The sequence below is a fragment of the Adiantum capillus-veneris genome, chromosome 8 (assembly GCF_014529385.1).
Source record: "Adiantum capillus-veneris isolate H3 chromosome 8, ASM1452938v2, whole genome shotgun sequence".
Classification (NCBI taxonomy): Eukaryota; Viridiplantae; Streptophyta; class Polypodiopsida; order Polypodiales; family Pteridaceae; genus Adiantum; species Adiantum capillus-veneris.
In genome coordinates, this window is record NC_140938.1 from 122,337,552 (window position 1) to 122,481,730 (window position 144,179).

Below are 144,179 nucleotides of genomic sequence, written 5' to 3' on the forward strand. Positions count from 1 at the left end.
TCTTAACCTCTTCTATGCCTTCTTGCTGCATAAAATCAAGAACCATGCATTCCAATTCATCAATGAGTAGCCCAAAGAGGGTTGGGGAAAGTGGGCATCCTTGTTTGACACCAATGGTGCTTGCAAAAATTTCTGAAATTCCATCTCCCATACGTAATCGACATATCACTTTTTGGTAGATGCGAAAGACTGCATGCATAAATTCTCTCGGCACTTGAAGGCTTTGCATACGTCTCCAAAGATTTCCTTGCGGTACCATGTCAAAAGCTTTCTTGAAATCCACAAAGCAACAATACAACTTTTTCCCTTTCAATCGAGACGCTTCCTTAAGAACTCGAAGAGTGACAAGGTGATCAATAGTGCTATGATGCTTTTGAAAACCTGCTTGGCCGAGCGCACGTTTGCCATTATTTTTAGCCCATTCACTTATCTTCATCTCCATGATACATCCAAATAACTTTGCCATCAAAGAACCAACCATTATAGTTCGATAGTTGTTCACATTGTTTACATCTCCTCCTTTGTGCAAAGGTTTGATCCAATTTTCACTCCAATCATGAGGCATGCCATACTGAAGTACAAGGTTAAACATATCGCATATCCAATATCGTGTTTTCTTGCTTGTCCATTTAATCATTTCAGCCTTGACACCTTGAAGGTCACCTGCCTTGCGAGTAGCAAGTTTCTCAAGCGCGGGGCATACATCTTCAATGGTAAAGAAGGGAGACATAAACGGAAGGGAGCTACAACACTCCATCTTATCAACATTGGGTTACGCATAGAGGTTCTTGCAATGCATATACATATTCTCAAGAGTCAAGTCACCAAAGCTCTCAACCCGCTTGCCTTTTAGATTTTGCCAAAACTTGCCACATGCATGTGCTTTCTCTTGCGCTAAAAGAAGTTGTTTTTTGACTTACCACCTTCTCCTCTTCTTTTGAACAAGTGCTTTGTATGTGTGTGAACATTCCAAGTAAACTTCCTTGTCTTTGATTGCATCCAATCTTAGCAAGTGTTTTCGGGCTTGACAACATTCCATGTCAAACCATTTCTTCTTGGTGCTACCCTTCTTAGACCTTTTGCAAGACATGTGTTTGACCGAAAAGCATTCCTTCGAACAAGAGAAAATTACTTCTTTGAAAACTTTCCACTTGCATTCTAATGTTGGGCTCTCGATGCTCTACCATGCTTAACATTTGATCCACCATATCAGCATATATAAGTGCTCATTTGAAGTTTAGACGTAGGTACAAATAATTCACATCATGATTGGAGGCTACATGCTCGGGCCGTTTACCACACTTGAGGTCAATACATAACATCCTATGATCCGATTCCGGATTTCATTCACCAAGTGTAAAGATTTGTATGAATTCTAGAGTGGCTTCCGAGAACAACATATAGTCAATCACGCTATCACCGTTGTGCTTTCTACATGTAATGTCATTGGTGCCTTGCCATAGAGATACACCATTTGCAATGAGCATTCTGGTACTATTGCACATATGTAAAAGTGACTTTCCATAGTGATCTAGTTCTTTTGCATCATTAGAACTTCGATTATACATGTATGAGTCATCCATTCTTCTTGAGACATGCGACATGTCGACTTGTTGTGTGTCGTGTTTAACATATTTGTGCGAGCATTCATGTCTCCAAAAACAATGACTTCACCTTGATCATTGTAATGATCAATGTCTTCCTCTAGTTCAACAAAGGGCTGATCTCTATCCATATTCAAGCGAGCATAAAAGTTGGAGTCATAGTGAGGAATGTAGCAACCAGCCACAAACATGACTTGACCATTTGGTGGGCTGATTTTCAGCCACAAGTAGTGTTTATACTTATCTTCTTTGACAATGGAAACATCTTTCAAACCCTTTTTGGTCATACATGCTACGCCTCCTTGGCCTCTTCGTTGCTTTTCATTTTTGGCCCACATCAAAGAATGCACATCGTATTTGTCAAATCCAAGAATTCGTTACGCATCATGCTCCCATGTTTCGACAAGAAGTATCACATCGGAGTCATTGGTAAGCTCATCAATGCCAATCCCGCATTCCATGGATACCTATTTACAGAGAGTAAAGGGAGTGTACATGTCCTTGTGTGTGTGTGTGTGTGTGTGTGTGTGTGTGTGTGTGTATGAGAGAGAGAGAGAGAGAGAGAGAGAGAGAGAGAGAGAGAGAGGAAGCTTTGCAAGAGAGAGAGGTAGAGAGAGACCTTTATTTCTCAAGGGATCACAATTATTGACTGAGGCGTGTTTGGTCCTTGTACATGTGTGCTCGCCAAGGAAAGAATTCTATGAGAGAGAGAGAGAGAGAGAGAGAGAGAGAGAGAGAGAGAGAGAGAGGAGAGAGAAACAAAAAGTGGATCCTTAACTATCAAGGGTTGAGATAGAGAAAGAATATTTTTGGAATCTGCTCGTCGGATTCCAAAAAAACGCTCGCCAAAAAACATTCCCCATTGCCACATACCTCACCGAGGATGAAGAAAAACTATTAATAGCTACTCTCAAACAGTATAGAGATGTGTTTGCATGGTCATACACGGACCTTAAGGGAGTGTAACAGAGAATTTGTCAGCATGCAATAACCCTTAAGAGTGATGCCAAACCCAATAAACAATGTCCCTATACATTCAATGAAATGTTCGCAAAAAATATCAAGGAGGAGATAGACAAGCGTTAGGAAGCTCAGTTTATTTATGAGATCGAACACATAGATTGAGTGTCTCTGATTGCGGTAGTGCACAAAAAGAATAGAAAATTGCGAGTTTATGTTATCCTCAATCAAGTAAACGTAGCCACCATCGAGACAACTATGCCCTCTCGATTATTGATCACGTGATTGAGAGACTTGCATGTAAAGAAGCGTACAACTTCCTTGACAGCTTCTCGGGCTACAACCAGCTAGCCATAAAGTAAGAGGATCAGCATAAGACGGTCTTTGCAACAAAATGGGGTATTTTTCTTATAGAGTGATGTCATTTGGCTTGACAAATTCACCTTTCACATTCCAATGCGTTTAAAGAGTATCAAAGACAATTCTTAGAAATCTCCACGGACGATTTGTGCGTGTATTGTCTCCTAAAAAATGAGCATATAGAACATCTAAAGAGGAAATTTGAGAAATATAGGACTTATCATATCTGCATGAATCGATTAAAATATGTCTTCATGGTCAGAGAAGGAAAGAGTTTAGGGCATAGTGTGTCCAAGAATGTCATTTTCATAGATCTTGAGAAGATACATGTCATTGTTTTCCTCCCAAGACCCACAAAAGCTAGAGAGGAACAAGCCTTTATGGGCCACTATGGTTACTATAAAAGATTTGTCGATATATACGCAATCATCATTATGAAAGATATGAACCCCTTAGGGACCCTTTGGGATTAAGGTTATTAGAGGCTCGCCAATGAGAAGAGGTAGTGGACACACTCTATGCTTTCAAAAAAGTAGGGGAACAAAGTAGTTATACTCTTCTTAATGGCCTCTTACCTAGTGAGAAGGGGGGGGGGGGGGGGCACTTAGAACCTCCAAGTTTCTCTCCTTTTTTACCTGATTTTGAAAAAATCCCAAAAATTTGATTTTTTTTTCTAAAATCAAATGCTTATCTTTTTAAAACCCTCCTAAACCTATTTTATGATTTTTTGACCTCCAAAAGTCAAAATGTGCACCAAAAAATCCAAAAATCCAAAATTTTTCACTTTTGAAACATCATTTTCTATTATCTAAAGCCTCCCCAATATTCCATACCTAAAAAGCAATTTTCTCTCTCTAGAACCCCTTTTCCAAGCCTTTCTTGGTTGCAACCATCACATTCGCCCTCTACTCCAATACTCTCTCTCTACTACCATCTCCCATTGATACAGTAAGCAAACTCATTCCCTTCCTCCCACCTACATTGTAGCAACAAGCAAGGTCCTCCTTCTCCTCCTAATTTTCTTTGCTCACCCATCGCCAGCTTTACTCTGCAAAGGCGACCAAAGGATGAGGTCACAACACTTGCATCCCACAAAACAAGAGGTATAGATGGTGACTGGGTGCCACAAGAGTTCACCAAAGGCGCTTGGGTATACATCCATCCATCTGTTATTGGCCAAAACCGTGCAAACTTGGATCATCACTGAAAAGGAAATATCCTTGGCTTCAAGAATCGCAAGGACAAGGGGACCATAGCCATTATGCAACATGTTTTCTCAATGTCAAGCATGCAATTGCAACAACCAGCTGGATTTCTAGCTCATTGTAAGTACATGTTTTCAGAATACAAAGCTAGGTGTGAAGTCGTAGTGGAATGTTTTTACGGATTCATAATTATGATTTGCCATGATTTTGCGGTCATATTTCCATCCACATTGGTGGAGGAGTATCCACTTCATAGCTTCTCTGGCACATTCAATGCTATACATGCGTATATTGGAGCAGCAATTTTTGCACACCTTTTGCCCAGCCAAACTAGTTCAAAGAAGAATTTTCTTCTATTTTCGCTCCTATATTGTATCTACTTCTACACAAGGGTATGGGAAGCTTGAAACCATCAAAGTATCTTCCTTATTAAGTGTGGCCATAGCAAGATTTATGGTTGATAGCATCTTTTAACACTAGGTTGGTAATGGGACACTTTTATGTCCTGGGACACTTTTATGTCCCGTTAAGTGACCATTTTCCTTGAATTATGTCAAGAGTTTCAAAATGGATTTTGAGGTGCTATCTGTCTAGATAGTTGTCTCATGAGCTGAAAAAAACTTGACATTTTTTTTGGATTATCAATTCCATCTTTAACCTTGTCCTTGCACAACGTTTCACAACTTAAACTGTGTGAAAAAACGGGTCCTGTTTTTGCCTTTTTTCAACTTTTTGCAACTATACCACTCTAGAATTCATGTTTGTGAGGTCTATAATGCTAGAGAACTATCTTTAGTAGTCCTCAACATGTCCTGATGCTTCTAGGGAGAAATAAATGTTAAAGCTGTAACTTATGACCAAATTACAAAAATTGTCAAATCCTATTTTTTAGCCAATTTTAGCTCTTCTATGATTTTTTTGGTGGCTTTCATGATATCCAAATGGAGTTTTGATTTTCTATGTCACATATTGTAACATAAAGCTAATATTCCTTGAGTTTTGGGGCACCTAATACCCTATTTTTCATAGTAGACAACGATGGTTGATTTTTTCAATTATAGAAGAAAACGAAACATTCTAGTATATCAAGTATAGCTTTTTCAATATTGTTAGTTTCTTGTGACAACTACATGCATTTTGTACGTAGTAACCATATCTAGTCATAAGGATCAAATTTGGCTAGATATTGAATAGTTTCTATGGGATTCTACAACTCATAATGTTGAACCCAGTTTTTTCATGTTTGCTGTATTTAGCACTTCATCTTTGTCTCCAAGATTCCCCTTGGTAAGAGATGTATTATTCTTTTCACATGCTCCATGGCTCCTTATGAACCTAAAGGACAATAGGGAACTAAGAAAACATGCATTATTATTTTTATTGAGCGTGGCTATAGAAACTTTGATGATAAGTTTGTAGAATGATAAAAATTCAACTTTTTTGTACCTTTTTTTTTTGGCAATACAAAAAATAGTGGGTGAGAAGCAATCATATGTTCTGATCACCAACCCATTGAAGTTAACTAGGGAATTTATCTCAAGTCCTACAAAAATCCATAATCTTACTTTTATGCAACAAAACGTAAGAAATGACTGTTTTGATGAAAATGTACTGGTCCATCAACTTTGAAGGCTTGGTGTGACCAAAAGATGAGAAATTTTACAAGCTTCTTATTTTTTCCATGTGGCCTTGAACTATAACCTCATGAAAGGATTTTACAAAATGAGTGGATCTACTATGGTTTTGGAGGTTTTTTTCAAAACCCTGAAAGGACACTTTTATGTCCTGTTAGGTTACCAACCTAGTGTTAAGCAAAAAATGGTAATAGATGTCCAAAACTCCTTGAAATATTCTAAAGCTTTTAGGTATGTGGGGGTTAAGTTGGTGTTTGCCTATTCACTATTTTGTACATATCTTCAAAGACTTTGGATTTGTGGAGACTACCACAATGCTTGTATATAAAGATGTGCATTATGAGGATTTAGGGAGGCTTTTAGAAGAGGACTGGGGTTTTGAGGAGGGCATGCACAATGGGGATAGGTACCGTTGTAAGGTTGGAGTATCACATATTGGGATGCGCTATTTAAAATTCCACACCTCCTTGTACATATGATTTCACTCTATTCGTTGGATGTGGAAGCTTGGAGTGTGGACTCCCTTACAGTGTGTAGATGGTGCTAGTACAAGCTTTGACATTATAGTGAGGATGCCCAATAATGCTTTGGAAGTTGTCCAAGTGAAAGAAGCATTGGACTCTCAGCAATGTGTAAGAACATTTGGCCATTATGGGTTTTGAGAACCTTCAACAAGCTCAATTTCGTCTACAAGGTCACAAGGGTGAAAATCCTTCCACCAATTTTCACACCATAAAAGTTTGACAATCATTGCCTACTTATTGTTGAGAATGTCTGTAGATTGGAAAGAGAATAGAAGACAAAATGAAGGTCCAAGATGATTGGGGCATGGATGAAACTATGCTATTGTTGTTATAGCTTTGTAACTCTTGCATTTTTGGAAACAATCCCCCCATAATCAATTTGCTTTGGTTGAGATAATTTTATACTTTGAATATAATTTTTCGTTCTACAATAATGTACTTGTGTACAGCTTGTTTCAGTATTAGTCTTATTTATTATTGAGATCTACGTGCCACAATGAGATGAAAGTCCATCTTTTATGAAAGTGCCTTTTCTTGAAGTGTTTTTTTTTAATTGCCTTCTTTTAGAAAGGCACAATTATAAAAGGGGGGCCTAGATAACTCATTCTAGGCTTTCACTTTTGCAACCCTTGAGCTCTTCTACTTTTTGTCTACACCCTGGACTAGATATGGATGCCTCCAAAGCCTCTACATCTACACCCACATCCACCCCTTTGTCACGCTTCACCCTCTTCCTCAAGGACACCAACTACAAGGGGAAGTTGGATCTTCACACCTTCTTCGCTCGTATCCCCAACCTTGACGCCACAATTGCCCTCCGCACGAATGCATTTGCCGAGATTTTAGCGTTCATGGAGGAGCACATCATAAAATATTCCGTATTTATTCCTCCTCATATAGGGATCACGGTGCCTTGCGATCCCTTGCACTACATCCACAAAGGTGATCATCCATTCTCTAAGCGGTTGAGATGGCTCCAAGAAATTTCGGTCAATGCAGACCTTTTCTTTGACTAGCAATCCCTAGGGGTGCCAGCACTGAACTAGTGCAAATTGGAGGTGGAGTACTTTCTTGACTGGCTACATTCATGTTTCCTGTCCTTAAGGCAACCCAATTCAGAGAAGCTACACCTACAGGTTGGGTCCATCATTAAGGATGCCAAGAAGCAGGAGGGTGTCCCCATGAACCCTACAGCGGAAGGCGAGGCACTTTAGGTTGAGCAGCCTGGGGGGCTCAAGGAAGTGGTTGAAAAAGCCATCATTGTGGCCGGCACTAGTGACACTCTAGAGGATGAACCCCAGATGGATGAGTGTATCCCAAAATTATAAATTAGTCACTTTTTGTCTGTCAGTAGTGGATGGGGAGGAGTATCTCTTTTTTCATGACTTGAAGAAATAATTCGGCATGCGCATGGATGAGTGTTTGATCATGCTATGCACCAACACCTAGTTTCCCTTAGATAGTATGCCAGATGTGTCCTTGAAAGCAAGCTCCTGCCACTCGGTGAATCTGTTACCAACACTATTGCACTTGTGTGTGCGGAGGTCCTGGTAGTACAGCAGTTGCACGTGGCCAAGAAATAATTCAAAGCCACACAAGCCAAGGTTGTGGTAGCAAGGATGCATACTTTAGTGCAGAACCCCCCCTCTGGTGAGCCAAAGCTTGTGGATGCGATGAATTCATGCATTGACTTGGATACCAAGAGCAATAGAGAGGAGGAGGACAAGGAGCAAGAGGTGAACTCTAGCCTACTTTCAAGTTGTTTGTAGTAACCTCAATTATTTTTTTCTTACCCTTCTTTGTTTTAGGATAAGATGTCCTGCAGCTTGATGAGTTTGCAGCACAGATGGGCGGCAAGCTCCATGCACCACAGTCTTCCCTTGCACATTACATAGGAAAACTTACCCTGTCAATGTTTCCATTGTACCCAATAATTTTACTCCCCAAGGCCATTTCATATGTGGTTGTTGAAAGCTCTGAGCAAAGTTTTGTGTTTATGCACCGTTGCCCAAACTGCACATCTTGTGTTCCTAGTGCGTAGATTCCTTGTATGCACATCATTTGGCACTATCTTTCATGGCAAGGTGCTTTCCGAGATAGGAATGCATGCTTATGTTGGCTCAACTGTCACCCAGGAAATAGTGCACTCCCTCCTGGCCGGGGAGTTTCCTTACATGCAAGAGAGGCGCCAAGAAATGGCTAAGAAAATTATGGGCTCCTCAAATGAATGATGTAAGTTTCTACCTTCTCAAAAGTAATGAAATATATGGAATTGCCTCTCTATCTTGCACATTCTTTTTTATGTCGGCTGTCTTTCTTGTAAACTCCTAACTTAGTGTTGTGATTAAGAAATTGGTGTCCTTTTTCACTTGCGTAAGTAACGACTCGTTCTAAGTGGTGCTGCTGCTGCCAAGGGGTGTGTGTGTGTGTGGGGGGGGAGGGGGGTTTAAGCATTAACAGATTAAATCAAGCATAATCTGTGCATATCTTGGGGTGCAAAAAAGGCAAGAAAATGCAAAAAGGGAGGTGGCCAGGTCCCTTGTGTCACCCTCCTTTTTGCATTTTCTTGCCTTGTATGCACCCCAAGACTCTAGATATGCACAGATTATGCTTTAAATAGTTCATGCACAGTACTCACACCTTTATTGGAGCCAACATTGGGTTGCTGCATAGACTCTTCATTTTATATAAGATATGTGTATTTTTGGTGTCTTGGAGTTCATACAAGGGCAAAAAAGAAAAAAAGGGGGATGGACACAAGGGAGAGCAGATCAGACAAACAGGGGTCCATATCTGGCTAATTGGTGTTCCCTTGTGGGTACCCCTCTTTTTGTATTTTCTTGCATTGTCTACATCCCAAGACTCCAAAAATGCACATGTTATGCTTGAATTTAATTGTTCATACACAGACTCACCCCCTTCACACTTCTAGACTCAAAGTTTTTTCAATACACGGATATCAATTAACTTAAACACATTAAGAAGCTAAAAAGTTAATTAATTTTGGAGATAGTAAATACAAAACTCTCAATTCTTTGGTCATTGTCAAAAAGCTTGATTACAAAAGCAAAAGCCGGGTGGGTAATACAAAATGATAGGTTTTGAATTCGGCTAATGCTCGAAGTCCAACCTCAATCGACGTGCAAGCTACATGTCCTTTGGTTGTATCATCACTCTCTTTGCCTGTATGGCACAAAGGTTGGTATCGTCCATAACAGAGATGATGTGGGCCTCTGCAGCTTCTTAAATTGCCTCTAGTTCCATTGCTTGCACTTTGTATTGATTACCATAGCTTTGGAGAAACTCCTTCATCGTGCGAGCAAAGGGGGCTTGTCAATTTAGCAGCTCGGTTGTCTTCAAGTAGTTCCGGATTTTTGCAAATGCCCTTGCTATTTTTCAATGATGCTAAGGTTTTCTTGGGAGAACTTGCACATTTGTTGGTGGGTGGCACTTGGACTTCATAATTTTTTTTGATTTGTGGCGATTTACATTCTTTATTGTTGGTTGTGCAACCTCCTCTGGCACCTCATTGTCCTCCTCTCCCCTTGCCTCTTGATCTTCTACTATAGGGAGAGCTCCTTTGCCATGGGGTAGTGTCTTCCTCACCAGTGGCACCCGATGTGTGTGCGTTATCTCAACAGGCTTCCATGATGGCTCTGTCTCTGACTCAATATATATATGCACCACTCAAGCTCTAGATGGTCCTGCTTGCAATTGGTGGCGTGGCGGTTCTTCCCTCTCAATCTCCAATGATGGTGGTCTCTCTTCTTCTTGCCATTTACTAGTGTTGCTCCTGTGAACGCGACGAGTCTTTTGCTCGTCATCACTCTTGTGTCTATCTACCATGCCCAATGCTTGAAGAGCACCAAGAACATCAAGGTGTTCGTGGGCGTTTCCTTGTGCCTCTTAGCCATGACGGCTTCTCACATCATTGGAGAGTGTTTCTGTTGGCAGGTAGATGCTCTTTGGGGGTTTATTTGGTGCACGCCATCGGGTATGGTAAGATCTCACCTGTGCAAAAGAAATAAGTTCGACTAATGAGTGGATCTAATATTTATAAGGGCCCATTTTAAAAGATCTCATTTTAAAAGGATCTGTTCACACTATAATTTTTACAAAAAGCTATCATTTTTTGAAAGGGTACCCCCAAACTTTTTTGAAAAAACATGTAAAGAAGAGTTGGACAATGCCTTTACATGTAGTCACTAGCACTGAATCCACCTTGACCCTTACCGCACCCTACATTGGCACCATGTAGCATTCTTGCGGGGCCTTGCCACATTCTCCACTTGTTGTGCTCTTGACAACTCAATTTGTGCACTTTCCTTGCAATCTTGGATTGTCGTGCATGCACCATAGTGAGCTTATGAGCAAATGGTGTGCAAAAATCCCATGTGTGTCTTCCAAATAACTAGATTGCACCATACCACCCGTCGAGTATTTTTAAAGTACAACCCCCTTGCTCAATAATGGGACTTCTCCATGCTTTAAGTACTAAAAATCTTAAGCGAACCATATTTGTGCATTAAAAATCCTCCATGTGCAAACAAGATATGTTTTTCACATGAGGAAATGATGCACATTATTAAATGAAAACAATCTCTTATAATAAGTTCACTGTGTGACATGGCTTACCATGTGATGCGTGAGGATATTTTCACCCCAAGCCAGGGTAAAGACTTTGGTGAATTCCGCCAACACTTCTTGAAATGGTTGGCATTGCTCTTCTGTTGTGTTGGTAAGACCCATGAGCTTGACCATTTTATCAAAATTTATCCAAACTTTCTTGCGCTTGTTTGCAAGCTCGCCATTCAACTCATTGTCATCAGTAGCTTTGCATAATTTCTTCCAGAGTTTTCAAAGGTTAGCTGCCTTATGGTTGGAGCTGTTTTGGGCATCATGCTAGCTTGGGTTTCCTTGGGTTGCTTTCTTTAAAAAGTGTCTGGCTTTTTGTCCACTCATTTGACACTTGTTGGGTGATCACATGGGCCTCCCCTGTGTTTTTTGTAGCAATAATTGACACATTTCCATCGTGACAGCCAATGGAATTTAGAGGTGCCTTCACCCTTTCAATCACTTCTTGGGACTTTTTGAATGGCTTCATTGTCAATGTGGAGCTTCAAAGCCTATCAAAAATGTTCATGAATGCATGTAATGTACAAAAATGTACATTAGACATAGGAAATGGATAGATTGGATTCCAAGCCTTGTCCTTTTGTGCACAATTTGGGGCATTGAGCATATGACATCTTAAAATAGACACTTCCTATCTCTGCCTTCATCTCCGACATCAAGATTTTTCAATCCTTCGTTTTCATCCTCTTACCATGGAAGCATTGAACCACCCTCTGTAAAGTTTTTTTGTGCTTTTTGTCTGCTAGGTTTGTACCCCCGAGTGCAAAATGGACAAGGAAAGAGAGAAGAAGCACCTTGTTTGCAGCACAACAAACATTCAAGCCCCCTCCCAGGTGCCACTCCACATCAAAGCTACCAAAACCCTCAAGCTCCAACTTCTCACGTGCAAGTTGGCATTGTATTACTGTGTGATCCATGGAGTTCTCTCAAAAATCCATGAAAGTACTCCATGACGTGCAACAAGCTTGTGATGAGGATGGGATCAACACCAAAGCCTACAAGGCTATTTTTCAACTCCTAAAGGATTCCTTGAGAGAGCGTGGCATCGTGGAGAACCTATTTTCCATTCCACACAAGGTTAACCTTGTAAATAAGGCCAAATAAGACTCTCCAATAAGATATATGTTGGCGACTAGTGTGAAGTAAAAATGTATCTTTTAAGTGAAGAATAAATCACCTTGTGACTGTCACTTGTCATTTGCGTGCTCCACGCAAATGTGCAAGGGATGAAAATGTGCGCTTGTGCTCCCTTGTACCAAGGGGCGTTTCTTTCAAATATGTGATGGTGTTGACAAGCTTCATAATAACGTGGACATCCTTTTCATGCATTTGTTTTTGGAGAGTTCCAACCTCCTTCTTTGAAGAGGCAATACTTTCTTGTAATGCCCCTGGTTTGAGTTGAAGAGCTTGACATACATACATCCATTAATGCAAAGAAGCACATGCACCCATACACAACCGCTTGCAATAGCCTAACAATCTTGCTTCTCCCCTCCCTAGATATTGAAGAAATGTCAAAAGGCTATTAAAGCATGGATAGAAGTGGATTATAGGATCGTAACGGTATAGATGGTCATCCACCCAAGTATCAACATTCATCTCACCGACGGCACGATGTTCCTATGATGACCTCTACTTACCCTAACGTGCGACCTTCGGTGCAAATGCGATGGGTAACCGAATATGTATGCTTTTTGTGTGCTGAGTACATGGTGATGAAGGCACACAATTTGTGACGTCAGTGAGCACCATGGCAACTGATGTGTGAGGAAACAAAGGATGAAAAGAGAGAGGGGGAGAGGAAGATGGGAGAAGAGAAAGGGGTGAGGAAGAGAGAGGGGAGAAGGAGGACATAAGGGAGTAGGGAGGGAAAGGAGAGGGAGAGAGGAGGGAGGAGTAGGAGAGAACAAAGTTTTTTTTTTTGCGGGGGGGGAATTTTTTTTGAAAAAGTGGACTTTCAGTACTTTTAGGTTTTAAAAAAAGGTCAAAAAATGATTTTTTTTATATGTATATATGTTGGGGGGAGTTTTAAGTCAGAGAGAGAAAGTGACCTCCTAGATCTACATCCTACATGTGCCTAAAAGAAGTCTAGAAAAGCCTACTCAAAACTAGCTTCTTGAATGTCCTTGTCCCCTTAACCCTACACAACATTAGCTTTAATCCCTAAACACTAGGATTCCTTACAAGGCCCATGCAAAGTCCATATTTTTTCTAATGTTACCAAACCTCTCTATGCTCTCATTAGAAAGTTTGAATGGGATGATAAATGCAAAGAAGTGTTCCATATATTCAAACAAAGATTGATCTCAACCCTGATTCTCAAAGCTCCTGATTGGACTAAGATCTTTCATGTCCATGTTGGTGCATCGACATACACCATTGAATGCATCCTAGCACAGCTTGGGGAGAACAATATGGTTTTTTTAATATGTTACTCTAGCAAACAACTTAATAGTGCCGAAAAGAACTATAGGACTATAGAATGAGAAGGATTAGGCATGGTCTATGTAGTCAAAAATTTTAGACACTACCTTCTCCCAAATAAATTTGTATTCTCTGTGGATCATCAGACACTATTATACTTAACTAGTGAACAAACCATGCAATACAGAATACATTGTTCGATGGTTTAACATATTGCTTGAGTTTGATTTCAATGTACTAGTCAAAAAGAGAACCACACATCAGAGGGATGAACAATTGTCTCTACTCATTCATGGGGAAGCTCCAAAAGGGGTTGATGATGACCTGCCCGACTCTTAGCTATTCAATATTGAGATGGTATCAAGGTGGAGCAAACATGTTGTACCTTCTCTCACCATTGGTTCATTGCAAATTGAAAGGTAGCCATTAGTCATTGAGCAGACATGCACACTCGTGCTAATAGCTGGAAGGCTATACAAGCAAGGAGGATGGAATGTTGAGGCTATGTATAGAGCCAACAGATAGAAATGTGTACTTGAGCCAAGCTCATGTACAAACTATGGGAATTCATAGTGGAGAAACACAAACATTTTAGGGACTGATGAGACTTTGTGTGTGTTGGCCTAACATGCAACAACTTTTGGAAAATAGGGTTCTAGTAGGGAAGCGCACACAACTTGGAGAAGACAAAGGAAGCTCAAGGTACACAATAGAGAGTAGTATTACTTGGTGTGCAATGGAAAGATAAGATATCCCTAGAGTGATGGGCGTATATACAATGCACGAGAAAAAAAACCTCCTAGTGAGGAAAAAATTGCCCCCGATGGTCCTAAGTGTGTTCACACACATCACTACCACATGCATGTGGTAACAAATCCCCCCTAGGAGTGATGCAATGAACAAGAGCTGGCATAGAGAGTATAAGGAAGTTCCATGCCATGAGGACATGATTAGTTCACAAAGGGGAGTAAGCCCAAAGCTTTGCAAAAAGATTCGAACTTATCATGAGACAATGCCTTTTTGAAAAGACCTCTGAGGTTGTCCTAGGTTGGCACATAAGCCAAGCTAATCTCTCCTCTTGAGAGTCTCTCCCTATCATAGTGATAATGCACCTCAATGTACTTTGTGCGAGCATGAAAAACTAGGTTCCTCGCAACTACCAATGCGATTTTCAATGTAGATGATGTTGGAAGTGTCCTCTGCAACACCCAATCAGCCATAATACATTTGAGCCATATGCACTCAATTGTAGCTGTGAAGAATTCCCTGTACTTAGCCTCACAACTGGAAGTGTACTTAGCCTCACAACTGGAAGTGGACACAAGAGGTTTCTTCTTTCTCAACCATGATATGCATGAGTTGTTGAGAATGAAACAAAAACCACTCGTGGATACTCGTGAGTCATAACATCTAGCCCAATCCGAATCTGAAAGAGCATGTAAATTTGGCGTTAAAACGGTCCCCCCTTGGGATAAAACAACCCAAGATGTAAAAAGAAATCAAACATGAAGTTGAAGATGATGGAGTTGAAGACCAAGGATATATCAAATCAAAGAAGAAGATCTTATTATCTAAAGCTAGGAAGGTTCCATCGGCAAAGGCAATCCCCATGTTACCACTTTATGGTATTGTTGTGTCGAGGAACTTTTTTCCCTCTTTTCCCCCCTGGATTGTATACATGCCCATTATGTTTTCTCTTGCAAAGCATTCTGAAGGAGGATTTTTGAAAGAGAACTGTTTCTTCCTTCTATGTGTAGTTCTCTAATTATAGTCTTGTGTCATGTATGTATCTCATGTAGTGTGAATCTGTTTGTACTCAAACCAAATCCATTTAGGTCTTGATCATGGAAGAAGCCTTAAGTATTTCTCCCAAATCAGCTCATTATGTGGAAGATCCCTCCTTTAGTCAATCTATGTGGTTATTTGTGTTGTTAACCTACAAAGGTTAGTTTACTGCCTCTATAGAAGTGGAGCTCATTTTACTTATTAAGTTAATCCAACGTTGTGTTTAAGTGTTTTTGTCAGCTCTTTTCTACCCATAAAGGTCATTCTAATCAATCCCCCATAACCCCCACATGTATACCGCCCTAAATGTCCAATATGATATATAGGAGGAAACGGACTCTAGACTATAAGTTGCATTATTCATCCCCTACTTTAAAAAATTATCTCAAAAAATCCATATCTCCATAAATATCCAAATAGTCAACATATGACCAAAACATTTGATTGAATTCAAATTTTAATTGATTGAATGGTTTTTAAATAAATGATAATTAACACCCATGTTGTATGGACATATTATCCACTTTGTGTTCAGTGTCTTAGTTATATGTGTTATCTCATTAGATATCTATCTATGTCTCTATATGTCAGTTTAGCTATTTTATATCTTGTTATCAACCTATCAATCTATCTGTCTATGATTACCTTCATCTGTATATTAGTCCTTTTAAAAAAAATAAAATTAAGATTTTGCGAGAGACTCTCGAGGACTTACCTACTTGTCACCTATGGTTGAGAGAGAGAGAGAGAGAGAGAGAGAGAGAGAGAGAGAGAGAGAGAGAGAGAGAGAGAGAGAGAGAGAGAGAGAGAGAGAGAGAGAAGTGAATTGGCTTTGAGGTGCATTTCATAGGCCTTGGCTAGGCAAGTCAAAAACTCTTGGTCTTATACCCCTTAGACTAATAAGTGAAGATAGATCTAGTGATGGAGTTGAGAGAGAGTGGCAAATTAAAGAGTTTGAAAAGACTAATTGTCAACACTCTATTTAACAAATCTAGGACATATTAAAGTCAATGCTTGATGTTGAAATTTTTTCATTGAGGACACAAAACAAATTAAAAATAAATTTCTCAAATAAACAAGATTATAAAATAAATAATTAAGAAAAAATTAGATATTAACAAGGGAAAATTACCAAAATACCCCTCTAATTTGAGGAAATTCCCAAAATACCCTTGTATCTATTTTGGTCGGAATGTTCAAGATTTTCTAATCTTCATTCGTTTTTGACAATTGAGATCCGTTTTTGAGTGCTCAGCATTTATTTTGTCACCAGTTACCATCGCAAAAAAGGCAATTATGTCTAAAAATAATGAAGCAATTCATCTCCAAAGCCTACGTAACCAACTCAAATTGTAGTTTTAGCATCTTGTACGATAGACAATCACTCTTCTTGTGAACACCTACAAAAATTTTATTTTTCGAGAAATTTAGTCTCACAACCAGGGGTATTTTGGGAATTTTGGAAAATTTGAAGGGCATTTTGGGAATTTATGACAAAATATTGGGGGCATTTTGGGAATTTATGAAATTTGAGGGGTGTTTGGGGAATTTCCTCAAATTAGAGGGGTACTTTGGTAATTTCCCCTATTAACAAATATGATTGTACATTTGAAGTACTCTCACTAAATGATTTTTTTGAAAACGGGATCACCTTAGACTTACTACTGCTGAGTTTGTATTAAAAAAGAGTAACAGACCATTCTTTGTCTTCCACCACTGAGGCAGAGTATGTTGCAGTTTCTAGTTCCAATAAGGAAGCTATGTGGTTATCTCGGCTAGTGGGAAACCTTGGTATACACCAGACTCTAGTGCTACATTGTGACAGTCAGAGTGCATTGGAATTAGCAAAGAACCTCGTGTTTCACTCCAAGTCAAAACACATAGAGGTTAGGTATCATGTGGTACAGTCTTGCATGCATCCAAGGCTAAAGAGTTCTTTAAGCTCTACTTACTTTCCATGCAATTCTAGGGAGACATTGTTGAAATCTTTGGTGCATCTTTATCATGTAGTCCACTACTCTCTTCATGCCAGTAACCTCAATGGGAAGCAATCCCAACTGAAGGAGGAGAAGCATATCACGTCTTTGTACCTTCCCCTTGGAGACAGTTTGTAAGAAAAATCATTTAAACATTTTCAAACTCTTTCCAAGTAGCAACGCTAATACCACGCTATACTTGCATCAATTGAGACACTACCTGCCTCCTTCGCATGGGAGAGCGTGCAACACACAACGTTGAATTTGTGCTTTCACAAAGTGGAAGAAAGGCATGCGAGACACAACTCTCAACTACAATTCACTCGATGTTCGCTCAACTTTCATTTTTATTTGCGAGGAAGAATCTGCATTGATTCTCCACTCTTTTTCTTTATAAAAATTGTATCACCTACTTGCCCCATAAAGTGTAACTGTTCCTTACTATTGTCAAGAGATTTTTCTCGAGAATCAAATAATTGGTATCTTCTCACTAGGCGTTACACCAAGATTTTGTATCTATTGACCGAACTATACCCTTTGTGGTAGTTTTTTTTGTAATTGCGCTCTTTCTTTAATATAAATCTGCTCTCGCCCTTTATGGTAAAAAACAAAAAAAAACAAAGAGTCAAAAAGATGTTTCTTATCCTCTCACTGACACAATTGTGAGCGCATGGTAGGCTCTCTTCCCAACTTCAAGTTAATACATAGCACATTCACACCACTTATAGTTGGTTGGGAAGAGAGAGAGAGAGGCTGTCTTCCTTGCTTCCTCAAGCTGGCACCCTACTTGAGCTGCTTCACCCAGTCGGTAAAACCAAAGCACTTTCGTCTAAGTCATGCGCATAGTTAACGAACCTTACTTTGCAAATGGTGGGCTTGCAAACATTGAGGGGAGAGAGAGAGAGAGAGAGAGAGAGAGAGAGAGAGAGAGAGAGGTTGCGCAAAATAGTTGTTGCTCATTTGGAATAAGATAAATAAGAGTAGGTAGTTGTTTGTAAGACTTCGAATTTCGCATGTCTTTGTGTGCGACGGTGTCATAACTTGAAGTGAAAGAATAAGAATGCTATTTTGACCCAAAACATTCAAGAAAATTAATGTTGCTAGAGAAAAGAAAGCAAACTAAGACAACGTAGAAAAAAGTTTGCTCTATCTTGGGAAAAAGATTCAAATTGGGAAAATTAACGCCTTGGAGCACCCCAACTTTCCCACTTGAGGAGGAGGTAATATTTATCCCATTTAGAATTTCCTAGTTGCATGTGTTTTCCCACTTTGATCTAAATAAATAACCGGCAAGAAATACGTATTTCCAATTTTTATTCCCACAAATATCCACTTAAGGAAATTTGGCACTAAGTGGGAAAAACCATGGAAATGTGGTATCCCTTGTGGCGATTTCAAGTGAAAGAGATGCCTACTTCAGCAGAGGATGGTGTGAAGTACACTAGGCAAGCCAATGAACAATGATATCATTATGGTTGTAAATAAAACAAGGAAGAGTTTGAAGTTTTTTGGGGTCCCTTGGTCCATAGTAAAATCTAAATTGTGTTCTACCAAAAAGTCCAAATTTCTAAGTAATTCAGAAAAAAGTATTGACCGGATATCGACAACATTGGACAATTTTGATGCAGGGGCTTATGTCTCATGCTCCTATATTCATGTTGTGAGGAGCCTTAATCAAAATTCCCATTATACCCCTCATTAATCCCACAAATATTTCTCAAGACAGAAACTCTTGATAGGAATATTCATTCTCCATCGTTAGAAAATATTAGGGATACAATTTATTATCGTACTTTGGGCTTTAAGGATCATGTACTTCATTATTTGTAGATGCAAATATCAATATTTGTCAGCTTATTGGTGAAAACGTTTGTTTAAGACTCTTATAGATAGATCTCTATTATTTAAAAAAATGGATATCAAAACTTGGTACAAGGGCATTTTGGGAATATTTGTAATATGAGGGGGTATTTTGGGAATTTCCACAAAATATAGAGATATTTTGCTAATTTTTCCATTATCTACTTTTCTTGGTGTTCGGGGTGGGAAAATCTTAGGCTACCATTAACCAAAACGTTCTTATAAAATCATGTCTTTCAATGAAAAAGACTTTTGAGAAGACTTTTGAGAGCCTCTTGTGCATCAATCAAAGTATTTTGAGAGGATATTGACCCATACAAGTATTCCCATGTCCTTTCATGTGTAAATTTATAGTTTAATTTTTAAAATCCCTTCGTACAAATAAATATAATTGAATTTTTATTTATATCCTAAGATAAATAGTATATATTTCAACTATGTACATATATTATGTTAAAATTTTGTTAGTCTGTTATTCAAATATAGATTTCTATAGAAAGTAGCTTAAATCACGACCATTTTATCAATCTTATATATTGTTCAACATTTAAACATAGTACATGGTTACAAAAACATACCTTAATAATATTTTACAAAAATTATATTTATTATAATGTAAGCAGTAGTTAAATGCATGTCCCATTCAACATCTACAGTCCTATAGGCGGTCTGCAGAAACTATGTGGTTACAAGTAGGGGGTACCAACTGGAGAAAATTAAAAAAGAAAACATTATTTTAAAAGGGTGCGTGTGGCGAAGTGGAGTTGTTTTCGGAAAGTAGCTTGCATGGAATTTTTGTGGAAACTCCAATAGATGAGGCACTATTTCTACAAACGAGAGCACCAAGGCAAGGCTTGTGAGTGCATGCCTGCAGTTTGTTGAGTTCCACATCAATGATGTGCGTGGCTAAGCATGGACAGCCAAACAGGATTGCTTTGTTTAAGAACAAGGTGCTACCTGCAGGGTAGTTGTACATAGTAGGAGAGGGAGAGAGCACGCTCTGGCAACATTGCTGGAACCTTGAGTGGGGGAAGCATTGGAGGTGTCGGCTCTTGAGTGGTAGGGGAAAGATGGAGGTACAGGATACCGAGGAAGAGTCGTAGAGGATCATTGTGGTCTGTAGGGAAGGCTCACGATACGATGTAGAGAGAAGGGAAGCAAAAAGGGCAAAGGAAGGGAGGGGAATCTTTAGACTAACTAATGATTTTATTTTAGGATCTACAAGTAGCCGTGTGAGTATCAACCTAAACAAATTATTATGTGCTAAGTTGCATTATACGTTATACGAGATGTGTATAATACGCCATATACGGGTTAAAAAATTTATTAAACATTTTCAAACTATATTGAAGTAGCGAGATTAATACCACCCTATACTTGCATCAATTGAGAGACTCCCTTTGCTCCTACTACCAATTCTACTCTCTACTTGCGAGTGGCACTTCAACTGAAAAGGCTGCCTTCACTTGGGAGAGCTGGCAACACACAACACTGAATTGTGCTTCTAGAAAGTGGAGCAAGAGCTTGCGACACACGACGCTCGACTACACTTCACTCAATGCTTGCTCAATTTTCATCTGAGAGAGAAACTGGATTGATCCTCCACTCTTTCTTTCTTTTTTTTTTTGGTATCAGATTGTTGCCAAGGTGTCAAAAGAGATGTGTCTTGAGAATCCAAGAGTTGTTATCCTCTTACTACGTAAGTCAAAGAGATGTTTCTTGAGAATTCAACAATTCACATCCTCTCGCTGACACACACATTTGTGAACGCATAGTAGGCTCTCTTCCGAATATCAAGCTGATACATGGCACATTCACCACTTGTAGTTCGTTGGGAAGAGAGAGAAAGAGGTTGCCTTCCTTGCTTCCTCACGCTGGCACCCTACTTGAGCTGCCCCCTTGCTTCCCCCAGTTGGCATAGCCAAAGCACTTCGGTTTAAGTCATGCATGTAGCCGTTGCAAACAGTGAACCTTACTTTGCAAATGGCGGGCTTGCAAACATTGAGAGAGAGAGAGAGAGAGAGAGAGAGAGAGAGAGAGAGAGAGCATAATACAAGTTCCTAAGCACAGCCTCCAATGGAAAAATGACCATGATGTGGTGCATAGGCGTGTGTGTGTGTGCGAGAGAGAGAGAGAGAGAGAGAGAGAGAGAGAGAGAGAGAGAGAGAGAGAGAGAGATGCTGCTTGTTTGGAATAAGATTAATAAGGGTATGCAGCTGTTAGTAAGACATAAAAGCCTTTGATACTGAGTGCAATTTTCCAAGTGTGCGAAATGCCAACAAGTAAAACCAGTGTCTTAGGAAATGAAACCTGACATTTTCATATGTCCATTTGCATGCCTGTGTCCGACAGTGCATGCTCAATTTTGGAGTCATAACTTGAAATGAAAGAACAAGAATGCTATTTTGACCCCAAACAATCAACATCTGCAAAATCTGCACTGGCACAGCTTTCACACTACGAAGGAGCAAACTTAGAAACGCAGAAAAAATGGAGTCCATACTTAGAAAGGAGGAGGAAAACAGTTTCCCAGCTCCGTATACAAGACAATATATAGAACCTTTGTAATTTACAAAGAGCTGCTGATTTTCTGCAGAGCAAGCTTCACATACTAATTTGAACATCCTTGTGCATTATTCACAGCCACCCCAAAATGGGCAAAAGTGAAAGATGTTAGCTAAGTTGAAACAGGTTAGACTGTGTCTAGGCAGCACTGACACAAACCAACCTCTCCTCTTCTTTTAACATACAACCACTCAACTAAAGAATGCTTACACAATGATACATTTTCCATTCGTAGAAACGCATACTTGGCCTTCCAAGGTCCAACTGATGGGCCGGGCCTGTAATTGAAGAGTAGAAAAGCCCGGTCATTGAGCAAACCGCAACTCCCTTTGATACTCTGGACTTTGGGTCGAGGAAGTGATCTGCGTGTGATAGCGCTCACGTCTTATACGTGCATCATCGACAGAACGTCAGGTATGGGCTTCAGCTTCATTGCCAGCGAAACCTTATAAATAAATAGAATGGTAATCCAGTTCAATCTGAGCTAGACAACTCCCTGCTCTTGCATAGCCTCCGCAAGTTGTAAGAAGGCTGCAATGTTTGCACCATGCACCAGTGCCCTGTCCAAACCCCACCCCACATACACAAACCTAGAGTGTCATTATGGTGAAACAGAGCTCTTCACAACATGCTTTCACACTAAGAGACACTGTAGACATGCCTTCGAACACATGGATGTACATGCTGTAAGGAAATAACAATTTGTGACTTGTAATCAAAATCAAAGAGTATCAAAACAGCAACCATAACCCCAGCTCCTTGATATTATGAAACTTTATGCAAATTAAGACTTGAGCTCATAGAAGCCAACTTCCAAGGGCTGCTTTCCTTACTCTGTGTTCGTTTTTGAAATGCCATATTCATAACCAGCCTTTGCACACTTCACATAGATCTCTCGCATAAAGTCCTGCATTGCAAAACTTAAATCACAAATGATGATGATATGATAGCGTTGCTACCTTCACACAATACTTCAACAAAATGCATCTACCATCAGTCGAGAGTCGAACTCTTCTATTGTGAACTGCAGCTGGATCTCAGTGATGCTGTGGTTTGCTTCAAGGGCTGCTACGGCTACCTGCATACATGTGGACACTGAGCATCATGGCTTGATGATACCACTAAAATATGCTCCATGAAGCACTTACTCCCCCTGCACTTGCTGCTTTGCTCGGAGCAACAAAGACGTTGGACTTCCTCAGCACATCAAGTGCCTCCGATGTGCATGGCATCACAGCTCCTGAACTTATAACACCACGAATCAATAAAGATATCAAGATAATACCTCAGTCGTGCATTGCAACACCCAACCTGGCATCACACTTCGCGAATTATGAAACAATACAAAAACATAGCCACATACCTTCAACCAAGAAGCGACAACCTCCATTGACCAATGCAATGGCATCAGAGTGATTCAGCTCATTCTGAGTTGCACAGGGAAATGCCACTTCACACCTCTCAGCCCACGGTTTAGCCTCATCACAATACTTGGCACGTGGATAGCTTTTGGTGTACTCTCTAGGATAGAAAACCAGCAATCACACAAAGCTTCATAGAATTCCTTGAAGTACCTCATAATGGGTAACACTCACCTTAAACTTTTTTGCTGGGCTTTTATTTGTCTAATATATCGCAACTTTCCATCGTCAAAACCAGCCTCATCATATAGATAACCTCTCGAATCTACAGCAAAAAGAGCTCTCTCTCTCTCTCTCTCTCTCTCTCTCTCTCTCTCTCTCTCTCTCAGGTGTGTGTGTGTGTGGGTGTGTGTGCACGCGCGCTAATAAAAAGAGGAAAACGGTATAACCTTTCTATCACCTAAGTGTGGTAGATTGGTTATGCCATTTCCCTCTTGAATAACAGGTTTTGAGCTCAACTCTCCTCGTTGGATAGATCTTTAAGGTCTCTTGGGATAGTTTCCTACGACGTTAAAATTCTCTTCTTCTTCTTCTTCTATCTCTATGTGTGTGTGTGCGCACGTGCACGCGTGAAAGTGGGGCTTTCACCCTTTGCATTACATGAAAATTGGCCATCGGTCCATATACAAGATATATGGGAAAACCCCCAACAAATGTACAATGAGATCATGCTCGCACAAAAAGCTGCCCAAAATAGCCAGCGCAAATCACAGAAATTCATACAGTCTGCCGCGTCATCTATCGGCGCAATTTACGAAAATTCCACTTAGGGTTCAAGCTTTTGATTATTTAGGTTTTAGGTCCCCCAACCGGTGATCCATAAGTTGGTAGGGGATTTTATTTCCTAGCCCCTTAGCCCACTCGGCCCATCTTCTCGATTCAGTTTCTCTTGTTCTCTCGGTTTTCCATTTGGGCACATCAGGTCATCACTTTGTGACATTCCCCTCGCTTGAAAGGATTGTAATCACCCTCGATTACACCTGCAAAACAACCAAAGAACAGAAACTTTCTTCAATAGACATTGACTGTATGTACCCATGCACTAAAATTCCCCAAATCAAACACTTCTACAAAGACATCAGTCACTGATCAATCACATGCCCTGTTCTGCTACTAAAAAACGCCAGGCTGATCTGCTGCTGGAGCAAACGCTAGGGAGATTCTACTGTAGAAAACGCTAGTGGATCTGGAAACCAAAAACTCTAGCTGCTTCTGTTGGCTGAAAACGCTAAGGGATCTTCTGCCGGTCTTACTGAGAAGTTGCACTGCAAGTCGCCTGAGCTTCTTCTGCTAAAAATGGGTGCCCCCTATCTGTGTATATAGCTGCTGAGAACTGGGTCGAGCAATCATCCCTACAGCCCACGACACTGGAAGTTGGCAAATTAAATATTTAAAATGCCCAATTCTCTGTAGATGTTATGTCCCAAAATTGGCCACAATTTGGACCTTCTGCTTGGACAATGCATATGCTGGGTGGTACTCATGTGCAATCAGAGAATATGCAACTACTCTTAAGTGACTGGACATGCACAGCCTGCGCACAGGCTCACAAAGGTGCCAGAACACTTCCTAGGCTGACCGAAACCCTAGACCTGAGATAGCTTGTCCACATACACATAGGGTTAGATGTGCAGGTGACACTCCAGGATCATAATGAAAACACAAGAATTTCCTAACAATAGAACGTAAGCATCTATCAACCCATAAACCATCATGAACCCCACCTGGATTATATGGCATATAAGTCAACCGTCCCAAGCCATAAACATAATCATCTCCACCCGAATCAAATGGTATATAAAACCACATACATAGATCATAAGCACTCTAGAATCCTCCTGGATCAAAACACACTAAATCCCCTATATCATTAGGTATCATTAAATACTGCCATATTCCTTGTGTAACTTGCTCAACTCGTTGGTGATCATCTATCGTGCGTAGGAACATTGGTAGTGCATCTTACCTCCTCTAGCATAGGAATCTTGGTCATGCATTTCTAAATCCGTGAGTGCCCCGACAAAACTCTCTTCATGTGGTTCTCGAGAATCATCAAGAAAAGTTTCCCTTTTTGGTACACGCCCAAAATCTAGTAGAACCTCATCCAACAATTGCATAAGGTCAACATCAGCCGCTAAATCTCTGCATCTGGATAGATTTGTTCATGCACGAAACCAGATTTCTCGGTACCCTTTGCATTTGTAATTGAGAAACCTTCTAAATCTTCATCAAATAAGCACATAGTCTTTGGGTCCACCACTTTCGAAGAATCTTCTACCCTGCACATCTCAAGCTGCGAACTAGGCTTTCCACATATGACATGCATATTATTGGCCATACCTGCTATAGAATGATCTTCAATTTTCTCTTCCTCATCCAAATATAGTTTAACTTCTATAACACAAAGTTCAGCATGCATATTGAAAATTGCATCTACTGCCTTGTCCATATCATCCGCTCGATGAACCCAATCATATGCGACACTAAGAAATTGCAATTTATCATGCACCCCCTCTGAATCGCCATCATCAAGTTCATAATCCGTCTGCCACATAGTGAGCTCTGCATTACAAAATCCTGCTAAAGACGGAGTTTGTACCCCCTATTGCACTACATCTTCACTCTCTCACCCGGTGTTTCGCGTGGGGTTCACCAAAAATGTCGGAGAGAGCGGTTCTCCAAGGTCGACCCGGAAAGCGTCGAGCTTCTCATTGTATACAGGAGCTTAGCTGACGTTCAAACTAGGATAAATGAGTGCAGATAGACTTAATTAAGGTTTAATACACGTATTACTGGTCAATAGAGAGAGTGTAAGAGAAAAGACTGCAAATAAGAATGCTATTAACTGATAAGGCTATAAGAAACATAGAAGCGAGTCACAAGAAATGTTGTCAACTGACATGTGATAGAGCTTTAGACTTCTGATTACTCTTTTACAATTCTGTTGCATACGCCCACTTCGGTATGCCCTTTGAATTGCAACCCTCTAACCACAAAACTCCCGTAAATTGAACCACCGTCGACTCGCATAGTAACAGGGGACACCCTTTTTCGGGCTTCCCGTCCCCACTTGCCGTCCCGCCCTCTTTTTTACACTAAAAATCCATTTGAGCCCCGTACCCCGTTCCCCGTCCCTTGTGACTATGCCGTCGAGTCCTTACGTGCTCCTCGCGCTCCTTCAAACCTCCCTTGATACTCACAAACTGCTTAAAAAAACAAAAACTGAAAGAAAAGAACCAACAACAACTCAATGGGCTTCTCCCCTTTCAATAGTGCCCAAAAAAAAAAAAAAACATTAAAAATGATACAAAAATGGCCTTTATAAGGAGGCCCTGTTCATTTTTGGAAACTTCACTTTCATTGATTCATCTAGCACTTCAATTTTGGAAATTTTGGACCCATTTGCATGCTCTGTTCTCTTCTAGCTTGACTTGAGAGAAGGGTGCACTAGCGATGTCACTAGTGCCCCCTAGTATTTTTTGATATTTGATTATTATTTTATTTTTAATCCTCTTTTTCATCTCCACCTTGCACCTTGAACTGCCTCTTGGCACCCTTCGGGATTTTTACACATGAACTGACCCTCACTTGCTACTTTGGAGACTTGTGTCCGGACTATAGCTGACGGCCCTTGACCCACTTTGACTTGCCTTGATGTCCCTTTCCCTCTCTCACTGCTCATCTCCCTCTCTCATATGACTTGAGAGAAGGGTGCACTAGCGAGGTCGCTACTGGAGGGGCTTCTCCTTGTCCTTACCTCTAAAAAATATGGGCCCTTGAAGGCTGCGCAGAACAGAGCCCTCATTGGCCGCCACGTCAGCAGGGCGTATAGCTGTCGTTCATCGCTAACAACACCGGCACCGTCAACAGCTGCTACAACGTCGCCGCACCAGCAAAATCCGCCAAGGCCGCCGATTGGCGCCTCTACAAAGTGCTCAGCAGAGCCACGCCATAGACACCACAAGCCAAGGGAGCTCTCTCTCCTCGTTACACACCAACAAGGGCTCACGGCCCAGCATATATCCATCGCCCCAACTCCTCTTGCCATCGCATGTGGGCTCTTGGATGGCCACGTATCTTGATCCACCCCCCTCCCCCCCCCAATGCTCCCCAAAAGATCAATCACATCACTAAAAAGATCATTTTTTTGTACCAACTTCATTGCATTGTAACTTCTTGCACCCACATGCATAGAAAGCTTCTCAAGCACCTTCCTCATCAAGCATGACAAGCACCTCAAGCACCTTAGTTATCAAGCACGACAAGCACCTCAAGCACCTTAGTCATCAAGCATGACAAGCACCTCAAGCTTAGGTCGGGCTCCCACCTCAAGCTCAATCCTAGCTTGACTAAGGTCAAAGGGCTTTAACACTAACTATTGGAGGTCTTTAATGAAGCTAACCCTAAGGTATTTTAAGCTCCATTAGATGCACATTGCTCTTGGATAGACTATCTCCTTTTGGACCGGTTTGAGATGTAACCATCTCTCCTCTTGGTCCCCTGTTGAGATAAGTCTAGAAGCACTTATTGCACATTGCTCTTTGGTAGACCCTCTCCTTTTGGACCCCTATTGAGATGCAACTGATTTTACACATTGTGAGCCTAGTATGTGTGTCAGCAGTGGGTGCAAGTAATCACAGCTTTAATGGAAAGCTTGCCTTCTCCTTTGTTCTATGTAGCACGATGATTCCGCTCTTGTGCACCTCTCTCCCAATTTGAATACAGAATCGTGATACACAGCTCAAGGGCTATTCATATGTATGTAAAATTGTGTGGGTTCATTCGCGATTGCCGAGGCAACAACCTCTTACAGTGGATTAGCTAGCGGCTAATCCCCCACAAGCACATGTTGATTCGGTGAGATTTCACGAGAAATCTCGTCTGAATCAAAGGGCAAGTAGCCCTACAAATGCGGGAGCTCAAGGGCTTGCTTTGAATGCAACGGGCACGCAAAATGGAGCCCGAAACAGGAAATTACAGCCTGTTGTGTATTTTTGCAGGTTTAGGGTTTTGACCCTTTTTTATCCCTCATACACCAAGAGCTTCGAAGAAGCTAGGGGATCGTTGTACAAGTGTTCTATTGCATTTTCGGGGCCGAAAACAGAGAATTCAGCGTGCTGTAATTTCTCGCCAGGTTTGGTAAAGTGCTCCAATGGGAAAGTCACATATGTCATAAAAATTTTGTCTGTGAAGCTTTCTACAATAGTTATGCTGACGAATTTAGGTTAGAAAAGGCCATTTACAGCCCTATAAAAAGCCGGACAGCACGTAGGGGATTATAGGTTTTCTCCAGAATCAATTGAATAAAGAAATCCAACGTGGTGTCACTGTCTGCTTGGAAGCACTCTAGCTGCCAAGCCGTGGTTTGTTTGAAGTGTTGAATTCCAAATTCAAGGAATGGGTACCATGCATTTGGCTCTTAACAATGGTTAAGAGCTTGTGTTGAATGATGTCAGGTTTGTACCAGGTAATAAGAAAAGTTTGCTATCTCTTGGCCAGTTAGACGCACATCGTTATACTACCATCTTTGCTAGGGGTTCATGGAAGTTGCTTAAGGGCTCTATGCTTGTTGCAAAAGGGTCTAAAAGAGGTACTTTGTACTATCTTCGATGCAAAGCTTTGCCTGGCAAGTTTCTTGTTGGTGTTGAAGTTGCTTCACACACGGAATTGTGGCTTAAGAGACTTGGCCATATGAGCCAAAAGGGTATTGATGTGCTTTCCTCTCTAAAGAGGGTTCATGTAATAGGCAAAAACTTGGATTTTTATAATGATTGTCTTTATGGAAAGCAAAAGAAATCTTCTTATTACTCTGGTGTCTCTCGCAAAGCTAATCCTCTTTATCTTATTCACTCCGATGTATGCACTATGCCTGTTAAATCTTTTGGTGGTGCATTGTATTTTGTTACATTCATTGATGATTGTACTAGGAAAGGATGGGTGTATTTGTTGAAAAGTAAGAGTGAGACTTTTAATGCTTTTAAGAAGTTTCATGCTTTTGTCACTTCTCAAAAGAGTGCTAAGATAAAATGTCTCAAATCTGATAATGGAAGAGAGTATGTACTGCTGAATTTCAGCGTTTTTGTGATGAAAATGGGATTAAAAGAGAGTTGACAGCCCCTTATACTCCGTCTTTTATTGGTGTGGCTGAGAGGTATAATCGTACTTTATGCGAGAGAGTGCGTTGCATGTTGTCCACCGCTAATCTTTCCCAAGAGTTTTGGGGGGAAGCATTGAAAACTGCAGTTCAGATTTGCAATCGCTCTCCTAATAGTACGCTGAAAAATGACATTCCAGAGGAGGTTTGGTCTCGCAAACCTACCTCTTATGATCATTTGACAGTATTTGGCTGCAAAGCTTTCGTTCATGTATGCAATGACTTGAGAACAAAGCTTGATATGAAGTCCATTAAGGGAGTCTTCCTAGGTTATGGGGAAGAAGGTGAAATGGGCTATAGAGTGTGTTACCACAATTTAGAAAGGTAATACGCAGTCGAGATGTAGTGTTCAATGTGGCAAAATTGCTTAAGAATGCTACAAAATCTGATCTGACATGAAAACAGTCAGATTTGAGCCTTCCCTGCCACCCATTGATGTTGAAAAAGAGCCTCATGATGCATTACCGCAAGCTGAAATTGATAATCAGTCGGTTAACCTTGAGCCAGAAGAGGTAGGACATGATATTGATGCTCCTAATGAGGATGGACAGCCACCTGGATTGGCTGAAAATGATTTTCAGCAACATGATAGAGCTGAAAATGAGTTGCATCATGATGTAGAACCGTTGCCTGAGAATGTAGATCATTGGGTATGCAGGTCAACTCGTTTGAGAAGGCAACCGCAGAGATTTAACCCCTCTTTGGATCATGTAATGTTGACAAATGAGGGTGAACCTCTTACATATAAAGAGGCCAAATCTGTGAGTCCAACAGTAAGTGGGAGCTTGCAATGTAAGAGGAAATGAAATCCTTGTATGCAAATGATACTTGGGATCTTGTGCCATTGCCCAAGGGAGAAAGGCTCTTCCTAACAAATGGGTGTACAAGATTAGAATTGTGGATGTACAAGGCAAGATTGGTTATAAAAGGATATGCTCAAAAAGAAGGAATTGATTTTCAAGAAATCTTTTCCCCTGTTGTAAAGCTTACGACTTTACGTGTCCTTTTTGCTCTCGCTGCGATGCTTGATTTGGAATTGAATCAAATGGATGTAAAGACAACGTTTTTGCATGGTGACATTGAAGAGGACATATACACGAAACAACTTGAAGGTTTTGTAGTTCCTACACATGAGGAACTTGTATGCAAGCTGAAAAGGGCTCTGTATGGTTTGAGACAATAATCACGACAGTGTATAAGAAGTTCGACACTTTTAAGCTGTCTCAAGGTTTTAAACGCAGCCATGCAGATCATTGTTTGTATACGAAAAGGGATGAAGATGGTAGTCCCATCATACTTGTTCTCTATGTTGATGACATGCTGCTTGCCGGGAAACATAAGACTAGTCTTGATACTCTGAAACGTAAGCTAAATTCAGCATTTGCGATGAAGGATTTGGGTGATGCAGAGCATATTTTGGGCATGCGTATTAAAAGAGAGAGAAAGCTGAAATTGTTGTTTATCTCAAGAAAGGTACATTGCAAAAGTACTTGACAGATTTAATATGGCTGATGCTAAGTCTCTCGGGGTGCCTTTACCTCCATACACTAAGCTTTTTTTTTTTCCCGAGAAAAAGATCCTTCTATTAGTTAATGAAAACTGCCCATAGGGCTACCAACCACCTCTGCAAGAGAGGGCTACAACAAGCATGATGGGGAGACTCTCCCAATGAAAAAACAGCATATATACAATGAGGCTAAATCAAGAGATGGGAGGAGGGAAGAGCCACACAGGTGGACAGTAGTGCCATCTGAGCACCCCCTGGACTATGGTGTAGAAAGGCCCAGGGCGCCAGAGTCGAAGGAAATCCTCGCGGCGCTCCCGCATGCGGTCGGAGCTGCCCTGTAGTCCCTCAAGCTGTCCTCTGAGAGTATGGATCAGCTCTAGCCAAAAGTCACGAACAGTCTCTGTTGGTGGCACAGGGTGAGCCTCAGAGATGCGGAAACAGCGAGCCCGCCAGATGAACCAAAGTCCCTCCATAGCCACTCACCAAGATCCCACTGTACTCGTGCCAGCGGACAACACTCCCAAGCCCATAGCCTCCAGTGTCCTGTCTCAAGAACTGCAGGGTCAGGGTCCTCCCACAGATGCCCACTACTCGGATCCTCTGAAAACAGAACTCTGCTACCTGCGGGGCCTCTACTGCAACTCGCTGTAGTCGTCCCCCACCCTGAAGCTCGAAGAACAGGGCTGAGACAGACTCTGAGCAGGCCCTGACTAAAATGAGAACCTCCAGTCGTGTGAAGCCTCCCATCCACCGGGGTGCTACTGGCTCGAGAGGCTTGAGCCACTCAGCTGGAACTAACTCTGTGATGTCCTGACACATGCTCTGCACCCCTCTCATGCCCTATAGCTGGAAACCCTGCACCTCCTCTGACAAACCTGTAAACTCTAGCCAGTCACCTAGAGAGCGCGCTGGACATGCTGCCATAGGACCCCAAGAAACATGAGGCCGACTACCAACCAAGTGGCCTCTCTGAGTGCTAACCATGGGGTTCCAAACGAGGGGCTGCCGTAGGCGCTCCTCCGTGCACGTTGGCTGTCTCTGCTCCAGGCCATGCCGTAAGAGCTCCCAAGATCGAAGCAGACTCATAGAGAAGCGGTCCTCCAGTCTCCTGCTCAAACCAACTCGGCGCAACTCTGTAAAGATCCATCGGCGAAGGTTGCCAAGGGCCTCCTGACGGAGGCACCCTTGCACGAAGCCTCTGCAGCAAGAACTCCTTCCAGGGCTCCTCTCCTGGAAGAAGTCCTCTGACTACGAACTTCCCAAGAAGGGCTCTGCTGTGCTGTGCTGGATCAATGATCCCAAGCCCTCCCTGAGAACAAGGAAGTGTGATGACCGACCAAGCCACCTTGGCTCGGGCAATCTGAGTGTCACAACCTGACCAAAGGAAGTTCCTCATCAGCCTCTCTACCTGGCTGATACAAGAACTCGAGAAGATCCAGCAAGAAGTGATGTACCACATAGTCGCCAACAACACCTGGTTGGCAACTACTACTCTACCAGCCAGCGAAAGTCGTGTTGAGCTCCAATGTAACAGCTTTCTCCTGATGGACAGGAGAAGAGGAGCAATCCGCTGCTCGGGGGACAAGTCCAAACCAACCTGACAACCCAAGTACCGAACTGCAGTCCCTGGGGGAATCCACCTGAAACCCTCGCCTGGCATCCAATCTGGCACAGGAGCACTACCAACCGAGAAAGCCACTGTCTTTCTCCAGTTGATCAGTGCGCCCGATGCACAACAGAAGGTCTCCAGAGCCTACTCACATCTCTGCAGATTGGCCTCCTGGCCCTCTAAGTACAAGGCTGAGTCATCGGCAAACTCAGCGTCCAGTAGCTCATCTCACCGAATAGGGAGTGCTAAGCCCCGCAGACCAACCTGCTGTGACACCAAAAATCTGCTCATCGCCTCCGCATAGAACAGAAAGAGAAAGGGGGCAAGAGGACAACCCTGTCTGACCGAGCGTGTGAGCATGAAGCGCTCACCTCTACCTCCTGCCAAAAGCACCTGACTGTGAGCCTGTCTGTACAAAGTTGACACCCCTCTGATCCAAGCATCTGAGAAGCCCATCCTGTGTAGAGTACCCTCTAGAAAGTCCCAGTCAACTCTGTCGTCTGCCTTCTCAAAATCGAGAAGAAGAATCACAAGGTCCTCCCCACGGAGCCGTGCCAGGGCAGAAGCCTCCCAAAAAGTGAAGATGTTGTCAAGGATACTGCGTTCCTTGACAAAACCTGTCTGAGTCCCATGTATAAGGCTCTCCAGAAGTGGCTGAATCCTCAAACTCAGAGCCTTGGCAAGAATTTTGTAGGCTGAGTTGAGGATGGTGATGGGGCGCCTCTGTCGAATCTCATCCAAGGAGCCACCCTTGGAATGAGGTAGATCAGGCCCTCACTCATGCTATTAGGCATCACTCTTGTGTGCAAAATGTACTGAAAGGCACTACAAAGATCTGGGCCAAGCAGGTCCCAGTACTCCAAGAAAAAGCTGGGAGTCAACCCATCCTCACCTGGACAGCTACCACGAGGAAGGGCCCTAAGAGCCGTGTGCAGCTCCTCAAGTTGAAGTGGCATCTCTAGCCTCTTGCGCATCTCCTCTGTCACAAGACAAGGCATCTGTGCCCAAACCTGCTCCCTACATGCATCCTGCCGCTCTGACTGGGGCTCAGTAGACAGTAACTCACGGTCAAAGTCAGTAGCAACTACACGCATATCCTCGGGCTCACAAGCAACTGACCCATCAGGTCGCCTCAACTGATTGACCTTGGCATGCGAGTGCCGAGGTCCCACTGTCTCAAAAAAAGCCCCAGTCACTCTGTCACCCACCTGAGTCCACTGAGAGGCCTGTCGGTGGAAGGCAAACTCATGACACCTCTCCTCTGTGCTAGCAAGCTCATGTTGAGCCTGCTGTAACTGCTCCTCCAACCATGGACTGTCTGGATGTTGCTCCTACATCCTCTGTAGTGAAGCAAGGCCTCGTCTGAGACGCTGCTCCTCCTCTCTCGCTGCAACCCGACGAGCCAGAGACTCCTGAAGAAAAAAGTGGCTCAGCTGAGCTAGGCCTAAAGCCACTCTGTCTGCAAGTGGAACCTGGCTGTCCATGCCCTCTGTCCAGAGAGCCTCTACCCTCTCTCTGAGTGCTAAGTCCAACAAGACCCGCTCTGGGATGCGAAGCATCGTGCTCCCACTCCTCTGCCTGTCTGCCACTGTGAGGATCACTGGTGCATGGTCTGAGAAGGAAGTCCCTGCCAGGATGCCCACTGATCCCCCCAAGTCACTGAAGTGGTCACTAGTGTAGAAGCGATCTATCCACGATAGATTCACTCCTCCCACTCTGCGGTCCGATCTAGAGAAGGCAAGACTGTCTGGAGGCCTCACAAAGCCAGAGTGCTGCCATGTATCCGAGACCCTCAAAGTCATACACAACCTCTCCCAAGCTGCTAACTCGACTCCATGCACAGTAGCATGGCTGCCTCCAATCCTGTCAGAAGGGTCCTCCAACATGTTGAAGTCCCCTCCTACACACCAATGGTCGGCCTGCGGCAAAGACTCAACAATCTGTGACCAAAACTCTGCACGAGCACTCGCCACATTGGGTGCATAGATGTTCAGGATGCCCACAAGGCCACCCTGAACCTGCATAGTAATCCACTGAGCCCTGCCTGGCACAATAATCCCTCTACCCACAATGGCCTGCTACAATGAATCCGCAATAGTCATACACACCCCACCCTGGATGCCTCCAAGTCCAAAAGCAGCTGACCAAAAGGTATCATATCGTCCACGCAAAATCTGACCACATCGCCGAATGCGGCTCTCACACAGATGGTGCTCCTGAAGCATAAGGAGATCAATCTCTCCTCCCACAAGGCAACGTTGAAGCTCTTGACGCAATCGGCCCCGCTGTCGCTGAAACTGGGGCCCACCTAGTCCCTGCACGATCCATGAGACGATCCTGATGGTGAGCGAGAGAGAACAGATGCTGCCGCAGTAGCAAGTCGTGCTATCTTCGAGGCTGGCTTGGATGGGGAGTAATCCGCATCCGAGCGTCCTCGAGATAGGCGAGACTGCAGTGAGTGCCTAGCCCTAGCCCAAGCCCAAGCAGAACAAGCCGTGCGTATAGCAACCTCCTCTGTCCAGGAGTCCTCATGAATGTATACATAGCAAGGCAAAAACTGCGTATCCGCAAAGAAGTATACCACAATGTGCCTACATCCTGCTGTGTCTGGGGGTGTCACCGCAAACTTGGCCAATGGCCACAAAGTCTGCAGTAAATCTGTAACTCAAAGTTCTCCCATGTGAGGAGAGAACTCGAGAACCTGTGTATGCAGCCATCCCAACACTGAGTCGAGGGACCACTCTGTCTCCGCCCTACCACAGAGGGGGAAGGAGAAACCAACTGTTGAGTCCAAGGCCTCTGTCCACTTAGCGGCGAGGAACAAAGCATGGACCCTGAAGCACGCTGCCTCGTGGTCTGCTGCGGAATCGCCGAGAAAGCGAGTAAACCCGTAGTCGAAGAAGTCCCAGCGGCAGCGGCGTCGCAGGTCAATGCTCGTCAGACCACGAGGGATAGCTGCAAGGGAAGATGTCTGAATCTGCAGAGGGGGCCACAAGAAGGGCTGACCCTCTCTCGCTAGGCGACTCGTGGTAAAAGCGCTGCCAAGAAATCTCCTAGCCGCCAGAGAAGGACCAGTCTCGTGAGTCGACTGTGGAACTGGAGCAGGAGGGGGGGGGGGGGGGGGGGGGGGGGGGGGGGGGGGGGCGGAGGAGAAGAGGGGCGGGATGGGGCGACAGAGGAAGAGGGGCGAGGTGAAGAGGCGACGGGAGCAGGTGGGGGGGGGGGGGGGGGGGGGGGGGGGAACTCTGAGGGGGAAGCGGCTGTCGAGGGTGAAGCGGAGGTGGAGGCTAGCGTAGGGGACTCCTCCTGCTCAAGAGAACCAAAGCGGTTCCCCGTGGGAACCCACTGCTGTTGAGTAGGCACCTCGGGGCCTCTCTCAGTGCCAGGCTGTCACTATGGACCCTGGCGTCGGCGGCCACGGGCCTGCTGCCACCCCTCCTCCACTGGAGCCTTAGGCTCGGAGGGTGGCTCTGAATCTGTGCGCTGTGCCGCTGACTGTGGCTGCGGCCCAGCCCTGGTAGGCTGGGGCTGAGGCTGTGGTGCAGGTCTCGACCTCCTCCGTGGACAGGCCTTCGCTAGGTGGCCCATCTGTCGGCAAATGAAGCACTGGTTCGGGAGGCCCGAGTACTCCACACTCTGTCTGAACCAACCCCCACTCACCCGAGGCAAAAGGATGACCTTCGAGAGCGTGTGGGTATCTCTGACCAAAACTCGAACTGAGGGGATGCCAGCCGCCTTGGCAACTACTGATGTTGCCGTACGAGGTGTCTCCAGGACAGTCTCGATGGCGGAGCCGATCCTGGAAAGAAGTGGTAGGTACTCCCTCCGTAAACCCGGAAAGCAGACTGAGATGGGGATGTCTACCTCCTCTACTAGAACATCCGAAGTCGGGTCAAAACCATGTCGCCACTGTCGAAAGTGGGCACGTGATGCTCGGATGGCTAATGGACTCATAGCTATGACCTTGGTTGCCATCTCGGAGGTCTCAAACTCGATCTGATAGTAACCCCGTCTGAGAATCTGGACATCCAAGATCTTGCCCACCTCTGCGAGAAGGCGGGCCTGGAGAAGGTCTCGCAGCTCTCCTTTGCTAGGTCGGGTGCCGAGAATCTTGCAGATGACCGACGTCGCCTGCAAGCGCTCTACCTCTGCGGCTAGGCTCGCTTGCTCTGCCGGTGAAAGAGCAAGTCGAATGGTGGGCTCAGCGGGGTCGAGCGAGGGGGCTTCGGGCGAGTCCCTCTGTGGCGGAGCTGGAGCCTCCATCTGTGTCTACTGCTGTGTCGGGAAGGAGGAAAGAGAGATAACGTTGTCAACGACCTTGACGAGCACTGTCCCAGGAGGGGTACTGCCAATGCCAGCTGAAGGAAATCTTCGGGAAGGAAGGCGAAAAAACAAAACAAAGGGGGCCGCGGGGAGGGGGGACGCAATGCGAATATGGCAGCAGCAGAGGCAACGGGCGGGATGGGCGAAAGGCGGGCGGGATAGCGGGTTGAGCGGCAGAGGCAGCGGGCGGGGTGGACAAGTGGCGGGCGGGGAAACGGGTTGAGTGGCAGGGGGAGCGGGCGGGCTGGGTGGCACAACGGGTCCATACACTAAGCTTAGCAAAGCAGATTGCCCAAAGGATGAGGTGGCATTGAAAGAAATAAAGGGAATCCCTTATGGATCAGCTTGTGGTTCTCTTATGTATGTTATGGTTGCCACTCGTCCCGACATTGCTTATGCAGTGGGAGTTGTTTGTCGATACATGTCGAATCCTAGCAAAGCGCATTGGAAAGCTGTCAAATGCATTCTGAGATATTTGAAAGGTACACAATCAAAGTGTATTTGTTATGGCAAAAGTGACTTAAAGTTGCACGGACATTGTGATGTAGACATGGCAGGTGACATGGATACCAGGAAATCTACTAGTGGATATGTATTTGTCATTGCTGGTGGTGCAATCTCTTGGTGTTCTAGGTTACAAAAAATTGTGGCATTGAGTACTGCTGAGGCTAAATATATTTCAACCACAGAGGCTTCAAAGGAGGCCATTTGGTTGGGCAGACTTGCAAAAGAACTTGGCATGCCTGCTCATACACCCATGTTGGGTTGTGATAGCCACAGTGCTGTCTATTTAGCCAAAAATGCCATGTTTCATGCGCGTACCAAACACATAGATGTGCGGTACAACTTCATACGACAGGTATTGGAGGATGGTCTAGTCACCCTGACTAAGATCCATACACAGGATAACCCTGCAAATGTTCTCACCAAACAAGAGTCTTGCTAAGGCTCAACATGAGCATTGCATACAGCTAGTGGGAGTTGGTTAACTTAAAGGCGTCATTTATGCCTTTAAGTGGGAGGTTGTTGGATTAGGGCCTAAATAACCCCTTTTTGTACATTTTTATACTTTGTCCAAGTTCACATTCAACCTGAACACATTTTACGCCTTTAAGTGGGAGGTTGTTGGGTTAAAGGCCTAAATAACCCCTTTTGTACATTTTTATACTTTGTGCAAGTTCACATTTTGGACACATTTTTTTAAAGTCACTTATAATAAAAGTGGGAAAATCCAAAACTCACTTATTGAGTTTTCCCCAAAAACGTACGAGCTCTCTCTCTTCATGCTTCGATCTCTAACGCTTCCTCTCTGTTGCACTCCGCCTCCTGCTTCTTGCCCCAATCCTGCACTACATCGCGATGCGCACCTACCGGTACCTTCTGCTTCGCCCATTCAGTTTTTTTGTGTCGTAAAGTTAAAGTGTAAAGATCAGGTGAAAGCTGAAGTCTACCGCCCTTTAGCAAGTCAGGGCCAATTTCAAGCACAGCCACAAAACAGCCCTCACTCCCTAACACCTGTCCTTGGGAGAAACTGGGGCCGACTAGACAGATCCAGAGAGATACCTTAATTCTAACACCCCCTCTCAGCTCCTGGAAAAGAAGACGCACCAGGTAGCTCGAGTGAGCAATCTGCAACTACAAAGAGAGAGTTTCACGGACAAGGATATCTGCTACAAGACCCTTAGGTTGAATAATATGTGGCCACCATAACATCCAATGACTACCGCCAAAAAGTACAACGATGTCCGTTGAAGTAAATCTAGCTCTATCAAGAATCTCCTCAACACAACCGACTCACAAGTCGCACAACCACATCTGCAGTGTTGCACTAAATGCCCAAACGTCACCTCCGGACCGTTTCCACCACGTAGCTCTAATCGAGAGCTTCATATATATATTTTCTGTATAGTTTTAGCCCACCATTTTTTGCCAGTACAAGCATTATACTTCATTTATTGGCCTTCGGGCCACTTGGACTATTTTTAAAGGTTTCACATCGTCCAAGTGGCCAAATGGCCCATTTTAATAAACGAGTCCCAAAAACCTCATCACTTGGGTTTTTGGACTTCTGAAACTTATGAGCTCTCTCTGCTTCAACATTTTCTCCTTGCGATACCTCTCTCTTTGCATCTACCTACAACCTGCACGCGTACACACACCTGCTCGTTCTCACTCAACCTGGGTTTGCAAACCTCCTCTTTCAACTGATATCAGAGCCTCCTGCAAATTCCTTGCGAGACCAAGAGTTGAATATTCAACCCTACACCCTTGAGAAGTCTATTCTCGCATTTTGGGAAGTTTTCATCGTTCTTTTCTCTCACAACAAGTGCATTTTAGAAATTGCAACTCTGTGTATGCTTCACTCTCGGGTGGGAGCATGCTTTTATGTAAGAGATTGCTGGAAATTTGTAAACAAGTGTTTTTGGTCATTTACAGGTCAATTTTAGTAGTGAAAATTGGGCGTATTGGTGCACATAGGTGCCTCATGTATCAACTTGTAGATTGCACCTTGTAATTGTGAAAATCCCCAAATTTTTGGGTGAGAATTCGAAAATTCAGTGTGCAATAATTTTTTGCATAAAATTTAAGAAATTAATAAATTTCGCCAAAAAAATCAGAATTTTATGAAATTCCGTAAGGTGTAGCGGAAGTGAATGTTGAACTTTGCTCAAGATGAGTGCTCTGAACTGTGCTCAAGGTTCCTTTTGCTCAGGGAAGGGAGAGCCTTCCGTTCCTTAATGAGAGAGTGCAACGGACACAAACAAAGTGAGTGGACACTGTGAGTGAAGGTGCTGAGACTGAGAGATAGAGAGAGAAGAGAATACGACACCAGGGAAGTTGTCAAACCCTCCTCCAAGGGCCCCACTCTCTATGGCGAGAGTGGTCTACTTATGATTGCACAAATCTCTACAATGCTTGGACTTGCCGACGATGTCGTTGACGATGAGGACGACGACGAGATGGGCTGAAATCTGAGAACTCTAATGGCTGAAATCTGCAAATCTTTATCTGTTGAATTTTGACTCTATGTCGGTGACGATGTCGATGACGACGATGCGACGACGAGCGCTGAAAACGCAGATGCTGAAATCTGCATTTTCCGCGCTGAAACTGCAAACTTCGATGGATCTGACCGTGCGGCGAGGATCTGCTACAAGAAGGTGAGATCTGCGAAGTTCGGGGCTTGTTCTGCTGTGTCTAAAGGCTGAAAACTAAAAACACTGGCGTTTCCTAATGTTCCGTCGCGGTGAATCTGCAAAACGCTTAAGTGTGATGCTGATGCAAAAACGCTAGGGCTGAAAATCTACTGCTGGAGGAAATCCACTAACACTAGGGCTGATCTGTTGTCGTCAAGTGGATCTGCTGTGTCTGCCAATGCCAAAGCTGCTCTGCAATGCAAAAACGCCGAGGCTGATCTGTCTTGTGAAAGACGCTAGCTTGATGTTGTTGCAAAAACGTTAGGCCATGTTGTTTTGATCCTGCTGAGAAGTTGCCTGTTGAGCAAAGTGCTCCTGCTGCCTCTTCTGCCACAAAGTGCTAGCGCTAGGTTTGCTTATATACAAACTTAGCAAAATTGCCCTACCTACTTTCCAACAAAAGTCACTTAAAATAATAAGTGAAAAATGTTGAAAATAGGAAAAATAGGTCTATGCACTATAAAAATGTTCATGATGGGTTCTAATGGAAATCTAATGATCATGCTGTGTACAACCAGAGGATATGTATCTAATCTAAGTGTCTGTACATGCACGGTCTGCGAACAGACTCACAAAAGTGCCAGATCACTTCCTATTCTAGACTGACTTGACTGAACTGAATCCTGGTCATGATGTAGCTTGTCCACGAACACATAGGGTTGGATGTGTCACGTGACATCCCCTCCTTTTCAAAGTGAGGTACTAGTACCGAATTGTATGGCGTCGAGGGAGATCGCCAATAGCATCCGGAATCCTGGAAAGGACTCTTCGCTGGCCCACTCTGGTGTGTGGGTCATGCGGTACTTGAACCTCATAAAGGTCTGCAATGCTTGCTTCTTTGGGCCGCGCCGAAAGCGACACAAAGTCTTCGGTGGCTCCTTCGATGCTTCAACTTCGTCTATAGTCATGCTTCTTTCTTCTTCAAGAATATTTATGGCTGAAAATTCCCGAAACCACTTCCAACACAAAAACATGAACATATCTATTCCATGTAAAGTGACTGGAAAAAATCTTGTCTTCCTCAAAGACTGTGCATGCAATGTAGATGAACAAAGAGACGGAGTGCCAAACCGTTCACCACACACACGCAAACAATGAGATACGAATCTTGTCGTGCTGATCTAAATCAATCAACTGTGGCAAAACACAATGGAAATGCCCATGCTTGGTGCTCATACTTTCTTGGGCTCTTTCTACAACTGTGTCGTGCCAAGGAAGAGACATGGAATGTGAATTCCTTGAATGCAAACATTTCGTCTTTTCATGAGAGTTCCGCATACATCCGTGCTCATTCATGTGTGAATCATGCTCATCGTACAATATGGCATGCCTGTGAAAAGGGATCACATAAGGACGGTAACTAAAATACAGGAAAGCATCACGAATGCAACACTAGAACAATGCGTGCTAACTAATCATTCGAACACATAATACTTCCTGGGGGGGTTCTATGGACCTACGCTCGAGAGCCAAGATCTGTTCTTCCTGAGGGGGTTCTTTGGACCTAGGCTCGAGAGCCAAGATCGATGCTTCGTGATTAATCGTCTCTGCAATGAGGTTAGCTTCACTAAAGAAAGTATGCACTAACACATCATCCTTGTGAACAATCACATCATCTTCATGCGAATCATCATGCTTGTGAGAAATCACATCTTGATCGTGAAAATCATCATGCTTATTATCATCATGCAATTCATCATGCTTATCATTATCATTCAAATCATCATGCAAATCTTCATGTGTGTCTCCTTTTCCCGAATCTCTTGCATTTGTGCCTGCACTTGAGAAAAGAGTCGCAACAACTCTTGCATGTGTCGCGCTTGCTCATGCTCACGCTCTATGGCTGCCTTTCTTTCTAGTTCTCTTTCTGCTTTTCTTTTTGCGTGTCTGCGATCCATTTTTGCTTTTCTTTCTTTGCATTCACGATCAAATTCTGCCTTTCTTTCTGCTTTTCTTGCTTTGCGTTTTAACTTCCTGTCCATAAACATTTGCTCCAACTCCTCCATAGGAGTTAGTGCAATCCTTGGCGTAGATGGGGAAGGGGGAGGGTCGGAAAAACCTCCTGGTGGGAAAAATTCTTCTTCGCCTCTCTCATGCTCATCACCTCCAAGCGAAGTATCCATTCCGCTTCGAGTGATGACCATCCACTGAAGTCTTGGGTTCTTTTGGATTCTTGTGGTCTTGGGTTCTTAAGTTCACGAGGAACTTGGGTTCTTGGGGTTCTTGGGTTCTTAAGTTCACGAGGAACTTGGGTTCTTGGGGGTCTTGGTTCTTGAGGTTCTTCCTTCGCTTGCAATCTGTGTTAGAGAAGGATCTTCTCTTCACCCGAGTTCTGCTCTTTTCCGTGGGCGCACCCCTTGGCGGCCTTGCGCTCACACCAAGGTTGCTTTTTCCCACCTCACTTCGATTGGCCGGCCGCTAAGTGCACGGTCCGCTCTCAATGAGTGAAAAGAGGCACAAGGGGAGGCTAGACAAGCCCTTCTTTCTTGCGTTTCCTGTCACTCTTCAAAAACACGATTAGTAATCGACACGCCCAAGAGAACTTGGGTTACCTGCGATCGCAACAAGCAAAAAAAAAAGTATGTGGTTCTTGTGGTTCTTTCCTTGAGTGATACAGAACACTGTCAAAGCTCTGATACCAATGTCAGGTGCAGCGGAAGTGAATGTTGAACTTTGCTCAAGATGAGTGCTCCGAACTGTGCTCAAGGTTCCTTTTACTTAGGGAAGGGAGAGCCTTCCGTTCCTTAATGAGAGAGTGCAATGGACACAAACAAAGTGAATAGACACTGTGAGTGAAGGTGCTAAGACTGAGAGATAGAGAGAGAGGAGAATACGACACCAAGGAAGTTGTCAAACCCTCCTCCAAGGGCCCCACTCTCTATGGCGAGAGCGGTCTACTTATGATTGCACAAATCTCTACAATGCTATGACTTGCCGATGATGTCGTCGACGATGAGGACGACGACGAGACGGGCTGAAATCTGAGAACTCTAATGGCTGAAATCTGCAAATCTTTATCTGCTGAATTTTGACTCTATGTCGGTGACGATGTCGATGACGACAATGGGTTCTAATGAAAATATGATGATCATGCTGTGTGCAACCAGAGGATATGCATCTAATCTAAGTGTCTGGACATGCACGGTCTGCGAACAGACTCACAAAAGTGCCAGATCACTTCCTATTCTAAACTGAGTTGACTGAACTGAACCCTAGTCATGTTGTAGCTTGTCCACGGACACATAGGGTTGGATGTGTCACGTGACAAATTCGAAGGGGAACTTCTAGAAGTCCTATATTACTTTTGTGGCACTTGTTTTTGCAAAGTTTGCAAAAATCAATGAAATTTCAACAAATTACTAATTTCAAAAATTTACAGAAATTAAATTTTCTGTTTTTTGTGCACGAAATTGATAATATGACCTCCTCTTCGAACATGAAGAATCTCTTTGAAATCAAGAGATTCGAGGGCATTAGATTTGATTTATGGAAACAGAGAATGTAGTGCATTCTTTTCTTAAAAGATTCTGATGATGCACTGCAAGATGCAAAACCTCTAGCTATGACAGATAAGGCGTGGCTTAACACTAGTCCTGTAAAAAATCAGCCACTTTTGTGGCTTTTTGAGACTTTTGTAAAACATTTCTCAACACTATGTTAGTTATCTAAATAGAAAATGGTTTCAGGGAATTGTGACCAACACTCAATATGAGTTGATAAAAAATAGTACATAGCTAAATGAAGGTTTGAAGGTGTCTTTTCATTGCCCTCTTCTACAACTAATTTGTGCGGATGGACAAATTTTTTATATTTTCTTTTGAAAGTAAATCAAATCATTGTTAAGCAGGCCCAAACTTCTTTGAAAAATCCCTCAATAGGTATGTGATAGATGTACCAAGCTTTTTTAAACCATATACAAAGATTGTCGACATTTTTTACCTCTCCAAGTTAAGTGTTGGAAGTGTAGTTTTACGTAAAATTTACTAATTTTAGAAAAGTAATTTTTTTATTTTTGATCTTTTCATGTAGATTGTGTATCTAGAAACCTTTTTCATATCTTGCACCCATAATTAAGAAGTTTTATAAAATTTTGATGTCATATACAAAAGTTATGTTTCATTTACTAGAATCCTGATGTGAGCCATTTTTGTGGCTTCAGCCACAGTGGCTCATTACAAGTCTAGTGTTAATCTAAACAAGAAGGCTATTGCGTATACAAAGATAGCTATTGCGGGTGAAATTTTGGTAGACCTGAAGGGTCTTGACATTGTCTATGTTGTGTGGGAAAAGCTCAAGGCCACATATGAAAACAAGATACCGGTAAACAAGGTACACTTGATGCATAAATTGAAGTGTACGCCATTGGATACTGCAAATCTACAGCTGAGCACATTGGTGCTTTTAAAGTATTCTTTCCGAGCTACAGGATTCTGGTTTGCTCCGTTTTAATGATAAGTTAAAAACCATTTTTTGGCTTATGTCCTTGTCTGATTCTTGGGAGGCTCTAATGGTCTCATTGTCTAATAACCCAAACCTTACCTTTGATGAAGGGGTTCTATCCTCAAAGAAGAAATTAGACAAAAGGCAAGTGGTGAGGCTAATGCCTCGGCTCACATGCTTAGAGGCACGACAATGTTAAGAATGCTAATGTTGGTCAAAGGAACAGAAGCAAGAGCAAAGGAAAGCAATTTGATGTCACTTGTTACCACTGTGGTCGGAAAGGCCATAAGAAGCCAAATTGCAAGTCCTTCAAGAAAGAGCAAGAAAGGAAAAAGAATGCAGGTAACAAGAAGAAAAAGGATGACAAGGCAAATGTATCTGATGGTTCCAAGAACAAGGAGAAGCACTACTGTAGTGATTGAGGAACTATCTGACATAGATGATATTCCCTGTGCCACAATGTCTCCTATGGATGCCCAAGTTTATCATGCACATGACATGCAGATCACCAAGGGTGGTGTCATTGACACTTTCTTGTCTATGAGTGATGGCTTGTCTTAGTCCTGGATAGTGGACTTAGGTGCCTCTTTTCATGTGACTCCATCTCGGGAATGTTTTGCCACTTTTGATGTAGCCAGTTATGGTAAAGTTTATCTTGGAAATAATCATGCTTGCACGATTGATGGAATAGGCACTATTCATTTGGCCCTTGATAATGGACAAGAATTTGTTTTGCATGTTGTCAGATATATTCCTGTCATCAAGAAGAGTCTGCTCTCCGTTGGACAGTTTGATATGCATAGTTATAACACCATTTTCAGTGGTGGTACTTGGAAGCTCACAAAACGTGCTATGCAAAATTGTTTATGGCACAAAGAAGGGGACACTTTACTTCTTGCATTTCAAAGTCTTGCCATGCAAGTTTGTTGCTATAGCAGAGATTGGGTCTCACTTGGAGCTTTGGCACAAAACATAGGGCCATATGAGCCAGTAAAGACTTGATGTTCTTTCCTCTTGTGTTGATACTAAGGGCTTAAAGCTTGATTTTTGTAATGAATGCCAATATGGAAAGCCAATAAAAATCTTATTACTCTGGTGTCAATCCCAAATCTCATCGTCTTGATCTTGTACATTTTAATGTGTGTAGCATGCCTGCAAAGATTATGGGTTGTGCTACGTATTTTGTTTTCCTTTGTTGATGATTTCTCTAGGAAAATTTGGGTTTATTTGCTCAAGAATAAACATGACAAGTTTGCTTCTCTGAAAACTTTTCATGCATTTGTGACTTCCCAAATAGGTAGGAAGCTGAAATACTTGCGTATAGACACTGGGAGTGAGTTCACATCACCCTCAATTTGTTAAGTTTTGCCAAGAAAATGGTATCAAGAGGTAGCTAACAACCCCTTACAGTGCTTCGTCTAATGGTGTGGTTGAGAGATATAACCATAGTTACATGGGACGGCGGGTCGGGGTCGGGGTTGGGAACGGGGACGGGACGGCAAAAGTCAGGAAACGGGGACGGGGGTCGGAACGACAAAAAAAAAAAGAGTTTTTTTGGCATTTTTTGACCTACACACATGCCACACACATAGAGCATCACTTTGACCACAAATTTACACTAAATGGACCAAAGAGCACGAGTCATATAGGTGGAAATGAGCTAATAAAACATCGATGGATACAAAATGAAAAGTGCATGCCACAAGGGTTCAAGAGTCAAAAAGCCTAAAGGACTTAGGACAAGCCTCAAGGATAACAAAAAGTACAAAGGGCTATGTAGTAGGTAGAGTCGTAGACTCAAGAGTCTAGACTCGAGAGCGATCAATGATTATCAAACTCAAGAAGTGCTCGCCTGCTGAATCTCCATATCATCGTCATAGTCGAGGTCATCAACGACGTATGAGGCCTCGGGAGGCTCGCATTGAGGCTTGAAGTCCTCCTCTAGCTCCTCCAAAAGTGTATCGGCCATAGATGGATTCTCTTGTGCCATCTCCCACTTAGTGAAGGGATCTGCCTTGTGTGTGACACTCTTGGCAAGCATGCGCAAGTTAGCGCTCACAAACACCAAATCATTGGCCCTCTCGACCCCAAGGCGATTCCTCTTCTTAGAGGCAATGTGGCTGTACACACTCCAAGTTGCTCCAAGCAACTAGTGGTACATGCTTGGCTAAGGACACGAACAGCCAAGCGCTACAAATGTGGGCCATCTCCTCCATAGTCCTCCCACCACAAAACCGAGCCAATCTTGTTGCGATCAACCTGTGCATCTACACATCCATAGGAGCCCTTCTTTTGCCTGTAGTTGAGTAGCTCGTCTCTAATCTTGCGCCTAGTGTCACTGCTAGGCTCAAGGCGCTCCAATGCAAGCCGCCATCCTTTGCTCACCTCCTTGTCGGTCTCTTGACGCCTTCCCTGAAACTCAGGGTCAAGCACATAAGCTGTCGCATGAAGTGGAGAGTAGTATCCAATCCACCTGGACTCACACAAGCCATGAATCTCCGCATACTGAACAGGGTCAAGCACAAGCTTCTCAAGTGCCTCTATCGTCCGATCCATGGCTTCGTAGACTTTGCCAATGCATGGCTACAAGCCATCCACAACTCGAAGTAGGTGTAGAATAGGCTTGACCATGGCGTCAAGAGTCTTCACCTCCTCCCACCAAGCGGCGTCGTCGGCCCATTCTCGGCATTTCAATCATGTTGCTAATGTAGACTCCAGCATGGCCTGGACCTCATCACTGAGAAAGAGGCCCCTTAAGGCTCCGCCACATGTAGACAAGCGGCCTAGCATAAGCCAATTGAATGCAAATCTTGTCTCTGAATATTTGAGCAAGGACAAATGGCTCCTCTTTGAGAATTCATGGAGCACTTTTTGATGGTTGAGCACAAAGGAGACAATTTGAGAGGCGTCACCAATGGTGGGTGAAATCCATGACAAGTTCCCTATGTCCTTGAGGAGGTTATTGAAGCAATGCGCCATGCAAAATGTGACATGGATGCTGGGATACCTGCCCTCAATGATAGCCTCGCCTGCCCTATTTGACGCCTCTCCATCTGCAACCATACAAAGGACATTCTCCGGGCCGGTGATCTCTATGGTGCTTGTCCACTCCGCAGCAAGCATCTCCGCGGCCTTGCCACTATCGGATGCATCATGTGACTCCACAAAGTACATCTCCCCCCGAGAGTAGGCCACCACTCCGAGGATGGACCGCTTGCGGGTGTCGCTCCATCCATCTACAAGGAGAGAGACGCCATTGATCTCCCACAAATCCTTTGTTCCTTGGGCCGCTTGCTACACGGCAAGCTTCTCTTTGTCAAGGAGGGTGGTGCGAAGCCTCTCCAATGAAGGTGGCACATAAGAGGAGCCATATTCCCCTATTTTCGTAACCATGGTTCGAAAGTATGGAGACCTATCCACACAAAATAGAGCATGTTGTGTTAGTATGGTGTTGCTAAATTGGCTTTATCTGACATAAAAATAATTCTAATTGAATTATTGGATTTAAAAGTGAGAGGGTTTTCTCGCTTGGAACACTAGGAAAAATAATTCTAAATGAATTATTGGAATTTTAAGTGAGAGGGTTTTTCTCACTGGAGACATCCGAGTACAGAGTATTCCTAGTGCGTCATTCAAAGTAATGACGGGAGCACTGAGAACGGGAATATCTGTAAGGCCACCAGGAACGGGTACTTCTGATGCGTCACATCGGATGGGTGACAGGGAGCATCGGAAAGAAGTATCCGACCATCCGGGAATGGACATCTCTGATGCGTCATAGGATGGGTGACATAGAGCATCGTGAAGGAGATTGTACCGTAAGTTCGGTAGGAAAGGACTAGGTGATGGGTATTCCTCATGCGTCACAAGGTGGGTGACGGGTGCATCGGAAAGGGGATATCCATAGTCGAGAGGAAATCCGAACTGGAAAGAGGAATACGCGTAAAGACGCAAGCACAAGAATAAAGATGGGTTCTGAGAAACTTTTCTTAAAAAGCGGAAAATTTGAACGAGTTTTCCGGGAGAGCAAACGCTTTCCCGCGAGGAATCTATGTCTGCATTGCATTTGTGCATGTGGTTGCATCCAAGGACGCCTGCGAAGTACTGTGAAAGCATTGTTTTTAACTTATAAGGTTTTATTGAGTTTTTGGGCAAATTCAAACTATTTTTAAAATACGCCGGCCGCCCATTTAATAAGTGGGCAGCCATCTGATAAATAAGACAACAGATCAGCCAGCGTTTTCTCTTTCTCTTTTTCGGGCAGAACAGTGAAAAATTTTTTTATTTTTTATTTTTTTAAAAAGGCCACGATCTCTATGCAAGCAGCTATTCATGCCGTGGCGAAGAAGCTATAAAAGCACCACATGCCCTCACTGAAAGGGGGTTACCAACGCCAGCAAGAGAAGACTATGCTGCCAGAAGACGCGAGAGATCGTGCGAGACTACGAAGCACGGAAGTCGCTTTTCCCGCGCAAGAGCGACAGGTATCTATTGTGGATTCGCCATACGAATTGTTGTCGTGTTTGCATGTGTGTTTGCAGGTACTTCATCACGAAGGAGAAGCGAGAAGGCTTCGGCCTACACTTGGGAATTCTGGAAACGGAATTCGGAAATTGTCTGCGGAGTCTCGACTCCGAGTACAGACGGAAAAAGGATTGAGAGCTTGTCTCTCGGATTTCCCTTACCGGAAGGAACGACCATCGAGTCAGAGATTTAGAATGGAGGGGTTTTCTCCGGTTCTTGTGCTTGTAAAAAGATTCTCCCTAATAAAGGATTCTCTTTAAGGGGGGGGACCAGCCCATCTTCTGGTCCACAATACTGTGTCGATCTTCTCACTCTCTCTCTCTCTCTCTCTCTCTCTCTCTCTCTCTCTCTCTCTCTCATGTATGGAGCAGCCATATGGGGACCTGGCTTGGCAGACTCGATCTGGCCTTTGATAGAGCGCCCACAGGTACTGATGATCTCCAAGATGATCCGCAGCAAGCCGTCCGTACCACATGATATAGTCAGAGCAGAGCTAGCAGTCCCACCTATGCTAGTAGAGGCACTGTTTCAGACGGTTTGCTTGTTACATAGATTACAGAGTATGGATAGGGACCGCATTGCCTATCGAGCACTACAAGCATCATAGTCTATGGCACTGGCGGGAGATGCCTCTTCTTGGTATGCACAGACCAGCGAGTGGTTCACTAGACATGGGCTTGATATAGATCGACTACCACCCCTCCAGTATGGCATCCATGCACCTACTTATACTCTCACTCATCAGGAGAGGAATAGGATCATCAGGCAGGAGATTTCGCATATTTACATTGAGAGGACATGGATCAGCCCCACGCAGCCACTACCGACGAAAATGCTCCACTACCATGAGCATTTTCTCTAGATATCAGATCAGGGCTTCATAGACACCCCTCAGTATATGCAACAGTACATGCCACATCACCTACCGGTAGCCATCGGCCAGCTCCGAGTCTCATCACACAAGCTTGAGATTGAGCGAGGCAGAGCCAGAGGCATACCACGAGAGAACCGGACTTGCCCAGTGTGTCAGACAGAGGTGGAGACGGAGGAGCACTTCATGCTACGATGCCCAGCTTACTCAGAGCTTAGACAGAGATTTGGGATTGAGGGCACTCTCCAGACATGCATGAGGAGGAGAGACCAGACTCATGTGGGCCATTTCATCACAGGAGCACTCCACATACGTGAGGAGTCTACACGACCACAACCACGACCACATGACACTGGAGGTGTTCAACAGACGATCACTGAGTTTTTCCAGAGAATGACTTCAGGGGATCCCACACCGCCGACATCGACTGGGCTGACACTCGAGCAGGCAAAGGCACAGCGAGCACGACGCAGACCCCGGGAGTCAGGATACCGACGGCCCCGTCTATACCAACAGGATATACAGAGGATCCGTACACTTCATGAGCAGCAGCTGGAGAGGGCCCGCTCCACCACACATTGGAGCACCCACTTACATCGGGTTTTTCAGCCCCTCCCCCCCGTGTACCACTTTTTATACCCATCACCCATTACACACTACTAGCCAGCTCTGATACGGGTATGCCCTCACACTTTTACTTTCACTCAGCACGACGTAGTCATTTTCTGCTGTGACAGAGCTACATCCACAGCCATATATTCATATGGTCAGTATCTGCAGTGCCAGAGCCATATATACCCATACCACCACACTGCACATCCCGGTTCTAGATTAGCTTTCATTTCAGCATTTTATTTTCAGTATTTTCTTTTCCGGACACCCGAACTACCACTAGATGTACATTGATTTGTCTCATAGGCCGACTTCGGCCTTTAGAAGACGTAAATAAAGCTTTCTTTCTTTCTCTCTCTCTCTATTTATCTATTTCTCTCTATATCCTTTGGCTTCAGTATTAAGTGATAAATTCTATTTATCCAAGTATATTTTATATTGTTATGCGCTCCCGTTTGTGACATATGGAGAGTCGAGAGTCGAGACCCCATAATGAATACAAAATGGGAGATTGCAATGCGCATATGACAAGGGAAACTCACCGCGGAGCATGGAAGGCAATGTGGTCGTGGAAGAAGAATCGGGCAACCGACCTATCCACCTCTTCCTTCAATTTAGGATTCCAATTTTCGTTGAGGGTGCTTTGGCGATGCGCAACAGAAGAGGACGGTGTAGATGCATTTGTCTTGAACGCTTGAGAGATGTCGTCAAGGTTTGCTTCCCTTTGCTCTCCCGGTGTCGCCGTGGCGGAGGGATCAACGGCAACAAAACGGCCCCTCTTGGCCGCTTTCGCAACCTCATACACCGTGAGCTTCTCAAGAAGATCCAACCTCTTCTCGGGAGTTAATCGAGGGCAAAACCTCACCTCGTGACCGGATTCATGAAGAAGATGGGCTCGCACTTTGTTTGCACGACCGGTTCTCTTGTACGGGCATAGCTTGCACGTCCATGGTCTTGCACCGCCACCTTTACCACGCGTGCTAGAGTCGACTTCATCCCACCACGACCATGTTTGCACGGCGGGCCTCCTTCAAGAAGAGCCGGCTTGAGAAGTGGAGTTAGCTTGAGATGACATGATGGTGGAGAGAGAGTAGAGCTAATAGCTTAGAAGTTAGAGGAGAGCTTGTGTGGAGAGAGAGTAGAGGAGAGCTTCAAAGTTGAGAGGGTAGAAGAGGGAGAGAGTGGAGACTCAAGGGTAGAGTGTAGAGTGTAGAAGGCTTAGAAGCCTCTAGAAGGTAGACCGTATGGCGTAGAGTCGTAGAGCGACGTAGACTCTGAGTAGAGAGGAGAGCTTGAGGGAAGATGAGACCCAAGGGGGCTTTTATAGCCTCCCAAGGGCCAAACCCCCCCAAGAAAACAGGATATTGGCTGCAAATGACCATTGAAAACGGTCATATTTTTCAAATTTTGAATTTTTTGGCCGCCTGTTTTTTGTCCGTTCCCGGTCATCCCCGACCGTCCCCGGTCCGTCCCCTGCCGTCCTCAGTCCGGTTGCCTGTGACCTCGTCGATCGGACGATTTTCCGTCCGTCCCCGGTTGTCCCCGGCCCAGTTTCGGACATCCCGGCCCGTCCCCCCAATCCCCTGTAACTATGGATATAACAGGACGTATGAAAGCGTCCGATGCATGTTGTCCACCACTAATCTCTCTCAAGGATTTTAAGGAGAGGCGTTGTAACAGCCTTGGACACCCCAAGTCGTTAATCTGATACGACACACGAGAGAATCGGTAAAAACACTTCACAAACTTTATCACAGTTAAATAGAGTCGACACAGCTCGGCGTAGTTCCCTGCCCAAAGGTATTGGCCCCAAAGTCTAGCGCCCCTTTTGGTATTTATTTTTATATTAATGCTTGAGCAAAGTACAAAGTCCGAGGGTCCTCTCTGCTCACTTGCTCATCAGCAAGTCTAAGGGGGAGAGTGGCCTTGGATTCATATTTATAGGCCCATGGCCTTTAAACTCAAAAGCAAGTACACAAAAAGCTTCAAACTCAAAAGCTTATGGCTCAAAAGCTGCCAAAGAAAAACGCGGAAAACCGTACACCCTACCACGTGGCACAGCTAGCGCAAAACGAGGGATTTTCGTGCTACTCTACCACGTCAACATAACAGCGCGTTTCTTGAGACTACCACGTCATCAGTTTGTGACATACCCCCCTCTTGAAAGAATTGCAATCGCCCTCGATTACGCCTGCAAGATCAAAGTTCCAGAGTTACCCGGAACGCGGAACGGGAACGGCGACGGGGACCCTCGCGGAACGGGGGAACGGCCAGGGGTCCGGAACGGGAACGGCACGGAACGGGAGGCATAAAAAACACCCAAATAATGCTTGATAAGGGAATGGGTGTGAGGGGGTGCATTTTAATTTTTGAGTCCTTGCACACTAAAAAAACACCTAATGTTCATTGCAAATTTGCAAAAAACTGCCTATTTCTTCCCATTTTTGAGAGTTGGCCGTTCCGAGGCCGTTCCGGCCGGCCGTTCCGGTATCAGGTGGTCACCCGGAACGGCTAAACGTTCCGGGGCCTTCCAGCTCGGCAGAGGGGGAGGGAACAGCGTTCTGGCCTTCTAGGGCCTGCGGAACGCGTTCCCCGGTAACTATAGATCAAACATAAGCCATGGACCAGTTCAATAGACACTGACTCTAAGTACCAACGCACTAGACAAGACAAATCCAGCACTTACACAAAGACGACAGTCACTAAACATTCACATGACATTCAGTTCATAACACATAAAAATCCATCCACATCTAGGACCATGATTCCTGGCAATGTGTTTAGCAATCGCATCTAGATCCACACCACTGGACCTCACTGATATTGGATTAACTTATTCTTATTGCAATCATGTCCATAGAATCTCAAGACCAAAATGCTGCAATCATTTCGTCTTTTCAAACCTCCCCTCAAACACAATCACATGAGTGAGCACTCAGAAATCAGATTCATTTCTAAGAATTCCAGTTTCCAAATTCTTCATTCATTGAACATGCAGTTCACAGATCACACACTTGGTTCATACTGAACACAATGTTTCAATCATTCAGTCTAGTCATCTCATTCGTCCAGAAGTCTTGATGCACCTAGATCCCTGTGTAGCCATATCATCCCTCGAGAACTCTTGATGCGCTCATCTCAATATCCAATCATCTCATTCATATGGGAATCATCAGTCGTCATCATCGTTCAAAATTCATGATTCTTATCTGGAATCGTGATCCGGTTCATTCTAGAGCCATCATTGCTCCAAGTTGCATTCATATGCAAATTCCTCACCTGTTATTTGTACACAAATAATAAGAACTTCCAAACAAACATTAATTTCACACATAAATAATAATCATTTTCGGAAATTCCCATTTCAAAGTTCTTCATTCATAAAGTCCCATTTCCTTTCCAGTATCTGTTCTGGAGCGAGTATCTTCTTGCCCATTTCTCTTTCAGTCTGTCGGTGGTTCTCATTCTTGTGCCTTTTTGGGGCACCTCACAGATTATGTCCTTGTTCGTGGTCCACAGTCAAAGCACTTTCCCGTTTTGAGACTTGGTTTCTGTTCCTCGATCAGTTGGAGACCTGTATCTTTCTTCCCTCTTCTTCTGTCATCATTTGTCGAAAGTTGATTTGTTGGATAAGTCGAGTCATGCATAGCAAACCCTTGCTTAGCATGTCCATCAGTTGTTGTACGAGCTCAGATTTATGTAATAAGCAGTAATCTCGTATCTCTTTGAGAAGTCCACAACAAAATCGCTCGATTTGCTACTTAAAATTGATCTTTTTAAAAGATGAGGCGGGGTAGAAAAACATCCCAAAATATTTCGTAATAAATGTCCAAAGTATCTCCCTTGGTCATCCGAAGATGATTCCAAGTGGTAATCACATCACGTTCGTACTCTTGAGTGAGCCACGAAGAAATAAAAAGCCGCTTGAACTTTCGCTACTTTGTGCAGAAGGTGGTCTATCACGTGGTCGGGCACCATGTGCCAACCGAAAAGAACAAATTGAACAACTTTAAGCGCTTCAAATAGAGATGCACGACACACAAGACACGGAGTGGGGGTGTCACAAAGTGATGACGTAGCTACGGACAACAGAAACCCTAATTTCTACCAAAAACCCTAAAATTCCTGCAAACCCTAATTTTCAAAAATCGCGGAAGTGAAAAAAAAATCTCAGCTTTTTTGCTATGATTTGGGAGAAAGAGAGAGAAAAAGAGAACTTTCTTTTTACTTACTCTCATTGAGAGAGAGAGAGAGAGAGAGAGAGAGAGAGAGAGAGAGAGAGAGAGAGAGAGAGAGAGAGAGAGAGAGAATCTGCTTTTGCTTTCAAGCTTTTCGGGCTCTGCTTTTGGACATCCCTTGTAATCTTTAAATTAGTGGTGAGGGCCTCACTTCTCAGAGCATCAGGACGTAGAGTCTGAGAGTGAAACCCTAACCGCTCTCTTGTACTTTGATGATTGATTAATACAAAAAGAAATACCAAAGGGCGCCAGTCTTTGGGGCCAATATCTCTAGGCACGGAACTCCGCCGGGCCAGTGCAAATCTATTGCGATCTGTGAATTGTTTGAAGTGGTTATTTGGTGCTGTCGTGATTGATTCTTGACTTGGAGTGTCCAAGTCTGTTTCAGTGGTATCAGAGCACGGTCGATTTCTCTTCTAGGGAAAATCCGATCCCAATTTTTTTTCCGCGGCACCTATGGCTTCACGCAAGGATCAGTCGACTCCCTCTGCATGTAACCGGCCTGTTAACTTCAAAAAGGGCGGTAGACTTTACTTCAAACCTTGATTTAGCTTTCACCCATTATTAGTCGTCTATTCTACCTATGCTATAATGACACAAGAGAGGGGAATGGGATACAGATGCTAGAATGCATCTATATGCGAGTCAGACACCATATTGGCCCCTAAATTAGGCGCCCCTTTCGGTATTTCTTTATTCTTTAACAGAGGGAATAAAAGCTGTGGTTCCCTACAAGCTGCCCCGCACAATCTTGGCTGAATTTCAACTGTTTTGGCCTGATTTCGACGACATAACTGTACTAGGACCCTTCACAGTCAGTATTCCCACGCATTGGATGACTTTCCCAACGCATACGGACACTTTGCAAAACCTGGCGAGAATCTGCAGCACGCTGAATTCTCTGTTTTCTGCCCTGAAAATGCATCAGATCACCTGTACAGCGGTCCCCTTGCGTCCCTAAACCTCCTGGGGGTATTAGGGTCCGTTTAGGGCCAAAACCCTAAACCTGCAAAAATACACAGCAGGTTGTAATTCACTGTTTCGGGCTCCGTTTCGTGTGCCGATCGCATCTGTAGCAAGTCCTCGAGCTCCCGCATTTGTAGGGCTACTTGCCCTTTGAATCGGACGAGATTTCGCACGTGATACCTCTCCGAATCATCTGTACCTGCGGGAGATTAGCCGCTAGCTAATCCAGTACCTGTGCAAGAGGCTCTTGCCTCGGCAATCGCGCATGAACCCACACAACTGTACATTGGTCAATTGAAAAGCCCACTAGAAGGGCATAACCATAAAGAATAGGAGAGAGAGAGAGAGCAGTGAGAGGTATGCAGGTCATGACATCCTGCACCTCACTGTACATAGAGGGTAAGCCAGCACTCCATTGAAGCTCTCCCACTTGTGACAACACTCAAAAACGAGCTCACAGCTGAAAATCACGTTTTTGCCTTCTCTTTAAGTAGTAAACTGGTCTCAGAGTGCCAAGTGTCACTCATTTGTGCATTTTCCCGCTTTAGACCCTCGGGTCTAAAAATATCTCACCTGCAGCCTCTGTTGACTTGGCCACAGAGTAACAAAATGATCCCCATGTCGGACTGTAGGTAATGACGCGAAGACATTTTGCCGTCCAAAAATAGAAGTCCCTAAAATTTAGGAGTTTCTGCCATTACATTCTTCTAGGTCATATGACCCTCTTTGTACACTGCAGCCATACCCAGAACTGAAATGTAGCCTATGTAGCAAAGGATTCCGCTTTGGCTGGCCAATGACCCCACTTTGGCTAACCATAGTCCTTGTCCAACCTTAGTGCTCTTTAGCCCTCAGGCCTGGACTCTCTCTGAACAGTTCCACATTGGCTATGCAATGCAAGGCAGTAGATTTCTAGAAGGGTGTTTCCAAAAGGTAAAACAAACGAAATTCCCCAAAGAAAGAGAAAATAAACAAAAATGGAATTGCCACTGGCTGGTGACACTGCATCTGGAGATGCGGGCTGGGATCACAACGAAGATTCAAACAGAGAGTATGCCCGCCTCGACCTACTCAGGCGGAACAAAGAGAGATGAAGCGTCGTCAATTAATCGGCGATGCAACAAAGATGATGCTCAGTTTTGCGAAGGATCCGAAATTGGCAAAATATATGAGCGAGACTTCTTTTCAGGAAGTGCATGCACAGTGGCAGAAAACCACTACACCACCACTAAAACCCGCTCTCAAGAAACCTTCTGATCACAAACAATATACAGAGAAGGAATTACAAGAGGTGGTTGATGCACGGATTGCTCAGCTTTTTGACGCGCAAAAGAAAGCCAAAAAGCACGGCAGAAAGCAGAAGAAAAGCACCAACAGGGATATTTGGGTTGTTAGTCGACTTTTGACAAGGCAAAGAAACAGAAGAAGCATGTTCAATTTGAAGGAGTACCCAAATAGTTCTTCTTCTTCTTCTTCTTCTTCTTCTAAGAGTTCTTCTAGCTCTTCAGATTCGAGCCAAGAAGACAGAAAAGGTAAAAAGCGAAGCAAAAAGCAACGCTTCGGAAAGGGGAAGAGAAAGACAAAGAAGGCTACATCTTCTTCTTCTTCTTCTTCTTCTTCTTCTTCTAAGAGTTCTTCTAGCTCTTCAGATTCGAGCCAAGAAGACAGAAAAGGTAAAAAGCGAAGCAAGAAGCAACGCTTCGGAAAGGGGAAGAGAAAGACAAAGAAGGCTACATCTCGCCCAGAGACTGACAGTTCTACTGAGGACTCGTCTACAAACAGCTCAGATTCTGATGACGGAAACTTTTATGCGAACAAGAAGAATTTTTACAAAGCCAACCAGTATGACTTTCTCGAAGATAAAAGCAAGAAAGTCCGAGAGTTTAAGGAAGGTGGCCACTCGATCAAGTTTGATACTTTTTCAGGATACTCAGATGCTTCGAAGGCTTTGTCTTTTATACAACAGTTTGACATCCCTTTCGCGAGAGGACACTATTCAGAGCACTCCAAGATTCGGAGAGCTGCCTCTTACTTTAAGGGGAATGCTCGTACTTGGTGGTCCATGCTTCTTTTAAACAAGACTGCGCCAGTTAAATGGCTGAAATTTAAGAAGCTTTTTATTTCTTCTTGGTTGACGCAAGAATATGAACGAGATATACGAGCTGCTTGGAACTATCTTCGGATGACCAAGAAAGATACAATCAATGCTTATTGTGAAAGATTCTGGAGCTCTTTTCTACCCGCCTCTTCATTCAAGAAGATCTCGTTCAGAGAACAGATTGAGCGGTTTACCTTGGGTCTACCTATAGAGATCCGAGATCACTGCTTGGAACAGAAGTCGGCTTCTATTTAGGAGCTGATGAGTCATGCGAAGCGGGGCTTTGCCATTCACTCTGGCAGTCTGACCTACCCCATAGATGAGGCCATGACACAACGACCCGAACAAACTTCTGGGAATGAAAGTAGAAGGAAAAAGAGCAACCCAGAGAAGAAGGATGCACGACCCAAGCTTACTCCTCAGGAGAAAGCTCGCTTCATCAGGGAGGGGAAGTGCTTTGGATGCGGGGAACATGAACATATCTCCGCGTAGTGCCCTAAACAGGCATCGAAAGAACAGAATGATAAGAACAACGACAAGCCTGAGAGTTCGAGAGCAGCTGAGGAACGTGGCAGAAAAGGCAGATAGAAAAGCAGAACTGGTACCACATGGCGTGGGGCCTGCACCGAATCTAATGAATGAAAGTACAAACTTTGCCGCTTTTGGGGCAAAGTGAAGGATCAGGAAGCTCTTTTGAAGGAGCCAAGGCCAACTTCTTTTCACTTGGAATTGGTGGCTCGATTTGGAATTACGCCCGACAGACTGACGCCACAGGCGGAGGTAGTTCGACTCGTACCCGGATGGGATGTTGCCATTACACCGAGCATTGGCAAACTTCATTTGCAATGACAGGGGTGTTTAGGGCACGCGAGTGACGTTCTACTCAGATCCCTTGGTACCACAAGAACTACGCCGTGGTTGACTACCGGGCCGAGAAAGCCACTTTGATAAATGAAGGGCTTAGAGATTGTACTTGATGAACTTCAGTTTCTTACTCATTCTTTTGGGAGAGAACTGAACGATGGATAAAGGTTGAATATGTTTTGACCTGATCAAAAGAACGCCGAGATTTTTCTCCACACTCATGCCAATTGCTTTTCAGAGGGCCTGAAGATCAAACCATTGATCTGATACCTGGAAGCACGCCACCGAACCGGCCACCTTACCGTGTGAGCCGAGTACAAAATGAAAAGATTATGAACCCAATGAAAGACCTCTTGGAAAAGGGTCTTGTCCAACATAGTACTTCACCGTAGCTCTCCATTGTTGTTGAATTTGAAGATAGACGGATCTTGGAGAATGTGCATCGATTATAGAACTCTCAACAAAATCACCATCAAGAACAGATTTCCGATTCCTAAGATTGATGATATACTCGACAGGTTACAGGGATCCTCGTGCTTTAGCAGGATTGACTTGAAGAGTGGATATCATCAGATCCGAATCGCGCCGGGAGACGTCTACAAGACAGCCTTTCGAACAACTTTTGGGTTATTGAGTTTTTGGTGATGCCTTTTGGCTTAACCAATGCTCCTGCGACATTTAACCGGATGATGGACAGGATTTTTCGAGAGTACAGGCTATTTGTTGGCACTTTCTTTGATGATATCATTGTTTTCTCCAAGAATGAAGCAGAACACAGAGATCATATGCTTCAGAGATACATTTTTTTTGGGGAACTTTGTCTCAGCAATAACAAGAGCGCAAATGGACCCGGCCAAGATAGAGACTATCCATGATTGGCCCGATTTGAAGAATGTCCATGAAGTTAGAAGCTTCTTGGGACTGTGTTCGTACTAAAGGTGGTTCATACGAAAGTTTGCAGAGGTTGCTTCCCCTTGTGCATATCTTGATACAGAAAGGAGTCCCTTTCTCCTGGGGATCCACAAAGGTGGCTGCCTTTCAGACATTGAAAGAGAAATTGACCACAAGTGCAGATTTGACTTTACCGGACTTGCAGAAGTCATTTGAAGTATTTTGTGATACTTATGGTCATAGTCTGGGTGCGGTCTTGATGCAAGCAGACAATGTCATTGCTTACGAGAGCTGATTGTTCTCTAGGCCGGAGATGACAGCACAGATATATGAGAAAGAGCTTTTGGCAGTTATCCATGCTCTTACTCAGTGGCGGCATTACCTACTCGGAGCAAATCTTACTGTCTTTACAGACCATCAGAGTTTGCGCTACTTCTTGTCACAGAAGCAGCTTTCGAAAAAGCAGATGCGGTGGGCGAACATCTTGTCACAGTTTCACTTCCAGATTGTCCATGTGCAGGGACAGAAGAATGTGGTGGCAGATGCTTCGTCTCAGAAGCCGTTGGTTCTGGCTATTTCCGCGATACATCATAGGAGCTTCGAGGATATGGTCGATCAGTATGCCACAAATACAGATTTTGCAGATATTTTCACACGGATACGGGATGGGGAGATGGTAGCTGGATACTCCCTTCGGGAAGGCTACTTGATGAAAAAGACTATGTTGTGCATTACACAACCGTTGAGGGAAAAGGTTATGACTGAATGCCACTGTCCACCTTCTACGAGCCACCGCGGCATTGCTACCACCATGAACGGGGTAGAGAGATACTTCTTTGGGCCGAGACTCAAAAAGGATGTGGAAGAGTTTGTGCGCAATTGCTTAGTATGCCGGAAGGTCAATTTTGATAGGCATAACGCACAGGGATTGTTAAAGCCTTTACCCATAGCCACCCGCCCTTGGAAAAGTATTGAAATGGATTTCATTTTTGATCTCCCGAGAACACAGAAAGATCACGATGATTTTCCGATTACATGGCACGTCTAAGACGATTGTCTCAGACAGAGATCCCAGATTTATGAGTTTGTTTTGGAAGGCAATTTGGGAGAACATTGCACGCAGTTGCAGTTCTCGTCATCGTTCCACTTGCAAACTGACGAGCAATTTGAGATTTCCAATTCAGTGATTTTAGATTTATTGAAGTCTTGTATCTCGGATCAGAAGACTCAATGGAAAAAGAACTTACCTTTGGTGGAATTTGCCTACAATAATATGATACACTCTTCGACGAGGAAGACGCCATGTGAGATTGTTGAAAGTGCTGCGAAGGTTCAATCCTTCCTGAGCACGAAAGATTAGATATTTGACGCAAATGAATATTCGCGAGATTTGGATAGGGCTTTTGAAAAAAATTTCGAGACTTTGCATGAGTCTCAAGAACGAGAGAAAAAGGCAGCGGATCGCCATCGTCGCGACTTGAAATTGAAGGAGGATGATTGGGTGCTCTTACGTTTTGAGAAGGCACGCCCACGAAAGAAAAAGGGAAAGGAGAGGCTTTTTCCAAAGCTTAGTATGCGATATTACGGACCTTTCCAGATCACTGACAAGATAAATGATGTCTCCTTCCGATTGAAACTGCCAGATACTTGGAGGATTCACAATGCATTGCATGTGAGTCTCTTGAAACCTGTTAAGGGTGATGTGCCTGATGATGGGGAGCCTGATGAGCAACCTGAAGTGGAAGAAAACGAGGAGATCCTTGTTCCTGAACAAATTTTGGCACATAACGATAAGAAATAAGGTAAAGTCCGAAGGCGGTTCTTGGTTAAGTTCAAGAACTTTCCTGCATTTGATGCGAAGTGGATGGAGGAGGAGGACCTAGCAGATACTCCTCGGATTGTGAAACTTTACCTCAATGTTTTGGTTTAGCATAGTCTACTCCAAACGGAACCCAGAATTCAGCTTGGCCGGAGATCTGGTGCAGTGGGATGCACAAGAGGGGAGTCACTCCGCTCCCTTGTCAACAGATACCTGGATTTTGAGACTAAAGTCATTGATGTCTCTTTGAGCTTCAGGGATACTGATAGCTGACAGTATTCTGCTGGATGACTTTATGAAATGGAATTCCTGATAATGACACTGATTTGTTTCTTCACTTCTTTTGAGTGTAGGAACTGATAGACGAAATGATTGCAGCATTTTGGTCTACTTGATCTCGAATAGACATGGTTGCAATAGGGGTTAGTCAATCGGACATCCATGAGGTCCCGATTGGACCTAGATGTGATTGCTAGCTACATTATATATATATATATATATATAGCTAGCAATCATGCTCTAAGATCTGAATGAATGTTGAATGTCATGTGATGTCATGTGATATCTTGTGATGTCTGGTGATGTCGTGTGATGTGACTGTCGATTTTGTACATGTGCTAGATGTGTGTTCCTAGTACGTAGGTACTAACAGTCAGTGTCTACTAAGACGGTTTATGGCTTTTGTCGGTTTTGCAGGCGTAATCGCGGTCGATTACAATGCTTTCAAGAGGGGGGTATGTCACAAAGTGATGACGTGGCTACGGACAGCAGAAACCCTAATTTCTGCCACAAACCCTAAAATTCCTGCAAACCCTAATTTACAAAAATCGCGGAAGTGAAAAAAAAATTATTGGAAATTTTGGGCGACGCAAATCTCAGCTTTTTGCTATGATTTGGGAGAAAGAGAGAGAAAAAGAGAACTTGCTTTTTACTGCCTCTCTCATTGAGAGAGAGAGAGAGAGAGAGAGAGAGAGAGAGAGAGAGAGAATCTGCTTTTGCTTTCAAGCTTTTGGGGCTCTGCTTTTGGGCATCCCTTGTAATCTTTAAATTAGTGGTGAGGGCCTCACTTTTCAGAGCATCTGGACGTAGAGTCTGAGAGTGAAACCCTAATCACTCTCTTGTACTTTGATGATTGATTAATACAAAAATAAATACCGAAAGGGGCGCCAGTCTTTGGGGCCAATATCTCTAGGCACGGAACTTCGCCGGGCCAGTGCAAATCTATTGTGATCTATGAATTGTTTGAAGTGGTTATTTGGTGCTGTCGTGATTGATACTTGACTTGGACTGTCCAAGTCTGTTACAGGGGGAGTTCCACCCCAAGAGAGCATTGGCCCCAAACCTTGACGCCCCGTTCGGGTATTTCTTCATATTGCTTCAACTGAGTAGAACTCCCATGGCTCTGCTCTGCATCCCCCACGGGTAGATTGCCAGAGTGAGAGCCCATGGGTCATATTTGAAGGCCCTTGGCCTCTAAAAGCAGTTTACAAGAAAAGCATTGAAGTTCCAAAAGCATCTCGCCTCCCAAAAGCAACCAGCGCAAAATAACGGAAATCCAAACAGCCTACCAAGTCATCAACCGACAACATAAATCGCGGGATTCCATACACGCTGCCCCATGGCACTATCAGTGCAATTCGCGGGCATCCATACAGTTGTTGCCACGTCATCAATTCCATATGCTTTGTGTGTGTGTGTGTGTGTGTGTGTGTGTGTGTGTGTGTGTGTGTGTGTTGGGAAAAGGGGGGGGGGGGGGGGGGTTCCACTCTAGTTTAATGGCTTTAGGTCCCTAGGGCCACATCGAACGGGGTCCCGTAAGTTGGTGGGAACTCGTCTTTAAAAATAGGCCCCTCAGCAAGACTTTGCAAGTTGGTAAAACTTCTTTTGTTGCTTGTTCTTCTTCTGCTGCTTCTTCACTTAGGGTTTAGGCCCCTCGATCAGGATCTGTAGGTTGGCTTCGTTCTTCAGTGGCTTGACACGTCAACCATTTGTGACATGTTCTCTCCTGTTGTGAAAATGACTACTCTTCGCGTTCTTTTTGCTCTCTTGCTATTTTGGATTTGGAGATAATCTTAAAGAAGAGATGTACATAATGCAACCGAAAGGTTTTGTCATCCCTCGCAAGCAAGAGTTTGTATGTATGCTCAAAATAAGTTTGTATGAGCTGAAACAAGCTTCTAGACAATGGTACAAAAAGTTTGATGCCAAGACATGGGTTCAAACGCAACCATGCAGTTCACTGTTTATACATCAAAAGAGATGTGGACAGCAGCTCGGTGATTCTTGTATTGTATGTGGATCACATGCTGTTAGTTGGTAAGAATCTTGACACTCTTAACAACCAGCTGAATTCAACTTTTGCAATGAAAGGTTTGGGTACAGCTAAACATATTTTGGGCATGCTCATAAGGAGAGAGAGGTCACAGAGAAACTGTTGTTTTTGTCTCAAGAAAAATGCATTGAAAAAGTACTTGATAGGTTTAATATGGTTGATGCTAAGCCTTTGAGCGTGCCATTGCAGCCACATGTAAAGTTGAGTGCAAGTGATTGCCCGAAAACCAATGCTATGAGGGGAGTACGTTAGGCTTTAGCTTGTGTCTCTCTCATGTATGCTATGGACCTGACATTGCTTATTTAGTGGGAGTAGTGAGCAGGTTTATGTCTAATCCTGGCAAAGCACATTGAAAGGGACCAAAAGCAAATGTTTGTGTTATGGAAGAGGTCCATTAAAACTGCAGGGATATTGTGATTCTGACATGGCAAGTGATGTTCATACCCGCAACTCAACTAGTGGGTACATTTACACCCTGGCAGGTGGTGCTATTTCATGGTGCTCTAGGCTCCAGAGGATAGTTGCACTTTCTACTACTGAAGCTGAATATATTTCAATTACTCAAGGCTTCCAAAGAAGCCATATGGTTAGCCCACCGGGTTAGTGAAATTGGATTGCCTAATGACACGTCTGTCCTGGGTTGTGATAACCAGAGTGCAATCTGTTTGGCTAAAAATGCCATGTTTCATGCGCGTACCAAACATATTGATATGCGGTACCATTTTATTAGATAGATGCTTCAAAGGAAACATCTAGGGGTGAAGATACTCTAATCAGGTGGTGAAATGTAGATATATGGATTGTGATCAAGTCTACACAAATTTGCCCAAGCTCTATCCACCTCAGGCAATGTAGCGAAAACCACAAAGTCGAGTGCTATGTAACTCACTGATATAAAGCATCCCCTATAAAAACCTCACGTAGCAGCTCACAAAAGCCAAGGGACTGTGAAACCCCTAGGTCATGCCTCCAAAATCCTCCGCATCCACTATTAACGTTTCTTGATGATGTACCCCAAAAAAGAATGCAGATATATGGCACAACCAGACTGTAAGAGAGGTAAGAGGGACCCACTCATCATCCACCTCAAAAGCCAAGGGAAGGTACCCAATCAGATTACAAAGCCCATAGGCATCACATGACAAAGTGTAACTTGCAGTGGAAGAAAACCCTGAGATACAACGATAACCACAAACCATAGAAGAAAAACATCCAGTGATACAGAGTTACAAAAGATGGGTGATACATCAAAACCTAGGGACAAGGTAGGGAAGGACGAGAGCTGAAGTAGAAATAGGCCACGCAAACTTACAACAAAGAGGCCAAAAACTCCACCAGTCTCCAATATCAGACTCCTTACCAACACCAACACACCAGCAGCAGAAGAGCCACCACCCATCCACTCTGCATCAAAACTCTGGGAGACAGACAGCCTCCAGCCATCCGTAGCAGCAATCAATAGGGCTATGATGCTCTTCAACCTACGAAACAGAAACACGGATAGGTGCAGAATCGAAGACCGAGGCTGAAACCACACACCGACCCACTTAACCACCTCCACATCCACATATCCAGCCACCTCTGCAAGGCAATCCATCAAACAAGAAAGCAAACAGCCAACAAGCATACCAGCACACAACCAGGCAGCACCCGACACAAGCAAACCACACAGAGAACAAGTATAAACCCAGAAACCACAAACAAAACAAAAACATACAGAAAAGTCAGAGAACAGGCAGCAAAAATGAAAACGTAGCAAACTCTGATTGATAAACAAGAAAACAGAGAAAGAAAAAAGCATCCAGGGTACACAGATGGCCGCACAAATCACCAGGCGCAGGAAGCAGGCACACGGGGGCAGGAGAAGTAAGATTCCCCCTCGAGGGAGTAAAATTGTATACTTTCCTTTTGATTGTGTGCCAGTTATTGCCCACAATTGTATACTATGGTCACTAAGGGCTTTCTCTCATTTCGATAAATAATATACAATAGTACGGGTGTGTGCATATGAGTGTCTATGTCCACCATCCATGCATACATGCATATATATATATATCTATATATATATATATATATATATAGAGAGAGAGAGAGAGAGAGAGAGAGAGAGAGAGAGGTGAGTGTATTATGGTCTAAAATAATTTTCACAACGGCATAGCAGTCTAAAGCATAAAATCTTGTCAGAATCTTTATCGAAAATCATCAAGTATGCCATCATCTTCTAAGGAATGAGTTTCCAGGTGCCTAGGAGCCCTCAATGCAGCCATCGTTACTTTTTTCTGCTCGATGAGAGCCATACTTATCAAATGATTGTAATAAGAGGTTCAGAGTACAAGAGAGACCAGAACAATCCTTTAAATTTATCTGAAAATCTTGCCTGAGACTGTGACTGGTACAGCTCCCACAGCTATCAGCTTCTCCACAACGTGCAATGCAACCTTCCCTGATCCACTCACGATACACCTAAAACCAGAAGAAAAAGTGAATTCTAGAATACACAGGCAACCCATGACGTTAATAAACTAAAACTTTAGCATCCCTTGAATTCCCGGCCATGCCTAGGTGTCTCGCAAACATGAAGCTTTCCCTACTAGCACAGAGACTTCTACCTACACTACCTAGAAGGTCATTCCACTTCAGGCAATTGGTGTCAGAAAGATGATAGACCTCAAGCCTCTTATATCCTTGCTAAAATCTGCCAGCAATATCTTAGCAAAATGTACCTGCAGAGATCAGATTAAATCATGAACAAAGATGCACATTCTACTCAAATTTGATACTCATCAAGGAAACCAAAACAACACTATTATGTTTGCAACAATATCAAGCTACTTTATTTGAAAAAGCTCAATTCTCAAAGACAAAGAACAGTTAAGAATTACCAATCCATATCCTGTTGCTTCTGTGCGCATATTGAACCCAGACCACAAATTTCTCGGACCTGAAAAAATTCCCTGATAATCACCTATGATTCAGAAACATTCTACCTTCACTTTCGTCAAAAAAATGGGATGCAGCCATTTCTAACAGCAGCACAGTTACATTTTGAACAAATTGTGTAAACCCTATACATGAAGCAACAATGAAACGGTATATATCTAGCCTTGCCATCCTCACTCTGTCATGTAGGCATCATGCAGAATGGACGTAATGCTCGTCCAAACACGGGCAGATGAATTTGTGAGCCCACAAACAGAGCCCGCATGATGTCATGCCCCATTACTTACATAAGCACATTTGCAATCGATAGTTAAAGAGAGCATTTTAAACCGTTCCAAGTTCATGACCAACTTTCATCTGTGAGATTCTATAAAAAGAGCTAGATTTTTGCTTCACTGAAAGCATTCACAACTACCAAGAGTGTAAGTTTGTCTATGGCATATCTAATAATATAGCAAAGGTTTCACTTAACTTTTTAGAGAAAATTAGTTGTACAAGCATCCTTTCTACATTCTATGACAACAGATAAATGAGTTAGGTAAGCATACTTCTCTACATTCAGATTTTAAGAACAAATGAGTTAATGTCACGTACACATCTAACCCTATGTGCATGTGGACAAGCTATCTCGGGTCTAGGGTTCAGGTCAGCTTAGGAAGTGTTTTGGCACCTTTGTGAGCCTGTGAGCAGGCTGTGAGTTGCATGTCCTCTGATTGCACACCTGTCACCCAGTACCACCCAGCATATGCATTGTCCAAGAAAAGGGTCCAATTCTCGATCAGTTTGGGAAATTTCCAGGGTCATGAGCTGTAGGGAAGACTGCTCAACCCAGCTTTCAGCAGCTATATAAGCAGACAGGGGGCACCCATTTCTAGCAGAAGAGACAGAAAAAGTTCCAGAAACTTGCAGTGTTCTCTCCTTGGCAAGACCAGCAAAAGACTCTCCAGCGTTTTCAGCCAACAGAAGCAGCCAGTGTTTTGGATCGCCAGTTCCACTAGCGATTTCTGCAATAGATTCCCCTAGCGTTTTCTCCAGCAGCAGATCAGCCTGGCATTTTCAGTTTCCAGATCAAGCCTAGCGTTTTGCAGTTTCCGACGCCACATCAGCCAAGACCATTAGCGTTTTCAGTTTTCACCACTTAGCCACAACAGATCCAGTCTCTAGCCTCGCAGATCTCACCTACCCGTAACAAACTTCGCCGTATCGTCGGGCCAACCTGTGTTTACAGTTTCAGCCTGCTTTTTTCAGATTTGAGCATCTGCGTTTTCAACGCATCGTCGTCATTGCCATCATCGCTGACACATTGTCACTATTCAGCACAAAGTCAACGCTTTACAGATTTCATCTTTTCAGCCCTAGCGTTTTCAGTTTTTAGCCCGTCCTCATCGTCTCGTCATTGTCGTCGACATCGTCGGCAAGTCCATTGCATCTAGACCATTGTACCAGATTTGTGCAATCTATAGCATAGACCTCTCTCACCATAGAGAGGGGGGCCCTTGGAGGAGGGTTCGTGTCATATTCTTCTCTCTCTTTCTCTCAGTCTCGGCACTTTCATTTATAGTAGCATTCGCTTTGTTTGTAATCATTGCACTCTCTCGAAAGGAACAGAAGGCTCTCCCTTCCGTAAGTAAAAGGAACCCTTGAGCACAGTCCGGAGCACCCATCTTGAGCAATATCAACATTCACTTCCGCTACACCTTACAATTAAATTGAGCATTCTTCTACTTTAGTAGTCGAGTTAGTGACATACAATTTCAAAACACAAATGCTTTTTCCACTATAGGGTGTATCGAAGTGCACAGCAAAAGAGCGGGTTTTTGGGGAGCGGGGGGGGTTTGCCATAACGTCAACTACTCTATGTGAGAACCCTACCTTGTATCTCTTGTGAGAGTCTTCATGTGAAGCACCTCCTGTCTAAGCAAATTTGTTGATGTGCAGTGGTGGCGATGTGTAGACCATTCCAATGCATATGCAAATGCATTGGATTGCATCAAAGGGTAAGTTCCCAACTAACATCTCATTGCGTGCGATCGTCCACTCAATGTCGGTGGGGAGTCACCATAGCGAACATCCTCCTCATGATATGACAGATGTATGCCATCGGCCATACCATTGCATCATTCATTCATAAAATAATTCATACAAATTTCATAAAACAAAATTCATGTTTCATGTCTACAATCCGAGGACTTTAGGATTCATTGAGAAGTCTGAAAGGACAGGGGAACTGACATGCTAATCTCCACCCAGCCATGCCCTATATAGGCCCCTGGCCTTCTAAATATAGGGACCCCCTTGACTGCATGTCCGTCCCGGCCCTTGGCCCGGACTGCACCCTTGTCCTGACATGTTGTACCACATACTAAGCGTGAGTCTCCTCCGCAAGTTTCTAAGTGGAAGAACTCTATTGATTTTATCCATGGCCGCTTTGATAATCTTCATGTCCCACCTCCATGTTGATAGGACCATGTTTTGATTTGTCGAGAACAAAGAGATAGTTGAAGCTCTAATACCATTGAAGTCGTAAAAGATTTGATGGAAACTCAAAAAACTATAGTCTGCAAGCCTTTATCACATTAAGCAGAGAGTGAAGGAGGTAGAGAGAAGATGCTAGAGCAAAATGCTCCTGTACACATAGTCGGTGACTCTATACTGCCACTATATGTACCCCTGGTCAGGTATTTCTTTTCTGATTGAATTCTTCAAGTACAAAGTCAGATAGTTGGAATCCAGAATCCGAGTGCTCAAGCAATCACGCAACGATCTTTGCAAGGCTCTATTGAAGTAAGTGCTTTGCTAGAGGGGCTCTTTTAAAGGCTCAGAAGACTTGCAACGATAACAGACCCTCCAAACAATAGGAACGCCCAAACAACAGCCCTCCATTACGCCCGCAAAATAGACGAAAGCCAAAAACTAGCTCAGTAGACACTGACTCTATGTACCCATGCACTAGACTACACATATCCAGTAATGGCACAAAGATATCAGCTATTGATTAATCACAATTTCGTTGAGGGTCCCAGATGCAAACCATGATCATTGTAACATATTTAGCAATCACATCCAAACTGTGCTGATATTTTCTCGCATGTCTTGATCTACTAAATCTTGTTATTACCAGATTCATATCGTTTCTCAGATTTCAAACATGCCAATGACTATCTTAAAAAAGACAGTAGATTCACAGAGCATGCAATTCACAAATAAATTCTTAGTTCACACTAAGTACAAGCATTCAATCTAGTCATCTCATCTAGTCCAGAACTCTTGATGCACCTAGATCTCTGGGTAGTCATCTCATCCTTCCGGAAATTTAGATGCTCTAACATCACTATCCAATCATCTTATTCATATAGGAATCTCGATGCACTAGCATCACATTCACTTCACCATCACATCCAAATCTTGTTAATCTCTAACAGTTGTCTAGATGCACTATATTCATCAAATCATTCATCAGCAAAAATGTTGCAGACACTTCTTCTTCCTTTACATCACTCGTTATCACACACACATGAAAGAGCACATGTAATCAATACAGCCTAGGAAATTTTCAATTCAATGTACATATTTTCGTAAAGTCATTCCGCACAATACTCTCAAACCGTTAGTATCCCTAAAACATCAAGGAGGAATTAGTGACTTTATTCAATCAAGGCAACATGTGACAAGGGAGTGTAGTGGCTCCCCTCTTGTGCAGCACATGATGTACCAGGTTCAACACGCTGATTTGATGTGCACTTAAAGAATAGACACTGCTAAAACTCCAAAAACCTAAAGGTACAACGCAAAGAATCTGTGAAGTTCTCCTCCCCATCCACTTTGCATCGAGAGACGAAAACGCCTACTCTTGACCAAATTAGCTATGAACCTAGCATACCCTTCTATTCTTTTTCTTGTGCCCTCGGACGTGTTGGTTGCTGCTTCATCCCCCTTGTCCACCGGCACATTGTCACAAACCGGAGCGCACATGAATAATCATCAAGCTGAAAATAAATACTCTCAATCAAAAGATATGAGGGAGAAGATTGACACGGTATTGGGGACTAGTAGATCGGCCGGTCCTCCACACCCCCCCCCCCCCCCCCTTTATAGAGAATCTTTATACAAGCACAAGAACCAGAGAAACCCCTCCATTCTTAATCTCAGACTCGTTGGTCAACTCCTTCCCCGGGGGGGGGGATTCCGAGAGGTGATCTCTCAATTCCGTCTATATCCGGAGCATGAAACTCCACAAACACGAAAGCAACAACTCGTAGAGTGTACTCACAAACTTTACCTGTCGCTCCAAGTACGGAAAAGTGACCTTCGCACGTTGGCTTCACGCCGTCACTTGCAGGTTCGCGGCAACAGAACCTCCTTGTGCTAGCACTGGCAACACTGAGAGCAAGAGAGAGGGCACTGGCTGAATTTGTAAGTCTCCGAAACCAGCACGAATAGAGGGCAAGAATCCTGCAACAATAGCAAGCATGGATAGCACCAGAATAGCAAGAGAGCTAGCGTGGAGATTGGCAGCAGATTGCGCGAGAAAAGGGAGAGAGAAAATCGTACACTATTTTCAGCCTAAAGGCACCGCTGGTTTTTTTAAAAATAATTCTAGCTTCTAATATTATCAAGTGGCTGCCCACTTATTGAATGGGCGGCCAGTCACTTAATGGAATATGTGAACCTCTTTAAAAACTCAATTAAAACTCAATAAGCTGAAAACCAGTGCTACACAACACTTTCCAGGCGTCCTTGGATGCAACCTCATGCACAGATGTAATGGAGATACAGATTTCTCACGCGAAAGCATCTGCCTTTCCAGGAAACACTTAAAAATATTCCACTTTTTAGAAAAAACTTCTCAGAACCCATTTTTATTCTTGTGCCTACATCTTTATGCGTATACCTTTATCAAGTTCAGATTTCCTTCATACTAATGGAATATTCCCTTCCTAATGCTCCCGTCACCCATCATGTGACGCATTGGGAATACCCACTTCCCAATCTCTCCCACCGCACTAACGGTACAATTCCTTTGCGATGCTTAATGTCACCCATCATATGACACATCAGAGTTGTGCATTCTTGATGGCTTTTATCAATTCCAGTGATCTACGATTCCTATCTTTTACAATTCAAGTGTACAAATTTCAATATCCTAATTTCACTGAATAGAGATTAAAAATAAGAAAATAGTCCATTTCACAACATCCCTTTGGCTTCTAAATAATTGTCCTCAACTGTAGTGCTTGTGCATATCCTTCCAAAATCTTGGGAAAAGATGCTAATTTCTGCTCGGTCATCCACTTAGCTTCTAAAGTAGAATAATTCTTGAACTTTACCAAATACTTTCGTGTGATCTTTCTGGACCTTAGTGGCCGCTCCTTATGATGAATGATCTACTCCGATTGGAGTATTTCTTCTGTTTCCTCAACCTCAAGAGGTTCCTCCGCAATAGGCTGACTTGGAAGCGATCTCACATATGGGCGGAGTAAAGTAACATGAAAAGCATTATGGATCTTCCAATTAGGCGGTAGCTCTACTGTCACATCGTTCACTTGGTCAATTATCTTAAATGACCCATAATAACGATTGGAAAGTTTCACCACTTTGATACCACTGTCACAAATGGGAGCGCACACGAATAATCAACAAGCTGAAAATAAATAAACTCTCAATCAAAGACGATTGACACCAAAAGATGGTCTGGTCCCCCCCCCCCTTATAGAGAATCTTTATCAAGGAGAATTTTTATACAAGCGCAAGAACCAGAGAAACCCCTCCAGAGTCCATTCTTAATCTCAGACTCGTTGGTCAACTCCTTCCCATGCGGGCGATTCCGAGAGGTGAACTCTCAATTCCGTTTGTATCCGGAGCATGAAACTCTGCAGACCGTTCCAAATTCCGCAATGGAGTACCTCCAAAAATCACAAACACGAAAGCAACAACTCGTAGAGTGTATTCACAAGCTTTACTTGTCGCTCCAAGTACGGAAAAGCAACCTTCGCACGCTGGGCTTCACGCGGTCACTTGCAGATTCGTGGCGGCAGAACCTCCTTGTGCTAGTGCTGACAAAACTGAAATCAAGAGAGAGAGTGCTGCTTGAATTTGTAAGTCTCCAAAGCCGGCACGAATAGAGGGCAAGAATCCTCCAGCAATAGCAAGAGTAGGTAGCGCTAGAATAGTAGGAGAGCTAGCGTGGAGATTGGCGGCAGATTGGGTAAGAGGAGGGAGAGAGAAAATCGTATTTTGTTTTCAGCCTAAAGGCAGTGCTGGTTTTCTGTTTTAATAAGTCTAGCTTCTAATTTTATTAAGTGGCTACCCACTTATTAAGTGGACAGCCGATGACTTAATAAAATATATGAACCTGTTTAGAAACTCAATTAAAACTCAGTGAGCTGAAAACCGGTGCTACAGAACACTTTCCCACGCGTCCGTGGATGCAACCTCATGCAGAGATGCAATGCAGACACAGACTTCTCATGCGAAAGCATCTACCTTCGCGGAAAACACTTAAACATATTCCCCTTTTTAGAAAACGCTTCTCAAAACCCATCTTTATTCTTGTGCATGCGTCTTTACGCGTATTCCTTTATCCAGTTTGGATTTCCTTCTAGACCAATGGAATATTCCTTATCAGATGCTCTCGTCACCCATCATGTGACGCATCGAGAATACCCACTTCCCGGTCTCTTCCACCAAAGTAACGGTACAACTCCTTCGCGATGCTTAATGTCACCCATCATATGACATATCAAAGTTGTTGTCAGGTGCAACGGAAGGGTTTAAGGTCAAGCTTGTAAACTTGCACACACCTGATATCCACAAGCTTCGGTACCCCTTGCACATAGCATACTCACACACATATATTGTGGCAAACAAACAGATACGAGAGCAAGAAAGAGATGGAGAATATTCACTTAAACACCAGAAATATAGAGATCATGATGACGTGATGAGATTAACTTCATTTAGAGAATGTACAATGATGATTTCTTTTGGACAAAAACCTCCTCCTTTTGCATTGCTCCCATGCCTTCTTGTATGCTCGCCAATGCAAAACCTCAAGCCAATACCCCTTCTCTGCAGCCTTGAAGGGACCTTCTTACAAAATGGGTGGCCACCTCTTAGATGGAATCCTCCCAAACTGCCCCGCTCTCTTTCTTTCCTTTGTTTTGCTCAGGCCCAGTCCCCCCTAATCTCTCTTGCATTTGGCTCCCCCCCCCCTTGTGCGCTATCAAACGGTCCTTCCAATGCTCATGTGAGCCCTATCACCTTGCCTACTCACGGCCTTCAACTCCCTTGCAATTGGCTGCCTTTTTCCTATCAATATGCCCTCTTACTATCCTTCTCATCCTCTTGCACGCCACCATTTTCCCCTTGTTTGCTAGCGCTCCAGAACTTCCACACAGTAGCGTTTTTTCCTACTACCCCCGACACTCAAGACAGTTTACAGGTGGCGGCCATCAGCTTTTATACGGCAGCACAAAAACGCCCTTCTGTCGTCGTCCTCCTCCTCACCAATGCTCCTGGAGGCCTCTCAAGGGCGGCCCCTGCATGATGGCAGCCCCTTCCTCTTTTCTGTAGCGTTACCCCCCGCCAACCTGCAGGTCATGCTTCCCTCGACCACCCAAAACCGGCTCCTCCTGGCCATAGCCTTCTGCAACCGACACCCACCCGAGCTGCACCTCCTCCTGCACCTAATTAAGCCCGATCAAACACCCTGCTGCACCAACTAGTAAGCTCGTTTATTCAAACCCTCCCCTTCTCGGTGCTATCACCGCCCCGTACACCGCTCCCTCTTTCTTGTTGTTCTAGAGCTTCTCGACCCTCCCTTCTGCAGCGTGCCCTCAAGCTTCACCTCCTCCTGCACCTTGAGCTTCAGAATCCTTTTTCAAGCTTGCGCCCCTTCAGTTAGTGCACCTCTGGTGGCAGCTCTCCTTCAGGCCGACCCCTCCCACTATCCATGGCAGCCCCCCTCCTTCTTTCGTCTGCAGGCGGCTTCGGGCCCCTTCTCTACCTGCTCTCCATGCCCTCTCTGGCACTGCTTTTCCTTGGCGGCGGCTCCATCATGATGGCCATCTCGTTGACTACTGCAAACCAATAAAAAAGACGCATTATTTGCCTCTTTAAAAATAAACCAGAAGTTGATTCCCACCAAAAGCCTTGAACTACTTTTAGCCGTTCTCCTCCCATCCCGAATATCCATCCATCATTGCCTTCACGTAAAAACTTCCACCAACTCGACACTTACAGAGTCAGTAGTATCCTTTCCGAGTGTTCAAGAGTCGAGCTTCCATGAGCTACCTCTCCTTGTTGCTCCACCGCTCTCTTGCATTGATAACATCCGATCTCTTGTTGCAGCTTATTTTTAGCTTACATTTCACCCACTTCTTTCGACTACTCGGTGTCCGGGTTTGCCTTGCGTGATGACCAAGTTCAAGCTTTGAAATGCGTCGATCCTCAATCAAACCGGGGCCAATGAGCTCAAGTTTTTAAGGTTCCACCTAGATGCGCCTCGAAGCAGCTTTAATACTTGCATCGGCATTATGGAAGTGGCCGATTGCCTTGCTCTCAAATGCACTCCCTCAGAATAATCTCGAATCAATCATCTTTGCCCAACCCTCTGGTTGAGCATTCATGCTCAACTTTAACACTACCGAACTCTTGCAAACCTGGTCAAATGGCCAGTTGTAGACCATAGCCAAGAGCACACATCAAAAATTGGCATTGCTGAGCACTGTACAAGCAACCATAGCACACTCAAAAATGGAAAAAGCGAGCACACCATATATACATGGGCTGGTAAACTTCAAACCGAAAAACTCCCATCATAGTTTGCCAACCCCCCTAGTCTGCTAGAGCATTCAGCAGCAACATTAGTGGATGCTCATTCCACCTGGATCCCACACAAAAACACTTGGCATTCCATACATCAAAAGCTTAATCAAGCTTCCACCTGGCTCCCAAGGAAAACATGTAGAAATGCCATACACCAACCTTGCACCAACAAAACCATCAATTACTTTGCCATAGACTTGCATATGCATCATAAAATTTCCTTCTTTGTTATCTCCTCCACAAAAACCTTTATTCGGGCCAACATTGGGCATATGGCACTTGAAAGCCTTGGAAACATTTGTAGCAAAATATGAGTAACAAGAGTAGCCCTCAAAAGGCATTGAAAAGCATACATCCTGCAAAGAGGCATACAAAGCCCTTAAACACATTGGAGGCATCTGCACAAGCATCATCTTTCCATGAAGCACCCATACTTTTCTCAAGAGGCATTTCTTCATCAAGAAGATGATCAAAAAACTCACAAATTGCATCTTCCGGCATGCCAGTATCCAAGGAAGAAGAGAAGGATACACCATCACCTGCTTCAAGCATGTTAAAAAAACCGATATCATCAACTGCACCATCAAACAAACCTCAACTATGTTGTAAGGTGCAGCGGACTTGACTGTTGAACTTTGCTCATGTGAGTGCTCCGAACTCTGCTCAAGGGTTCCTTTTAATTACGGAAGGGAGAGCCTTTCGTTCCTTTAGTGAGAGAGTGCAAATGATCACAAACAAAGTGGTACACACTGTGAATGAAGGTATTGAGATTGAGAGATAGAGAGAGAAGAATACGACACTTGAATGTTGTCAAACCCTCCTCCGAAGGACCCACTCTCTGTGGCGGAAGCGGTCTACTATTAATTGCACAAATCTCTACAATGCTATGGACTTGCCGACGATGTCGACGACGATGAGGACGGCGACGGGATGGGCTGAAATCTGAAAATGCTAAGGGCTGAAATTTGCAAATCTTGTATCTGCTGAATTCTGACTCTATGTCGGCGATGACGACGATGCGACGACGACGCGATGAAAACACAGATGCTGAAATCTGCGAATAGCGGACTGAATCTACAAACGCTGGCTGATCTAACCGTGCGGCGAGGATCTGCTGCGGAAAGGTGAGATCTGTGAGGTTTGGGGGCTGTGGTACGGAGGCTATCTGCTGAAAATGCAAAATGCTGGTGCTAATCTGTTGAACTGTCACCGGAACTGCAAAACGCTAAGGCTGGTCTGCTGGTTCCCAAAACTATAGGGCTGAAACTGTCTGCTGCAGAAAACGCTAGGAGATCTGCACTTGATAAAAACGCCAGGCTGATTCTGATGGCTGAAAACGCTACGTGTTCCGCCGGGGGGTCTTATTGAGAAGGTGCACTGTCAGATTGGTGGTCTTTGTTGCCTCTTCTACCAGAAACTGCTAGCGCTAGGTTTTCTTATATATTGGCTTGGCTAAATTGCCCTACCTAGTTTCCCAACAAAGTCACTTATTGATAAATGACTCAAATAGGGAAAAATAGGTTCTGTGCACTGTAAAAATGCTTCTAATGGGTTCTGATGGTAATCTGATAATCATGTTGTGTGCAACCAGAGGATATGCATCTACTCTAAGAGTCTGGACATGCACGGTCTACGAACACTCACAAAAGTGCATAAGCTAGGCTGATTGACCCTTGTCATGAAGTAGCTTGTCCACATGCACATAGGGTTAGATGTGCACGGGACATCCCCTCCTTTTTCAAGTGAGGTACTGGTACCAATCTACATGGCTTCCTTGTAGACTACCAACATTTCGGGATAATCTTTGAAAAACTCTTCATCAACCCACATTGCTTCTTGGGTTCCTCGATCCTTGAACTTCAAAAAGTACTGTCTCACTTGCTTCTTTGAACCATAGCGAAACCGATGCAACAACACTTGCTCCCGCTCCATGACTTCAGCTTTATCGATGATCTCCGGTTCTTCTTCTTTCGAAATGTCCTTTGGAGGTGTTCCGTGAAACACTTTCAACCAAGCAACATGGAAAACATTGTGCATTGACCATGAGTTAGGCAATTGCAATTTCATTGAAACCTCATTTATCTTTTTAATGATAGGAAATGGACCATACATTCGAAAAGACAACTTGGGACACTTCTTTCCAACTTGCTTAAGACGTTGCTTCATGATTCTTAAATACACCCAATCCCCTTCCTTGATCGAAACATCCTGACGATGCTTATTAGCTTGCCGTGAATAAGATTCCTGAGCCTTGCTTAGCCGAAGCTTCACACTCTCAAAAATTTCATCCAATGACTGACTTTCAACATTGGCATCAGGCCTTTGACTGACCGAGCGAGTAAAAAGTGACTAGAACGGACGGCCAAAAGCTGCCTCATACGGAGTTCGACCAATGGTAGAGGAAAAAGAGTCATTCAAAATAGCCTTGACCAATGGGAGATAGAGCTCCCAATGAGACTGTTGATCATACACATATGACTTTAAAATATCAAAAGCCAACTGATTGTAAATTTCTGTTTGACCATCTTACTGTGGATGAAAAGCCGATGAAAAATTCAACTTAGTGCCAAAATTTTCATAGAGTGCGCGCAAAAAATTGAACGTGAACTTAACATCCCCATCTCAAACAATCGATTTTGGCAAACCACAGAGGGGGTACCAATGCTTAATGAACACCGTGCTACATCTTATGCGGTGACTGTGGCCTTACAAGGAATCAACATGCAAAACTTACTGAAACGATCAACAATTGTCAAACATTATGAGTGTACATTGAATGCAAACTAGATGGAAGATTAGTCACAAAATCCATGGAAATATCTTGAAAAGGTCCATCGGAAATAGGCAGTGGAAGCAAGAGGCCTTGCTGCTTACTCCGAGGAGCTTTTACCTTTTGACAAATAGTGCACTGTGTGATATAACGAAACACATCTTTTCGCATTTTAGGCCAATAAAAGAATCTTCCTATTTTTTCGAGAGTGGTGTTCATTCCCCTGTGCCCACCGGCGAGTCATATGCATCACGCAATATGGTTATCCTAAGAGAGGACAACACACATAGACGTTGACAAAAATACAACAAACCATCACGAATGAGAGTTGCTTGGTCCTTGGGAAGCAAGAGTCTACAATCACCAAACTCCGTATCCGCATAGTGGTTCTTCATGCTGTCGAAAGACACACCCTAAAGAAAAACTGTGGATCTTGACTCAGGAGCCAAAATTCGTCCTTTGCGACGTAACGCATCTGCAACAGGGTTAGCTTTTCCAGACACATACTTAATCAAACCTCCAAATTGCTCAAAAAATTGTGACCACCATGCTTGGCGATCACTTCAATGTGCACTAGGCATAGACTGGAGCCACTTGAGAGCTTGGTGATCTGTGCGAACTATAAACTCTCTACCATAAAGAAAATGCTTCCAATGCTTAACAGAGTAAATGACAAACAAAAGTTCTTAATCATAAACTCAATAGTTCTTTCTGCACTATTGAGTTTCCGACTAAGGAAAGCTACTAAACGACCGTGTTGTTGAAGCACAGCACCTATGGCGACATTGCTCACATCCGTCCATACCTCAAAGGGGTCATCCCAAGAGGCAAGGATAAGACGCGACGCTTCTGTCACCGCAACCTTGAGAGCTGCAAAAGCCTCAATGTGTCACAAACCTGTGACGTGGCAGCCAATACACACACACACCCCCTCCCTTGGCAAGGACTCCCGAAAATGCTGGCTAAATGCTGACGTGGCACTATTGTACGATCCTCCGAAAACTACGGTAGAAAACGCGGCGCGTTTTGCGAAAAAGAAGCCACGTGGCAGCAGCGTACGGACATTCTCGCTTTTTACAAAAAGTCTCACGTTGCTTTGTTCTACGCAATTCAAAGAGAGAGAGAGAGAGAGAGAGAGAGAGAGAGAGAGAGAGAGAGCTTGAGCTTAATTGACTTGCTTTATTTTTATCAAGCAAGGCTAGAGAGTTAAAGGGGCTTTATTTTTTAATGCTTGTAATTTTGAAGCTTTTGGGGCTCTGCTTTTGGCATCCCTTGTAAAACCTTTATAAGTGTAGGTAGGGCTCCCACTTCTAGGAGCATCTGGACGCAAAGTCTAAGAGTGAGACCCTCCCACTCCCTTGTACTTTGAGTTGCAGATTAATACAAAAAGAAATACCGAAAGGGACGCCAGTCTTTGGGGCCAATATCTATAGGCACGGAACTCCCCCAGGCCATGTCGAATCAATTGTGAACTGTGAAGTGTTTTGAAGTGAATTCCTATCGTGTTGCGGTAGAATCTTTACTTGGACTGTCCAAGTTTGTTACAGTGGTATCACAGCGCGGCCGATTTCTCCTCTACCGGGAAATCCGATCCTTTTTACGCGGTACTTACGGATTCGAGCAAAGTTACAGTCGACTTCCTCTGCATGCAGAGATGCGGGAAGAGACCACGAAGAAGATTCATGAAACCGGCCTGTACTTTCAAAAAGGGCAGTAGACCTTAAACTTAAACCTTATTTGCTTTCACCCATTTAATTTGTCAACCACTTTACTTGTACTTTCAAGACACAACGAAAGGGGAAAGGGATACAGGCTGCTAGATTGCACCTGTATGAGAAGACCGACACCAGATTGGCCCCTAAATTAGGCGCCCCTTTCGGTATTTCTTTATTCTTTAACATAGGGAATAAAAGCTGTGGTTCCCTACAAGCTGCCCCGCACAATCTTGGCTGAATTTCAACTGTTCTGGCCCGACTTCGGCAACATAACTGTACTAGGACCCTTCACAGTCAGTATCCCCACGCATTGGATGACTTTCCCGACGCATACGGACACTTTGCAAAACCTGGCGAGAATCTGCAGCACGCTGAATTCTCTGTTTTCTGCCCCGAAAATGCGCCAGATCACCTGTACAACAGTCCCCTTGTGTCCCCGAACCTCCTGGGGGTATTAGGGTCCGTTTAGGGCCAAAACCCTAAACCTGCAAAAATACACAGCAGGCTGTAATTCACTGTTTCGGGCTCCGTTTTGCGTGCCGGTCGCATCCATAGCAAATCCTCGAGCTCCCGTACCTGTAGGGCTACTTGCCCTTTCAATCGGACGAGATTTCGCACGTGAAACCTCTCCGAATCACCTGTACCTGCAGGGGATTAGCCGCTAGCTAATCCAATACCTGTGCAAGAGGCTCGTCTCGGTAATCGCGCATGAACCCACACAAATGTACATTGGTTAATTGAAAAGCCCACTAGAGGGGCATAACATACTACCATAGGGGAGAGAGAGGGCAGTGCGTAGCGTGCAGGGCATCATTCCTGGCACCGCACTGTACATAAGAGGGAAAGGAAGCACTCCATAGCTCTCAACCTCTGACAGAAACTGCAAAATGAGCCTCCCTTCTCTAAAATCAGCGCCACTTCTTCATGCATGAGGAAAGTGCACAGGCCATTTCCCGTTTCGGGGTTGCCGCCTAAAAATCTCCCGATCGGTTGCCCAGTTGGCTTCGCGGCAGAGTAATAAAATGTTCCCCTTGTCATTCCGAAGATAATGACGCGAACACATTTTCAGGTCCCAAAATAGCAGTTCCCTAAATTTTAGGAGATGCTGCCATTGTTTCTTTCTAGGTCATCTCACCCCCTTTGTACACTACAGCCACACCCAGAACTGAAATGTAGCCTCTGTAGCAAAGGATTCCACTTTGGCTAGTCAATGACCCCACTTTGGCTAACCATAGTCCTTGTCCAACCTTAGTGCTCTCTTGCCCTCAGGCCTGGACTCCCTCTGAACAGTTCCACACTAGCTATGCAATGCAGGGCAGTTAGATTTCCCGAGGGGTGTTTCCAAAAAGTGAAAATTAATAAATAATAAGAAAGAAATCAACAAAAAGGATAGATAGTAGTCACACGCTGGTGACATGCCCCCCTCTTGAAACGTCCTCGTTTGCATCTATGTCGTACATGCTCACAGTCAACACTGGTGTATTCAACACTTGTCGACACATGTACGACACATACATGCTCATTGTCAACCCTGGTGTATTCAACACCTCGTCGACACATGTATTGCCTGCGTGTGAACCCTGTCCCAATGACATAGTGGTAGCTTCGCAGTCTGCCATTGCTTTGAGTCATTAACTTTCCAATGACAAAATGGTAGCTACGCATTTTGCCACTGTCTTTTAGTACACGTTGGATCCAGTAACACTTTCGAGCATACACAAACCGACAGTTTAAGAATGCAGTTACACATGTACCCTTTAATAGAAGCAATTACTGTATCCTTGACAAACTGGCAAGAAATACTCACTTCTATAGCACTAACCAAACTTTTGGACATTCTATAAGAGCAATTGCCAAACTGACAATCTGTACAGCTCTAACATTCATGTAAGATGTACTTGATTTGAGCTCACTTTAAATACCATGTACATCATTTCTTTCAGAAGCCATTGTCAAACTGACAATCCATGTAGCTTTGAAACTCAAGGGGTCAAGGTAGGTTGCAAATCAAAGGCTTCAAGGTAAAGTGATAACACAGTTGGTGAGTCTGCAAGTTCATCTTCTTCCATCCACTTAGCATCCATTGGTGGATAGTTTCTGAACTTTGCCAAGTAACGCCTAGCAACCTTGCCTTTCACTTTTCTTTCTTTATGTGCCAAAATCTGTTCCGGGACCAAGATCTCGTCAAGTTCCTCGACTTCTCGCTGATCTTCAGCTGGCATATCTTGTGGCACATCACCCACATAGGGTCTGAGAAGACTCACATGAAACGCATTGTGAATCTTCCAACTCTCAGGCAATTTCAGCCTATATGCAACATCACTAATTATGTCGCATACTTGAAAGGCCCATAGTAACGCATGCTGAGCTTTGGAAACAGTTTTTCCTTGCCCTTCATCTTCTTTAACCTTGCCTTTTCAAAGCGTAGAAGCACCCAATCACCAAGTGAAAATACCACTTCATGACGGTGACGATCAGCTGCTTTCTTTTGCTTTGCCTGAGTCTTTTCTAAGGCCACTTTGACCTTCTTGTACATTTCATCCATGTCCTAAACATACTTATCTGCTTCAAATATCTTGTCCTTTGTATGCAGTATGGAAGGAACTTTCTTGCCACCTTCAACTATCTCAAAAGGTGCCTCGCCAGTTGATGAATGCACTATATTATTGTATGCATACTCCACCAATGGCAAATACTGCTCCCACTTTCCTTCATGCTCTGACACATAGCAGTTAGGACAGTAGAATTTGCCTCTTCTGACTGCCCATCTGTTTGAAGATGAAATGACAAAGAGAATTTGAGCGTGGTGCCCATATTCTCAAACAAGCCTCTCCAGAACAAACTTGTCATGCGTGGATCACGGTCGCTAACAATCGACTGTGGCATGCCATGATACTTGAAAATATTGCTCATAAACAAGCGTGCCATCTGATCTGGCTTTATCTTCTTCCTGACAGGAATAAAATGAGCCTGATGAGCCTGCTTGCTGAATCTGCAAATGATGGTCCAAATACCATCGTTTCCTGTCTGCGTTCTCGGAAGATCAAAGATAAAATCCATAGCAATACTTTCCCATGGTTTATCTGGAATAGGTAGTGGTTGCAATAACCCTGGTGCCTTTTGCCTGTCAAACTTGACCTTCTGGCATATTAGGCATTCTCGCACAAAGGCATCCACATCTCTTCTCAATGTAGGCCAGTAGAAGAATGTCTCAACCGCTTTAACTGTAGCATCGATACCACGATGCCCTACATACGGTGGGACATGACTCTCTTCTATAACTTTGCATCGCAATGGCTTTGTGACACACAATCTGCCATGCATCATCATGAACCCATCTTTGAGAAGATAGTGTTCCTGATGTTGTCCATCCATTAGCTGCTCGAAGACCCTTACAAAATCTTCATCATTTGCATATTGTTCCCTCATATCATCAAGTTCATGATGATAAGGAATTGACACAGCTGAAATTTATGGCTTCCTTGACAAGGCATCAGCCACAACGTTCTTCTTGCCTTCCACATGCACAATCTGAAAATGGAACATGGACAAGATATTTGCCCATCGCATATGCTTCTCAGATAACTTTGCCTGTGTCAAGAAGTATCGCAAGGTCTGATGATCTGTTTGGACAACGAAACAGAGTTACCCGCAACGCGAAACGGGAACAGCGACGGGCCTCCCTGCGGAACGGGGGAACGGGAATGGGCCCGGAACGGGAACGGGAACGGGAACGGCGCGGAACGGCAGGCTAAAAAAACACCCAAATATTATTTTTTTTAGCGTTATGTGTTTGAATACAAGTAGTATTAGAGTCCTTTGACTCTAATACCCACAAAAAACACGATTCGAAGACCATTTAACCTTATTATGACTTGATTGGAATGTGAGGCGCCCAGAGTACATAGCCAGATGAACAACAATGAGCAAACACAATGCCCATAGTACATACACAATGCTCTCAAATAATTGCAAGAGTAGTAGTCAGAGATAACACTTTGGAATTAATTATGGCTAACATAGTAACAAGCCTCAAGGGCCGCCAGCGGCCAAGGTGCTACAAAAAAACCAAAGGGGGGCAAAGTTCAAACCAGACTTCAGTGACCACAATACCAAAAGACTGAAGGTGACAAATACCATAAAGATGCTAGTAGCTACAAATGGCAAAGAGGGCAAGGCTCAAGCAGCCATACAAAAAGGTGGATAAATGGCAAAGACTCAAGACTCAAGACTCAAGACTCGTTTTCTTTAATTTCAAAAACTGCCGTTGGGGCCGTTCCGTCCCGTTCCAGTCCGTTCCGGTGGTCCCGTTCCGGTGACAGCTTTCAGTCGGAACGCCGTTCCGTTCCGACGCGTTCCAGAAACTTCCAGCCGGCCGGAACGCTGTTCCGGCGTTCCGAGGCCCTAAAATGCCGTTCCCCGGTAACTCTGCAACGAAATCTGCACCTAGCAGGTAGTGTTTCCAACTTAAGAGCGCATGAATCACTGCCTGCAGTTCTTTTTCATAGACTTGCATAGTCTTTTCTGGCCCTTGCAAGATTCTACTCTCATAGGCTACTACCCTGCCATCTTGCATTAGCACTGCACCAATGCTACTACCACAGGTGTCACACTGGACCACAAATGACTTCCTACGATTTGGCAACACAATGACTGGATCTGGAGTCATCTTTTCCTTTAAGAGATTAAAAGCTGAAATCTCTTTCTGTGTCCATCTAAAGGTGACTGCCTTCTTTTGAAGAGCATGTAAAGGTGAAGCAATCTCAGCGAAATTTCGGATAAACCTTCTGTAATAGGAGCATAGTCCCAAGAAGCTTCGGACATCGTGCACCATCTTCAAATATGGCCATGACTTGATCGCTTCAACTTTTGCAAGATCCATTCTGACACCATCCTTTAAGACAATGTGTCCCAGAAAGTGAATCTCTTCCAGGAAAAATTCACTTTTCTTTGCATTGATGAGCAACCTATGGCTGCGTAGCTCTTTGAACACAATGGCCAAGTGATGCCTATGCTCCTCTTCATTCTTTGAGTAGACTATCATGTCATCAAAGAATGTACCAACAAACTGCTCGTGTGGACGGAAAATTATGTCCATCATCCTATTGAACATAGCAGGAGCATTTGTGAGACCAAAGGGCATCACTAGAAATTCGTAAAGGCCAAACGTTGTTCTAAAAGCAGTCTTGTGCACATCCTCTGATCTAATGCGGATCTGATGGTACCCACTCTTTAGATCTATCCTGCTAAACATAGCTGCTCCTTCTAATTTGTCCAGAATATCATCAATTCTAGATATAGGGAACCTATTCTTGATGGTATTCTTGTTCAGTGCACGGTAGTCGATGCACATACGCCATGAGCCATCCTTTTTCTGCACCAACAACACTGGAGAACAGAATGGAGATGAACTCGGCTGAATCAGCCCCTTTTCTAAAAGCTCCTGTACTTGGCTCATTATCTCTTTCTGTTGAGCCGCACTAACCCTGTACGGAGGCTTATTTGGTGGGCTACTGCCTGGCACCAAATCTATCGCATGGTCCTCGGGTCTCTCTAGAGGTAATTGAGATGGTAATGAATCGGAAAAACAGTCACTATACTGTTGTAAAAACATTGACCTTTCTTTATCTAACACAGATAAATTTGATTCATCACAATCTCACACTTCACGTGCAAAAACCAAGTACGCAGAAAGATGCTTTTTCATTACAAAAGTAATAGCAGAAGCTCATACAGTGGGAATAGACTCCCCTTTAAGCTTTACATCCAGAATGTGAGTCTTTCCCTGCTCTGTACAGTGATCTTTTTGTTGTAGGCATCCATGATTCCCTGTACACGAAACAACCAAGGAATACCTAGCAACACATCTCATCTGTCCAGTGGCATGATGTAAAATTCTTCAGCATCTACATAGGACTGGATATGTAGGCGCAACTTTCCGATGATAGGTGTCACAACCTCTGTATGGCGAGGACATGCCAAACCTGCCTCTGCTGTATACCCCATCTCTTCAGGTCTAATTCCCAACTTTGAAGCCAATTCTGGGGAAATGAAGTTGGCTTTGGCACCTGGATCAAAGAAGATAAGCATTGTTTGATCCCTGACCTTTCCCCATGCTCTGCAAAGCTCACTTGCATCTGAATTTGGCTTGTGGCCCACCATATCTAGCACTAGACCAGCCATGGGCCTCTTTCCTTTCTTGTCCTCCTTGTCTTCAGAATCAGCTGGCCTTTTCTTTTGAGGACAATTGTAAGCAATGTGGCCAGGCTGCTCACAGATAAAGCATTTGTTCTCTGACCTCAGGACCTTCTTTTGCCCTTCCGACTTGCGAGGAAAACGTCTTTTCCATTTCTTTGCTGGTCCCTTTTCTGATTCAACCGTAGCTTTACCTTTCCCTGCGTTGGCTGGCTCCTGAGTCGCTTTAGGAACCTCATTGGGAACGTGCTTCTTCACTGAATTTTTCTTGGCTGATCCTTCCTTGACGCCAGTATTAAATTCACAATCTTCTCCCTTGAGCAAACCATTGCCAGTGTTTGCTACCTCGATGAGCTGCGTCAAAGTAGTGACTTTGGTCTTCGTGCAGTACTTTCTCAATCCTTTGGGTAGGCCACAACAGTATTTTTCAATTTGTTCTGTCAATGGCACAAGCCTATAGGAAGTTACTGGAAGTAGAGCTTTCCAAAACTTCCAATTGTAGTCATCCAGATTCTTGCAAGTAGCAGCATTAAGCTGATGCCATTCTGTCATGACATCTGCTTCAAAGTCATTAGATAACCATGCTGCTGCAAAAATCTGCTTGAAGTAAATCCATGTGGACGGAGCTTGCCCTTGAAGCAACAAAGTTGACCACCATTGTCCCGCATTCCCTGTCAAGAAAGTGGCTGCCTTGCGGACCTTTGAAGCCTCTATAAAGTTTCCCCCTACATAGGCCTTGTCATACTGCTGGAGGAATGAGAGAGCCTTCTTCCTATCATCAAACCCTGTAAAGGTCGTGAATGCCACACCTTTGCCACCTTCTTTGTACGGAGTTGGCTTCTCCAGCGGCGCTAAGTTATCATATGGAAGTGACTAAAACATGGGAACACTGTTAGGGTTCATCTGTGTTCCTTAACCGCTATTAAGTTGACCTGGAAATGCCATATTTGGCTGTTGATTTGTAATTCCAGCCATACCAAAATTTGCTTGTGGCATCCCAAATTCGCCCTGAGTACTTTGAAACCCTGGTTGCATACCCATGACACCATACACGGGGTTGGGCATCATCGTTTGAGCACCCCCGAACACTGTTCCTGGCGTGTAAAACTGATTTCCAGATGCATGACCAGCCATGCTCAGGAATACTAATCCACCTCCAAAATAGCCAGGGTGTACTGAAGGTGGTGGGAGGACTTGTTGCATAGCCTGTAGGTTGCTTCCCTGCCCATTAGAACCAGCTATAGGCTGCTGATAGGTGGCTGGCTGAACTGGTACAGCTTGAAAGACTGCATTTCAGCCACCTATTCTTGCACCTTAGGCACAGGTTGTGGAGACTGTATGTTCTCCGTCAGGTGTACAGGTGTTTCCATTGACTCTGCAGTATGAATCACCTCTGCTCAAGCCTTAACAAGCTTTTCAATATGATCCAATGACCCAATTTGCTGAGACAGAAGAGGAGGTTGCAGAAAGGCTAAAAACCTCGGGTTCTGCATTACTTGTGTGAACATAGCCACAGCAGTAGCCAACTGGGTCCTGAATATATCATCATCCGTCTGTGGTGGTCTTGAGGACTCACCCACTTCATGTGTCTATTGACCCTGTGCGGAGGAAACCTCTTCAGTCACATCATCTGGTCTGTCAGTCATAATTGCAATTTCCTGTGTCTGGTCTATGATCCCCTGTGTCTTCAAGCCCAAATTGACCAAGGCTCACTTCTATGGGAAAAAGTGATTTAATCCCGGCGATGGAGCCATGAAACCGGCCTGTACTTTCAAAAAGGGCGGTAGACCTTAGACTTAAACCTTATTTGCTTTCACCCATTTAATTTGTCGCCCACTTTACCTGTACTTTCAAGACACAACGAAAGGGGAAAGGGATACAGGCTGCTAGATTGCACCTGTATGAGAAGACCGACACCAGACTGGCCCCTAAATTAGGCACCCCTTTCGGTATTTCTTTATTCTTTAACAGAGGGAATAAAAGTTGTGGTACCCTACAAGCTGCCCCGCACAATCTTGGCTGAATTTCAACTGTTCTGGCCCGACTTCGGCAACATAACTATACTAGGACCCTTCACAGTCAGTATCCCCACGCATTGGATGACTTTCCCGACGCATACGGACACTTTGCAAAACCTGGCGAGAATCTGCAGCACGCTGAATTCTCTGTTTTCTGCCCCGAAAATGCGTCAGATCACCTGTACAACGGTACCCTAAACCTGCAAAAATACACAGCAGGCTGTAATTCACTGTTTCGGGCTCCGTTTTGCGTGCCGATCGCATCCGTAGCAAGTCCTCGAGCTCCCGTACCTGTAGGGCTACTTGCCCTTTGAATTGGACAAGATTTCGCACGTGAAACCTCTCCAAATCACCTGTACCTACGGGGGATTAGCTGCTAGCTAATCCAGTACCTGTGCAAGAGGCTCTTGCCTCGGCAATCGCGCATGAACCCACACAACTGTACATTGGTCAATTGAAAAGCCCACTAGAGGGGCATGGGCATAACATACTGCCATAGGGGAGAGAGAGGGCAGTGCGTAGCGTGCAGGGCATCACTCCTGGCACCGCACTGTACATAAGAGGGAAAGGAAGCACTCCATAGCTCTCAACCTCTGACAGAAACTGCAAAATGAGCCTCCCTTCTCTAAAATCAGCGCCACTTCTTCATGCATGAGGAAAGTGCACAGAAATGTGCCACTTGGCACATTTACAGGCCATTTCCCGTTTCGGGGTTGCCGCCTAAAAATCTCCCGACCGGTTGCCCAGTTGGCTTCGCCGCAGAGTAATAAAATGTTCCCCTTGTCATTCCGGAGATAATGACGCGAACACATTTTCAGGTCCCAAAATAGCAGTTCCCTAAATTTTAGGAGATGCTGCCATTGTATCTTTCTAGGTCATCTGACCCCCTTTGTACACTGCAGCCACACCCAGAACTGAAATGTAGCCTCTCTAGCAAAGGATTCCACTTTGGCTAGTCAATGACCCCACTTTGGCTAACCATAGTCCTTGTCCAACCTTAGTGCTCTCTTGCCCTCAGGCCTAGACTCCCTCTGAACAGTTCCACACTAGCTATGCAATGCAAGGCAGTTAGATTTCCCAAGGGGTGTTTCCAAAAAGTGAAAATGAATAAATAATAAGAAAGAAATCAACAAAAAGGATAGATAGTAGTCACAAGCTGGTGACAATTCACGCGGGGAGTACGGCCCCCCTCGGCCTACTTAGGCGAAGCTTAAGAGATGGAGCGTCGACGATTGATTGACGATGCAACAAAGATGATGATAAATTTTGTGAAGGACCCGAAATTTGCAAAATTTATGACCCAGACCTCCTTCGACGAGGTGCACTCACAGTTGCGGCAAACCACAGAACCAGCACTCAAGAAACCTCCTACTCCAAGGATGTTTACAAAGCAAGAATTGGAAGAGGTGGTTGATAGTGCAAGGAACCTAATTTTTCATGCTTGCGAATCTGAAGGCCCGCTACTGCTGCTCGCCCCCCCCCCCCCCCCCCCCCCCCCCTTTGCTGTTGCGCCATCGCTCTCCTCCCCCCCCCTCCCTTCCCTCGCTGCCCCTTCGCTGCCCCCCCACCCCCTTCAGCCCCTGCGCACTGCCTCTCAACCCACCCGCTGCCCCCCCCTATCTGCGCGCGCTGCCCCATTAGCTGCCGCAGCCCGCTGCCCACCCCTGTCTGCGCACTGCCCCTTAGCTGCCGCAGCCCGCTGCCCTCCTCTCGCTCTGCCTTCCCCGCTCCCCCCCCGCTCGCTGCTCCTTGTGCACCCGCACATTGCACGGCTGCCCTCTTCGCCCTCGCTGTCTCCTCATCACCCCCCCCCCCCCCCCCATCCTCTTCGCTCCCGAAGGCCCTCTGCACCTGGCTCGGCAGCACTTTCTCTTCGGAAAAGTGCCTGACTGACTTGTTTGCAGGTTTCTTCTTCGCCGCCCGCTTCTTCGACTCAGCAGTAGACACAAATGGAGGCTCCAGCTTCACCTCAGAGGGACTCGCCTGAAGCCCCCTCGCCCGACCCCGTTGAGCCCACCATTCGACTTGCTCTTACGCCGGCAGAGCAAGCGAGCCTTGCCACAGAGGTAGAACGCTTGCACGCGACTTCTGTCATCTGCAAGGTTCTCGGCACTCGTCCCAGCAGAGGAGAGCTGCGAGACCTTCTCCAGGCCCGCCTCCTCGCAGAGGTGGGCAAGATCTTGGATGTCCAGATTCTCGGACGGGGGTACTACCAGATTGAGTTCGAGACTTCCGAGATGGCCTCCAAGGTCATAGCTATGAGTCCATTGGCCATCCGAGCATCACGCGCCCACTTTCGACAGTGGCGACATGGTTTTGACCCATCTTCGGATGTGCTAGTAGAGGAGGCGGACATCCCCATCTCAGTCTGCTTTCCGGGTTTACGGAGGGAGTACCTTCCACTTCTCTCCAGGATTGGCTCCGCCATCGGAACTGTCCTGGAGACACCTCGTACGGCAGCATCAGTAGCTGCCAAGGCGGCTGGCATCCCTTCAGTTCGAGTTTTGGTCAGAGATACCCACACGCTCCCGAAGGTCATCCTTCTGCCTCGGGTGAGTGGGGGTTGGTTTAGACAGAGTGTGGAGTACTCGGGTCTCCCGAACCAGTGCTTCATTTGCAGACAGATGGGCCACCTAGCGAAGGCCTGTCCACGGAGGAGACCACGACCCGCACCCCAGCCTCAGCCTCAGCCTCAGCCTCAGCCTCAGCCTCAGCCTCAGCCTCAGCCTCAGCCTCAGCCTCAGCCTCAGCCTCAGCCTCAGCCTCAGCCTCAGCCTCAGCCTCAGCCTCAGCCTCAGCCTCAGCCTCAGCCTCAGCCTCAGCCTCAGCCTCAGCCTCAGCCTCAGCCCCAGCCTGCCAAGGCTAGGCCGCAGCCACAGCCAGCGACACAGTGCACAGATTCAGCGCCACCCTCCGAGCCTTGGGCTCCAACGGAGGAGGGGTGGCAGCAGGCCCGTGGCCGTCGACGCTAGGGGCCACAGCGACAGCCTGGCACTCAGAGTGGCCCCGAGGTGCCTACTCAGCAGCAGTAGGTTCCCACGGGGAACCGCTTTGGTCCTCTTGAGCAGGAGGAGCCCCCTATGCCAGCCACCACCTCCGCTTCACCCTCACCAGCCGCTCCGCCTTCCGATCTCCCCTCCTCCTCCTCATGCCCTCCCCTGCCCTCTGCTACCGCTCACTCCCCACCTCGCCCCCCCCCCATGTCTCTGCCGCCCCACCCCGCTTCTCCTCTCCCCCGCCCCCCCCCAGCCCCTTCTCCCCCTCCTTCTGCTTCAGTACCACAGTCGGCTCAGGAGACTGGACCCTCGCCGGCGGCTAGGAGATCTCTTGGCAGCGCCTTCGCCACGAGTCGCCTAGCGAGAGAGGGTCAGCCTTTCATGCGGCCCCCACTGCAGATTCAGACATCTCCTCTTGCAGCTATCCCTCGTGGTTTGACGAGCTTTGACCTCCGACGCCGCTGGGATTTCTTCGATTACGGGTTTACTCGTTTTCTTGGCGATTCCGCAGCAGACCACGAGGCAGCCTGCTTCAGAGTCCACGCTTTGTTCCTCGCCGCTAGGGGGACAGAGGCCTTGGACTCAGCAGTTGGTTTCTCCTTCCCCCTCTATGGCAGGACTGAGACAGAGTGGTCCCTCGACTCAGTGGTGGGATGGTTGCATACACAGGTTCTCGAGTTCTCTCACCACATGGGAGAACTGGGCGTTACAGATTTGCTGCAGACTTTGTGGCCACTGGCCAAGTTTGCGGTGACACCCCCAGATTCAGCAGGATGTAGACACATTGTGGTGTACTTTTTTGCTGATACGCAGTGTTTGCCTTGCTATGTATTCATTCATGAGGACTCCTGGACAGAGGAGGTTGCTTTACGCACGGCTCGCTCTACTTGGGCTTGGACCAGGCACTCACTGCAGTCTCGCCTATCTAGAGGACGCTCGGATGCGGATTACTCCCCATCCAAGCCTGCTTCGAAGATAGCTCGTCTTGCTGCTGCGGCAACATCTGTTCTCACTCGCTCCCCATGAGGATCGTCTCGTGGAACGTGCAGGGACTAGGTGGGCCCTAGTTTCAGCGACAGCGGGGCCGATTGCGTCAGGAGCTTCAGCGTTGCCTTGTGGGAGGAGAGATTGATCTCCTTATGCTTCAGGAGGCCATTTGTCTGAAAGCCGCATTCGGCGATGTGGTCAGATTTTGCGTGGACGCTATGATACCTTTTGGTCAGCTGCTTTTGGACCTGGAGGCATCCAGGGTGGGGTATGTATGACTATTGCGGACTCATTACAGCAGGCCATTGTGGGCAGAGGGATTATTGTACCAGGCAGGGCTCAGTGGATTACTATGCAGGTTCAGGGTAGCCTTGTGGGTTTCCTGAACATCTATGCGCCCAATGTGGCGAGTGCTCGTGCAGAGTTTTGGTCACAGATTGTTGAGTCTTTGCCACAGGTTGACCAGTGGTGTGTAGGAGGGGACTTCAACATGTTGGAGGACCCTTCTGTCAGGATCGGAGGCAGCCATGCTACTTTGCATGGAGTCGAGTTAGCAGCCTGGGAGAGGTTTTGTATGACGTTGAGGGTCTCGGATACATGGCAGCATTCTGGCTTTGTGAGGCCTCCAGAGAGTCTTGCCTTCTCTAGATCGGACCGCAGAGTGGGAGGAGTGAATCTATCGCGCATAGATCGCTTCTACACTAGTGACCACTTCACTGACTTGGGGGGATCAGTGGGCATCCTGGCAGGGACATCCTTCTCGGACCATGCACCAGTGATCCTCACAGTGGCAGACAGGCAGAGGAGTGGAGCACGATGCTTCGCATCCCAGAGCGGGTCTTGTTGGACTCAGCACTCAGAGAGAGGGTCGAGGCTCTGTGGACAGAGGGCATGGACAGCCAGGCTCCACTTGCAGACAGAGTGGCCTCAGGCCTAGTTCAGCTTAGCCACTTCTTTCTCCAGGAGTCTTTGGCTCGATGGGCTGCAGCGAGAGAGGAGCAGCAGCGTCTCAGACGAGGCATTGCTTCACTACAGAGGATGCAGGAGCAGCATCCAGACAGTCCATGGTTGGAGGAGCAGTTACAGCAGGCTCGACAGGAGCTTGCTTGCACAGAGGAGAGGCGCCATGAGTTTGCCTTTCACCGACAGGCATCTCACTGGACTCAGGTGGGTGACAGAGTGACAGGTGCTTTTTTTGAGACAGTGGGACCTCGGCACTCGCATGCCAAGGTCAATCAGTTGAGGAGACCCGATGGGTCAGTTGTTTGTGAGCCAGAGGATATGCATGCAGTTGCTACTGACTTTTACCGTGAGCTACTGTCGACTGAGCCCGAGTCGGAGAGACAGGATGCATGCAGGGAGCAGGTTTGGGCACAGATGCCTTGTCTTGTGACTGAGGAGATGCGGCAGAGGCTTGAGTTACCTCTTCAGCTTGAGGAGCTGCACACGGCTCTTAGGGCCCTCCCTCGTGGTAGTTGTCCAGGTGGGGATGGGCTGACTTTCAGCTTCTTCTTGGAGTACTGGGACCTGCTTGGCCCAGATCTTTGTAGTGCCTTTCAGTACATTCTGCACATAGGAGTGATGCCGGATAGCATGAGTGAGGGCCTGATTTACCTCATTCCATAGGAGGGTGGCTCCTTGGATGAGATTCGACAGTGGCGCCCCATCACCATTCTCAACTCAGCCTACAAAATTCTTGCCAAGGCTCTGAGTTTGAGGATTCAGCCACTTTTGGAGAGCCTTATACATGGGACTCAGACAGGTTTTGTCAAGGAACGCAATATCCTTGACAACATCTTCACTTTTTGGGAGGCTTCTGCCCTTGCACGGCTCCGTGGGGAGGACCTTGTGATTCTTCTTCTCGATTTTGAGAGGGCATACGACAGAGTTGACTGGGACTTTCTAGAGGGCACGCTACGCAGGATGGGCTTCTTAGAGGCTTGGATCAGAGGGGTGTCAGCTTTGTACAGACAGGCCCACAGTCAGGTGCTTTTGGCAGGAGGTAGAGGTGAGCGCTTCATGCTCACACGATCGGTCAGACAGGGTTGTCCTCTTGCCCCCTTTCTGTTTCTGTTCTATGCGGAGGCGATGAGCAGATTTTTGGTGTCACAGCAGGTTGGTTTGAGGGGCTTAGCACTCCCTATACGGGGAGATGAGCTTCTGGACGCTGAGTTTGCCGACGACTCAGCCTTGTACTTAGAGGGCCAGGAGGCCAATTTACACAGATGTGGGCAGGCTTTGGAGACCTTCTGCTGTGCATCGGGCGCACTGATCAACTGGAGAAAGACAGTGGCTTTCTCAGTTGGTAGTGCTCCTGTGCCAGATTGGATGCCAGGAGAGGGTTTCAGGTGGATTCCTCGAGGGACTGCAGTTCGGTACTTGGGTTGTCAGGTTGGTTTGGATTTGTCCCCCGAGCAGCAGATTGCTCCTCTTCTCCTCTCCATCAGGAGAAAGCTGTTACATTGGAGCTCAGCACGACTTTCGCTGGCTGGTAGAGTAGTAGTTGCCAACCAGGTGTTGTTGGCGACTATGTGGTACATCACTTCTTGCTGGATCTTCTCGAGTTCTTGCATCAGCCAGGTAGAGAGGCTGATCGGGAACTTCCTTTGGTCAGGACGTGACACTCACATGGCCCGAGCCAAGGTGGCTTGGTCGGTCATCACACTTCCTTGTTCTCAGGGAGGGCTTGGGATCATTGATCCTGCACAGCAGAGCAGAGCCCTTCTTGGGAAGTTCGTCATCAGAGGACTTCTTCCAGGCGAGGAGCCCTGGAAGGAGTTCTTGTTGCAGAGGCTTCGTGCCAGGGTGCCTCAGTCAGGAGGCCCTTGGCAACCTTCGACCAGATGGATCTTTACAGAGTTGCGCCGAGTTGGTTTGAGCAGGAGACTGGAGGACCGATTCGCTGTGAGTTTGCTTCGTTCTTGGGAGCTATTGCGGCGTGGCCTAGAGCAGCGACAGCCGACGTGCACGGAGGAGCGCCTACGGCAGCCCCTTGTCTGGAACCCCATGGTTAGCACTCAGAGAGGCCACTTGGTTGGAAGTAGGCCTCATGTTTCTTGGGGTCCCATGGCAGCAGGTCCAGCGCGCTCTCTAGGTGACTGGCTAGAGTTCACAGGTTTGTCAGAGGAGGTGCAGGTTGTCCAGCTACAGGGCATGAGAGGGGTTCAGAGCATGTGTCAGGACATCTCAGAGTCAGTTCCAGCTGATTGGCTCACGCCTCTCGAGCCAGTAGCACCCCGGTGGATGGGAGCCTTCACACGACTGGAGGTTCTCATTTCAGTCAGGGCTTGCTCAGAGACTGTCCCAGCCCTGTTCTTCGAGCTTCAGGGTGGGGGACGATTACAGAGAGTTGCAGTAGAGGCCCCGCAGGTAGCAGAGTGTTGTTTTTAGAGGATCCGAGTTGTGGGCATCTGTGGGAGGACTTGCGTCATAGACCCTGACCCAGCAGCTCTTGAGACAGGACACTGGAGGCTATGGGCTTGGGAGTGCTGTCCACTGGCACGAGTACAGTGGGATCCTAGTGAGTGGCTTTGGAGGGACCCATTCTCTTCTGCAGACCGCCCAGGAGTCCCTTTCTTTCAGTACACTGTTCGGCTTGGACGTCATATACTTGCAGCACAGGAGAGGCCCGCCCCACTGCAGCACGTCATTGGCAGGAGGAGGGTCTCACTGTTGAGTTCTTGGCAGCTTTTTGGCAGAGGCTGTGGGACTCCAGACAGCCGAGGTGCGTCACCTTGTTCCAGTGGTTGGTTGCACACAGAGCCACAGCAGTAGGGAGCTGGCTTGTACATAGTGGTCTCTCGGCCGCATGTACAGCCTGTGACCAGTTGGTGGAGAGTCAGCGACACTGTCTTTGGGACTGTCCCTCGGCCCAGCAGGTGTGGCTACGAGTTCTTCGGCTGATGCCTGCCCTCTCCACGGCTCGACAGTACACTTGGGGGGCAGCGGCTTGGTCCACCCTCACGGGCCCGGCACTTCAGTTTGAGCTATCTTCCACCAGCAGGATGATAGTGATACAGGGGGGTCGACCTACACTCCAGCCTGCTACAGACCTTACTCCACAGGAGTGGAGCAGTGAGAGAGCGGAGTGTTGGGAGCTCATCAGCGGCCTAGCTCTCTGGTTCATCTGGCGGGCCCGTTGTTTCCTCATCTTTGAGGCTCGCCTTGTACCACCAGCAGAGACTGTTCGTGACTTTTGGCTAGAGCTGATCCATACTCTCAGAGGACAGCTTGAGGGACTACAGGGCAGCTCCGACCGCATGCGGGAGCGCCGCGAGGCTTTCCTTCGACTCTGGCGCCCTGGGCCGTTTTACTCCATGGTCCAGGGGGTGCTCAGATGGCACTACTGTCCACCTGTGTGGCTTTTCCCTCCTCCCATCTCTTGATTTAGCCCCATTGTATATATGCTGTTTTTTCATTGGGAGAGTCTCCCCATCATGTTTGTTGTAGCCCTCTCTTGCAGAGGTGGATGTAGCCCTATGGGCAGCTTTCATTAACTAATAGAAGGATCTTTTTCTTGAAAAAAAAAGAGGTGGTTGATACACGGATTTCTCAGCTTTTGGACGCGCAGAACAAAGTTGAAAAGCACGACAAAAAACAGAAAAAAGGAACTGACTTCCAGGGTTATTTGGGTCGTCAATCTGCTTTTGCCTTGGCAAGAAAGCAGAAAAAGCATGTGAGATTTGAAGGAGTATCCAATTCTTCTTCTTCTTCTTCTGACAGTTCTTCTAGTTCTTTTGACTAGAGCGAAGAAGACATAAAAGGGAAAAGGCGAAGCAAAAAGCAAAGCTTCAGAAAAGGCAAGAAAAAGGCAAAGAAGCCTAGATTTCACCCAGTTTCTGACAGTTTTACAGAGGACTCGTCTTAAGACAGTTCGGACTCCGATGATCACAGATTCTATGCAAAGAAGAAGAATTTCTATAAAGCCAACCAGTATGACTTTCTGGAGGATAAAAGCAAGAAAGTCCGAGAGTTTAAAGAAGGTGGACAATCAATTGAATTTGACACGTTTTTTGGATTTCGAGATGCTTCGAAGGCTTTGGCCTTCATATAGCAGTTTGACATAGCTTTCTCTGTAGGACATTACTCAGAGCACTCCAAGATTCGGAGGGCTACCTCTTACTTCAAGGGAAATGCTCGAACTTGGTGGTCCACTCTGCTACTGAACAAGAAAGCAAATTTAAAAGGCTTTTTATTTCTTCTTGGTTGACTCGGGAGTACGAACGCGACATACGAACTGCTTGGAACCATCTTCGGATGACCAAGAAAGATTCATTGGACGCATATTGCGAGAGATTCTGGAGCTCTTTTCTACCAGCCTCTTCATTTAAGAAGATCTCATTCAAAGAACAGATTGAGCGGTTTACCTTGGGACTTTCTACAGAGATCTGAGGTCACTGCTTTCAGCAAAAGTCAGATTTCATTCAGGAACTGATGAGTCATGCGCAAAACCAACGTTTCAAGACAGCAGAAATCCAACATTTTGCAGCAGTATACATCAGCAATTACAGTAGTTCAATCAGCACATAAAGCCTTCAAATCAGTGTTTTACCAACCAGCATTCAGTAGCATCGTCGTCGCTCTCCTCGTCGCCATCGAGTCCAACCTAGACCCACCTGCATCATCATCTTGTACCAGATTTGTGCAATCAATAGTATAGACTTCTCTCGCCATCGAGAGAAGGGCCTTCGGAGGAGGGTTTGACAACCTTCTGGTGTCGTATTCTTCTCTCTCTACCTCTCAGTCTCAGCACCTTCATTCACAGTGTTTATCCACTTTGTTTGTGATCACTTGCACTCTCTCATTAAAGGACGGAAGGCTCTCCCTTCCCTAAGTAAAGGAACCTTGAGCACAGTTTGGAGCACAGTTCAACATTCATTTCCGCTGCACCTTACATTGACCTACAGGGATTTTGCGTCGTTATGCTGGCAAGATTGGGTCAAAAACCTGCAATTACAGCCATGGACGGATCTGGACAGCTTGGTGGGAGTTAGGTGAAAGTGATCGGATCGTTTCTTTGCATTAAGAATAAATACCGAAAGGGGCGCCAGTCTTTGGGACCAACAGGTGTCGGCGTCTGCTTGGTAGCGCTCTAGCTTCCAAGCCATGTGTGTTTGAAGTGTCAATTCCCGTTACAAGTTTTTATTTGCAAAGTTTCTTTGTGTCCTAAAGTCTAAAGTAAAGTTTCGGGTGAAAGCCAAAGTCTACCGCCCTACGGGCCGGTTTGGGATGATAAAAGCGTGCTAACAACACAAGATTATCAATCGCATGCAATCGAGGAAGTTTGCGATTTAATGAGGGGGTATGTCACGAGAACGTGGCAACTGCTAATTATTGTCACGAGGACGCGGCGATTGGCAACCTAAGTTGTTGGTTTCTTTCTGATGATTTTTATTTGATTTTTGGGACCCTCTTTTTGAAGTCACAAATAGCCGGACATTGCGTGGCCAGTGTGAAATGATCAACGGCCGAGAGTTTCACCCGCAGTTGGGAAAGGCAAGTCGCCACGAGATGGTCAGGCCAAAATGGCACTGGAATCCAAGCAGTAAAAGGGTGTCTAGGTTCGGTTCAAAGTCATTTAGGCCCCTTGGCTGCACTCTTAAGTCGGTAGGTACTAGGAATTAACTCTACAAAGGCAACTGGACACATGGAGGCCCTACAGCAATTTGCCACTTTCAGTCAGAAGAGGGGGCGTCCAAATTGAGAGAAAACACTTATTTGCAGCTCATTGTGCTTTACAGTGTGTGGGTGAGTAGTGGGTGCAGGTGATCACAGCTTTAATGGAAAGCTTACCCTCTCCCTTGTCTCATGCAACGCGATAACGTGCTCTCACGTATCTCTATCTCCCCTTTGGCACATATGGTAATGCCCCACTAGATGGACTACTCAGTTGACCATGTATAGTTCTGAGAGTTTATGCCCGTTTGCCATGGCAAGAGCCTTCTGAACAGGAATCGGATTATCTAATTGCTAATCCCCACAAGTACGCACAGTTCCATCGCAAAGGATTGCGAAATCGGAGAGTTTTCTCGCGTGAAAACTCGTCCGATTTGAACGGGAACTGTCCCATTGCGTACGAAAGCATCTGAGACACACGTAGAAGTGTTCGCTCCGTTCAAAACGGTCCAAAACAGAGTATTACAGCCTGCTCTGTTTTTCTGCAAGTTTAGGGTATCTCACCTAAACTACAGGGAATTGCCAAAGGAGCCTCGGAACGTAAAGAGCTTGCCGGTCTGTCATCCCATCTAGCCCAACCAATGTGAGTCCTCTCACCTAGCTGACGGCCTACTCCATCTGTCACATATGCATTCCATACAAGTGGCTGCCTCGCTACCTCCTCGACAGAAGAAGGGCAGGTGTCGGATCAAAGCAAGACGTAAGTCCTTCTAAATCTGTAGCAAGCAGTGCATAAATGGTGACAAATGGGACGTATTTAAGGGTGCATCGTGAAGATGAATCTGATGGTCGGGCGCCAGACACCGGCAGCATCTAGAGATCCAAAATGAGGAGAGGTATGTGACAAAGCATGATGCAAAAACTGTTTCCAAGGCTTTACCCTTGGAAACAATCTGAGTACTATGAGCTTCACAAGCAGTACCTTGCTCTGCATCTCTCTCGATCAATAATCCCCAATCCTCCCTTCTCTTTAGGCAAAATGACTATGTCACAATGGACTCTTCTCTCTCTCTCTCTCTCTCTCTTTTTTTTTTTTTTTGGAAAAATCAGGGCTGTATATTACTGAGTACAATATAATCCCTAGCGGATGCCAAAAAAGCCTATCACGTGGGGTGTACAAGCTGAATGTAAGGGTGATAGCCACTATAGTGACAACTCTACTAGAACAATCTCATGGTGGTCTATATGATGAGTGGAGGAGAAACCACTGAGGAGGTGCATAATGCCATGTAATCTGTCCACCTGTAAGTGTGAAGAAGAGTCAAGCCCAACGTCGAAGGAAGTCAAATCGACGAGCCTCTGCTGCTCTAGATGTACCTGAGGAAGAATCCCACTGACAAATGAGGGTGTGAATGATGTCCAGCCAAATGGCTGTGAGGGTATCCGGAAGGAGCTGTGGAGCCGCACTGAGAATGTGAAGACAACGAGCTCTCCAAACATTCCATAGTGCAATGCTAGTGATAACTGAGAAAATTTCATCACGTGTCTGAGGATCCCCCTGCCAAGCAATCTGTGGTAACATAGCCAAAGTCCCTCGCCGATAACCAGTCGAGTTAAGCATAAGAGTTGGATCTGTGTCTGAGCCCTCATAGAAAAGATGCGGTCCGGGCATCGGCATCAACCAGGAGACAGATCCCCAAGTGAGAAATCCATGCTGAACACCAGCTCTGCTAAGTAAAGAGCAAACTGCTAGCCACACTACATGAGAAGACCAGCATGACCAAAGACAGTGTGCAGGTGACTCAAGGAGTCGCAAAGGACAGCGAGTACATAACGGATCATGACCCATAGAAGCTAGCCAAGTCCCAACTGGAAGTCCTGCATGTGCAATCATCCACATGAAAAAAGAAATACGACGAGCCACATGTAAATCCCAGATGGCTGACCAAAACTGCTGTAGATAGGCATGGGAGAGACCTGAATGTAACCAGAAACGCATACGAGTGGGCTGCTCTGTGTGCTGTCTCATCAATGCGAATCTTCCAATTCTAACAGTGTACTCAAAGAATGATACATGTGCACCGGTGGGGTTAGGGTGAGGCCAATGCCACTCTCCTGGGTCCCAATAAAGCTGAGATAGGGCACGACCCTCCCACACCCAAAGCCTCCAAAGTGCAGCATCAGCGGAAGTGAAACGGGGGTCAACACAACGACGCTTCCCGCGAGAGCCAACTACTCGTATGGCCTCCCATCGAGCGCCGCTGTAGAGAAGGTGCGAAGAGGTGGTAGCATATGTCAATCGAGCATGCATCCCCGGAGAGTAGTCAGTCTCAACTGTGAACAGCATGGTGTCAAAACGAACTAATAAGAGAGTGCTCTGAACAAAGAGGCCTTCCCAGCCACAATGTGGAGGCATCTGAACCGTGCCTCGCATGACTGCGTCCCAGTGTGAAGGAATAACGGAGTCAATCTCAAGCAGCCTGTCTGTTACCCCGCGACCAATGTCATAATGTTCTGCCACAAAATCTGCATCCAGCATACGTGTCTCATGAAACAACCGCATAGAGGTAGCAGGGCCAGTGTCCCAAGCAACCCAATCAATGTGAGTCCTCTCTCCAAGCTGACGGGGTGGATTAACTGAAGAATCAAGAACTGCATCATTCCAAATGAGAGGTTGACGTTCAATCTCTTCACGGCATGAGGGAGGTGAGCGAATGATAGCTCGCCGCATGGATACCCAAATCTGAAGGAGTGAGCGGATGAAGGGTGAGAGAGTGTTGGTGCACAAGGGGGCATCTGTAAAGAGAAAACGATACCCTGTTTGCCAAGATGGCCATCTCTAGTGCTGAGACATGGAGTCGCTGTGGAAAGAGCGGCCTGAAGAAGCATCTTCCAAGGTTCTTGGCCGGGAAAGAGACCCCGAACAATAAGCTTGGTAAGAAGGGCGCGGCTCTGTAATTCTCGATCAATAATGCCAAGGCCGCCTGCTGACCTAGGACGAATAATCGTGGACCAGCAAACTCGAGCACGAGTATCAGTAGTCCCATCTGTGCCACTTCTCTCTCTCTCTCTCTCTCTCTCTCTCTCTCTCTCTCTCTCTCTCTCTCTCTCTCTCTCTCTCTTCGCAACACGAAAAAGGAAGAAAAAAACTCACATTGCCAAGCAAACCTCATTAAAACTTCAAATTACCTCATGACGACCACTAAGGCGCTTGTATTGACCAAATAGGTATGAGATCTCCCGTGGGCCAACTCCAATGTCTTCAGAGGGGTAATCCTGAACCCAACATACCTTGTTATAATAGCCAAACTTGAAGAAACGGGATGAAATGACATCCTGAAAATAATAATGTCTTTGTTGAGCACCTTGGAGGGTCCAAGGTAGCTATACAGCTCTTGCATATAGCTCTGGCAAAACCGCATTACCTAGATTTCACACATGTTTGTTAATTGTGTAGACTGGCAACCACAAACTTCATACATTTAGAAGATATTAAGCACCTCATTTTCAGTCTTCCCTTTTGGATCAAAATCACTTCCACCACCAGCACCACCTAGTCCATATGATGCCAGAGCATTTTTCATGGTCTGCAGGAAGAACCACAACATGGTTTGATAAGCAAATAAAACTCTGAGAGGCAAGAAAACAGGTTATAGATTTGCCAACATTTACCTGCTCAAACCCTAGTACTTTCATCATCCCTAAATATACATTGGGGTGGAATCTTATACCGCCTCTGTATGGTCCCAAAGCCTGATTAAACTGCACTCTAAAGCCACGGTTGATGTGAGCCTCTCCTTTGTCATCGACCCAAGGAACTCTGAACATAATGATACGTTCAGGTTCCAAAAACCTCTCCAACACTTGCACGTACCTAGAAATAACAAGAGAACTCTAAGATACAGAAACATAGCCAAACAGTATCATCCAAAATTAAGGGCTGGAAAATCATACTGTGGATACTTCGCCAGAACTGGTTCCAGGCAATGCACCACTTCTTGCACAGCCTGCACATACTCTACTTCATGAGGATCCCTTCTAATGACTGCTTCAACGACTGATTCTGTACTTTTTGACAAAAGTGCTTCGGAGACAAATCCACCAATACCATGTGATAACAACAGTACAACAACAAACTATCAGTACATCAATCTAAGAGAGCATAAAACAGTATGGCAGATGGCAGAAACTAAAGGTAGTTTCTGGGTAGAAGCTTGAAATTAACCACAAAATTTCTACAATTGTTAAAATGTGCAAATAAAGAGGTTATTAATATATGCCGCATTGAGAGTCATATACAAATCGTAAGCTTTGAATTGCTACTTACTTTCGATAACTTCCAAAGCTTAGTAGTATGTTTCTTAGTAATATTATCAAAATCCTCTTACCTTCCGTTTCAGACCTCCATGGTACCAACAGCATGAGCGTCTTGAAGCAACCTTCAGCTGGCGTAGAGAAATGATTGAGCACAAGTGCTCCCACCATTCAATGTAAACCTTCATTTTTTTTCCATTTGCATTGGCCTACTCACACTAACATTAAGCCCAAGAATATTTGTCTGTGTGTTAATCCAATCACATGCCAAAATTCTCCTTAAAAACAGGTGCAACTTATAATTTCATGATAGCAATGTCGACAGGGTGGTCTCGAACTGTCACGTACCTTTCGTCGTTTTGTTCATGTATGAAGACGTACGGTACTCATCGAACTAGAAATTTTATGTCGTACGAAGTCGTTACGTATGTTCAAAAATAAAAACACGCATGGGGCAAGCTTCATGGAGAGCTTGCTTGAAATTGAGAGGCTAGAGCTTCATGAAGATTCAAGAGGATGATTGCTTGAGAGCTATGAGGAGGAACAGAGAGCTTGAGAGGGTAGAGCAAATTGCAATTTCTCACAACTCATGAGAGAGCTTGAGAATGACTCATGAGCTAGAGCCCTGAGTTGAAACTTAATGGAGAAGAAGAGAAAGAGGGCATCCTTACATAGATTTAGAGTGTAGACACTTGCCCGAGAGAGAGAGAGAGAGAGAGAGAGAGAGAGAGAGAGAATGGTCCATGGAATGTTCAATGTACATTTGGTATCCAAGGTTGAAGGAACCAATGCAATGAGAGAGAGAGAGAGAGAGAGAGAGAGAGAGAGAGAGAGAGAGAGATGAGGCTAATTTGCTAAAGGCATGTGGGAGATGGGGGGGGAGGGGGGGTTGAAGGAAAGAAATCCTAAGCTAGGTGGGAGAGTTAAACGGTCAACTATCCATTTGACTGGGAGGGGGGAGGGGGGGGTTGAAGGAAAGAAATCCTAAGCTAGGTGGGAGGCATCCAATGCCAAAAAGGCAGCCCAAAACGTCTCCGAAAAAAAGCGCAGTCAAACGGTCAACTATTCGCCAAATCTGGCCAATCAAACGGACGCCAAATCTGTCATCAAACGAACGCCAAATCTATCGAACGCAACGCCATCGGACGTGACAGGATGGATCGATCCATCCGTCGAGCGAGAACAACCCTGAATGTCGATGTCATCATAAGGGGTATGTAACAATTGTCAATACCTCATCATGCAATGTTGCCTAGATACTATACAGAATAACTAAAATCATTGTTGCCCAAATACCGATCCATTGACATATATATACGTGCACATAATTGCATTGTCTTATTCCAACAATGTAAGGTGCAACGGAAGTGAATGTTGAACTTTGCTCAACATGAGTGCTCCGAACTGTGCTCAAGGGTTCCTTTTACTTACGGAAGGGAGAGCCTTCCGTTCCTTTAGTGAGAGAGTGCAATGGACACAAACAAAGTGATGAACATTGTGAATGAAGGTGCATGAGACTGAGAGATAGAAAGAGAAGAATACGACACAAGAATGTTGTCAAACCCTCCTCCGAAGGCCCCACTCTCTATGGCGAGAGCGGTCTACTATTGATTGCACAAATCTCTACAATACTTGGACTTGTCGACGATGTCGACGCGACGATGAGGACGACGACGAGACGGGCTGAATCTAAAAATGCTAATGGCTGAAATCTGCAAATCTTTATCTGCTGAATTCTGACTCTATGTCGGTGATGATGTCGATGGCGACGATGCAACGACAACACGCTGAAAACGCAGATGCTGAAATTTGCGTTTTCCTGGCTGAAACTGCAAACTGCGCTGGATCTGACCGTGCGGCGAGGATTTGCTGCGGGAAGGTGAGATCTACGAGGTTTGGGGATTCTACTGCGGAAACTGACTGCTGCAAACTGAAAACGCTGAGTCTAGGGCTGATTCCGTCGCGAAGATCTGCAAAAACGCTGAGGTTGATCTGCAAACCAAAAACGCTAGGGCCTGAATTCTTGTCCTTGTTGCAAAAATGCTAGGGATCTACCGTACTGCTATTGTCGGGCTGCTCTACAATGCAAAAACACCAAGGCTGATCTGGGTACTGCTGTCGCCAGGAAACTGCAAGTGCAAAACGCTAGCTGATTTGTCTTCTGTTGAAAACGCTAGGCCTCGCCTGCTGCAAAACGCTAGGGTTCCTCTGTTGGGAGTCCTCTTGAGAAGGTGCCTGTTGAGCAAGTACTCCCGCTGCCTCTTCTGCCAGAAAGTGCGAGCGCTAGGTTTCTATATATACAAACTTATGAAATTTGCCCTACCTAGTTCCCAACAAAAGTCACTTAAAAATAATAAGTGAAAAATGTCAAAAATAGGGAAAATAGGTCTATGCATTGTAAAAATGATACTGATGGGTTCTGACTGAAATCTGATGATCATGCTGTGTGCAACCAGAGGATATGCATCTAATCTAAGTGTCTGGACATGCACGGTCTGCGAACAGACTCACAAAAGTGCCAGATCACTTCCTATTCTAGATTGACTTGACTGAACTGAACCCTGGTCATGCTGTAGATTGTCCACATATACATAGGGTTGGATGTGTCACGTGACAAACAAAGTCCAACATTTTTATAACAGTTTATGTAGCTAATATCACAGTATCTTAATTTCCAAACTAAATGCCGAACCAGGAAGCGAGCACTCCAAAGACAATAAATGAAGCTGAATCAAATTTTGAGAGTTGACCAGTTTAGCCATTACAATGGATAAAATGACCCAAGAAACCCAATATAGGATCTTTGAAGACCAGCTTTCCTGCTCTACTTTGAGAGCCAGACCATGTGGACATGTTGTACCGACAGCGGTAGGTTAGTATGCATGTTTTGTCAAAGTAGACGATGCGGAAGTGAACAGAGAGGAGAGAATGTACGAGAGAGAGAGAGAGAGACTCACACCCATCAAGCGGATGCGTCTTTTCGTGCCACTACGCGAGCGGATCCGATGGACCGTCTTCAAGCAAAAATTCGAGATCTCAAGGATGAGAACGCGGAGCTTAAGGCGCGTCTTGCCGCCTTGGAGACGCGTCTCTCCTCCTTGGAAGCACAAAAACAAGCAGATAATAACCACCTCTTCGCCAAGGCAAAATAAGTCGAGCACACCCTTACTACAAGCATCGCCAATCTTGCCACCCCAAGTCCATGAAGCAACCATCGCCATCTCCTCCAAGGTAGAAGAGTGCATGCAAGAACGCCGCCGACAGGAAAGACTAGCACTCTCCGTTCGCATCGGTGGTTTGCCCTCTACTTGGTGGGGGGAGGATGATACCTGCACTTCGACTCTAGCCAATCTCGACCGATCCATTCACCCAATTGGGTTCGACCCCGACACAATCGAGAAGGTTCACCACAACAGTCGCACCAACCAAGGCATTCTTGTCATGAAGAGGCGTGCATCGCGCTTCTACAAGAAGCACGACTCCTCAAGGGCACTAAAATCTGGATCAGTGAGGCTTTAACACCCGCTCAACTTAAAGTCAAGAAGCAAGAGCTTCAAAAAGTACAAGATGCACGAGCAGCAGGCAAATGGGCTGTGTACCGAGGCGGCAAGGCTATCATTGAGGAGTTTCGGGTCCCCAAAACCCCCAAGCCATTTCCCTTACCCACTTTCCCTTCCCCTCCTAAGTGACATATGTCACAATTTTGTTGTATCCACATTTAATTATGCTCTCCATGTACTCTTCTAGTAAGAGCCAGGCAATGTATGTTCTCTTGGTCCCATAGGTCATATTTGATCAAAGGACGATGATGAAATCTCTCTCTCTCTCTCTCTCTCTCTCTCTCTCTCTCTCTCTCTCTCTCTCTCTCTCTCTCTCTCTCTTAAATTGAATTTCAGTGATTTTAAAGTATTTGTTTGTGTGTTGTTATTGATTTTCGAGTTTGGAGTGTCCAAGCCGGTTACAAGTTACATGCCATCTGACATCTTCCTTTGGAGTGCAATTTCTGACAGAGTGGGGTATTTTGAAATGCTTGCCACGGAAACCCTAGCAACGTACAACTTGAATTTTTTTGAGCATCGCTCATCAGGTGTCTTTTCTCGAACCGATACTCTTGGAGACCCAGTGTGATTGCTATACCATGGGACTACCATCACCGCTACGGGAACCATGTCTGTCCAAGCAAGTTTCGACCATTCAAGGGCTTATGGACCATGTTGCGGTTGACTACAACCTTCTGAAGGAATCTAACCCTAACTTTGATGTTGGTCTTAGGATGGAAAGCCAATCGTCTTTTTGAGCTCGATTGACCAAAATGTTTTTTGAGTTTAATTTAGACACTTTTTGAGAATTTGTTTAAGAAATTATTAGAGAATACTGTTTGAAATTTGTTTAAAAATGCATGCTATCTGTTTTGAACCTGTCTTGGTGCCGATTTGAGAATTGTCTAACTCTAGTTTCAATAATTTGTGATTTACTCCCAAATGGAGTATTGAAGAATTGGAGTTTGATAATGTCTGAAACTGAGAACAATGCATACGGGGTTTTGGGGAGCGAGCAAAAGGAGTGTTTTGTTGTATGCTTCAACACCTCATGCTTCAACACCTCGATACGACGCACACCGGGTGTTTGGGGAGCGTTTCGTTGTATGTTGGAAAACCTCAGATCGGGTGTCTGGGGAGCGTTTCATTGTATGCAAGAAAACCTCTAAACAACATAGGCCGAGCGTCTGGGGAGTGTTTAGTCGTATGATTGAAACCTCCAAGCGATGCAGGCTGCGGTCTAGAGAGCATTTGGTTGTATGATGTATTACTCCTCTGAGCTCATGGCCTGGAACTTTTTAGGTTCTTTGCGGGCAAAGGTTCTTTGCGGGCAAAGTGACGAGGTAGTCATTGAGTAGCTTCATACCGCACACCGTCCATCTCGGAGGAGTGCAGCGACGACGTTCGTTGTGTCTTGAAACATGCATATGTGAGCATTTGTGTTGCATTGTGATGTGCCAACCACTGAATATTCTTGATTGGATGAGATTGCCTCGGTATGTAATTTTAATGCATCTAGACACCCATTACAAATCAACGCGGTCTAAGTGTGATGGCTAATTTTGCTACGCCAGACTATCAAGAGCTCCGATCTGGAATGAGCAATCTGATTGTCCCTCGAAATGAACCTCACAGAAACCTTGAAACAAAATCCCTAGTCTAAGCTAAGCATGTAGAATTGATACAAGGTACACCACTTATCTAGGCTACATGCCATTGAATCATGGAAATCCAAAAGGTCCACAGTCTAAGCTAGGCATGGGAAATTGATACAAGGTCCACCAACCTATGATAAGTCCAAGATAAGCTCCATTATAGCATAAGAGAGCCACAAGGTCCATAGCCTAAACTATGAATTGATGCTAGGTCCACCATTTGTGCAAGCTAAGATTCATTGAAGCATAAACAACCACAAGGTCCACAATTTGATCTAAGCATCGAGAATTGATGCAAGATCCACCACTTGTCCAAGTTAAGATCCAATGCTGCTCCATTAAAGCATAGACAGCCGCAAGGTCCACACTCTAAGCTAGACAAATGAAAGAATTGATGCAAGATCCACTACTTGTCCAAGCTAAGCTCCATTGAAGGATAGAGAGCAACAAGGTCTACCAGTTGTCCATGATAAGCTCCATTGAAACAGACAACCACACACATGCTCACACCCCCACACCAAAATACATTAACACCACGCGGACATACACATACACACTTGTATGTGTATTATATTGTGTACATGCAAGTGTGATGCTAGGTTGATCAACGGGATGAAAGGAAGCTATCTGTGTGCGCAAGCACAGATATGTGCGATTACATAAAAAAGCACGAATGTTACAGCAGCAATAACAAACAAAAATGCACAGGACTGAAAATTCACCTAAATTGAACTCTTTGCTCTTCGCATTATTGAAGCAAAGGTGCATTTCAATTGTATAGAAAGAGAGAATATATAGTGCATTAAAAACTGAAAACCAGGGCGCTTAATAATGCTTTTTTGCTCACCTTTTATATAAATGGGTCTCTCTAATGTGGAGATGCTTTTGTCCTTAGAAGCCATTTGCAAACGTAGAGCTTCCTTATGGAGCAAAGAATTGTTGTGCTCTTCAAGAGCACTCATCTGCATGTTTCTGCTGCCCTCATTGCCATAAGGATTCCTGCGATGCTTGCGGCCAAACTCCTTGCAAACAGAGCAAAAAATGCGGTGAGTCCCTTCATGGATGGCGACGTATGCCCATTTGTATGTATCTGCCCACATCCCTCCACTTTTTCACAACCTTCTTTTTTTTTCTTGGTTGCTGACCAAGCTTGGCAAGTTCATCATGATGCCCGGTAACCATAAGAAGGTGCTTTTGCTCATCTGAGTCATCTGGGTGTACACCTACGAGAGCCTGGGCTGCTTGGGAAAAGCTCGGATCATCATCCCCCGGTCCTATCTCAAGGTCAATCTCCTCACTCATCTCTCTCACCATGCTTTGGGGAACTCCTACTAAGCCGTGGCCACGGGCTTGCTGCAGCAAATTCATCTCTTCCAGTGAGGCATTCATCCTCGCTGAGAAAGACATCTCCTCACAAGCACCACTTGAAAGCATTGAAATGGTGATAATTTTACCTAGCTGGAATAAGCGGCACACAGAAACGCCTTCAGTACGGATTATTCACCAGCATAATCCCACAAACTATCATACAGAGCAAGCCTCCAAATGGCTCTCAGAGTATCAGGGCTAATCTTTGCAAACTTCAAAACTCGGACTTGCACTGATATCATCATCGCTCATTGCTGCAAATTTCGCAGATCCAAGTTTCCTGTTGTATGGTAAAGTAGAGAATGCTCTCTTTGCAAGGCTTACAATCAGCAAACAGCATCCCTGCATGGCACACGAGCTTCCTTCTTATTGAGCTTCAAAATGGAGAATCCAGCACAGTACTCCAGCGCAGAAATGCTGAAGAGATCACAAGGCAAGCTAAACCGATCGCACGCGCCGACAATAGTGGCAATCAAGCGGTCAACTTCTTATCGATGCATATAAAGAGGGGTTCTTGGCACGGAACGAGAAGGAGCTGCAAAGAGAAACAGGGGCGAATCCTGCTCACAGGAGGCACAACCGCACGTGGGTTTCGAAAGAAGGCCCTCTCGTAGGCACGCACTCGGGAAATGCGAGTAGAAAAGCAAACCCACCAACACGCAAAATCCCGGCTCTGCTTGCCTCGCAGGAAACATGATGCTATCGCTTCAAGAAAATAATGCTTCCATCGCTCACTTTTTGCTGATAAGCTCCTGTTCCCACTACTGCGTTTGAACTAGTGTTGTATTGAATTAAAGTGAAGCCCAAGACAAACTTGGATGTGCTATGTCTTGACTCAATCTCACACTATGGAGTGCATACTCGTCATTTGTACAAGATTGTGGTGACTAATTGTTGTCATTCAAATTTCAACTAGTCTTGCTTGGTCGGCGTTGTTATAGAACATAAGAGGACATATACAGATTGACATCAAGCATCTAGCACTAAAGTAAACAGGTACAAAGTGCATTGGCAAATTTTTAGAAAATAATTGCATATATGATGATTGATTACCTATATAGCTATCTGTAAAATGGTTTAATTTCATGGCATTGACGAATGTACTAGTGAGAAAACATGTAGCTAGATTAAATTTAAGGAAGCATTGACAAAATTTAAAAAAAAAAGCATCAACATATTATAAAAATCAAACTCCACTACCGACCTGGTAATCACGTACGGGTTTTGTTCAATTGTCCAAGTCGAAGAACAATGTTTGTGTCAAGCTACATAAAACCAATGTGAATAGCTAAACATTTCGTCTTGCAATGAAGCGCCACAGATTGAAAATGCTAAGCATACAATGCATGTCATGCAGAAGTGCCATACAATAGTATGGTGGAGAGTTGGCACTGTGGTCTCTTCAAAAATAATAAGAAACAAAAGACCTGCCCTACCCCATAGCGTTTATGTGTTGCGCCAAACAAACGTACTGGCATAGGGAATTAGATGCAAATAATGGACCTTGCAGTGTTGTCAAGTTGGAGTCGTGTTTATGCAGCCGAAATGCCACTGTTGTGAAGATATGTTCTTTCTGTGACACACAAAACAGGGGTTAATACAATACAAAAGATCCAGGAGATAGATTAAACTTAAAGAGAAGAACATATAACTTTATGTTCTACGTTATAAACACTATAGAGTTTATTGTAGTGATGAGTTCTCAGTTCATAACTTTGGGCATCGCAATCATTACGATAGAATGACTCAATTAGCAAGCTACAAATACTGAGATGGGGGACATCTCATTTTGTTGTTTCAACTCTACACTATATTGATTAAACATAATGATAGGCTAGTGTTAAACGCAACGCGAGTTTTTCATGTGAGGCATGTGGCCGTTGATTTGGGTCTAGGATAATGGTCTAGATCATGCCAAGCGGCCAACTCGAGGAGAGGTCAAACGAGGCTAGCAGTGGGCTCTTGGCCAATGCCAGCACAATGGGCAGCAACAGTGGTGCCACCGACACCCTCTCCCTCTGCACACCTCCAACACCGTCCCTATCTCAAACCTCCCTATTAGGGCTATTGTCACCCCCCACCTGCAAGCTCGCCAACCTGATCGATAACAAATATATGTGAAACGTGGACAGCACACATAGCACTACATCCTCCTCCCCAAACCACATAATGGGATTATCGCCATCCACCTATTGCAAGATGCTTATCATCAACCCCCCGGTGCATCAGAATATCACCTCCTTCAGCAACCTCGTCGTCCCCCGTGAGTATGGTATAGCCACGACATCGTCAGGGTTTATCTCCACCTTTGGACACCCCCTGCATTTGCTTACATCAATTCTGATATGTGCATAGCATTGTCACCGCATGCCAAGTTCTCCCTTTTGACGTACGTGGAGGACATCGACAATGATCATGTAGCAGCAAATGCGAGCCATCGCATATCCACCATTTTGTATTTGTTCTCTGAAATACACATCCACTTTTTGTATATGTATCTGTCAGGCTCTTGATACCCACCTTTTGTAGCTCTAGTAGTATTTTTGTTTAGTTAGTTTCGTGCTTTTGTTTTATAGAGACCCTGTCTCAAATTCACTATGATGTAACTCTCTAATCTCAATGTTCTATGAATGTCTTTGAAGTATTCTATTAATGTCTTCTAAAGGCCATATTGACCTATGAATATATTACAAATCAAGGGAATTTCACTTGGTCGTGGAGCAATATTTGAAAGCTTTTGATACATTGTAAGGGGGTACCCAATTGCACAACAGCTCTCAAATGGGGTTCTGACCGCAGCTTTGTTGTTGTATTCTCTTGCTAGCAACAACCTTCTTGTACTCAACCTTCTTAACAATTCATGAAAACTCTCTCTCTCTCTCTCTCTCTCTCTCTCTCTCTCTCTCTCTCTCTCTCTCTCTCTCTCTCTCTCTCTCTCTCTCTCTCTCTCTCTCGCTAGTGTGTGTGTGTGTGTGTGTGTGTGTGTGTGTGCCATAGAGGTAGCAGCACATAGACACTTATTTGAGTAGTATGTGGGCTCACGTAACGAGTTGAGGAAGATATTGAGAATCATGAGTCAAGCATCAAACATAGTGCACGTAGCAACGATGTTGCAAGGCATGGCTTATCAACGATCTGGTGAGCATGCTGCATGCAATATTGCATGAGCAAAAGATGGTCAGTACGTATATGTCGGGGAGCTTGGACCTGAAGAAGTAGGTTGGGGGCGGTGTAGAAGGAAGGGGACTTGTGTTGGAGTCGAGCTTGTTGCTGGGGCGAGTGTTAGAAGCAGGGATGGTGATGTCTCAAGCTTCTTGGTGAGGAGGGACCTTCGATGCAGCAGGGATAGGAGAGATCATACTGGTGCTTTTCAACATTGGAACATAGGAGACGTTAGTGCTTTTCAACACTGCAACGTAGGCAATCTGTCATAAAATCTAATATCTAACCAACGCAAATGATTTTCTCATATTAAACTGATCATTTAATGTGGGAGAATAAACGGGAACAAGGGTTAGAATATAGACACGTACTTATGGATATGTCTCAACACGTGGCCAATGTTAAAAGGGTTCCAAATGAGGGATGGTATGTTAAAGAGCAATGCTACCTAATGGAGCTTAAAGACCGTAGGGTTAGCTTCATTAAAGACCTCCAAAAGTTAGTGTTCAAAAGTCCTTTGACCTTAGGCAAGTTAGGGCTGACCTTGAGGTAGGAATCCTACCCAAGCATGAGGTGCTTGTTGGCTTGCTAAGTGTTAGTGAGAACCTTACCCAAAAGTTGCTTAAATGACTAAAGTTCTTCAAGTATTCAATTCAAAGATAACTCTCAAGAGGCATCAAAGTTTCCATGCTTGATTGACTAAGTCCTTGAAGTATTCAATACAACCAAACGACTTAATAAACATAAAAGACACATGTTCAAATGATCCTCCACATGTGGCCCTCATGATGTGTTTGAATGCTATTGGATAGGTTTTAAAAAGGTCCAATGAGCATTTAGATACATAAAAATAAATAATTAAGTTCTTTCTCTCAAAGAGGAAAAAGAGGACACGTGTCTAAATGAAACAATAAAATAATAAGAGAGAGAGAGAGAGAGGTGTGGACTAAGCATGAGAGGGGGGTATACTCTCCCACACACACACACTCATTCTCTCATCGTGTGGAGTGCAAAGTGCAAGAGCTCCATCTCCTTCTCCAAGTTTGTTGAGAAGCGGAGAGGCTACACCAACACTCTTAGCTATGGAATGCAAATCCAACCAAGAGCCATGCTTCAATGCTTAAGCTTGCCATCTTCTTCATCTTCATTACTATGCTATTATGCTATGCTAATCAAGAAGAGTGATGATAAGTGAGGAACTATTTCTTTCTCCTATGGATGATTCTTCTTCTTCTTCCCTACCCCCTCATTCCCCACTAGCTCTCTCCACCTTCGAAAGTGTTTGAGGCCTTGGGACTGAGGCTTGGGATAGTTAATTCTTTTTGCAAAATTTATGTTAAGCTCGTGATGCATGAAGCTTTCCATCTTCATAGCAGCACCAAGGTCACAAGGAACACAAAGATTTTATTGTAACAAGTCTCTCTTGATGGGAGAATCTGTAATACAAACGCCTTTTCGAGGGAGGACCGGCTCCAAGTAAATCCAGTCCTCAAATATTGTCATGTTCTCTAGTACTCTGTCTCTTGCAAAAGTATTGTTCATGCCAAGTTAATTAAGTACTATGTTCATGTTGCTACCATCAATTAAATTCACCCTCTATGTTCTCAAAGTAATCTCACAAAAATGCTCATGCTAATTCTCTTAATTTTGCTATTCTCAAAGTTCATAGGCCATTTCCATTACGCAATCACAAAACGTTAGATTAAAGATCAAGGGTTATGATTGAGCTTATCCCATAGTCAACGTGTTCCAAGAAACGACATTTTAGAGATAAGGCTCCTCAAGCCCTTTTTGTGCTTCACATTTACTGAAAACATCCTAGGGCTTACTGATCGTACCACATTTGCATACAAGTCAAGCAAGGCAGTGTCAAGAATAATGTTTTTTTCGATAGCCACTGACTAGCAATGTCATCGTGAAATCTTTTGTCCATCTCAACGTTTTCCAAATTGCCAATATGCCAATAGCCGCTTGTATCACAATATCTTGCTCGTTATCAGGTCCATCCCCAAACCATTTTTAAATCCCCTTAGCGATCACCTCCTCATACGATTCACGAAGAATAGACCATTTGCATAGAATTCGCATGTTCTACAACATGTCACTTCTTGATGGTGACATGGCAGATTGCTAGTCCAAGCTCCCACTCCTTTGTAAGGTCATGTTGTCACATTCGGAGGTGGATTGGATATGGTGGTTGGACAGCGATGACGCATGACATTTTTGCCTTTTACCTTCGCCATGTAAAGCATCACAAGGTTTAAATATTGCAAGTACATGAAATATTGCAGGTACATGTAATCAGTAGATCCTGTTGCATGTGTTGACAAAACGTTGCTGCAATAATTATTACAATTTGGAAAAGCAAGCCAACCTTCAAAAGTAGAGCATTAATTTGTGATGGCAAGATGAAAAGGGATATGACAACTTAGCACAATCTGGCTATTTTCTTTTAATGGATCCATGCAGACTCTCACTTCTCTCCCTTTCTCTCTCTCTTTCTCCATTGAGAATAAATTTTCAGTCGTCTACTCCACTTGTGATTGGTACAAGAAGGTGGCAAGGCAGATTGGGTGCGACAAGGAAGGTACAAGGTGGCAAGGCAGATTGGGTGCGACAAGGAAGGTACAAGGTGGCAAGGCAGATTGGGTGTAGCAAATTGCCACTTTCAAGGGTTGAGCTATCTCAACTGCCATCCCCGATAAGCACATAGTGAGTAGAGTTGGAAGAGAGGAGGTTGATTGGGTATGACACAGATTGAGAAGGGCTCTTTTTAGCCTCACCATGTACACAACCTTTTGGAGCCTGATTGGGTACGGCATAGATTGAGAAGGGCACTTGCTAGCCTCGCCACGCAGTATGCAGCCTTTAAGCCAGAGTTGGGGGGAGAGAGAGAGAGAGAGAGAGAGAGAGAGAGAGAGAGAGAGAGAGAGAGAGAGAGAGAGCTGATGTGCCCATGCTCAATGTGCTTTTGTTGCGGTTGATTTTTAGAAAAGATGCTACAGTCTAGTACACGTTAGCTCTCCTCCATCAGCGTGTTGCATCAGGTAGCTCTTGAATAGAAGGTCATTCTCTGCTCTCGTCCACCATGGGCAACTGCCTCATCATCAATCCTGATGCAGATATCTACATCTGCATGAATCGTGGTGGCTAGCTCTCTGCAAACCTTTAGAACAATGCAAGAAAAGCAATGTTCTTGTTTTTTTTCCCGATTTCAATGTTGTGTAGACGTTCAGACCAAAAAGCAGCATTGTTCTTCTTTTTTCCAGCATAACCTTATTGTGGGGCTCTTGGACGTGCGATTTGAGCCGTGAGCAATAGCTCAGATCATGCCAAGTGGCTATTTCTACGTTCAAGAAACAATAAAACCTCCTTTGGCTCACCAAGTAACAAGAGTATGCATGACACATCCCTAAATAAGAACCTAGAAGAGAAAATCTTGGGGAGAGAAAGAGAGAGAGAAGGAGTACCTTATTTTGTTTGGCCTACTCAGGCCTCAATTTCTATTATGAAGGGTGGTATAAAGTCCTTACTAATGTCATATTGAAGGGTGGTACGACTTATTGCCGAGTCCTAGTTGACGTCAATTACAAGAATACTATGCATTTTTGGAACAAGATACATGATTAGTTGAGTTTAGTGCTAGCTTCAACTCAAAGTGTTAACGCATGTGGGTGGTGCATGTGGATGTGTGGCACTACCGCATAAGGATGGTGAGCCACTTGCGAATGTTCTCTCTCAGCACTTTTGTCTCACAAATCCTTCTCCTGTCAATGATCCCCCCATTTAGCATGATGAAGGTAAGTGATTTTTAATTTAAGCAGCAATTTGTTTGTATTCCGACAGTTTACAAAAAATCCATAGGCTACCATCTCTTGCGAGACCCTCACAGGAGGTTGCCGACATCAGAACACGAGTAAAATCCAACTTGAAGACTTTATGGCCATACCATCAATCTGTATTATCAAAGTAAGGATGCAATTATTTTTGGAAATCCAAACCAGGTAGTAGCTATCCTTCTCACAAGCGTTCATTCACCAAAGTATTACCACAATTCATAGCACAGGTAATTATCAGTGCTAAAGGGTCCCACTTCTGGTCTACCAAAGCCATGTTGCTAGGTAGATGTTTTGAGTATCTTTTATTGGTCCTCAATACCTATAATGTATATACTTTCATATATGCTACAGATTCAGCTTTGTTTTTTGTTACAGATCCAGCATATTATGTACATAAAATGCATTAAAGATTAAAAACTCAAATACACTGAGTAGGTGTTGATGCACCTACCTATAGTAATTTTTTCTTTTCGACATTATCTCCAATGTGTAGACTTATACTAACCATCTCCAACCATCAATCTCCAAATAGTACAGGTAGTGTATTTGATCAGATCCAAGCTTGAGTTGCATAGTAGTTATGTGTGTACACTGTGTATTCGTGTTGCCTCGACGTTTGTCTTCCCAGCCATGTAGATGCTATAAGGTGGGTTAGCATGCTAAAGAAGAACAGCATTACCAAAGATTGTTCCGTGTGCAAACCCTAGTGTGTGTGTGTCTATGGAAGGTATAAAGGAAGGTGGTGTATGGCGAGTAGCGCCGGACGCTTCTGAAAGCCATGCATCAAGGTAAGCAAGAGAGCGGCTGAGATGTATCCACACAAATGGAACCCCGTGAGAATGTGAGTTTGGGCGTATGAACGAATAGGTTATGTACAAAAAGCCAGCACCGAACGTGCATGTGCCAGTAATAAAGGCAACCACATGTAATCATGCATAGATGGGCAATAATGTAGATTAGAATTAGCTAGTGGGGACCCAACTAAAGAAAGATCATATCCATAGAGTGATTGCAAAGGCTCGAATCAAGACGATGCCATAGGACATTATGATACTCCATGTGTGTAGTGGATATTACAAGTTAGAGCAAACCAATTAGACGTTCAAAGGATGTCATGATTGCATGTGAAGCTGCACGCTTCAGTGTAAGATTGATATTCTCACGACATACCTTCCTTTATTTCTTTTTTCAGAGTGCTAGATATTATTGCAGCTATTATCGCTTTCATTACCGCATATATTGTCACTCATATTACCACGTCGTCTCGTGATTTTTTAAAACATTACAAAAAGTATCCAATGTTGCAGGGCTAGTGATTTTCCAACCCCCTTTCTAACCAATAGCTCTTTTAGTACCATTTTTATTTATTTGTTAGCACACCTCTCTTTTCCTACTTATTACTTCTTTTTAATTATTTCTTTAGCCTTTTCCTTTCTTTCACTATTGAAATTTTAGCTTACATGTCTTTTACTAATTATTTATTTTTTAAAGCACGTGTAATTTTTCAAAGATTCTTGAATTTATCCAGCTACCTTTCACGTGTGTGCAGGACAATTGGAATGATTATGGCCGATCTGAACAGGACCGAATGCGAGCGATGGCTCAAGGACTAACTCCCTTGCCCTTGCACCAAGTGCAAAGGGGCAATCCATTGTTTGAGGCGCATTGCCTCAGAGCATGTGGAGAACGAGGGGCTTTGGATCCCTCAAAAAAGTGCTCAAGTAGATGGGAGCACCATCCCTCCCTTGCTTGAGGATGCTCCGCATTGGTATGTGTTTGATATGGTCATCTGGCATGCAAGGATGAACGACAACGGCAAGACCAGGTGAGTGAAGGCATGGTGCATAGTGATTGTGGAACTAACCCTACTTTGGTAGCTCCTCCACACGTGTCTCATGGAAACTTCAAGTTTGAGGATGAGCACATGTTGGACATGGTTGGTGAGTTATTGGCACAAGAAGCCAACTTGTGCAAAGAGGATTGTAGACCATGCACTAAACATGCACAAGTCAATGGAGGATAGGTTGCTATCAAGTGCCCAAACACCTCTTTACAATGGTGCACAATACTCAGTGCTCTGAGCATCGTTGGAAGTCCTCAACTTGCAATCAAAATTTGGTTGGAGCAATGCAAGTGTAGATGCACTCCACAGGTAAGTTCTATTTACGCTTTTTGTGAATTACAATGTCTTCTTGTCTCCCCTTGCATTTGTATTGATTCTCTATTTAGTTGTAGTTTGATGGGCAAACTGCTTTCTAAAGATCACCACATACCTTTGGATCGTCAATAGAGGAGGTCGTATGTCACTACATTTGGCATGGAATATGAGTGCATACATGCATGCATCAACAATTGCATACTTTACTGCAATGAACATGCACATGCTACCTCTTGTATCATGTGCGGAGAAGCACCCTACAAGACCGTTGTGATTGGGGCTCACCTATCTTGTAAGGTCTTGAGGCATTTTCCACTTATCCCTTAGATTTAGCACATGTTTAAAAGCAATTCTATAGTGGAGCTTCCCACATGACACGCCAACCACCACTCAAATGACGGAATGATACATGTTCATGCCAATTCAGCTACATGGAGGCACATTGAGACTCATTGGCCAGAGTTTTGGCTAGATCCTTGACACTTGAGGGTTGGCTTGAAGTGACATTATCAATCCCTTTGGCACCAAGCCTACATCATTAAGCACTTGGCATGTGGTGATCATCAACTATAATATTCCACCATAGGAGACAACCAAAAAGGAAAATATACTTCTTTCTTTGCCTGTGTCAAGGAAGTACAAAGTGAAAAATATTGATGTCTACCTCGAGCCCCTCATTAAGGAGCCGGAGGACGTATGGAAGGGCATCCCTGTTGTTGATGTTCACTTCCAAAGGAGAGGAGAAAGGCCATTGTGAGGGGTATCCTTATGTGGACTATGCACAACTATCCTCGCCTTGGAGAGATTTTTTGTATGTTGTGTATATTATTTTTGCTCTTTAACATTTGAAATTTTTAGATTTTCACTAACGATATGAGCGCACGGTTGTCCACATCAGGCCACAATGCATGTGGGCCATCATCAGTGACAAAATTGCACAAGGTAATATTTCCAAACAACCATCATTTCTTGCCCCAAAGTCATAGCAAATACAAGGCTCCAACAATTAATGGGAAGACACCTCTAAAGTGCACAATGGCAGATTGGGCAAGCACTTGGAAAGAGCACTAAAACATTGATCCACTCTCGTCTACTCCACCAAAAGGTATATCAAGGTACTCCACATTTTTACAACACCTCTTGGATCCCATGCACATATTCAAGAATGTAATTCACACCCTATGGTACCACATTATAGGCAAAAGGGACTCTTTGGGGGTGAGGGAGGATTTGAGGGCCTTGAAACATCTCCCTACTTCCAATACTCCACTTTGGCCCCCAATGGGAAGATTGTGCGAGTCCTAAAGCCTCATGGATCATAACCAAAGATGAGCTTGATTGAGTGAAGGGTTGTACGTTTTGCTGTACGTGTCGAAGCTGGGAACTTGCCTGTGCACTGTGTGCGAGCTTCGAAAGGCTACAAACACACAACTAGAAGAGCCTAGCAAGCTCAAAGGGGCAGGGGTGTGTCACTCACCGCTCAATGCTTCCGTCGTGAAGGATCCTGTGCTGCAAAGAAGAAGGAGCCGATGTCAATCCGCGCTCGACCACCTCGCCACCGCAATGCTCAATCTCTCTCTCTCTCTCTCTCTCTCTCTCTCTCTCTCTCTCTCTCTCTCTCTCTCTCTCTCTCTCAAACATACACACACACATCTGTGAGCACACGAAAGAGAAGGAGATAGAGATGGAGCAAGAGCTTACACCTCAGAGAATGAGGATTTTTAGGTCAAATGGACCTTTTATAAGAGTTTGGCCCATTCATACATGGGCGCCCACAGTGGCCGATCGTTGTAAAACTACTGTAAAAATAAGATAAGTTGTGCGCCTCTCAACGGTGATCACCTACACTATTGGACCAACAAGCCCGGTCCATGACTCGATCAAATAAATAATATGCATCCGTCAAAGGTGATAGGGTGTACGTGAGGGTTAACATGCCCCCCTTTCTGATTCCATCCTTGCAAGCTATTGAGATGAAGCCCGTTCATCGAGGTGGAAGAGCATCCAAAATTGAATGTCCTTAGCCTTCTTCAATCACTACAAAATCAACCAAAATTGGCACAGTAACTGCATTCTCATATACAATTAAAAAGCATATGCAGTTGTACGCAAACAAATTAATTGGTAACGGAATATTAAACAATTGGTCAGTAATAAAATTTAAACTATAATATAAATAAATGCATAAACAGTTGTAAAGGTCAAAAACTAAACAAGTCTAGAGTCGTAAATTTAACGGTCGAAAGGCACTAGAGGTCAACTATTAATACCATGGGCAAGCTTCTCAATTTTCTCTGGTCAATTAAGCTGTTTAATATGTCCGAGGGCTGACTAAAGGCTATACCTAGAAGACCTTGTAGTTAAGCTACGATAAAAGGAATTGCTCATGAAATCATCACCTGATTTATTTCCTTTTTTTTTAATCCCCAAAGTTTTTTCACATTGATTCAATTTTGATGTGTGTGCTTATTTTGTATGCCTTGGGTTTTTTGCTCTTCAAGGAAAAGCGTCCACACTGGGAACCTCTAGGGCTCTAGTACAATAGGCGATACATGTGAGTGAAGTACCAAATCAAGCTGGGATTTCTCTTCCAGGTTAAGATTTTACATTGTGGCACTTTTGATTTTTTCATTTGTTCATTTTCAGCATTTTAATTTTGTAACTTTGGGGGGTCATATAACATTGTTACCCTCCCCAGACTCATCACACTAGTAAACTCCCTTTTTATTACTTAAGCTAAAGGTCAATAGGGACTAAGCCCACTAGAAGGCCCTAGTACATTGCACACAATGCTGCCCAAATCAGATTAAGAACCTAAAGTAACCATTGATTATTAGGAAGGCATTCCCCATGGTATTAAGAGAAGATCTCTAACTCCTAACTTGGTCAAACTAGCTTAGTCAGACTACTTGATTCTAAAACCTAGACAAGGGATTATGACAGAAAATTATATAGAATCTAATGTTTAATCTAAGCAAATGTGTGCAACATTGTGCTACCATTCACATTTAAAGCAGACAAACATAGATGCAAAAACAAAGACAAGGGGCAATGCTAATGGTCAAGAAACATCTGTTTGTGTTGATGATCACGCTTGATTTGAAGAGTGAATGAGAGAAAGATTCCATGAAGGTCCAAATCCTAATAGCAGCAACAGGTTCCTGTACAGACTAGGAAACACAAAGAATACCTCTAGGAGGCACATCAGCGGGAAGATGCACCAACCCTTATTGAACACAATCAAACAACATAAGGAACCCTAACCTAATTATTTGCACTCTCCCTAGAGAGTCATGGGAATAGGATATTGTAGAGATTGGGGGGGGGGAGACCCTAAGGCTAAACCCCTATCCTCGTCATCATCAAGAAAAACGAAGTCATCATCCGTGAGACCATATGTGCCATCCGTGTAATCATGTAACTCTTCCTCATCATTAGAGGCACAAATGTTCACTAAGAACACCACTAGACGTCTATAGTCATCTTGGTCAAGAGGGTAAGTTTGTGCAATCGGAGAGACGTCCTCTACTGAGTATGGATCAGTCGTGATTAAGAGACATATCAGCCATTCTAACTCCTCAAAACTCCTCTCACACTCTAACGTATATATACACTCTCACACTCTCACAATCTAACGTTTAAGGCTTTATATATACATTCCCTAAGATTGGAGATTGAGAGGTCAGGGAGGAAGGTTAAGAGGCAAGTGAGTGAATGATGAATGTCAGCAAACACTCCCCCCTTCCTTGGGTAGATCATACCTTTTGGAATGATGTCATCACCTTTTGAAACCAATTGTTCCTAGTTGTCTTGGGTGAAGACTTTGACCAATAATGTTCGACCGCCCTAGGCATTTCATCTAGTTGCAAAGGTGGTAAGGTACTCTTTCACAATTTTATTTGCAACGTTGTTGTAGGTGGTGAACTTACAACGGGAGGTGAAAACTCTTTCTTGTTTGTATGGATATATACAATGGTAGGTGGAGGTTGTGTCGAAGTTTCTATTTTTGTATATGAACTACATGAAGAGCAAGAACCTTCATTCGTTTTTTCTATGGTTGAGCTTAGCGAAACAAACCTTTCTCGCTTGGGAACCCATACTAGCTCCGGATCCGGTGTATAGTGTTCTGTGATTTTTCTTTCCCACGATCTTTCATCGGCCTTGTCGTCACATAATTTGACTCATATGGGTCAGGTGACATGTAAGAACACAATTTACGTTTTGGCACCCATATTTGATCATTTCCTTGATAGTAGCCTTGGGCTTCCAATAGTCGTTTAGGAATCCAACGCAACGTTCTCTTACATTTTCAGGAGCGAGTGGGGCGTTTCTTAAAAGGCTCTTGTTTTTTAGCATCAGTTTATTTCCTAAGGAGGTGTTATCTTAGGAACTATGGCTTGAGTGACAGGGCTAAGAGGTTGTTTCTGCATTGTGACACTCCCTGTCCACCAATCAATAGTGCATTTGGTCGCTATCATCCACGTGCCTCCTAGGTTTATATGACCTTCCATAGTTCCAACAGGCACGACTAAAAAGTCTTGAGCTACAACCCCATTGTTATAACTGACAAAAGTGTGCCATATACCAAAAATCACAGTTTTTTTTCTTATGGACACCCTTGACTTGGATAGTACTCTCAGATAGGGATGGATTTCCCAACTGACACCACACCCCATATGACAACAGATTATATTTAGCACCCGTGTCTAACAAGGCATTATATAGCACTTTCCCATAGGTGCTATTTAGTTCAATAGGGTATCATAGAGGTGTGTCAGAGTCCAACCAATCATCCTCTCTTTCAACGTGGAATGCATGTGTAGCTCCAAGGTTGGCCTCTCGTTGGCATCTTATGCATTGTTGTCGCTCCTTAGCCTCAGCTTGAGCTTGTATCTTCTTCAATTCTGTTTGTGCCTTGGCTGCCTTTTTTTGATGGATGGCACGTAGCTCCTCTTGGTTAAAGGATCATAGTATCTTTTAAATTTGCTCCCATTGAGGAATCCAATGGTTTCAACTCCATCAAGAGTCTCCACACGAATGGTACCTTGTGGGATGATTTCACATACTCTATATGGTTCTTTTTCCAGATATTTCAACTTTTTCTTCTCGTTTCGCACTCCATACATAAAGACTTTATTACCAACATCGATATCTTTGTTCTTCAGATGACGATCAAACCATTTCTTCCTCCTATCTTTCTCCACATGTGCATTTTGCACAGCCAATTGCATTTCTTCGTCTAACCTTTCAAGGATATATAATGCTCAATTAAAGGGTTACCATCCCAGTCTTCTTGTGAAGCTACGCGCAAACTAGGAATTACAAACTCCCATGGCATAATTGCTTCTTGGCCTTATACCATTTTGAATGGTGTACAATTAATAGCAACTTTGTAATAAGAAGTACGGTAAGCCCATATAGATTTTGTCAGTTTCAAATCCCAATCTGTGCGATGAGCTTCGTCTGTTTTGGTCAAGATAGAAATTAAGGTCTTGTTAGTGCTCTCAGCTTGGCCAGGCTATCATGAAGTTTGTCGTGAGTTCCTTTATCACTCCATTTATAAAATGAGTACCATTGTCACTCACAATTTCAAAGGGACAACCAAATCTTGTAATAATTTTCTCAAAGAGAAACTTGGCAGTTGACCTTGCATCAGCCTTACATGTCACCCTGGCTTTCGTCTACTTTGTCACATAGTCAGTGACAACAATAATATATCAACATTAAGTGCTATGAACTGCCGGACTAATTGGGCCTACAAAGTCTAAACCCCATTTTTCAAATGGTTGAGTCACTTTAATAGGATGTAAGGGCATCTCATCCTTTTGTTGTGTGATCTTGTAACGTTGTCATTCATCACATTCTTTTGCAAAAAGTGATGCATCTTTGAATAAGGTAGGCCACCAATAGCCTGATTGCAAGACCTTTCTAGCAGTTAGTTCCCCTGAGAAATGTCCTCCGGATATACCCATGTGGGCTTCTTGCAGTATGTATACATACTCATCCTCATGGGCACAGTGTTTAAGAATATCATCCTTCCCTAGCTTGTAGAGAGTTCCTACAATTAGAGAATAAGGTTCACATTGTCTTACCGGTTTTTGAGCTATATCCTTACGAAGCTCCTTGGGTGGAAAACCATTAACTAGAAAGTTCACAATCTTCTCACTCCATTCAAGCATGGTCTCGACTAGAAATAAGGAAGTATCGGGCAATTCATCATCGACTCCAATAGGGGCTTCACCATTGGGTATGCGAGAAAAATGATCCGCCATGACATGTCTTTTACCAGGTCTCACCACAACAGTAAAATCAAACTCAAGAAGAATCAACAACCATCGTGTAATTCTTCCCATCAAACAAGGTTTATTTACTAGATACAACAAGGCTTGATGATCCACATAGAAAACAAACTTGTTGGCAAGAAGGTAGTAGCAAAAATTTTTCACTGTGTAAATCATAGTTAAACCTTCGTGCTCTGTAGTGGTGTAGTTTTTCTTAGCATCATTCAATTGATGACTCGCAAAGCTAATGGGGTAGTCCAGTTTATGTTCTTTTGGTTGAGCTAGAACACACCCAATAACAAAGTTCGATGCATCAATATGCACATGGAAAACTACATTCCAATTAGGCACTCGTAGAATAGGAGTGGTAGTCAAGGTCTTTTTCAATGAGTCATAAGCATGGCCACACTCCGCGGTCTAGTGGAACTCAATAAGAAGCTTGTACAAAGGACGAGCTTTCTCGGTAAAGTTTAAAATAAACCGCCGGTAATAACCAACATGGGCCATGAACCTTTGAACTCCTTTATAGTTTGTAGGTGGTGTCAAATCAGCAATGGCTTTAATTTTGCTTTCATCTGGGGAAATCTCAATTTTGGACACTATATGCCCTAAAATGAATGCATGTTTAACCCAAAATTGGCATTTGAAAGGGTTTAAGGAGATGCGATACAATCTGCACTTTTCAAACACTTTTCGTAAACATGATAGATGTTCTTTCCAAGAAGAATAAATACAAAGGTCATCTAAGAAAGCTTCGCAAAACTCCCTCAAATATTCTCTAAAAGCGGTGTTTATTGATCTTTGGAAGGTAGCAGGAGCATTGGTTAAATCAAAAGCCATAACACAAAATGCGAACACTCCAAATTCAATTATAAAAGCCGTTTTAGCTTAGTTCTCTAGTGCAATTGTGATTTGATCATATCCAGAGTACCCATCTAAAGAGCTATAAGCTTCCTTTCCTGCAACTCTTTCAAGCATATGTTCTGAATATGGCAAGGGGTAATGGTCTCTTCTAGTGGCGGCATTGACCTTCTTAAGATCCACGCACACTCTGAGTTTCCTATTCTTTTTCGGCACAATCACTATTGGAGACACCCATTCGAATGCTCAATAGGGTATATGAATTCGCATTTGACAAGCTTTTCAATGTCTTCTTGAACAATCTTTGCATACTTAGGGTTCATTGGGTAGGGTCGTTGCTAGACTGATTTAGCCATGCTATTCATGGGAATTGTGTGTTGACCACAAAAGGTGGAACACCTTTCATATCATGATATGTCCAAGCAAATATATCCTTGAATTCCTTTAGAAGTTCTTTAAGTACATACTTCTCAGTCTCTGTCAGATCTTGGGCATTGAAAACATGTTTGGACTCGTCTCTTGGGTCTGCTAACTCTATTTCCTTAACTATTGTTGGACCGTCATAGACTCCATTGCTTCCATCGATAGGTTTTCTTTGAGCCTTTGTATACACAATCTTACGCTCCTCTGTGGTGTAGGATTTGAAATGATCGGGTGCAGGGTTTAAGTCTGTGGGGTCTTGTTGTTCTGTGGATTGTGATTTTACTTCCACTTCATTTTTTGTTGAGCTAACTCTTGATTTTGTCGTCTCCTTACGGTATGGCTCAACTTTGGCTTCTTTGTATCCTCTAACTTGTAGAGTGCGCATGCAGTGCACGAAGCGTGCGTGCGAGAGAGGTGAGTGGAAGCGTGATAGGGTGAGGTGCAAGGGAGACAATATGCGATGGAGCTCTCAGAGGCAATACCCTCTAGCCCCTTATTCTCTATATGTACATAGGAATAAGATGAGGGTTAGTGTAAGAGGTCAGTGCCAGTGTACGGCCGAGCACTGGGCACCCAGCCCGAGGTGAGGCAGATCGCCTTTACCCCAACATACTCCCACTTAAAGGCGACTGTGCTGATAAGTGGACCCTACTAGATATCTACTAGTATATACAAGATGATAGGTGAGAGACTCTCTCAACCCACGCCCACTGGCTCACTCACTCGATCTACATGCAATCGCATAGGCTCTAGGTGAGCGTGAAAATCAATTCTAGAGCCTACATGCAAATCATGTAGACATCTATGTATGGTCTGCAATGCTCCACAAAGCGCCATGCTAGCATCAGTCATCGCTAGACTGGCAATCCCTACTACAGATGCTCTCACTATAGCTGCTAATTTGGGCCTCGACACTAATAGGTTGTACATGAGATGCCCGAACGCTGATGACATCTGCGCAATCCTGGCTCTGTCGGCTTCCTCAGTGCTATATGCATACATTTCATCATCAGGAACTCTCATCACGTATGGGCGTGTCTCGTCTGACAGTCGAATATGCATGTCCCTATCGTCCACAGGTGGTACCCTGTGTCTTGGCAAATCATCATCAACATCTAGCATAAGCATATATAAAAAATCCATATATGTCATCTAGGGAATAGAGCGGCTCTACCTCTCTCTGCATAAAATGAGATAACTCTTGTTGTGACTCACTGGAGCAAACCCGCTCCACCTCTGCTACTGCTGCTGAGTCTTCTGACATGTCCTGCACAACTAAACACTCTGTCTCTAGATAATACTGGAGCTCACCCACGAATGAGACTCGCCTAGTCTCTCGCTCATCACACTTCAGTGTAGTAACTGAGACTCTACCGTCTCATACATCAGAAACATGCAGTGGGCAAACCACAGAACACCTAGCTCCTCGAGCAATGACTAGGCGACCCAATTGCAACTGGAATGACTGCTCTTGAAGCAGTACCTGACAGCCACACTGTCTCAAACATGTCACTGAGATCAAACTCTATGCAATCTCAAGAACATAGCGCACATGTGTAAGCGTATAAGATGCACCACTGGGTAGTAATAGACATATATCTCCCTCACCCTCTATGTCATACACTGAACCATCAACCAAACGAACACGACCATAAATCCCACTAGCAAATGTGCTGAACCAGTCACGGCATGAAGTGACATGAAATGCTGCAGACTCATCTAGCAGCAATCGGGAGCAAGTGTCATCTTTGTCAGACATGTATCGTGGGTGGAGAATAGATGTAAATGTGACATCACCATCATTGGCATATGTAATTGTCTCTCTAGTATGTGTTTTAACTATCTGTGCATCACGCCTCTGTCTCCGCTATCGTCTCATGCGTCTAAAACAACAGCGCCTAATGTGCGGTGTATGAACACAATACCAACATTGCATTTATCGAGAAGATTGAGACCTCCGTCTCTCATGAGCCATCACTATAGACTCAACTGTGTCACACATCATGCCAATGCATAAGTGTCAAAAGTGGGAGATCACTCGACCACCACGCTAATCAAGCATAAACAAACCAATAGCTCAATAGTGAACACCTGTAACTTGCATGCTATAGTCTCACGCTCGGAATATGCGTTGATGTGAGAACATGAGGCAAAATCAAAGAAAGCCTATAACCACTACGAGCATACCATAAAGCTCACTCTTGTGAGAGTGGATATGAGAACACGAAAGTGTGTCCAAAATTGACAAGAACCTATCAAAGTGAGAGTAGAACTCGATCACTGTCAAAATAATGGCGAGAACCTGGAGAAAATCCGACAGAGTTTCCCTTGTAAATTGAGCAAAATCTCAAGTCAATCTCAGCCATAAATGGCAACACAAAAGTAAACCAACTTAAGTGAAGCCAAGCGAGGCTATATGCATAATCAGACTGCAAGTCTGTCACTGCATAATTGTCAAAAATCAAGTCAATTGACCAAAATGCTCTCTATACACGATAGAGGCAAGACAACTGATCCACATAAGGCATACATATGCCAAAACCATGGCAAAGTGCTCACTTCTGAACGAGTGGCTCTTGGACAATCTGTACTTGTCCATGTAACTTGTACGCCTGTGCACCTGTGATGTCTGAGCTATCTAGGGTAGCTCACCTGCACAAAACTTGTGCCCAAGTGAGAATAAACACTCAATCACTATCTGAGTGGGAATAAATCGACCAATGTGTGGGAGTCACACTCAACCACTAAAGCATCAGAGGATAACACTGCAGATACGCATGTAATTCCATGGCAAGAAACTGGGAAAAATCCACCAGAGTTTCCCCACAAAGTGATCAAAATCACATCAAAATTCAGCAATAAAATACAATCCACATCATGCATACATCACATACCAAACATATGGCAATTGAGCTCACTCCTGCATGAGTAACAAAGTGCCCGACACTTGTATACACGTGAATCTGTCACCTGTGAGCTCTAACTAGCTCAAATTGTATCTGCACATGCCATACATAGGAAAGCCTCTCTAAATCTTTGACCACACAATCATTCATGTTCACAACAGTTGTGCTACATAATCCACATGATGGGGCAAAACCTGTGAGCAAAATAGATCCACAACCTGCTCAAAGCATAGAGCACCTGGCTGCCAAGAAATCACCTGAAAAGTAAACCACCTACACTCTACCTTGGTGACATGGCTCGAGTCTCACCAAATCAGCCCCACACTTTCACATATGCATTCATTCACTCTAAATGGGCTGAAGATTGAGCTCTTCAAAGTTTTTCCATCACCCTGATCTGAAGCCCCGATTTAAACTTCGAAACACGTACCTGTGGAAAATTGGAAATACACACAACTACTGAAGAAAATTTTGTGATCAGAATTAGGTCAAACGGACATTATCATTGCATCTAGAACGTGCCAAAACTCTAGAAAAGAGTCCTGGGTTGCACAGATCTGAGTCTGTATGAGGGATTTATGTCCAAAAAATGATTTTCGCACCCAAAAATGCACCTGCGCGAATTTGTTTCTGCAAACCTGTCTATTGTGTGGTGTGTATGGGCTGATCTGTGGACACAAGGAGGTGTGTGTTTTGAGCACACACAATTGCTCTCTCTTGATTGGTTGCTCGAGTCACTGTTGCTGCCCTAAATCAGGACCGATGATTCCTTGTGTGATGGGCTTCCATGCTGAAACGGCCCCTCGATTCCTCCTATGTGCAAGTCATTCAATCTGACTGTTTCCTCCTTTCTTCCAAGAGTGCCACAAAATCTTCTTTTCCTCTTGATTGCATATAACATAAGCTCCAAGCTTTTGAAGGCTTCTCTGCGTGAGCTTTAAACAAACAGAGACCAAATTCTCTGCAATTATGCAATTACCTGCACCTAAGGCTTGAGCCTTAGCTCGCCGCGAAGATCTTGTTCGCACGGAGACGATGCCGACGATGCTCTGATACCAGTTGTAGAGTGCACGTGCAGTGCACGAAGCGTGCGTGCGAGAGAGGTGAGTGAAAGCGTGAGAAGGTGAGGTGCAAGGGAGACAATATGTGGTGGAGATCTCAGAGGCAATACCCTCTAGCGCTTTATTCTCTATATGTACATAGGGTTAGTGTGAGTGGTCAGTGTCAGTGGGCGGCCGGGCACTGGGCGCCCAGCTCGGGGTGAGGCACATCGCCTTTACCCCAACATAGCTGTGCGATGTTAATGGGTTGTGGACTACACCACATAACGCATTGAAGGTATTCACCCTAGTTATCTAGCAACTATCAATGAGCATCACATGCCCCTATATAATAAAGCCATTCTACGGTAGATTTCTTCTCATTTATTTTAGCACGCACATTTGCTCGATATCATCACCTCTTATATCTCTTTCTCTTCTTGTCTAATTTTTGATTACGGCAGATCTCTAGTGAAGAGTCACTAGATGAATTGCTACTTGTGTCTTCTGCTCCCTTGGATAGATTGTCATCTAAGGTACCATTGGGCCCTGAATTGTTTGTACCCACATTTGCATTAAGATTTAACTTAGATTCTTCATCCTTAGAGTCAATTTCAATTGTTGATTTTGACTTTGAATCGTGTGGGCTATAGTCTTGTGAGATGCTATTGGTTCCAATGTCAGTCAATCCTTCATCCTGTAGGTTATCAAAAGCTATATGCATTGCTTCTAGCATATTTAAGGGTATGAGTTCTGGAATTTCATCCCCCTCAGGTGTTACCCAGGTCGTCCCCCTATTTCCCCAAGTGTCTATGGTTGTTGCTAAGTGGATCCAATCCACATTCTCAGACTCAGCCATCCCAGGTAGAACATCCATATAAGGAGAATCTTCCCCAACATCAGTGTCCACTTTACATGTGTAACAATACTGCAATGGACCGAGTGAACTGTGGTGTCAAATCTATGATCAATTATAAATCTGTTTCCTAGAGGATGTGCTCGACCAGTTACAAGATCCACTCAAATGATAGAATCTTGGAACTGCAAGTAGACATGGTTTTTAGACCAGTCATGCACCATTTTTCCTTCCCTCATGAAAGGACGTCCTAAGATCATCTCAGATGACATAGTGTGCTTGGAGAAATCCATAACAATGAAGGTATTTCTTATTTTGTGTCCAAAGACCTTGATCTTGAGATCTTCTAGCATCCCAATAGGTTTTACAATAGACCCGTTGGCCATCTTTACTACTATGGTTGTGGTCCCAACGTGAGGTCTTCCCATAGTTTCCCAACACTTTTTAGTCTCAATGCTAACCCCAGCGCCACCATCAAGGATTCCCTTCACAGTTAATCCCTTGGTAGTGATTGGTATGGTCGCATTGGATTCATTGCCCTCAAAGTATTGTCCCAACTTGTTAACAAGTATTTCTACAACAAAGTTCTCATCTAGGTTGGGTTGTGGATCTAAGTGTTCCTCCTCTGTTGGCATCTCCCTAGCTCCATCCATCTGTGCAAATTGTGGTAGCCCTACTTTCAGTACTCCATTGAGGAAAGCTCGAAGAGCTAAGAATAGCTCGGGGTCTCCATATAGTTTGGATAGGATGGTGGTTTTAACTTTTGAAGCCATCAAATCCATCAATTTGGCAATATTTAACGAAACCTTTTGGGCTTCAGTCCCTTGACGTGGGGAAGATGGGGCCTCCATTTCTTCAATAGGGTCAGGTAGTCTCTGTGTAAACATTCTTTCCAATAAGAAGTGAGTACGCCCACTTTCCCATGACTTCAAGTCACTTTCTTCTTGGATGACACTAGGTATCGCTAGAGGTCTATGGACTTTGTGAAGTTGTTGTTGCGTAGGGAACACTGTGTCTGTAATTTGGATTTGCCTAGGTGCTGGCTCTAGATCCCTTTGGGTCTCTTCTACCAAACTCCTTAATTGCTTGACTCGCTCGATCTCCTCTGTAGGGTTTGGGTAAGTTCCTATCTTCTTCTTGGGTCCTAGCCATTGTGGCTCATGACGATCTTTCTTGTTGGTTTCTTTCCTAGTGGTCATTTTTGTCTCCATGGTTTCATCTGAATCAGAATCCTCTTCAGCGTCATTCATATATATGGGGTTGTCACCAATCCCTATGTTGGTCTTTGAACTGGGGTCTGACTTCGCTGCTTTTTGCGATCTCTTCCTTTGTGTTTTCTTCTTTTTATGAGATTGGGCAATTGATGTCGTGTCTCTTTCCCCAAGAATATAATTTTGTTTTTGGAGCATTGATTGTGTGAGTACATCTACTAGTACCACATGTGTACTTTTTGATGGCTCCTTGGTAACCTCAATCAAGTTTAATAGTGTGATCTTCGGTGCATTTGGATTATTTGGACATTTGGCAATCAAATGATCTATGCCACATCGATTACACATGAGTATCGGCATTGTACATGTGCTTGTTTGCTTGGTTTGCATTAGTGTATCATTCTTTTGTAGACTAATAGGACACTCTGCTACATGATGTGGACCTCCACACTCATAGCATTGAAGAGGTGGTCTCTTGGCAGTGTAACTGATATTTTGGCCTCTTGCAGCAAGAGCAGCTACTTGATAGACATACTTGACTTGTCCCCAATAGTCCTCCATGTAGTATTGTGGACTTTCTTCAAGTGCATCAATCCCATATGCAATATTAGGGTCTATATCTTCCTCATAGCCTTCCAAACAAGCAATAGATGACTCACAACCCACTTGATTCTCAGAAGTGATTTTCGGATGTGGTGGTTGCGGTCCTAGCACTAGAGGTGGTAAGGGTGTTGTTTGAACAACATTTTGGGCCCTAGGGACCATGTGTTGTGACGTTTGTTCAAGAGGTAGGGCCGACATCAATGCATGCACTCGAGGTGTATCCGTCCATGCTAAGGTTGGTCTATTGGCCATCGTGCACTTAAATACTATGCAATCCTTAGCTTGATGACCATACCTCCCACAAGCATTGCAATTCCCATTGAATTTTACTCTAAAAGTAGGGCATTCACTGTACTATGCGGACCATAGAAAACTGAGCACCATTGTTGCTCCCTTCTTGAATACATATGGTTGTTTTGCAGAGCACGATTATCTCTAAGACTCTCTTGAATGGCTTTGGTGAGATATGCGAAAGTCATCTCAGGTATATTTGGCTCCTTAGCAATAGGCTTTAGGGTCATTAGTTGATGCCTTGATGCTTGCAAGCTAGTAGATTGAGTCTCAAAAGACACTCTTTCTCCTTGAATCATTAAATTATCCTCCAATTTGATCGCATTGGTGGTGACTACTTCCTAAGTGGTGATACCTCTAATGACTAGGCCATTGTAGATATCCTCATGTCGTAATCCCCTAATGAATATATCAAGCAATTGGTTATTATTGAAGCGCTCATTTGGATTACAATGAGAATTCAAATGCCTCAAGCGACTAATAAAGTCTCTCACCGACTCTCCTTCCTCTTGTTGGGCTTTCTGGAGCTGAGATGCTACACCCCAAAGCACTCCCTCTCGTATGTAATCTTTCAAGAACAGTCTCCTAAGAGTAGGATAAATCATTTTTTCTTCTATCCTTAGGGTTCTATACCAATCTCCAGCCTTTCCACTTAAGGTTAGGCTTAAAGCATTACTCTTATGCAGGTCATTGTGTTCTCCTAGGGAATCGCCTATTTTTTCAAACATTTTGATATGCTTTCTCACATTCCCATCTCCACTAAATTTTTATGTGAGCTTGGCTATTTGTACTGCCTTACTTCTAGGCTCTCTATCAGGCGTGTTACGCATATTCTCAGCAACAGATCGACCGATAGCTTGACCAAATGTTGCCAAGTCACCTAAGTGAGCAGACACTGTGGGTGAAGGCGTTCCAGAAACTACATATGCAATTGTAAAGGTAAAAAACTAAACAAGTCTGGGGTCGCTAATTTAACGATTGAGAGGCACTAGAGGTATTGGCATTGGGCTTGGTGCATAGGAAGCCCTTGGGTTCCAAGTTTAGTACAGTGTTGTGCCATGTGGTGGCCCAAAGTTCATATGTGTGGCCCTAGGCATAACAGACATCAGATGTGACATGCTAATGCTAGCCGGTGTGGTCCCATTGAAATAAGAGCTTGGATGTTGTGGTTGTGGAGCATAGGTTGTTGAAACAACGGGAGGTGTAGGAGCTACATGAGTACGAGGACCCATAGGTGTATATGATGGGACACACATGTAGTACTATTGCAGGCATTGAGCTACCATGTAGTGGTGCTTTGCTAACAACAGAGGTCCATGGCGTGTTTCTTGGCATGCCCATCACTAGGGTAGGCATGGTATCCGTGGTGTCATCAAGGGAAAAATGAGCTAGACTTGGAAAGGTAAAGCTATGTTGGGGGGTTGTCGCATAGCTCAATCCACCGACATAATGTCAAACCAATGGATTGATAACCCGACTAGTGCATGAAGGCATGGAATCACTAGAAATGCAAGAAGAGGATCCTAATCAAGAGAGTTAAGAAGAAGAGAAAGCTATGGAGAAGGCTAATCACTCAATGCCTACTCTCTAATTGTCTTTAATCTCAACAATCAAGAGGACAATGGGTGCATACTCTCATCAATCACACACACACACACATCAATCAAAAGCTCAATGAGCTCACAAATAATGTAAAAGTGAAGATAAATGAGAGACGGAAACACTAATTAGAGACTAATCAATGCTTAGGTACACACCATAAACATAATTGACAAAGAGAAAGAAGAACAAGAGCACTTAGCTTTCCATTGCATGCCATAGAAAGTAGGTGAGCACAAGAGGAAGCTCCAACTCCAAACATCTTCACCTCTATCTTCTCTACAAGCTTTCCATGAAAGCTTAACTCACCTGAGGATGCCTAAAAAATGACCTAACTTTCACTTTTATACCTAGGGCATAAAAAATATGTCTTGCCGCCCATGAGATGCATAGAATTGTGTGCATCTCAATAGCTCCTAGGCATCATGGTAACATCAAATATACAAGCTGGAACTCATGTAGAGCCCGTAAATATGTCAAAAGTAAATATACAAAATGATGTGTTTGTCAAAAAATGAGGCAACGTATGCTAATACATCATAAGCATATGCTAAAAATAGCATAGCTGAAGGTCATCTGGTACTTTGTGTTTGCGCTACCAAACACTACCCCCCTCCTAAGCTTTGTCGTCTCTGACAAAGCCATGTCGTGGTAGATGCTATGTGAAGAATGGACCTGAAAAACAAAAAGGCAATGAGGTAGCAAGCTGAATCATATGGCAATAAAGCATAAAGGAAAGGCAAATCATGTATGTGGTAATGAATGAATACAAACAATTATGGAATGCTACACTGCCATTAAGGACAAATAAATTGCACTTGCTGAAATTAATTAATCAAAAGTTTCGGGCTTATGGATGAGTCTATCAATTAGTTAACCACAACTAAAGGTTAAAACAATTACTCTAGTACTAGCTAAGTTAGAAAGATTATCTAAATGTAAGATTCCCTATTTATGTTTTTTAGCTTTGATTAGCTTACTAACTCTCACAACTCCGAACAAAAGCTTGAATTTTTTACTTGAAGCTCAATGGAAATCTTTTTCATGTCTTTTTTTCTTTCTTTTCATTTTTCTTTTCTTTTTTTTCTTTTTAAAACATGTGTGTTTATTTTGTATGCCTGGGGCTTTTTGCTTCTCAAAGAAAAGCGCCGACACTGGGAACCTCTGGGACTCTAATACCATAGGCAATACAATGAAGCTGGGATTTCTCTTCCAACTTTTGCTTTCATTTCCTTTGTATTCTCACTAGTGGTCGTTGTTGTTTGAGTGAGCAAGCCTCTCTATGCTTAAAACACTCCTAAGGTCTCAAACACTCAAATAATATTTCCAACTAAAACTAGCGGTCAAGTGAATTGGTTAACCTAAACTCATAGTCTCCTAACATCAAGGCTCATCAATAAGATTAAACTTAAGGTCAATTAACTAAAGCAAAGACAAGTTTATACATCTTTAATGGCAGATAACAAAACATATCTAAATGCACTCGATTAAACCATGGAATACAACAATCAGCAAACTTAAATCTCCACAAACATAAATCATGGAAAGTAGTACACCTGGAGATATGTGCTACATATCCTCAATAGATAAGGAAGAAAACATGTGAAGCTGGAACTCGAGATGTCCATGCTGTGTGAAAGCTAAAGTCCATCTATGCTGCAAAATCATAAACAAAACACTACCACCTAGAAAGGTGTGTCAGCATAGAAGTGGAAGTTTTATTACCTAAACACAATTAAAAATAAATCCTAAACTAAGGTCTCAAACCTGGATGTCTAGAGGGTAAAAACCGAAAGGGAAAAAAGTGCCTCTAGCATATGCGCATGTATCTAGTGCACCATAGTCAATCTGTACAAGTCAAGGGTCTGTTGCAACTAGGAGGGATAAGAGAACTCTCTCCAAACAATAAAACCTGTAGTCTCCTAGCTCTCTCTATAATGGTCATCAACTGGCTAGCACCTAGCTCCATGTCAATGGTAGAATCTATAGCACAACTAATGGATCTAGGGATAACATCAATCTGTGACTGTGTGGTCAATGAACTATGTGGCTCAAGATCCCTGAATGGTGCCAAGCTCTAAGTCAACAACATGGTCAATGGAAACCTCAGACAAGCTATGACTAGTGTCAACCTGTGATGTGATAGGTGGTCGGCTCTTTGGTAGCCAAATCTTCAATCCCTTCAATCTCATGAGGAGGTCATTGGGAGATTTCTTCACATGTGAATGTAAAGATCTCTCTCTCTGACACAGTCTCTGTGGTCGTGGTCTCTCTAAAAATGATCTTTGAGATCTTCTAGAAGGTCTAGAAATCTCTCTCAAGTCTCTCATAATCAAATGTGGTCGTGAATGCTCACTATGTGCTACAACTCTCAACCTGGGAACCCAAATTTGTCTATGCCCCTCATAATAACTCTGTGCCTCTAGTGATTGTCTAGATGTGAGCCAACCATGTGTTAATCCATCATGTGTAATCCGGCTCTCTATCCACACATAAGTGTCATCACTAGGCAATGGTCTCATCGATATCTCTCCTCGTGGAACATATACTCGTCGAGTCCTATAGGAAGCTATGGCTGTAGATCTATATATTTGATGTGGAAGGGGTAACTCCTTGGTAGCACTACTATGAACTCTATCTAGAGAAGGCTCTAATGCTCGCTCAGAATCAGACAATCCTTGTGGTCTCGAATAGAATCTCGCAGGTGCTCGTCTATCCTCATGATGTAAATGTCTAGAGGTCATACTAGTCTGTGTAGGCTCAATGATATGTGGTGTGACCTCTATATGTGTGGTATCTGTGTGGTGGTCTAGAGGAACCTCATGTGTCAATGTCTCTACAATCGTATTTGCTCACTCTATGATCGAGGAATGAGATCGTGTCTCTTTAAGAATAGATGGCTCTATGGCAACATCTATGTGATGTGGGTGCTCTGTAGGTGAATCAATCACTAATGTGTCACTCTGCTGCACATCATGATAATGAGAAACACATGTCAGCTCTATGTCATCGGTCTCATGCTGATCTAAGCTATGAAGCTCACTCTGTGGTAGGCTAAGCTCAAGAGCTCCATCTAGGGGTGGCATAGTCCTAGTAATCTCTCGTAGAGGATCACAATCACTCATGGGTGTAGGAGGTGATCTATGAGCAGACTGGTGGGCTAAAGCTGTAGTAGGTAGTCTAGTGCTACAATGTGCTCGATCGATCAATGATCTAGGTGTGTATCTCACTCCGATAGTCAGCACATAGATGGCATGATCATTGCCTCTATATACACGCTCTTGAGGATCTCGATCAAACGAAAGCATGGCAGTCACTCTTTGACATAACTCAGTAGATGTGCTAGACTCTCGTGTGTATCTACGTCCACAGTCGTCAACATATGTCTTTGTCTACTCAAGTCTATACAACTCTACCAATGTGGGATGAGTATGAGTATCTAGGGACTCATCATATGATAAAGGCTCTATGGTCTGTAAGTCAATCTCAAACATCGGCAAGTACATCGCATCATACTCGTCTCTAAAAGATCCTGGCATGCCTGGGTTAGGCATAACTCGCACTACTTGATGTGTGGGAAGATCCTGAACAAAGCGCTTGAGTTTTTGAAAGAAACTCGATCAGCTCAGATCATGAAATATGCATAATCCCATCCTCTCACCACACAAGACTAGCATAGGTCTATCTGTCCGCAGAGTAGTGGCTAACTCGTGTAGCTCATCTCTCATCGTAGGAATCGTGTCACTTGTCAAAACTATAGCCCCATGTGACATAACTCTCTCATGGTCATGTGATCCTGAAACATCAATATGGCTCAATATTGTGGTCGTAACAACCTCTCTAGGTAAATGCATGGTATGCTCCGTCACCAAAGGCTGTGGATGCTCTCTCATGGGTCCGCAATGTAATCGTCTCATAGTCAATGGCTCTATGTGTGGTGCACTCATGGCGGGTGCTCTCATCTCGATGACTCGTGGTGGCTCTGATCTCATCGTAAACATAGACTGTGAAGTGCTCATCATGCCAAATCTAGCTCTGTGTGGTGTCTGTGAGGACTCTGATGTCAATCTCATCTTGATCTCTATGCGTGGCTCTCTCAATAACTGCTCTCGAGACTCGTCAATCTCCATTGTCAACCTAGATCTATGGTCATCGATAGAGTCCTGTGGAGCAATAGGTCTAGGTAGAAAGCATGGAGGTGGTCTAATGGGTGATCTCGCTGTGTATGTGGACTCAAGCTCAATGCCGACACTAGATGTAGGTGATCTAGGGCTAGGGATAGGTCGATAAGGTAGGCCAAAAATCATCGTGTAGGTACTATAATCATCAAGGCCATAATAGGTCCTGCTACCCATGGATCTACCAAAATCTACCCGAGGCTCTGGTACAGGCATCTGTGACTCTCTCAAATACATACGTGCATCATCATCAACATACAAAAAACTATCAATGCATACACTGTAACTGGACTGTGGTATCCTGTGTCTGCAACATCCTCTAGGGATGGTACTGGGATCTCATGTCTAGAATGGATATTTTGTACTCGATAGAGTACATCTAAGAAATCTATTAGATGATCAGACCTCGTGGGGTGGGCTCTGGCTCTAATTGACTGAAAAGCATGAGTAGAGTGATCATGAGGCTGAATCCTCACAAAATAGTGATCGGTATATTGATCTCGATAACATAAATGTCTCTCGTACTCTCCTACTAACCATAGCAACACCAAATCGGAACCTCTCAGGGCCATGGTCGTCATCAATCTAGAGAGTGCAAATACTCAATGATCATGTGGAGGCTCACTATGATTGATCTAGATCTCTCAAGGAATAGCAAGCAATATAATAAGTGTATGGCAAGATCGTGATGTGAATGGTGTGATAAAATGAAACTGTCACACGGGTGACCTATAGTCAATCATGCATGATAATAGTGGCTCATAAATCACATCACAATGATGTCAATGTGTCAAGAGTCATCTAAATCCTACAATGTGCTATGTCAAACAAGTAAGCGAATCAGGCAAACGACTCTCCGGACATATGTACTCTCAGTGTCTAGTCGTGCATACATGCGCGCGTGAACGAGGTATATAAGAGAAAGTATAAGAGAGAGATCCTCGTAATACAGGGTCCGAAAGAGGCCGACTAGATGCGCACATGCATGGGACGCCTATATAAAATAAAACAAAAAAAGGTTTTAAAAAAACATATATAAATAAATAAATAAATAATATATTTTTGGGTTTTTTAAAATTCGGACGTCCATGCACACACTCTTTTTATTATCTTTGTCGACTTTGTTTCTCTTTCTCTCACTTAGATTCTTTTCTCACATGCCTTGTCTTTTGTTGACTTTACTCCCTTTCCACACACCTAAAAACAAGCATGCACATGTGCTTGACCCCCAACCCCCTTTGTTTGCTTGTGCATTTACACTTTACAGACACACAAATTAAGGATGGTACACATCCCTCTTAAATGATACACACACCTAAATCAAGTAAGTGCGCACACACACCTAAATCAAGTAAATGCTCACACGCCTAAATCAAGTAAATGCACACACACCTAAATCAAGTAAGTGCACACAGACACCTAAATCAAGTAAGTGCACACACACCTAAATCAAGTAAGTGCTCACACACACCTAAATCAAGTAAGTGCACACACACCTAAATCGAGTAAATGCATGTACACACCTAAATTAAGTAAGTGCACACACTGTTACGAGAAGTGAGACATATGCGCGCATGAAACTAAAAATAGGTCGTGAAGTGCATACACGCTCAATTTTGTAAAGAATTTTTTGCAATTAACACCTCAAAGTTGTTGGAATTAGGGTTGCAGAGAAACACACACAGCTTGGAGAAGACGAAGGAAGCTCAAGGTACACAATAGAGAGTGTATTCCTTAGTGTGCTATGGAAAGATAGATAGCCCTAGAGTAATGGGCGTATATACAATGCACGGGGGAAAAAACCTCCTCAAGAGGGAAAAAATGCCCCGGCGGTCCTAGTGTGTTCACACACATCACTACCACATGTATATGGTAACAAATCCCCCCTGGAGTGATGCGGTGAACGAGAGCTGGCACATGAGTAAAGGGAAGTGCCATGCTCTGAGGACAGGATCAGTCCACAAAGGGGAGTAAGCCCAAAGCTTTGCGGAAAGCTTCAAGCTTCTCACGAGACAATGCCTTTGTGAAAAGATCTGCAAGGTTGTCCTGTGTTGGCACATAAGCCAAGCTGATCTCTCCTGCTGAGAGCCTCTCCTTGACATAGTGGTAATGCACCTCAATGTGCTTTGTGCGAGCATGAAAAACTGGGTTCCTCGCAACTGCCAATGCGCTCTGACTGTCAGTGTAGATAGTGTTGGCAGTGTCCTGTCCAACACCCAAGTCAGCCATAAGGCGTCTGAGCCATACACACTCAACCGTAGCTGTGAAGACTGCCCTGTACTCAGCCTCACAACTCGAAGTGGCCACAGTAGGTTGCTTCTTGCTCAACCATGATATACATGAACTACCAAGCATGAAACAAAAACCACTTGTGGACACTCGCGTGTCAAAACAACCAGCCCAATCTGAGTCCGAAAAAGCATGTAAGTCTGGCGGCAATGATCCCCCCTTGGGATAAAACAAGCCAAGATGTAAAGTGCCACTAAGGTAGCGGAAAATCCTCTTGACAGCCTGCCAATGCTTAGACCCTGGGCTATGCATAAATCTGCTGACCTGCGAGACTGCAAACTGAATATCTGGCCTCGTGTTGCATACATAAATGAGGCAGCCAACAGCAGTTTGGTAAAGAGTGACATCAGCAGGATCGCCAGCATCATGTAGACTCAACTTCAAACCTGTTTCCATGGGAGTGGCAATAGGTTTGCAATCCTCAAGTCCAAACTTACATAGCAATGTCTCTATGTAACTTTTCTGACACAAGGCAATACCACCATCACACTGCTTAAACTGTATACCCAAGTAATGATGCAACAGCCCCAAATCTTTCATCTTGAAAGTAGCATTCAAATCAGCCTTAAATTCAGCAATATGTCTCTCATTTGGTCCAGTGATCAGCAAATCATCAACATAAAGAACCACAATGAGAAATACATCATCCTCACGCTTTACATACAATGTGCTTTCTGTTGGACTGTTACGAAAGCCTCGTTTAACCAAATGAGTGTCAGCTTTCTCATACCAAGCACGAGGAGATTGCTTCAACCCATACAAAGCCTTCTTACATTTGCACACTTTGTCCCCTTGTCCTTTTTTGACAAAACCGCGAGGCTGCGTTACATAAACTTCCTCAAATATGTCACCATTCAAGAAAGCAGTAACAATGTCTGATTGATGTACATCCCAACCAAAATGAGCTGCCAATGCACATAGAAAACGCACAGTAGTCATACGACAAGTGGGAGCAAAAGTCTCTTCATAATCTATGCCTTTTTGTTGTGCATAACCCTTTGCAACAAGTCGAGCCTTATGGCGATCGATCTCACCATCCGGCTTGCGTTTCAACTTGTAAACCCACTTCGTACCAATGGCCTTTTTGCCAGGAGGCAAATCACATAAAGTCCATGTGTCATTCTCTATAAGTGCATCATATTCTGATTTCATGGCAGCAATCCAATTTTCTGATTTCTATGCTTCATCAAAAGACAGAGGCTCCTCAACATCATGTAAACTAGACACAGCCAAAGCATAACAATCTGATGCATAAGATGCATGGCGAGAGCCTGAACGAGTACGACTAGATAAAGGTGCATCCAATTTACTGTCACGCAAAGTGTGCACCAGCCATTTTGGCATACCTCTAGCCTGCTCATTTTCAGCCCTTTCCTCATCAAGTACATCATGTACATCTGCATCAGTAATAGGCTGTTCTAAAACATTTTCAGAAACCCCCATAGGCTGTACATTTGCCTCATTGGAACTTACATTCGTATTTCCACCACTGAAAAGAGGCAACAAAGTGTCATAAATGTCCTGTGAGCTTACATTACTGTCTCTAGTACATGACAGCAAGGGTTGAACAGAATCTTCCACAAACACTACATCCCGTGAAACCAAAATACGTTTTGTTTGCGGATGATACAACCTGTAACCTTTGCTTTCAGCACTATAACCAACAAAAATACATTTGACAGCCTTATCATCCAATTTTCTGCGCTGCACTTGTGGCACCAAAGCATATGCCAAACAGCCAAAAACACGCATGTGCTCAATAGAAGGTTTTCTATCATGCCATGCTTCATATGGAGTAATAGACTGCAAAGCTTTCATAGGACACCTGTTAAGTACATAAGTGGCACACATGATGGCCTCAAGCCAAAAAGAATGCGGCAAAGCTTGACTTTTGACCATACATCGTGCCATTTCCGTTAGTGACCTGTTTTTCCTCTCAGCAACACCATTTTGCTGAGGTGTATAAGGCACTGTACATTGGTGTTTTATCCCACGACTAGCCAGAAATGCATTAAATTCATGAGACATATACTCCCCCCCTCGATCGGAACGGAGGGTGCCCATAGTACATTTTGAGACATTTTCAGCCATAGCCAAAAATTGTTTGAAGCACATAAAAACTTCGGACTTCGCTTTAAGCGGAAATACCCACGCATGCCTGGAGTAATCATCAATGAAAGTCACGAAGTACAGGTAATTGCCCAAGGACGGAGTTTGCATGGGCCCACAAACGTCACTATGCACAAGCTGCAACCTGCATGTGGCCCTAACTGAACCATCCTTGGGAAACTTAGAACGCTGCATTTTACCCAGAATACAGCCTTCACAAACATGTTTGATAGGTGCTTCAAGAGGCGGCAAAGAAGCAACCATATCAGATTTCTGCAAACGCAGCAAACTGGCAAAATTCAGATGACCAAAACGTGCATGCCAAAGTTTTGCATCTGAAATAGCCCTTGAATCTGCAACAGCATTTGCAAAATTTTGTCCACACTTGTCATACAAAGTGAGCTTATACAGCCCACGGCACAAAAGCCCAGATGCAACAATTTCATCACCAAAACTGAGATCATGAACTGTACATCTGTCATCCACAAATTTGACTACAAGTCCAAGTCTAGCAAGTGCGGATACAGACAAGAGATTCTTCTTGATCCCAGGTACATAAAGTGCATCAACAAGTGTGAAGGAACTGCCATTAGCAGCAGTGAGCACAATCTTTCCAACTCCCTGAACTGGATAAGAGGCGTTGTTGGCACAAGTGACTGAATTCCCATGAGGGACAGACTCGAGAGAGGTAAACAATTCACGATGTGAGGTAATGTGCTTTGTAGCACCACTGTCAAAATACCACACATGTGAATTTGCAGCAACTGACAAGCATGCATCATGGACAGCAGGATTGTAAGTGCACTCTGCGCTAAAAGCCCATTCTGCATCAACATCAGCATCACAATCTCCTTTCACAGAAGACTCAACAATGGCTGCATTTGTAGTGGAACCAGCATTTGCAGTGGAACCACCCTCTTTCTTCTTAGCCTCTTTGGCCTTCAACTTAGGACACGACTTGATCAAGTGATCATTGGCTTTACAATAATGGCAACGCATCTTCTTTTTGCCCTTATCACCAGAATTGCCAGACGAAG

At 44.3% G+C, this 144,179-nt stretch overlaps 2 protein-coding genes and 1 pseudogene across 3 annotated transcripts; 1 reads left to right on the forward strand and 2 right to left on the reverse strand.

Annotated features, from left to right (window-relative positions):
- Positions 1–21,445: 21,445 nt before the first annotated feature.
- LOC147452874 (Amino acid dehydrogenase family protein) lies at positions 21,446–110,057 on the reverse strand. Of its 2 annotated transcripts, none has more exons than XM_086518457.1 (15): positions 108,816–110,057; positions 102,415–102,544; positions 102,133–102,334; positions 101,961–102,047; positions 101,826–101,885; positions 101,650–101,736; positions 66,281–66,352; positions 66,066–66,121; positions 65,776–65,861; positions 23,128–23,218; positions 22,896–23,053; positions 22,681–22,772; positions 22,524–22,610; positions 22,366–22,439; positions 21,446–22,092 (listed from the first exon to the last, which is right to left on the reverse strand). In XM_086518457.1, the coding sequence occupies exons 1-15, from the start codon at positions 109,066–109,068 to the stop codon at positions 22,017–22,019; spliced, it is 1,611 nt and encodes a 536-aa protein (XP_086374583.1). In that variant the 5' UTR covers positions 109,069–110,057; the 3' UTR covers positions 21,446–22,016. The 2 variants fall into 2 exon arrangements, with proteins under 2 accessions (XP_086374583.1, XP_086374584.1); XM_086518458.1 differs by having other exon boundaries at positions 102,415–102,467; positions 108,816–108,931.
- On the forward strand, positions 49,603–54,463 carry LOC147452875 (uncharacterized). Its single transcript, XM_086518456.1, has one exon. It carries the CDS (start codon positions 49,606–49,608, stop codon positions 50,239–50,241), a length of 636 nt encoding a protein of 211 aa, XP_086374582.1. The 5' UTR covers positions 49,603–49,605; the 3' UTR covers positions 50,242–54,463.
- A 28,129-nt stretch (positions 110,058–138,186) lies between the features above and the next one.
- On the reverse strand, positions 138,187–139,316 carry LOC147452876 (uncharacterized; annotated as a pseudogene).
- Between the last annotated feature and the right edge of the window lie 4,863 nt (positions 139,317–144,179).

What these genes read in the sequence shown, in the direction of transcription:
- LOC147452874 (XM_086518457.1), bottom strand. Translation starts at nt 109,068, where the DNA reads ATGTGGGCAGATACATACAAATGGGCATACGTCGCCATCCATGAAGGG. An exon ending in GCCTTAGTGGTCGTCATGAG is followed by an intron (nt 66,353 to 101,649) that starts GTAATTTGAAGT and finishes GGTGATTATCAG; the next exon opens with GGAATTTTTTCAGGTCCGAG. An exon ending in AAGCAGCAAGTGCAGGGGGA is followed by an intron (nt 22,611 to 22,680) that starts GTAAGTGCTTCA and finishes ACATGTATGCAG; the next exon opens with GTAGCCGTAGCAGCCCTTGA.
- LOC147452875 (XM_086518456.1), top strand. Translation starts at nt 49,606, where the DNA reads ATGCAACAGTACATGCCACATCACCTACCGGTAGCCATCGGCCAGCTC.